This window comes from Ptychodera flava, chromosome 15, assembly GCF_041260155.1.
Source record: "Ptychodera flava strain L36383 chromosome 15, AS_Pfla_20210202, whole genome shotgun sequence".
Taxonomy (NCBI): domain Eukaryota; kingdom Metazoa; phylum Hemichordata; class Enteropneusta; family Ptychoderidae; genus Ptychodera; species Ptychodera flava.
The window spans coordinates 16,102,822-16,234,696 of record NC_091942.1 but is presented as its reverse complement, the minus strand read 5'-3'; the positions used below and the strand labels follow the sequence as shown (position 1 = coordinate 16,234,696).

General features: G+C 38.6%; 4 protein-coding genes across 12 annotated transcripts; 2 read left to right on the top strand and 2 right to left on the bottom strand.

Annotated features, from left to right (window-relative positions):
• Positions 1-24,176: 24,176 nt before the first annotated feature.
• On the bottom strand, positions 24,177-46,876 carry LOC139151328 (centrosomal protein of 112 kDa-like). 5 transcript variants are annotated; one of them, XM_070724031.1, is made up of 27 exons: positions 46,775-46,876; positions 44,436-44,578; positions 43,597-43,663; positions 43,178-43,295; positions 42,073-42,176; positions 41,032-41,140; positions 40,454-40,558; positions 39,701-39,764; positions 38,743-38,882; positions 38,320-38,419; positions 38,097-38,215; positions 37,431-37,574; positions 36,579-36,733; positions 35,647-35,776; positions 34,724-34,816; positions 34,104-34,243; positions 33,584-33,719; positions 32,836-32,943; positions 32,234-32,416; positions 31,668-31,811; positions 30,835-30,921; positions 30,087-30,149; positions 29,498-29,550; positions 29,002-29,098; positions 28,411-28,500; positions 27,164-27,229; positions 24,177-26,470 (listed from the first exon to the last, which is right to left on the bottom strand). In XM_070724031.1, exons 2-27 carry the CDS (start codon positions 44,542-44,544, stop codon positions 26,336-26,338), a joined length of 2,859 nt encoding a protein of 952 aa, XP_070580132.1. In that variant the 5' UTR covers positions 44,545-44,578; positions 46,775-46,876; the 3' UTR covers positions 24,177-26,335. The 5 variants fall into 5 exon arrangements, with proteins under 5 accessions (XP_070580132.1, XP_070580128.1, XP_070580130.1 ...); XM_070724027.1 differs by having other exon boundaries at positions 41,956-42,176; positions 46,775-46,866; XM_070724029.1 differs by lacking the exon at positions 46,775-46,876 and adding an exon at positions 46,164-46,298 and having other exon boundaries at positions 41,956-42,176.
• A 205-nt stretch (positions 46,877-47,081) lies between these two features.
• LOC139151327 (programmed cell death protein 6-like) lies at positions 47,082-56,635 on the top strand. Of its 2 annotated transcripts, none has more exons than XM_070724026.1 (7): positions 47,082-47,275; positions 47,910-48,302; positions 49,187-49,314; positions 50,035-50,109; positions 51,306-51,380; positions 51,777-51,945; positions 53,318-56,635. In XM_070724026.1, exons 1-7 carry the CDS (start codon positions 47,231-47,233, stop codon positions 53,354-53,356), a joined length of 924 nt encoding a protein of 307 aa, XP_070580127.1. In that variant the 5' UTR covers positions 47,082-47,230; the 3' UTR covers positions 53,357-56,635. The 2 variants fall into 2 exon arrangements, with proteins under 2 accessions (XP_070580127.1, XP_070580126.1); XM_070724025.1 differs by having other exon boundaries at positions 47,097-47,275; positions 50,032-50,109.
• A 4,241-nt stretch (positions 56,636-60,876) lies between these two features.
• Positions 60,877-125,964, top strand: LOC139151326 (GTP-binding protein Di-Ras2-like). 4 transcript variants are annotated; one of them, XM_070724024.1, is made up of 2 exons: positions 60,877-60,988; positions 123,169-125,964. In XM_070724024.1, the coding sequence occupies exon 2, from the start codon at positions 124,231-124,233 to the stop codon at positions 124,942-124,944; it is 714 nt and encodes a 237-aa protein (XP_070580125.1). In that variant the 5' UTR covers positions 60,877-60,988; positions 123,169-124,230; the 3' UTR covers positions 124,945-125,964. The 4 variants fall into 4 exon arrangements, with proteins under 4 accessions (XP_070580125.1, XP_070580122.1, XP_070580124.1 ...); XM_070724021.1 differs by lacking the exon at positions 60,877-60,988 and adding an exon at positions 72,303-72,447; XM_070724023.1 differs by lacking the exon at positions 60,877-60,988 and adding an exon at positions 85,252-85,438.
• Positions 87,575-89,549, bottom strand: LOC139151312 (uncharacterized). Its single transcript, XM_070723998.1, has 3 exons — positions 88,651-89,549; positions 87,853-88,089; positions 87,575-87,751 (listed from the first exon to the last, which is right to left on the bottom strand). The coding sequence occupies exons 1-3, from the start codon at positions 88,757-88,759 to the stop codon at positions 87,729-87,731; spliced, it is 369 nt and encodes a 122-aa protein (XP_070580099.1). The 5' UTR covers positions 88,760-89,549; the 3' UTR covers positions 87,575-87,728.
• Positions 125,965-131,875: the final 5,911 nt, after the last annotated feature.

Sequence of the window (131,875 nt, the reverse complement as noted above, 5' to 3'; positions counted from 1 at the left end):
GATAGACACTGCGATGTTCTTCTGACGATCCGACCGAGAGCGACCAAGAAAGTCTTGTTTACCAGGCGACATATTCTGTTTTACGCTTCAGTCGTATAAATTACACCGTGGTCATAAAAGCGAGCGCTCACTGTTTCGCATGTTTTCCGAAAGCTAAATTTTCCGCTTGAGGAGAGCTGTTGAAAAGCGCGATACGACTGCTAACAGTCTCCGTGCAGCTTCCACACAAACTCTGAGAGGAGCAAATCTGGGCCATGAGGAGACCCCAGTTCGTCGATCAACTCTACTTACGACCAGGTCAAGCGGCGGTCCTCTGTGTGTTGGTGACATGTTTATTCATAAGTTTGAATAAATGACCATCGGAAAAAAACGTCTGATGTTGCCGCGCACACAAATTTCTATTTCCCAAAGTATTAGAGGGTCTGTGTGACGGGTTTTATGTAGCTAACTCCCACTGATGTCCTACTATGTTCGATTTTTACGAGCGCTCTGTTCACAAAACCAAAAGGAACTTCCTTCGTGCGGCCTCATAGTGCTTTTCGCCAAAGCGTTGTTTTTCCTGTGTCATTCTATGTTACGGCACAACCACTAAAAGAAAGTGGACATTAACTCTGAAATTTTATCATCTTAACAAAAACATTGTACTGTTTAAAAAAAAACAACGAAATATTGGGCGACATGGAAAATGTATAAATATTCCAAACAAGGCCATTTGAGTCGTATTTACGAGTTGAACTAAAGAAAGGCGAAAACGATAAAAAAGAGAGAGTTGGAAATTTATGGGGCCATCGGCCATCGCTTTTTTGCGCTATCTTTTTACTCGTGCCACCAGTGGAACTTCGGATCAGCGTGCAAATTGTATTTTTGCGGGGTTTCCGTCCAATATAGGTGTTATATGTAGCGGATATGAATTTTCTCGCAGATTAGTCTGTAAGTAATGATTTTATCTCCGAACACTTTGATAGAAAAATAAACTGATAACTTATTAAAAAGTTTTTTATTATTATGATTTTGTGAATACGGACTGGTATATTTGCAGTATTAAACTTGAAGTTGTACGAGTGTATCACACCGCAATCGCGGGCAGAGTACTATTTTTCAACAGACCGTGTATCCATGCATACGTGAGCAAAGGTGACATCGTGTCAACCTTACGTGTTTGAAAAGTCAAAAACATCTGTTCAAGTTACTGCGATGCCGACCTGAAGAGTATTTTCCAAATCTCGGGGAAATCCTTGGGTCGTGGTATTATTCTAACGTCGTGCGGTTGTGATAGGGCGCCGACGTAGCAATGGAATGCACAGTGAATAGGCCAGGCTCGCTCTGCTTATGGCCTCAATGTGATTGGCTGTTGCTCTGTGTAATGTAATATGATAGGTGACATATACAAAGACAGACGGTAGCGCGGTTTCCTTTGAACTATGTCAAGTGGCCCGCCTTCTTTTGATCTCTTGTGATACAGGCTGCCGGGAGAATATGAAATATCACTAATTTGGTGCGATTTGCGCTGGCTGAGCGCTAGGTGTACGGGACCACGCGACCGTACAATAGAGGCGGGTTCACCTTTTGTTCGCGTTGGCCGAAACACAGAAGCGATGAATTATAGACGGGAATATTATATCGAGAGCAGTTCTCAGCTATCGGGGAAACCCTCGTAGTGTCCTTCTGCAATATTATCAAGTGTAAACTGTGATCAAGTGCCATGGTTCCTGTGTTTTTCCCTTTTCACAATATCAATTGTATGTAAATTGGCTGATTGCGGCTCTCGGACACATGACGCAATGTCAGTTTCCATAGTTATTTTATTTCACAAAAGCGTATGCATGCATACATGCATAGTCATTCTTCATCGATGTCATACACGAATACATTTTTTTTCACGGCCAGTCATTTCACGAAAAAATATTCTCATATGGGTGCAAAGATTATTAAAACAATAGCAACGTAGTGTTGGAGTGAGGGAAATCCGCACTATTCATCATACGGGGGTGTTTAAATCCCTTTATGATAATAATATTATTTCTTTTATTTAGAGCTGATGAAAAAATTGAAACTATTTTTTTACTTAGTACATGATTTAGAGCCTTTGGTTTCCTAGCCCAAACAAATTTTGAGGATTTTCGCGTTTTTACAGTCCCAAAGTTAACCATAAATACGAAGCTATTTTTTATTATTTAAGTAGTGAGCACTAAAGATCCATGTTTTATAACCAGTCTGATATTGTTTGCGGCCTTTGATTGTCTAGTTGAGCTATCTTTTATTTCTTGTTAGATTGCGATCAATAATTTCACAGACAAAATGGGCAAGTAAAATTTTCCAGTAGCCGATTGGAACGATGGTAAGGCAAATTATATCAATGAAATTACAGCTCTCTGCGCGAGTTCTGCCGGTTTTTCTTTCCCGTCATAAATCAGTCTGTGATAGAGAACAGACCGTTTTACTTGGTACACATAAGGGCATTCTGAGAGAAGAAGATACAGTCAACATTAATCATGAATTGCGAACTCTCCCACCAATCATTAATAATACAGTCCAATCTGATAGCCGCAGTTGAAAGTCGAACTAAAATAATAAACTATTACGCGCACGCTTGAACGGATTGAAATGCGGCCTTTCTTGTGTCTGTTTGACACCTGTTTAATCGCTTTTGAGACAGTCGCCGCAATTTACATATAAAAGTTCAGTTTGGGGAGCTAATTACCACTATGTGTTTGCTAAAACAAATGGTAGAAACCGAACGCTGGCAAGGTAACAAAGGGCGGCGTGTATCCGAACTTGCTACACTGTCACAATGTCGTACTGGCCCCGCCCCCGCTGACAAACTGTCTGCAGAGGGTTTTTGACATACCATGGTCACCGGCACACGTACACAAAGCGCGAAGTCATAACGCAGAGCTACCCTGGAATTATAATGCTAACACATTCTGCAACCGCCGTGTCGAACTTTGTCGGCGAGGTAATACTAAACGCAGCAGAAAAATGTCTCAACTTAGAAGTTTAATTTCGGACAATTTTATTCGGTTCTTGAGTGACAACGCTGTATCAACGTTGCGCCTATATTAGTTTGGTATCATCCGATGATATTCATACACTGTGACAACATATCCTAGTATCCTTGACTGAACTAATCATACCAGAATTAAAGTAGCCCGGTCTTAATTCGAACTCTGTGCGAGGAAAGCTTGGGATTGTGTTTAATTTTATAATTTTATTAAATTTGTCTAAAATTATTAGCATCCAGTACCGGCTAGCTGGTGTCGTCTCTTTTGTACCTCAATGATCAAGCCATTCACTGTTTTAACCCTACGTCACCCATGATGTCGTTCGGTCTCTAATAACCTAATTACCCTAAAAAATTGCAACACTTCACACTCCAGAGCGCAGCAAGTCAATGTTCACATTAATGTTTTTACGTGGACTCTTTGTACTGAACATTGCAGTATTGGCATTGTACGGTCACATTGTCTTTGATTTTGTCAAGGACCTTAGCACGTGCGCGTGCGCGAGCTGGCTGTGACGATGTGTCAAACTGAACGGCAATTTTGTCAACCTGTACAGTTAGTCGGACTGTGCTTAAATTCAAATCCTAGCTAAAAATGCGTCTGGCTTCAATTTCCATCCGACAAGAATTGGCTGTGACGTTCGATACGACCTTGCCATCGCTATAGCGTGTACTAGCTGCTAATTTATCAATAAGCGGTCGATACAATTTCGATGAACTTCGAGATAAAATTAGTTCCATTAGGACGCATTATATCACTACGTGAACGACATCACAATTTGGTATTCCGCCGAGCTTTCGACCGAAAAAAGTTTTCATTTTTTTTACCAGAGGCAGGTTAGATTGTCGTCAAGTGTACATTACCGTTAAAACAGGCATTGGAATTATAGTAATTATCAATACTTTTGAGTATTACTGTTGTGTGGAAAAATAAGAATTACTTGACCGCGAACTGCGCGGCCGCGGCGCCGGGTTGTTTGAGCGCGCATTATCCTAAATCTCCGAAACAGGAGACAGCGGCCAGTCCGACATTGGAAATAATACCCGTCCGTGTGTAAAGCCTAGGTATATACGAGAAGAGCACACCTCCGGAATACAACAGTGATCGTCGACGGAGATGAATTCGGCTCTTAATATGCGTCAAAAGGGGAAAAAAATGCCTTAATCCGGTCAGGGCGGTGTCTTTTCATACATTGTATAGCCTCCGCGCTCCCGAGTCCGACAAAGTTAGGAGATTACCGTAAGAGCCTCTCAGCCCGGGGCGCAAACAAAACGAAAGAAAAGTATGGGGTACGGAGAAAGTGTTAAATTAACCATGCCGTCATCAAATATTCATGCTGAGCGCGAGGATTAATTTCTCATGCTTAATGCGACTTAATAGTAAAGACGTCGGGGATAGACGGATTAAATGACTGTTTTCCCTTTAAATTCCATATGCAGATCTGCATGTTAATTATACAATTACTTTTTTTTGTAATGAAAATGTTTATCATACTTATAGCTATAAGTTTTAACCCGTTATTTTGTTTCCATCTGTCTATTCGGGAATGAGAGGTACAAGGTCGGTATTGAGGGTTTCTCTGCAAATGATTGATCCGAGATTTGAAACTATTCGCAGGTTCTAGCTCAATGTATACCTGCGATACAATATAAAGGACTTATAAATCATGAGGCGATTGGAGCGAATCAGGAATCTCGATTGTGTGCAACCCTGAGTCCAGTACATAGGTGGCGCCCTTCATCCCGTTCACAAGTATAGGTATACTAGTGTGCTCCTACACCTTAATGTTCTCCGTCGTCACTGCATGCACTGTGCGACGCCAAGCAGTTTTCGTCCAAGCCCCTGGATCGACCCCATGGACTTTCCAAGACATTAGAATGTCGACACGAATTCTCCATAAAATTTTAATAAGGGCACAAAAAAGTCACAGATAAAAGTAATTCGGCTAAAGCCGACTTTTACCCCGCCCTAGGCTTTAAAGCCGGCTCATGTTTCATCTGCATTTTTCTTCTCGGGAAGCAATAATGCATAGATCTGTAGGACATAGAACAGCGCCGGTATGGAAACAAACGGAGAGAGCTTCCATGCTGAGTCGACTCAAAGCGCAATGGCACGTTTCCCTTAATTTACAAAGAAACCGCGTATTATCGTTGCAATTCAGACAAATATCATAAAACGTGCGGTCAGTTTGTCACACCTGCCGAGCTCCAGATCTACAGACGTATAGAATGACGACACGACGTGACACAAACGTTACTCGATATTGATTTTCGATTAAGGCCCCCCCCCCCCGCACACACACGTTCAAAAAGTATTCTCTCGAAATGACTATTGCATCATTCCATCATATTACAACAAATCAACGATAAATATACCGAGAGTGCGACAGCCATATATAGGCCTACATCCCAGGAAGCCGATGGGCACCAAGACGTATTTCTTTAAAGGGTCCAGTAATGCAAACTTCTGATGATTTTTCACCATATCAACCATAATTTCTTGTTCTACTCCCTAAAGCATATTGGTACACACAGTATGCAGCTTGTCAACTCAGTCTGTACATATGTAAACTGCGTCGCTATCGCTAATAAGTGAATTCTGGGCCGGACTAGAATTCAGATGTAAGCAATAAACACACATGGACGCTAATATATGTTGAAATGCTAAATAGTTGGTGTTTTGGCACTCTTTTGGAAGTAGCATAAGAACTTGCAATTTACATACAAAATAAAAATAATGAAAAAACCATCAAAAGTTAATATTACTAGCCCTTTAAAACATTTCGTTTTCCCAAGTATGCGATGTTATGCTATTTCAGCAAAGCAGGCGGATTTGATACGTTATGTGTCTCTGCTGAGATACGAGATATATCCTGGCCATCGCTGACTGATTTGTCATGCGAATTTTCATAAACTTTACGAAAATTCCTTTAAAGGGATACAGTCATCAGAACTGCGCTCAAAGGTCGTATGGGACCCATACGACCAATGTAAACATTGTATCCAAGGTACGATGGTGATTCATGAAAGTTAAAACATGTCTGTCATAATCTACATCGTATAATTTAAATGTTGCAGCTATGATGATGAGTTACATCCAGATATCGTGCAAGAAATACATTGTTTGTAAACAAGAAACTCGCACAGGCCCAGTTCCAACGACTTTCACTTTAAAGAATGGGGTAGGACGTCTGAACTGCGCTCATAAGGTCGTATGGGACCAGTACAACCAATGTGAACACTGTATCAAAGGCACGTTGGCGATTGGTGAAAATTAAAAACACGTTTATCATCATGTAGGCCTACATCGTAAAATTTAAATGTTGCAGTTGTGTTGACGTGATGCATCTAGATACCGTACATGAGGTACACTGTTTGTAAACAAGAAAGTTGCAATTGCGCAGTTCCGACGACCTCCTGCCTTTCATAATAGGCCGAGAGAAGTTTGGAGTCCCCGATCGCAGCCATTTCCCACCGGGGTTTACTGTGCAATGACCGATCGGGAACGGCGAATATATAATTGGGTCAATCGGTTTAATATGTAGTTGACGCCCCGGGCTGTATCGCAAGAAGGCCCACGGCCGTCAATCCAAGTATGATTCGCGAGGGAGTATAAGGGACGGGGGAACGAGTACCATTAGAATACAGTATAAGACACGTCTAATCTTTTCATCTCGTTTATTCAACAATGTTTTTATTAACGCAGCATCTGTCGCATCGCAAATACTGCACTGTTTTTAATTGGCCGCATCTTCGTTTTTTCAAATCCGGCTTAATTATTCATAATCACTTGTGAACTGTTCAAAATAGGACACGGTTGTGCAGTAACATTAAGTTTGGCAATGTAGAAGGTCGGCTATGTCGAAGGGCATGACTGCCATAGTAAATGTCAATGTGTGTGTGTGAGAGAGAGAGAGAGAGAGAGAGAGAGAGAGAGAGAGAGAGACAGACAGAGACAGACATTCAGGGGAAGGGGAAGATAAATTCGAGAATAGAGAGGGCAGGAGGGGCAGGAGGGGGACGAATTCGAATGACATGTAAGAATTTTCCTTCTTGGCCTGAGTTTCAGCCATTTTTTTGCGTCGTGTAAACTATTCTCATGGCCACTTTCCCTTCCTATACCTGCCTCTGCTATTTCCACGATTGCATTTCTCTTTAAAGTAATTTATTCTTGCTGCTGATAAATTGTGGGGAGGGCATTGCTTTGTGTTCTTGAAATGCCGCTTTTTACTTATCTCCTTTCCTTACAAATTTCTTATCGGTTTTTTCGCTTTTCGCAATCGTTGATATGTCATATCTCAGTCACGGCGCTAGCGGGAACTGCCATGGAATCTGTAAAGGTTAATGGGAGCGACCTTATGAATATGGAAGTGCATATTCTCGGTGTCCCGCGAAGGTCACGTACAGCATATCGACGACAAAATTTATCGCATAACCGCAGCATCGACACAAACGGCAGACGAAACCTGAAATAGGCCTTTTTGCAGCATGTTACGAGCTTAGGGACGATTCAGAATTTACTTCCAGGGGGAGGGTGGAGGATTTTCTATTTTCTCGGTGATTTTTTTTCCACGCCCCCCCCCCCCAGTAAATTATAGAAAAAATCTATGGCCCCCCCTCATCTTTCCTGTTTTTTTTCCATGGCGCGCGCCCCCCTAATATATACATGCATGCTTATACATTATAGACATATCCAGTCTAACAAGTTGCAGGAATTGTAGTGGACATTTAATCGATGATATAACAAATCATTTCAGGGTTATGTGACTATAAAAATAATGATTTGCAGGGACTGCAAGTGGCACACTTTTGGAAAGGGTATCAATAAACATATCTGGTTGTAAATTTCTGAAGAAAAGTTAATTACTACATATGAATACTTTTTTCGATATGTCTCACTGATACATATGATGCACACAAAGACAAGCAAAGATGTCAGTTAGAAATGGTGAACAGAAAATCAGAGGAGCAGATAATTGGCAAAGTGATATATATCTTGAAGTTTAATGGTACATAATTTGCAGATATCCAGATATTTCTGGAAAGTGAGATGTACATGTACATGCACAAGTTCAGCATACATTTTCATTTGATGATGCTGAATATTTGCTGACTCACAGTGAAAGTTTTAAACATTAGGAATTAAAATTGGTGAAAGCCAACTTGTTTTTAATTTTCTCTTTTTTTCTAATTTGGTTGTCATAAAACCAAGTAGCTGCCACTGAAAGCAACAATGCTGAGGAATGTTTTAGAACATTTCTTGGACAAAACACCTTATCCAAAACATGAATTCACATGTTATTCTGCTCATTCCATTCACAATCCAATGTTCATATTAAAATGCAGACAACCCTGTGTAAGTCAAAATTCACATTTTGTCAGCAGTATTTTTCAAAATTGACAGAGCATTCAAATATTTCAAATTTTTTTAACAAACTTTAATTTTAAAATAGTCATGATGCGCATGTTTTCAGATGACATGAAACAATTAATACATGTTAATTTGGTTTTTTTTTTTGCCTTTTCTGCCAGCCGCCACTGTGAAATCCTTGATTATACATATCAGAATGAATGGGACACAAAAGTATTAGCATCAATACACAATGTGTAAGCCTATCCACATTTCTCCTAGCCTCATACACACTGAGATCACTTATTCTTGGACTACAGCAAATTTCTTGTGTACACAATATTTCAACAATCCGACACCATAGCATTGGTGCAGTGCCACTGGACTTGATCTGAGATATCTTTCCAACAAAAACAACCCTGTATGTTCACTGTATAGTTTGTATTGACAAGCTAAATACTGGACATTTCATAACGCTTCAGATAGGAGAACAAGATACTGCAGTAGATGCATAAAACAAACCACTGTGAATACTGAATTTGGCAGATAAAGGAGTTTAACTAAACATGTTGAGTTTATATGTCACCCAGGTAGCGTCTATGGTTCTCTTTTGTAGAGATCAGAAATTCTGGGCAAATATTGAATTGATGTTTTTTTTTCCTTGGCCCCCCCTAAAAGATTGTGGTATTTTTGTCTGGCTCCCCCTAAATTTTCGCGGGAAAAATGGGTGCCCCCCCCCCTGAAAATCCTCCACCCCCTGGAAGTAAATTCTAATCGTCCCTTATATCGAATGAAACGGTGAATGATTGTGTGCTGATACATGCACAAACCAATATGAAACACACAAATCCAATATTCACGCACAAACATATACACACATTGCCCGTGTTTCCTCTGCATATTATTGAAAGGGGCACTTTCTGCCCCATTCATCAAAATTAGGGGGCAAATTTGACATTTTAGGGGGCAGTCACTGTTGATGTTGATTTGCCTTCCCAGGAAGCACTTCCCCGATATCATTACGATCGTCACCAAGTTCAATTGCGTCGCTTAAGTCTCATGCAGCAACCGTGCTAACATTCGACATCATAATGTGTGTCAGCTTGTAATATGCTCGGCCGCTCTTCATCTTCTGTCGATTTGTCAACACAGGTTTTCCGATTCAGAACTTGACATATTTGTTCCCTTGGACACGATTTGGTCCTAATTTTGGGATTTAAATCCATGAAAATATGCTCCGGCCGTATGGGTCACTTTTTCACGAAAAATTCCCTAAACATGGGTCGATTTTTATCCTCCAAAAAACCCAAAGCATAGGTCAATAACAAAGCAAATGTCCCATACTTCAGGAAAACCGTCACGTGCAACAGAATACAGGTGAAATTCCCAAACTTTGTAAAGCACATCCCTAGCAGTGGGCCATATTTTTCGGAATATACATGGGTTGATCTTTTCGACTTGCATTTAGCCGGCAGACCCCCGTATGAAAATATCAGGCGTAGGCCTACCCCTCCTGGGCGCCAACAGCGCCAATAAAACGATTGTGTTTTATTGTGATACATACATACATACATACATACATACATACATACATACATACATACATACATACATACATACATACATACATACATACATACACATACATACATACATACATACATACATTCATACATACATACATACATACATACATACATACATACATACATACATACATACATACATACATACATACATACATACATACATACATACATACATACATACATACATTTTACAAATTCAGAAATTGACGATAGTTCATGTTTTTATTGGTTGTTACCGAATTGGCAAACTATGAATAACTATTAATTGTGGCATTTAAATGGCAGCGCGCATGCTCATTTCAAGAGCTGTTTTGATATTTGCGATTTGATGGGTCATATTATCTTATATTCAGATCTATTGTATGAATGAAGCTTACGTCTTCCCTACCAAACTGACCTCAGTGGCCATATTTTACCAGTAATTATACTATGAATCGACATTTCTTGAGTTCGTCTTGAGTCGAGAGTTGATCTCTAATACATAGATCTTTCATTTTTATTTTGAAGTGAACCATTTGCTATAAGTGAAGTGGCTCACTTGAGTGTTCGATTTCACAAACTCAATATGGTGAAAATTTCATTTATTCAAAAGCTCCAAAATGAGTCCACGACAGAACCATACAAAGAATTGTAACGTAAATAGAGTCCTCGAAGTGTATTTTACCTTATTTAAAATAATCTTTATAGGCCATACCTCCTCAAGGTAAAGTATAAAACAACTCCTGAAAGCAGATTGTGTATTAGATTTCACGATAAACAGATTGATCAAATTTGAAAATATTTCTATTTCAAGCAAGTGCCAATATGCAGTGTAAACTTTAAAGTTCAACATTATCACTGATTATAATTGATAACTGATAGGAACGCCATTGCGGACTGCGGCTTCAAAGGATATTTGCGGGTAAAGGGTTCCATAGGCAATAGCTTAACTGAAGCCAGTGTCGACCGGCCGGAGTCGAGACCGTCAAATTTACACCACTGCAGTTTTTTAGGAACTTCCCTTTAATGTGCCGTGGGGATAGATATTCCGACTCTCAAACTTTTCTAATGCTTTTTTGTCTACCACTTGGTGGGGGCTCACTTCAGAGCTCATGAAGTAACCAAAGTTTTGACCGGCTTATTTTTGTGAAAATCAAAAATGACCGTAACAGCACTTTCTCCACAACTCGTTTTAAAATGATGACCATATAACCGTAAAAGTTATTTACAACCGTCATGCCGACTAGTCAATTCATGCACATTAATTCGAAATCCAAATTTTGAAAAATGGTTAAAGTGCTACTTTAACCTTTTATATTCAATGGTTACATATAAATGCTATAGACCCAGCTTTCATCCATGCCCGGCAATGCAGCTTTAGGCCAATAATTTTTTGGATCATACTGTTAATCTGGACTAAACCAGGGACACTATACGATAGTCACGTTTCTCCAACTTCAGCTTCTGTCCGCCTAAATTAATACCACAGACTGCAAAACAAAGATTTACGTTGAAAGTGAACCCAAATTTATTGCGTGCATATGTACGACCATGCACAAAAGTAATAACAGTGTGCATGCGAGTTATTGTCCCGATTAAGCAGGAACCACTTTCTCCCCTCATCTGTATGCAGTAACAAGTTGCCAACAGATGGCTGAACGCCCTAACAATGCGCTGGAAGATTCCACTCAGGGGGTGGGGGTGGAAAAGCGAAAACACTTCGAAGATACTACATTTCGACAAACCCTCTGTACAAAATTAGCGAAAAATATTCACAAAATATTATGGTTTTGATAAAACATCTTGAAGTGTGAAAATTTTCCATCACTATCTACCTTTCAGAGGAAAATATCAAACTTGCTATAACTCCTCGGCTTACGAGTCATGCGAGAGTCATCTTTACAATCTGTCAGACAAAGGGTTACACTTAACGGATAAGCTTTTTTTACCGACGATTAATTATTCTTTCACTCAATCTGTTAAAAAACATGTCAGCGACAAGTTGCCCAAGGTCAGAGCCGTATTTCATTCACAAAGGTTACGATGTTCTCGTTTTAATCGCCGATGTGAAAGGAGAAGTGGTCACGTCCCATCCATAAACTGTCTGGTGGTGACAGAAACGCAAACTGAATGCGCACCTTACGTTTTTTGTTTTGTTTGTTTTTTGCCTTGTGTTTTAGAATGGTGATTTACGTGGTGGGTAACTGGTAGCCTGTAATAGGCTTATCATAATGTAAAGTTTAGACACGGTTTATGAACCGACATATTGATCGTTTTCAACTTAGAAACTGTAACTTATTTTGATGGTGTCATGAAAAAGAGTGTAAAATTATGATAGGGTATACATGTATTTCCATCATGATTCAGAAGCTATCTAGCTGCCTCTATAATGATCTGCAAAAGTCGCCTTCTTGTCTCCATTCTTCACGTCAGTATGTCGTTCGCTTGAGATTCTTCTTTGTAGAGATGTGCGCCCTCTTGCAAAGGTCGCTATTTGAACGGCCTGGATGCTGTGAGTAAAATATTGAATACCATAATCAAGCATGAACCGAGAGACACGTATACCTTCAGGTATAGTGAACTATCCATAAGAAATGCAGCGTCAGTCATTCCGCTGATTTTCAGTCATTCCCTAAACTTGCATGTGGAAATGCTGGCACATGCTGTTTTTTCAAAGGTATAGAATTCGCCTTCGCGACATTTCGGACTTTCAAACTTTTACTGTACTATGTTTTATCTACCTCTCGTTGGGATTCATGTTCACTAAATTTTTCACAGGTTAATTTTAGTGACGATAAAAATTGAATTTTTAACCGTGCACAATTTTGAATTTCAAGATTCGGTAAACAATTTGCATCATTTCTTTCTCGAGTACAACAAATTCTACAGTGACCATTTGGAAAGGGAGTGATTTAAATTTGCCTGACGGAAAGTTTTAGCGAAAGCTTGTCTTTCAGTTTCGGAGCGCGTTATACCTTACATGTAATTGCGCTTTTTCTTCAAGTGAAAGTCTCAAACAACTTGACGTGGTCGTTTAATAGAGAAAGAATGGATTTAAAAACGGGTGTCACAGTGCGACTGCACGATGTCAAGGTGAACTGGCTCGAGTAGGCTTATCACTGTCTTTGAAAACCTCTGCTAGAAATGTTGTTGACTTAGCAGGTTTCTCTTTCTAGTTAATGTTTTCATAAAGATATTTTATATCTTCATTTCTTTGCCAGTGTACTTATTTTGCTCTGAGGTATCTTGAAGTCACGTGCAAGGCCCCATTTCAATCATAAAACAAATATGAATTGCAGATAAGAGAAATGTCATTGAACCATGCGGACTGAAATTTACATTTAAATAATTAGTCATCGTAATGTTACAAAACCATCACGTGAAACTGTCATGTTCGTTCATTAGTATACAGGCTACCAGCAGCTTTCTCAATATTATTTAAACATCAGTTTTTTGTTTTTTCTGTGGATGCCACATCAATATGATATTTGTTAACGTTGATATGATATGCAAATAAACTAGAAATTAAAACGTTAGTGTTTTGACCATGAAGCTCTCTGTATTTTTTTTATATTTTTGACAAACATGTTTCTTTCGCTAATTTTGTCTTCAAAACAACTTTTAATATACCTGTGATGCAAACACGATTGGAACTAATTTTGGATAATTGGATTTTTATATTTGTCAAATTTCTCAAAAGTGTTAGGTGCCCTATACTATGAGCTGAATGTTGTGATATTAAAAAGTACTCATAAAAACAAGTGTATGACTTGAAAAGAAAAGCAGATAATGTGACATGTGCAGATTATATTGACATTACTTCACCATCCAATTGTTCAAAATTAGTTCAAATCGTGTTTGCAGTTTTTAATTGTAAATGTCGTAACAAAAGTTCCGTCCATACGACTGTTAAGAAGCAACAACCTGTATGGACGGAACTTTTTTTATATTGGGAAAGTCTTGGAAGAATTAGTTGCCGTACCTCCCGGTATACAAAGTTTCAGGAAGTTAATTTGTTCCGAAAGTAAATGACAATATTTATATCATATATGAGTCAGGTCCGTGGTTCATTGAAGGCTAAAGTTTGTATTTAAGTAATGCGATTTATAAATCGCATTAAATAAAATTTAAAGGACCAGTAGCCGTAACTTTACATGACATTTTCACTGTTTCTTGTTCTTGTCCACAAATAAAAGCATGTCCAGATATTCTTTGGCTTGCCAACTCGACCTGCACATGTGTAACTGCATTATTATCGAATTTTCTTTATTTTTTGTTTCCTCACTACTATACCTGCTCGTCATGTAATTATTAAAAGTATGACACTTTGTATTTTTCACCTTGTGTAGACCTCTACCTTGAGGTAGAACGCCCCCTAGGGACAGATATTCCCATCCTCAAAATTTTACAATACATTTCTTTGGTCTACAGCTTGTTGGGGCTAATTTTGTAGTGCTTAACCCTTTAAGCGCCAAAGTCTATTTTTGTCCCCTGTATAAAATAAACCCCAGTCAATTTTTCTCAGATTTTTGCCAAAATTTTGAGAAAAAACTGTAGCCAATGGAATGTGATGTCCATTTGGTCCAAAATTATCAAAAAATTACAGAAAAATTCGTAAAAATTGGTAAAATTTTGCACTAAAATTTTGGCGGGAGAAAATTTCAGCGCTAAAAGGGTTAATTAAGTAAAGTTTTCAACGTCTTGGTTTTGTGAAAATTGAAAATTTAGTTTTCCCCCATAGTGGTAACACACAGATGGCGGCCATTTTGAATTGCAAATATCGGTAAATGTTAGGTAATTTGTTTCTCTAGTACCAACTTTGCACGGTAACCCACGATTGTTATTCTCGATTTGGTAAGAGTATGGCGGAACGTACGTTTCTGTAAGTTAGGAAAGTTTTGAGCAAAAGTTTAAGCCTTTCATTTTGGAAGCGAGTTCTACCTTAATTTAAACTCTTGAAGAAAATGAGTAAATCTTTTCCTACGGTAAAAGACAATTCGATGGGCAATTCGTCCTTGAGTTGCCGAAGGGTTGCGGGGGATTTTCTTCGACGAGAGAACAACACACAAGGAAGGAGTTATACGCAGGTATAGGCTTTGCTTGCATGGCGAAAGACACCGACCCCTAAACTGCGTCTTCAAAATAGGCGAATCTCATAAATTCCCGGTCAAAGAAATCACACAGTCACAAGATCTATGTGTAGTAGCAGGTAGAAGATAATCAACCATTAAATGCCGGAGATCAAACCGAGTTATATTTTCAGAGGTATAGCAGAAGATTGAACCGTCGCCGGAAGATGGTAAAACCCGCAGGCCCGCAAAGACCAAAGGAGAATATTCTGGCAAAATTAAAACATGGGTGACTATATTCTTTTACAATGTCTTAACAATATCCCCCAAATTCGTGGAGCACGAAAGAATGTTCTCTACCCGGGGCAAACGTAACTAATCCGTCCGTAGACTGATTACTGGAATATGAACATGGGAAGAAAGTCATGTTGTCGTTTGAGACTCGAAAATGTACCGTGCCGCCTAAGGCGCCGGCTTCCCAGTATATAGCATGCAATCATAGCGTCTGAAGTATGTATGTCATTTAGGATAAATTCACCATACGCCACTGTAAATTTAATTTCCATTAACTGTAACTTTTTGATGTATTTGCTAATTATTATTATTCTGTTTGTAAGTTATCATTTTTTGTTTTAACGCCAAAATCATATCAAAGTGCTTAGCGTTCAAATTGCCACTGTATAATGCAGACTGTGCGTAAAGTCTACAATACGGTTATTGACCTCAAAAGTTCAGTCCGGACTGGGAAGAATGGAACACTCGTTTTCGAGAAATGAAGTGATGGGAGTATTATCAAAGGTCACTGGAAAGAAAATAATCACTCCTGCTGATATACGATTGTTATTTTTTCGTTGAGTCAGAGTCTATAAGTAGCTACTCAGCGACAATATCTGCAGTGAGTTGTCTGTGCGTTTGCTGTACATCATTAGTATCTGCATGTACAGAAAAGTAGTTTGACAAAGTGTTTTATGAAAGTAGTGACGTCACGGTTGCGTCTAATTACGACAAGCATCATTTCTTCCAGGGTAGTTTCTTACTATTATTTATTTATTGCTCGAAATTTTATCTCCAAAATGATGATAATCGTATCATGCATGACCAGAGGGCTGGAACATTAATAGGGCTTACTCTACCTAATTCTAATAATACCATTTTTCTAATACTTCTGACGTCCTGTCAATTTCACCTACTGGAAATGTTCCAAAAGCGTCTCTCACTGTCTCTCTCTTCTCTATTCACTATCTGTCTGTCTGTCCCTGTTTCCTCTATCTTACTATCTCTCTGTCGATCTCTTTGTCCCACGGCCTCTCTCTATCTGTCTCTGTCTCTGTCTGTCTGTCGGCCGGCCGGTCGGTCTGACCGTCTCTCTCTCTCTCTCTCTCTCTCTCTCTCTCTCTCTCTCTCTCTCTCTCTCTCTCTCGTTACGCACTTTCAACATAGATGCACCATTGTTACTGACATCAATAGCAAACATAGTCATTGTCAAACCTGATTTATTTATTTATTTATTTACACTTTTAATGAACAGCCAAATGACTCAATGTGTAATTTTAATGGAGGGGGGGGGGAGCTCAATAAATTCAACAATGTTAATTTTGAGAGAAATACATGTAAAAAACCCAAAGTTGTTCACAAAGGAAAACTCAGTTTGAACACGATTGGAATAATTTCGGATAATTGGATAGTGAAGAATTGTCGAGTTATTCTACAAATGTGATCTCATCTGCTTTTCTTTTTATATTACACACTTGTTTTTATGAGTAATTTGCGATATTGCAACATTCAGTTATATGGCACCTAACACTTTTGAGAAATTTTCAAATTATGAAAATCAAATTATCCAAAATTAGTTCCAATTGTGCTTTTGATAAACTCTTTTAGATTAACCTTATAGGAGCATGCCTTATGTCGTTTAGCAGAGAATTCCAGAGTTTTGTAGCCATGGTAACGTTCCTTTTTGTAGCACGGTAATGAAAACGCCGTTGACCAGTATTTAAAACTGACTGTGATGTTGTTAATGTTACTGCACAAACGCGTATCCTTATTTGAACAGTTCAGAAGTAATTATGAATTAAGCCGGATTTGAAAAATGAGGATGCAGCCAATTATCAAGCAGTAGTATTCGCAATGCAACATATGCTACGCTAATAAAAAACATCATTGAATCAACGAAATGAAAAGATTAGACGTGTTTTATACTGTATTCTAATGGTATCACTCCCTTGTCGCTTTTTGCTCCCTCTCGAATCATACTTGGATTGACGGCCGTGGGCCTTCTTGCGATACAGCCCGGGGCGTAAACTACAAATTAAACCGATTGACCCAATTCATACATGGTTCCCGATCGGTCGTCGGTGACAGTCCCCCGGTGGGAAATGGCTAAGCTTCTCTCAGCCTATTATGAAACAGGGGAGGTCGTCGGAACTACGCCTTTGCGACTTTCTTATTTTTCATGCACGATAACTAGATGCATCATTTCAACATGGCTGCACCATTTAAATTTTTTGTATCTGGCCAGAGTTGGATTAACTCAAGTTGGCTAAGACTGATAAATCCAAAACTTTCACTGATGCCTTTAAAATGAATCAATTTAAGAACTTGTCTTAGGAATATGACTTTACAAAGTGCTAATAACAGTATAGTGTTGAACACCTGTGAGCGGAACGCTGCAATACGCGATTTTTTTCTGCATGCACATCCTTTACAAATATGCGGGCTTGTGATAGTTGGGGGGGGGGACTTGAAAAATTTTGATCATATAGAGGGAGGGGGGCATTTGAAATTTTTTTAGGGTATTGAGGGGGGATCTGAAAAAAAATAAGATTTCAATCGCGATTCCTCCAGACCCCCCCCCCCCATTCGTTATTTGTGAACGCAGCCTTATTTATAGGCTTGTTTGTTTTTTTACAACAAATCACACATGTTTAGATTTTTTCGAGATAAAAGTCATGAAATGTAACAAAATGGAAAAAAAACGTCATGGCGGTCAACGGGTGAGCGTGGTGTTGTCATCGCTCTCCTCTGTTTTGTCCTTATCTCCGCTTTAAACCCCAAAACGGATTTACTCAACGATAGCACTGAAATGGGACGCCAAAGTCAATCAACTATTTCACCTTTCTGGTCGAAATGCAGCAATGAGGCACTCTGGAGACTGTTTTTGATGAAAACCCCAGCAAACAACAGGGACACGACACGCAAATCAACAATGGCGTACGTAGAGGTTTCTACAGTCAAACGTGTGTACGTATTATTTCTGCTTCTCAGTGGTGATATACACGTAATCCAGGGCCAACTAGATATCCTTGCGGATATTGCTCCCGGCCTGTGAGAAATAACCAATACGGGCTCCTCTGTTCAGAGTGCAACTTGTGGCTTCACACAAAATGCGAACGAATACCTGATAGTGAATATATTCGTCTTTGGAACTCTCCGACTGAAACGTGGACATGTTCAAAATGCTCATTACCCAATCTATCTGACTCCTTCTTCCGTCATGAACAACTAGCTACAACTCAGACAGAACCGTTGATGTCCCCTGATAGTCCCCCACCAAATGAACAATTTTCTAATCGTCATTGTGGCCTTAAATTTACCATCAGAATGCGCGTAGCATCTGCTCTAAACTCAATGACCTGAACCTGCACTTTAGTGATAACACATGGAATATAATAACTCTGACCGAAACTTGGCTCAATCCGACGATATTGACTCTGAAATTCTCACAGGTAATTACAGATTATTTCGCAGAGATAGGCAAGACACGACAGGGAAGAGTAAAAGAAAGGGTGGTGGTGTATTGATTGCAACGAGGGACGATTTAAACGCAATACGTAGAACAGACCTTGAAACAAACATGGAGATTGTGTGGGTACAGATTGCTGTGGATAAGTTTAAAATCTTTTTGGCGACTGTGTATATCCCACCAGATTCACCAGAAGCAATCATGCTGGAACTGGACGAATCTTTAGACCGCGTTGTAAATAATGCCAACACCGATGATGTTATTTTGATTCTCGGAGATTTTAATTTATCTGACATTGCATGGAATCGTACAGCTGACAATGCATTGGAACCAAGCACCTGGAACACTGGCAAGTCTGATCGTTTCATCGAAATTATTTCTGAGCATGGGCTTCTTCAATTCAACCCCCATAACACATGTAACTCACACATTCTAGACTTGGTATGTAGCAATGATGCAGGAGTATCAGTTAGCCCAACCGACCCAGCTGTGCTATCCGATCACAGTGCACTGGAATGCTCATTATCACATCGGAGCATTGGAGGTGTGAAAACACATGAGCGCTTTGTATACAACTTCAAAAGGGCTGATTTTCAACATCTAAAAACTCAGCTCAATTTAACACCCTGGAGTATTCTCGACTCTGCTGATACCATTGATGAATGCACTGAACTTTTCTACGACATCTTGTTTGCAGCTATAAATGACAGTGTTCCTAAGGTACGAATCAAGAAAAGAAAATTCCCAACGTGGTATACGCAGGACTTGATTTGTTTACTCAAGGAAAAAGAGCAAGCTCGCAAAAAATACCGGGCTTCATTGAATCCTGCAGACTATTCTCGTTTCTCGCGTAAGCGTGCTGATTTTAAATTACTACGTAATTCTATTTACGAAGACCACTTACTTGAACTGCAAAATTCAATCAGCGCAAATAGTAAACGTTTTTGGTCTTTCGTTAATAGTAAGCATAATACTAGGTCATCACCCTCTACTGTTAATTATAAGGGGACTTTGGCTGAAAATTCAAAAGATATTTCTGAACTTTTTAACCATTATTTTCAATCCATTTTTACTAAAGATAATGTGACAGATTTACCAGAATGTAATCAGTACTCTTGCAATGTTCTTAACACTTTCGACATATCAGCTGATCAATTACTAGCTGCATTGAAAGAGATCGAGCCGACGAAAGCGTGTGGTCCTGATGGCATTTCAGGAATTATTTTAAAGAACTGCGCTGAAGAGCTGTCTGTTCCTCTTACAATCATATTTAATAGGTCTTTGCAACAAGGTGTTTTTCCAGCTATTTTCAAGCGTGCAAACGTTGTCCCTATTTTTAAAGCTGGGGACCGAACTGAGGTTGGAAATTACAGACCAATCTCACTTTTGCCCTTATTCAGTAAGATTTTTGAGAAAGTAGTGTACAATAATCTTGTTAATCATGTTAAATCTGTCATATGTGAAAGCCAACATGGGTTTGTCAGCGGCCGTTCGACCACGACAAATCTGATATCTTATATTAATTATATCAGCACAGTGATGGACAAAGGAGGGCAGGTTGACTCTATTTACTTGGATTTTTCAAAAGCTTTTGACTCGGTCGACCACACTTTATTAATTCATAAACTTCAGTCATATGGTATAGGTGGTAATTTGTTAACCTGGCTTTCCACATATCTTCAATGTCGTTTACAAAGGGTAGCTTTTGACGGGGAACTGTCATCATGGGGACATGTCACATCAGGTGTACCCCAAGGGTCTATTTTGGGTCCGCTCCTCTTTGTACTTTATATCAATGACATGTCTGAATGCATGAACCATGCAAATTTATCTTTGTATGCTGACGATTCCAAGTTATTTATGGCCATTACTGATATGTCCGATTGCATCAAACTACAACAAGATATCAACCAGGTTGTGAAGTGGACGAGCAAATGGAAGTTGTCATTAAATGTTAAAAAATGTTCATGTATTTCATTCACTTTGAAAAAAAACGTCAAAATATTTCCTTACAGATGTGCTAAGCAAACTATCTTGACTCGCACCAACTTTGTAAAAGACCTTGGTGTATTTTTAACAAGTAAACTTAACTGGAGTATGCACATTAACCATGTTGTTTCAAAGGCTTTTAAAATGCTTGGATTTATCAAGCGTTCTTGTAAATATTTTAATAGCATCAAAGTTTAAAAACATTGTATGTCTCCTACGTCAGAAGCCACGTTGAATACTGCTCACCCATCTGGTCCCCTCATCAATTATTTTAATAAGGAAATTAGAAAGAGTCCAAATAAAATTTATCAAGTATCTTTGTTTCCGAAAATCGATGGCTTACTCAAGGGCTCTGTATAGTAACCTATGTTATGAATTTCGCCTCCCCACATTGGAGAACAGGCGAAAATTTTTAGACACTCTTTTTCTTTATAAAATCCTTCACTCAGTTTATAGTGTACCAGATGTCCTTGCACAGATTCATTTTAACGTTCCTGCTTTTACATTGCGTCGTGCTGTTCTTTTTAGACCAGTGTCAGCACGTACGAATATCTTGAAACACTCATTTTTATCACGATCTCAGACATATTTTAATTCTATCTGTAACAAGCAAAATTTAGATATTTTTAATAACTTAAGTAATTTTCGTCATGGATTATGTAAGATCCTTTTTTCTGAATGATTACTTTTATCTGGATGTTTTTTCTGTGTGTCTTTCGCTGTGTTGCTGTTTTTGGTTATTTCTTATGTGAATTCTCCTGTCTGTTTGTTTACGTTGTAACTGTTATATATTTTTCGTTTTTGTATTATATTTTTATTTTCAAACGAACCTGTTATTGGGGCACCTGTTGGTTCGAGATTAATAAAATAAAATAAATAAATAAAATAAAATAGATTTTGTTAAACTTTTACAAACATTACAACAATTGGATGACATGAAAATGGTATTCATTTTTCATTGAATTACCTAAGCTTACACAAATTTGAATTGGAAAATGTAAAACATATTTAAAAAGGAAAACAAAAAATTTTCAAGTCCCCCAAAAAGGTATAGAGCAAAATTTTCCAGTCCCCCCTCTACTTCCCCCAAAATTTTCGAATCCCCCCTGAATTCCCCCAGCCCCCCCCCAACCGTTTTTTTTGTGAACGCAGCCTTACTACAAAGATAAATCATGATACTTCTGCGTCTGCTTATGGCAAGTTCAAAAGTTGCCTGCCCGTCCCATCCCCGCTCTCTGGTGAAAGAGAAAAGTTGCCCACCCGTCAAGAAACTTCTTGCGAAGTATCTTTTCATGCAAGCAGTTTTGTTGATACCCTGATTTATATCAACTACGAGTTTTGAATTCCCTCTTTTACTTTCGCTTTTTGCAAGTCTCCCAAGTTATGTAAGATAAGTTTTGACACTTCGTCATTTGATCAGCCCGTACGGGGCCGTAGCCTGACCAAATTTGACAAGGGGACAGAACCAAAATTTGCTAGGATTTGAGTACTTTATGTAAATTTACACATTGGCTGTATGGAAAATTCTAGGGGAGTTGTACCCCTCCCCAGGCTAAGGCCAAGTACTCTGCCTTATCGTCGTGCTGTTAAGAAAGTAACTCATTCATCTACTAGTAAAATTTCCTTAATATCTTACACAAGGTTCATACATCTAGCGGTTGTTGACACCAACATTATTGATCAAAACACCAGAATCTAAATTATAAGTCGATTTGCATACAAAGCTAATTGTCGACATCCACAAAGACGTTAATTGTGTTTTACGAGTTTGTTTAGCGAACGTTGACGAAAACAACATATGTTTGAATTTTATTAAGAAAAATGAAGGTAGTCTCAACAAAATGAATTAATATGATAATTTCACGTGGTAGTTTTGTAACGTGTCAGTCTTGAATAACTAATCGTTAAATGGAAATTGTGGCTTGTGTGATTATTTCAAGAGCTGTACAGATACTTTGTGATCGGATAAATAATCATTTATTCTATGCTTGAAACCACGTCTTTTAACCGTGCTTCCACAATATCGCTAGCTCTGGTTCTACGAAGGCACATCTAGACATGGGACAAGCTGTACCTTGAGCTATGCCCAGCGTAAACTTCAGCTTGTCTATCTGAAATAATGTATATGTACTGATTGAAACGTATAGTTCATACTTTGAACTGTCCATGTTTGAATGAAGATCCCGAGTACCCCAATTGACCCCGTGAGCGCCAAAGTCATTTTTTGTTGATTTTATAAAATATACCCTGGTCATTTTTTTCAGATTTTTGCCAACATTTTGATAAAAAACTGTTGCCAATGAAATGTGATGTCCGATTGGTCCAAAATTATCAAAAAATTACATAATAAATTATGAAAATTGGTAAAATGTTGCAAACAATTTTGATGGGAAAAATTACAGCACTCAAAGGGTTATAAAGCAAGCTAAGCGAGTAATTCCCAAGGTGAAGGAGACGGAAGACAAGTGAACCTCTCATCTCCTTTACAATCTGAATTTAAATATTCTGAGAGCCCTGATTCTGAATAATGCCAAGGATAATTTGACTAGCAAAAATGAAACGTGGCATGTACAATATGTTATCCTGGTCTGAGAGTCTTATGTCGCTTCGTGGCATACACATCACTATAATTTGATAATACTGCCGATGAGTTAAGGAATGGAGCATGTCAGTTGAATCAAGCGACGAAGTTCGTAAAATTAACCGTTTTGTTGCAACAGGTGATAGTCAAATACAGCTGAGAAGAAAGGAGTTTCAGTCCCAGTTACTAAGACGTTTCCCCGTTTCTGATCGACGTCAGAGACCACTCACGAAAATTTTACATGAAACTCCATGACCTGAGAGTGTTAAGATCAAATTAAAAAAATATGCGCGTGTCGGATAACATGCCTCCGAAAATTAGGGTAGGTAGGTTCGACGGTTTCACACTCATGTTATCATGTCCTCACTTATTTTGGTGTTTATGATGAAAGAATATTTACAATATTGGACAAAATAGAGCTATGCAATACGACTTCACTTATAAAAGGTAATTCTCTTTCCTCCAATTACTGACAAGTTTTCACATGAAGGTAAAGTCACATATGTAGGATAGGATACATGTCAGGGATGGACCATTAGATCTTGGGAGAGGGTGGTCAAAAACAGAAAAAAATAGGGAAAAAAATCTTCAGACTACTTTGCAAAATAAGAAAAATAAAATCAGAACGCGAAAAAATTGATTAATCTGACAGTTCACTGAGGAAAAAATTAGCACATCATAACTCACTTGGAAAAAAAAATTTCAAAAATTAACAATTGTAAAAAAAAATATTCACAATCTGATTGTGACCACCCCCACCTCACAAAATCTAATGGTCCATCCCTTGGATGCTTGCCTACCACAGGCAAGTGTACACACACACACACACACACACACACACACACACACACACACACACACACACAAAACACCATGTTTTCAAAAACTGATGAGCTTTATTGGCCGGATCATACAACGATATACAAAATACTGAAAATACAGTAATGCTATTTTTGTTAAAAAATCATAAATTAGGACTGTCTCTTAAATAAAAAATAGAACCATTCTCTACAATCGCTCTTGTATTTAAAAAAATACATCATAATGAATGAAAGGCACGAACTTCATTTTTTAATGTTAAAAGTCGTATTAAATAGTAGTCGTTATTATAGAAGAGAATCTACATTCGATGAAATACTTTGAAATTAGATTTGTATTAAGAGTTTCAGTTTTGTCTCAAAAATTTCTTCATGTTCTATTCTTCTTTAAAGGAAGGGTTTGAATCCCCTATGAATGGATACAAAGTAAAAATGGAAGTTTTCCCTATTATGTCTTTGGTTATGTGAAGGGTGCTACGCCCCTCAGTATAAAATGGTTTGTGCCACACTGCAAAGGTGATTTGGTGCCATTCTGCACACAACACAACTCCCCTATAAATAATATTGGGGACACACAGATCCCTTCTCTTAAAAATGTCAGGAAGCTTTGCTCATTGGTTGATGACAAGCCTGGGTATCCAATGAGAGGCAATTATGCAGATGTACATTTTCTTGTGTACAGTACTTGTCAAACTTCCAAACAAAATGACATGAGGATGTGTAAGTACCTGTTGGACAACATGAAAACTTTTTCAGAAATTCATTACTGCATCAAGCTTGACTTTATAAACTAGTCATTAATTAAGTACAGCATTAAATTCTTTTCTTGAAAACAACAAATAAAACGTAGAGGGTGAATGTTTAATTCCACAATACAAGAACTTATTTTTTTTAACAGAAATTGAAATACCCACGGAAAACATATGAGACTGGGACACACACTCACACACACACACACACATTTTGCATAAAAGAACATGAATATTAAGTTTCAGAAAATACGAACAAAAACATTAAACAAAAAATATTCACAAATTATTGACATGACAAGTAAGATTTCAAAACAAACTTACGTTGCAAAATAAAAGTTTTGACTCCATCCTTTTGAAATAATTCCATGTTTGTTACAATGAATCTACAGCAGTAACTCTAATCCTTTAAAAAAGCTTTAAGAATTGATTCTATGCACATTTTAAAAAGTGGACACCAATACAGAGCTAATAAATCTATAACTTTATACAGGAAAACGACTCAGTGGTGATTGCTATTTCATAAATAATGGTTACACTTATCAGCATAGTATACATAGTCATATGCTGATAGAGGGCGCTCTTTATGTCTGTGATTAGTTCCAAACCAGTTTACTGAAAAAAACTTAAGAACCTGAACAAACACAAGAAAAATATGCTTCTGTTCCATTCTGTTCAACCCATGTAGTACATTAAACATTTCATTTCTTAATTTCTCCTTCAAAGGCGTGACATACAGAAAGTAACTTATATGTAATACTGAATAATTATATAGTTTTCAGTAGCTTGGCTTTTGCTACTTTCATGGAAATTTTTCAACAAGCCATTGTTTTAATTTCAGAGTATGGTGGAAAAATCCCTTTCATATAAACATAACTCACTCTTTTGAAATGCATGGTAAACAAAGCATTTGAGACTGGCACATTTTAGATTTGGCACAAAAGATATTTTTATCAACCCTTTTAGTTTGACAGGAGAAAAACCAGGACAAAACATTGAGAAACATTTAGCTGCCTTTAAAAGAACTCTAACAAACTACTGGATTTGGACGTGCCTTTTTGAAGAGCATTAAAAATACGCTGTACAAACAAGTTTAAAGACAAAGCTGAGTGCTGTGATATTAATACACAAAATTTACATATTTAAATACACTTCAGGAGAGCGGACGAGTGCAATATTGTGTTGTACCATCAAGTTTAGTGCCAAAGTTACATTCTCTATACAATTTTTCTCATCCATGAAACTTGAAACTGTGATTGAAGTTCAATGGCAAACTGTGAAGTTGACCATTAAAATGCTTTAAAAAATCATTACAAAGACATCTTTGTGAAAACTTTAAAACATTGACAATGACAGCAAAGGATGACATAGACAATCTTTGAATGTCACAACAAAACCCTGAACATGACTTTGGCAAAGCAAATTCCTTTTCCATGTGTTTTTTCTTTTCTCTGGAACAAACGAATCCCTAGTTGAGCCGCGTTGGTGATCCAAAACCGACCGAGTACTTGTTCTTGGCATCCAGCTCTTCTTGAAGTATCATTGCACGTTGTTGAAGTGAGTTGACTTGTGACTTCAGTGAGGATATGGTGTCTTCAAGCTCCTGATGAAACAATGGTGAATAGAAAATTTGTGTGAAGCTGGTCAATACCTGACTGTGTATAATACACACCACAAAAACTGTTGAACTTTTGCTCAAACTATCCTCAGGGACACTTTAGAAAAAGTCAGAATATATGTCCCTGAAGCGCAGTCTACCTTATTACCGTAAAAACCCTATTAATTCGACTACTCTATTAATTCAACCACCCTATTTTTTTCACAAAACGTAATTTTATTTTACCCTTATCAGTTCGACCACTGATGGAAATTGGGACTTTCACAATCTCTAATAATTCAACCAACCAATCATGAAAAGCTGTTTTGAACATTTAATTTTCGATAAAATACACAGAATAATACAATATACAGCACAGAATGTCTAAGTCTAGACTTCGGGAAAGTCTCCTTTACATGTTTCAATCATCCATGATGTTAGCTTATCACTTAAGCACTGTCAAAAAAGTTGAACTGTCAAAAAAGTTGAAATCCCTAATAATTCCACCACTAAAATGATTTTGGCTTTGTTAATTTTCAAATAATTCCACAATTCAAAATTGTAAATATTTTTTTCTGGTCAAATTAATAGGGTTTTTACAATACTCCTCAATAACTGTGGACAATAACTCATTAACCAAATAGTGGTGATACAAAGGATTTAAAGCGGTACAATTCTGAAAGTTGATTTTTTTCTCACCTCTCTGATGTCATTTGGCATGAGTCCCTTCATTTTGTTTTCGTAGTCCTGACGGAGATGATTGATCTGAAAGAGGTACAAACAGGAAAAAGTCACTACGATGGCCTCTACAACGACACATTGCTCTCACAAGGTTACTGCAGCTTATCAGGACAGGTTCATAAAATGATTTCATCCAAAGATATTGGAAATTCATGGTACCTGGCCAATGATGTATGAGTGAAAGTTGACAGATTCTTTGCAGACGACAAGTTTTATCCCCGGTGGTGGCAGTCTCGGAGCAGCCGGGTACGCACGCTCGTTAGAAATTTCGCGGAAAAGGTGGTGATTTTTGTCGGACATCACGGAGACATCTAGGTCCGTGAAATCGAGAAAAAGGGGTACTTTTTCAGATCACCCTCCGAGAATAGGTCTGGTTCTTCTCCCAAGACGCTTTCTCACTCGAGAGAGTAAAACCCAGCAGCGGTCCCCCAAGCCATGATCCAGAACCGTCCTGGGAGAACCGTACATCACAATTGTGAAGGTGATTGTAAGTCAGCACACTTGCTTTGAAATTATGGTATTCAAATGTCTTGGCAAACATTTAGGTAAAATCTCCCAGATATCGGAAAAAAGGGGATGTTTTTCGCAGTGATTTTCTCCCAGATTTTCCCAAAAAAGGGGGTGTTTTTCAGAGAAAAATTCTGGGAAAAGGGGTACATTTCAAACTCTGCTAACGAGCGTGGGTACCCACCCATCCAGAGACTGCCACCACCGGGGTTTTATCATGCCACAACCAATAAAACACTTAGATTTCAGTTTTAGTTTATTGTTCATCACACAGGGCTAGATTTTTCTTTAGTTGAAACTGTAAATCTTGGTTTTTAGCTGGATGGCTGTATTCAGACTCGGCCTATTTACTTTTAGATAAAAAAAGCTGAGTTCAATAGTACTACAAATATCTTACAGTTCACCGATTGAGAAGAATCTCGGACTGTGTGTGATACAAAAAACAGGACTCTAAACAAGGCAATACAGACAGGATCTAATCACAGAGGGTGCCCAGCCATCATCATAAACTACTACCCTCTTTGCAGCAACAACAAATGTTACCACAGGAGGCATTATGGAACAGAAATGAAGTTCTTGCATATGAGGATGTGTCTGGCTAGCAGACACAGAAGGTCAGGCAAAAGGGGGAACTCTCTTTACTATGATTTACCATGATAGAAAGTCTTTTTTTCAGCTAACAGATCTAGATTACCAACCTTTTCCTGTCGGTCAAATTCCTGATGTTGCAATTTTTTCTCCAGCTGTCTGACTTTACTCTTCTGGGTGTCCAAGTCAATTTGAAGACTCTGCAAAATTCAGGATAGAAAAAACATAAATTCCTATGAAGAAATATACACTGTGGTATGGGAATATCTGAGAAGTTACAGAATGAAAGTATACAGTCAATGAAAACTGTTAATCAAAGGAAGGGTGTCCAATCACCTGCAATTATGATGAATTTCATAATTTTTTGTAGTGATAAGGAATTTTACTTGGAAAAATCTCGATTGGACACACTTATAGAAAACTGCAAGAAGAGATCACGTATTTTTATTCCTACTTTGGTTGATCCACTCATGTTACTATAGTTACTTTCAAGGTACAGTGACTGTGTTGTAAAATTAAACATGTGAGTCACTTCCTTTGTCTTTGTCCATTTACAGGTTGACATATACAAACAGTCACAGCTTGGGTTTCATATTGTAAGATCAAACAGCATTAAGCACATCTATTGGATATAATAAAGAAAAACAAAAGCTAAATCTCATTTCTAACAAAACAGGACCCCCTATTTTATGTTTACAAACCTTGACAAAATTGGAATGCTGCCGTTTCAACGACTCTTTTTCATCTTCAATGGCTCTCACAGCTGATGATATTTTACGATCATTTTCCATTCTGGCACTGTGGGTCAGAAAAAAAAATCATCAACTGATTATTGCACCCTGTGAAGTACAGACTATGTGAAGACAAAGTGTGCAACAGAGGTGAAATATCAAAAAGACTGGGCATTTACCCTTCAGTAAGATCAAGAAATAACAGCCTGCCCACCTGTTTAGGGCAGCTAATTTTTTGGCTGGGGAAGTGAGACTTTTAGTTACCTGCCTAATGGACAGCTGGAAATAATTTCAAACATTTGGTTTGTTTAGATCAGAGGTATGGTAACAGATATGTACATTATGACAGACATAATTATTTGGGGCAGGTCAGGTAATATTTTCCTCTGACAAGCAATGTGTCAAACTAACCCGCTCGAATGTCTGCTTGTTGTTTTCCGATCAATTACTGAAATTCTGGACTTACCAATTTCCTTCTTCTCTCAAGCCCTGAAGAATTGACTGAAGCTCAGAAATTGTCTGTCAATGAATAGAAAGACATAAACTTGGTCACTATTTATCATCTCTGTGATTTGGTATGCGGTACAAACCATCATGATTATAGTATGGTTGAATCAAAAGGTGTACAACTTCAGTAGTTCACTATCACCACACAAATTAGATGATGCAATGAACTTGGATGTTGATATTTACACAGCTTCCACACATGATGATACTTATACAAGCACTTTGAGAGGTGATACTGACATAGAAGATTCAGAAGTATGCATGGGGGTAGGCAACAACACAACTGTCTGCCACAGTGTCTCTGGTAACGTTTTGGAACAAAGGCAATCAGATTTTATAACCCTGGTACCACTTCCCTAATAGGATTGCCGTGATATACCATGATACCCTCGTGAAAAATTACAGTTTACGGGGTACCACCTTTAGCCAGAACCACTTATTATACAATCAAGGCTGTGTACGGTGATATCTTCATAGTTACCTCCCAAGGTGAAATCAATACAAATGCCTGGTATGATGGCAGTGATATACAAGTTGACGTGACTCACCTCAGCTGACTTTGTCAACCTCTGTGTATACTCCTTCTCAATCTCTTTCAGTCTGTTGTTAGTCTGGTCAGATGGAGAGAATTGGCAAGAATAAGAACATGGAAATGTTATAAATGGTGCTGTCACGGCAAGATGTATTCCTTGGGGTTAGAATGTTCTTACTGTCTCCGTACAAACAAGAATATTTTGAATCCTGGTACACAATGAAACAGGATGGGTTATCACTCACTGTCACTGGATCTTACACTGTGACCCAAGGTGACCTGCCACTGTTTTAAGCACTGAACAACAACAGTTTAACCACTGCACTATCACTTGAGGGTAAAAAAATGCCATTTGCTAAAAAGAATAAATTTGATGATGATGATGATAGAGTTGATTCAACTAGCAAAATAATGTATAACTGCTGGACTGTTGATTGCTGCATTAGTAATTTGCACATTGCCAACAGATGGGAATGCACACATTTTCAGAGATACATTCTGTGTCATTCCACATCAACACAGTTGAGTATTGGACAAAACTGAAATATTATTTCCCTCTATGATACTATGCTAAACTGATCACTTTTGAGAAAGCATGATTCACCCTTTAATCATAGTGTCAGGATAATTCATCCAGCCCCTCTCACAGTATCTGAATCCAACCTCCCTACCTCACAGTAAATCGATCTCACCTCCCCACAGAAAAGTTGGGTGAAACCGAAGCTGTTGTTGCGATAGGGGACGGAGGTTCATAGTGCTCTCACCTGTTCAAGGGCCTTTTCCATCTGTCCGCTGTGTTCTCTCTGTAATTTCAATTTCTGTTGTTCCATCTCAGATTTCATCTTGCTGATCTGATTAGGAATATAGCACAAAAGAACATCAAACTTAGAATATACGTCTCACAGGGTAATACTGCCATTTATTTCAAACTTCTTAGAATTCATCTCATTTGAGTGCAGGTTCATTTACCTTCAGCTAGTACACACCTCAACCTTCTTCAAGGAAACTTTAAACCATTGTCTTTGGTAATCAAGAATTAAAATCTGGGGTCATCATGCAAAGTTTGGTACCAGATATTTCAAATTCAAAATGGCTACCTTCGATTTTAACAAAACTAAGACTGAAAATTTCACTTACTCTCCAAGGCCTTTAAAATGAGCCTCCATAGGATCAGAAAAGAAACGGACAAATTTGAGAGTCTGAATATCTGTCTTGAAGCATATGCTACTTTAAGGGACAAGATGAATATAAGGGCTGTCATTAATCTAACCAAACTGATGCAAAGGTTAAAATAAAATTTCCTGTCTCAAATGATAAAGATAAATAACACTAAGATACTTTCTTGTCAGAAAAGATGTATGGCTTACCACAGTGATCAGTCATAACCTAGAAAGCAGTGTTTACCAAATTGAGTAAAGTATGTTTCAAAATTTGCCAAAAACCTTCAAAATTGGCAGAGGTAATCATTGTCAAGACTTTTGAATTGTGTGTTGTGAATTGCATCATGACTGAATTACTGTAAAATTGTAACTGAAAATCTCTTCACATTAATTTGGACACTGTTGCTGCTACAGACATCGTCATCGTTGATACTTACAGTTGATTCGTGTTCTCTGGAAGCTTTCTGTTTCTCTTCCTCTCGGAGTAGACCAAGCTCCACAATCTGCTGTTTTCTCAGTGAGTTGGACTGGATCACTTCCTCTCTCAGCTCCCGTATCTGCTGCTCCAGTTCAGAGATAGTCTGACATTCCACACAAAAAAAATATGTTTGAGCAATGTAAATAAAACACTTGTCACACAATTGATGCGCATTTGAAATTGATAACAAGTCAAAAGTTTTAACCTACACCAAAATTTTACAAAAAATACATCATGAGAATTGATAAAATTGAAGGTTGATAAAATTGAAAGGATCATGAAAAAGATTTTTATTCGTAGTCCAAAATTTCACAAAATACAAGTGACAAAAAGCTTGAAAAATAGTAGAAAAACTGCAGTGAGAAAAAGTATTTGTTGGAGATTTTACAAGTTCTTTGACTCCATTCTGTGTTCTATGAAAGTGTCTTTTCAAGTCTAGGAAGCATATGACTTCGAAATTTTTGGACAAAGATAACTCCACATCTCTAGTAATGTGATAAAGTATGTTTGACCACTGCCCCTCACCTGGTCATCTCGGCGTTGTCTCTCCCTAGACCTGATTTCCTGGTCCTCAGAACTTGTTCGCATTTTATCGGAGAGTTTCTCGATTTCAGCATCATGTTCCCTCTGCACGGTTTCCCTCTCTGTGTGGTAGTCCTTGAGAAGGCTGGCTTTCTCCTGCTCAAACTTCAGCTTCATTTCCGCAATCTGAGAAAATCAGAGAGCAAAAAGTAATGTTAGAACTTCAGTTGAAAACATTCCCACCTGTACAGGTGTCACCCAAAGAGACTGAAAGATGGAGCCAAATGTGTTTTTCATCGTTGTGCTGTAATTAGATGATTGATAATCAAAATATAATGTGTAAAGTGTATCCTAGTCCACTTTCAAACAAACAGTTTTAACGCTGAACGTGAAAAAAATACCACTGGGGGCTAGATAGGTTGAAAGTTATACCAGTTTTCTGGAGGTTAATTCTACACTAAAGGGTTCATTTTGTTGTGTTTATCGTTTATAAAGGTACCTAATTATAAACATGTAGGCTATGTCAATGTAAATTATGAACTATTCACTTAAAACTTTCCATGCACATCTCCACCCCTGACCTCTGACCCATGACACAGGCTTACCTCCTGTTCATATTTATGGCTTTGTTCTTCCATTTGTTTCAGAAACTCTTTGGCTTGTTTTTCTCTCAGTGTCTTGGATTTTGTGAGATCTGACTCCACTCTCTCCATCTGCTCATAAAAAAACAGAAATTTTAAGGATTATAATGCACAGAAAATGATTGAATTTACTGTGAATGTAGTTTTTCTTCAATTTCGCTATTTACGAACTACATTTTGTTTAGTGAACACTAGAATCAAGTGATACTGAAACATATTCTATCAGTATAGTACAAAATTTTATGTATTGTAATGTCATCCCAGTTAACACAAAAGACTGTTTTTTCTTACAACAAAAATAGATTTGAAAAAGAAAAAAAACAGGAAGGAAGTATAAAAGCCTTTGATTTTTGGTTCCATGGCAATATGATAATCAGATTACCACAGCACTGACAAATCCAGTCTGTCCATAAGTTGCTATAACACTAATTTTGGAAGATTACAATTTTGTTTAGACTTGTGAAAAGGTAACATAGGAAATTTGATAAACATTGAATGGGTTTTTCTATCCATTTGGAAACCACTGTCAGCTTTTCATATATCACAAACTATTTTAATTGGTTTGTTAAGAATATCACTGGAAAACATACCCCTAAAATGAAAAGGGATTGTTTTTAAATTGGCCAAGATTGTTCACAGAAAGAAACAACCAACCAAGAACATTTACATTGATACTAGAGTAATATGTGGTACAATTGATGGCGCACTTTACCTGTTGTTTCATTTCATCAAACATTTTCCCAGAATTCTTCTCCACTTGCTTTTTGAAATCTTCCAGAGCCATTTCAGACTGCTGGGCTTGCACTTTGTGTTGATCCGTCATTCTCTCAATCAGCTCATCTTTCTCCCTGGAGAATGGCAAAATCCATAGAAGTTCTTAAAAGGCATTCCACATGTCTACATCTATATCTTAGTATGCTTGTAAGTCTGTAATCTTCAATTCACGTAGAATGCTTGAATAATGTTTTGTATTTTAATACTCTATCATCCAATGGACAAGAAGCCCATTTATGGGCTGAGGGACACATCATTCTCTGGACACATCTCTGTCTCAAACTCACAATCGTTTGATCATGGAGTCCCTCACTCTACCCACATTGCCATGATGCCCCCACAGTACTGATAGCATATGATATTCTCTATGCTATTGACAACACAAAGACCAACATCAAAAAGACCTGAGAATACTTTCCCTGTAATGGCAATCAAATCAAATCACTACATCTCCTTACCTCACAGCATCTTCTAATTTCTTGATTTTTCTGCGGGAATCATGCTTTTCTTGTTCCAGCTCTGTCTTCAGACTCTGTACCTTCTTGTCATGTAGGTGTTCCATGTGCATTCTGTCCTGTTTTTGCACTGCTTCAAGTTCCTACCAACACATGAACAATTTGAAAGTGTCATGATTGTTCCTTTATACAGTGAACGCTCTTTCAATGCAAAACAATTCTGTTGCATAAAATGTTAGCTATCTTGTATCTCTGTAGTGGTATGTTTAATCTTCTCATTATCATCATTTGATGTAAAAAATTCTGACTAGAAAACAAACTTGAATTGATAAAGCTGAAAGAGTTACCCCTTACTCTGATGAACTCAAACAAACCAATTATTTCTTGATATCAGTTTCTGGGAACAAAGTTCACAAAAATAGCTGAAGACATTGAATGATCATGGGTTTGTTTTTTTGGTTTGGCTTTGTTTCTGATACAGATCATTTGATGGGGACGCCTATTCACTCTTGCTAGTACCAAATTTCCCTCAATGCAGACCAACCTCTGCCACAGTACACAATAATATTGTACCAAAGTTTGCTGGTCAGAGAGAGTCGAACTAGGAAAGTTGTAACACTCACCCTGACTTGTCTCTGTCGTTGGTGTTCACTCTCTTGTAATGATTGTTTCAGCTGCATAACTTGCTGTTCCAGGTCTCTGATGCTATCTGACGACTGAAAAGATGAAAAGAAAAGCAAAACATGAGAGCTCTCTCACAGTCATTGGCTGGCTACACAACTTAGCTGTGTCTTTACGCCCTCAGCGATTCAAGCATTTTGTAGCCAAGCTTAGTGAGCTTGGGTAGTTTCTCTACACAATGCGTGCACTGGCGTCTCTTGGCAAGACCATTGAAGGTGCATCTAGTTTGGCCCTTTGAGTGCTGTAATTTTTCTCACCAAAATTTTACTGCCACATTTCGTCAATTTTTCTGAATTTTTCTGAAATTTTTTGATGATTTTGGACCAAATGGACATCATATTTCATTGGCTACAGTTTTCTATCAAAACTTTGGCAAAATCAGAGAAAAATTGACTAAGGTATATTTTGTAAAGGGGAGAAAAATTGACGTTGGCGCTCAAAGGGTTAAGCAGGATGAGTCACTGTACACTGTGAAAGAGTCAATGATTTCTAACGCACTGGTGAGTCGCCAGGTCTCATTGTAAGGTTTATGTTTTGCAGATGAAAGACAGTGTTCTAGTATACTCTAGATTTTATTCAAATACCATCAAAATTATGAGTAGTGTTCAATTATGAGTATTTATGAATGAACATTGAAACTCAACTCATGTTTCACAATAGAAATCACGAGCATTTTTTGCAATTGCTTTTCTCCACATTGTTCTTACTACAGCTAGTTTATTTATTTTACACTTTACAATTTGCAAATAACATGAAACACAGAAATGACTGAAAGTCAAATTTCTGAAATAGAGAACTACTTGACATTTAGAGCCAAAAACAATTCTCCTTCAAATGCAACAAGACCAAAGAGCAGACATCTTACCTTGGCTGTTGAGAGTGAATGTTCCTGTCTCATATATTCAAGTGTTGCATCTGTTTTGTTTCTGACCTGTCTGACCTCTCTGTCATGATCTTCCCTGAGACGGTTGTACTCTTTGTCTAAAGCAGAATACCTGCATGGACAAGTCATGAGATGTGGTTAAGATAACAATCCATACATGTTGGTTATCGAATTATGTGGACTTATCGACGCATATTTTGTTTTTACTGATGAATTCAGAATTAATAATATCATGACATTTTCTGGTGAAAGTGAGTTTTTACAGACTCCATTTAGAATAACACTGATCATTTCAAAGACACCATTGTTGCTAAAGAGCTATCAACAGCTGGGTTTGTTGCAACAACACTTTTTAACCCTTTGAGCGCCAAAGTCAATTTTTGTCGCCTTTATAAAATGTACCTCTGACAATTTTTTTCAGATTTTTTCCAAAATTTTGATTGAAAACTGTAGCCGATGAAAAGTAATGTCCATTTGGTCTAAAATTGTCCAAAAAAAATTGCAAAAATTTAATAAAAAATTGATAAAATTTCACACAAACATTTTGGTGGGAAAATTTACAGCACTCAAAGGGTTGAAATTTCATATTACTTATGCCTTTACAGTCAGTAAATCTTAATCTTTTATCTCATTTTTTCAGTCTATTGGCAGTGGTGTTGTAAAAGACCTACTATAAACAATCTAATCTGTCAGTTTTTTTGTCAACCAAAGTATGATAATAGCCAAAAGCAAAGCAGGTCACATTTGACATAACTGAAAAATGTCACCCAAAGTATATAAAAAACTTTACAACCAACATAAATGTACCACTGGTTTTCCTCTGGCTTTATGACAACTGAGAATAAGAACATTGGATAACCTATATATAGAAATTACAGGTAGGAGAATATTTTTGTCTCTCATTTCTCACTTACTTTGCCTTGAGTTCTTCATGGTCACTGACAAGTCTGTTGTGTCTGCTCTCAAGTTCAAGTCTTTCCTGTCCAAGTTTGATTCTTGTGGAGCTGTGTGTCTCAGCCTCCTGTGTCAACTGCTGTACACGGTCTTCCAACTCTTTGATCACATTGCTCTGTGAAACAAAATCAAAGAGAAAACATCAATGATTGATTTTTTTTTGCAATTCTGTCTATCAGATTGGTGTTATGAAAGCCTTTTACCAGATTGCTTCGTATTTAGCATGATGCTCATCTGTTCAAAGTTTCTGTAGTTGAAAATCTATTTCAGAACAGAGCATTGCCTGTAGAGATGAAAGTCACACTCTTTGGTGCAAACACTAAATTCACTAACTTGTTCTTTCATCTTTACGAAGCCTTGCTTTCAGTTGAACAGTGTGCCCTCAGAGAAGCTGATGTTGCTTTATTTCCTTAAAGATATTTATTTAAAGATATTTAGATTCACGTATGTGTTTTTGTTCAAAATAGTTATCTCCTAGATATCTTACAAGAATACCACAAACAGCATTGCTATGTTTCTCCAATGTTAAAATAATCGATAAGTTGTCAATTTGCCAGACAGAAATTCCATGGAATTGAGTTTCTTCATTTACTGTTTTACCATATTTGGCCATTTATGTCCATATTTGGGTTTTTTACTCCAATCTTTGGCAATGCTTTCCACATTTGGCTTCACTGTTCCACATCTGGCTACACTGTTCCATGTTTGGCTATACTGTTCCATATTTGGCTATTTGGCTACACTGTTCCATATTTGGCTACACTGTTCCATATTTGGCTACATTGTTCCATATTTGGCTACACATTGCTTACATTTGCTGCAACCTGAGCATTGTATTCTCCTTCCATCTTCTGAAGCCTGGCGTTTGTATCATCAAGCAGTTCCTGGATGTTCTTGGTGTGTTGTTTCTGCATGTCAAATTTCTCCTGTTCAAAGTCTGCTATTGCATCATGGAGCTGCTCACATAAAAAAAACAAATTTCATTTTTGTACTTTTTTGAAAATGAAAACTACCGTATTGTTCACAAAATACAGAAAGAAGGCATTTGCTTTTGCAATTCACAATACCACATACGATATGCATACACATCTAGGTATTAGCAGAAAAGAAATTTGTTTGACATAGCATTTGCTTGCGATTCATTCTCCCAAGGTTTCCTTGTCCACGCTTTTCATCTCCCGGTATATTTACAAATAAATGTGTGACTTCAGAGAAAAGTTGTGAGATCTGTACATGAACATGCAGGTGCATTATTTTATAGTAAGATGTACAAGTAAGTGAACATTACTGTATCTTTACCACACTACTTAATATGCTATAGCTTCAAATTCTGTATCAACACTTGGCAGACATTCAGAGATTTTGCTTTCATGAGTGAAATGTTAACAGAGGTATTTTGACCTTAGACAATGCAAGCCTTACAGCACAATGTGATACAAAGATAAAATATGAATAACAATCACGCAAAACTTTTTTACCTTTTTCTCATATTCATTCTGAGAACTCTGTGTGGTCTGTTCAGCCATTTTCTTCAACTCAGCTATTTGTTTGTCTTTATTTTCTCTAATAATGGAAGATTCCTTGACAAGTGTTTGAACTGAAAGGAAAGGAACAGAGATTGTCAAACACCGATTGAAAATAGATAATCATAGAACTAAAGATGCAACAAATTCAAGTCAGAGATTAGGATAAAGTTCATACCTTTTTTTTCCAGTTTCTTTATGGTTTCTTCATTTTCTTTTGTTTTTCCGCGGTAATGAGACTTCACATCTTCAATTTCTAAATTCTTACGGTCAAGAATCTGAAAATATGAATCAAACATATGAATTTCAAAAATTCCCACAATAAAGTATTTCAAAAAAATTTGAATATAAATCTGAGTGTCAAACCTGTATGCAACATGTTGGTTCCAGCATGAATTAAATACAAAATTGTAAAATTGTACATAAGACAATCAAATACCACAACACTTTCAATGCAAAGATTACAGAGCTGTTTTTGGTGGTACAGTTTAGATTTGACTTATTTTCTATGATGATCAGAAGGGGAAAAACGATAGTTCGACGACAACTTAAGAGTAAAAAAACTACAGACTTTAAATGAAAGCATTTAAACTGCCTTTACTTTTTGAATAGCTTCGTCATGTTTTTGTTGCAAGTTGAGTTTCTCTTCATGAAATTTGGCCTCCAGCATTTTTGTTTTCATCTCCAATTCCTTCTCATACTTGCTGACCAGACTTGGCTCATCCCGGAATGACGATACGCCTGCAAGAGAGTGTTACACCAAACATTCTGAATATAAAATAAATATATTAGATTGAATGCAAGGTGAGAATATTAGAAGTTTATGACTCACAAACTTTTCATCATACGCCTCTCTAGAAATGATTTCAACCTTCTTCTGACATAGTTTTGCCCTTTGAAAAATAAACTAAAGCATTCTCTTCTGTCACACACTGCAGTCACATTGAACAGCACTGAGACTGTAATGCTACCACTGCCTGTAACTAAAGGATCTCAATTTTACTTTCAATCTTACTTTATTTTACAATCAATTTTGGGAATCAAGAGCAATCATGCATTGTAAAGGATTACAAAGAGCGCCCCCAAGTGACGAATGTTTCACATTCACTGATGACATTCCCTTGAATATTTCTCTTCATTATTCTATACTTGATACAACCTGATAACTTGTGGTTAAAAGTAGATAATTAAATCACTGAACTACCAAATAACTCAATATACATTCTATGATAAACAGTACGATGGATTTCACAGGTGCACTTACAATGTTCTATTGGTGCAGGAGTAAAAAGAATCTAACCCAGCAAGTTTAACCCTTTCACCCCCAGTTCCCTGTGTACAGGTCCAACTTTACCATAGAAAACAACAGATTTGGGACAAACCATGGTGGTGAAAGGGTTAAATGTACAAAGACATATAAAGATTTTGGGTGTGCTTGAATTGTGTCTGTGACCTGTTTAGAGCAAAATCATGTCCAATGCTTGAATAAGATGTTTTAGCATTGTTGTTTCACACTATGACACTCAGTCTATACACACAGTCTAATGTGTCACTCTTACCTCTAGTAGCACCTGGTCTTGTTGACGTTGTCACTGGATTCCAGTCATGGAAGAACCTGGTTTCCTGTCAATGTTAAAACACAAGAATATAAACAGACAGGGCAACAAAATAGTATAAATTTAGAGTACAGAGTCTTGTGGAAGTGACAGTTATAAGACACGATTGTTTGATTTTCCTGCTTGTATTCAAATATGACACAATATTTAGACTATTACGGTATTATAGTAAAAAGACGCAATGAGACAAAACATTTTACCATAGAAACCTATAAAAATGCCATAACCACAATGTTCATGCTCACACTACTACTATGCACAGCCAAGCAAAAGCATAAAAACAAATGCTAAGCTGGTTCCACAGTAGAGAATAATTGCAGATTTTTGGTAATAAGTTGTAAAATTACATCCATAATATTGGAATCAATCTGTTACATTAGTACTCTTTAAGTACAAAGTGAATGTTACACTGTTTATCCAAATAATTCTTAATTAATGTGACATGGACAGATAACCTGGATATGTGGTATGTACGAATTTTAAGAACTTCACTTTTTTTTCCCGGTGAACTCACTCAATCAAGTGGAATACCAGTGAGTGGAGGAAGAACAGGACAAGGTAGGTATGAACTGTTTACAGTATTTACTGGGGTCCATACACACACGATATGCCAGAATCTTACCAAGGAAAACAAAATTTTCTACAGGATGCAGATTCAACACTTGCAAGACTGTCAAGGTTGACAACATTACCTACCTCGGTTTTTGGCGGCGGACTTCTGGATCTCTTGAAAGTGTCTGAATGGTCTTCTTCATCAGAAGAATATGTAAATGAGGGTTTGAAACGACTGCGAATTTCTTCCTGTTTTTTTTTGGAAGAAGGAAAAAAAATACTTGCCTTGTATATTGCTACAAAAATTCACAGTTCACTGGTGGAATATAACTACACTGTTCTGCTGAGGCTAAGAGAATATATCAATTTATGTATAGGAGAAGAATATGAACAAAAGCTACCAAATTAACACAAAAAATAGTAGGAAAAGTAATATATGCCCATTTAAGGAAGAGTAGACACCCCTTATGCTTGAGATACACCTTCAACTTTTCTCGGACTTTAAAAGAAATGAGCGACATAATGTAACACTGACCATACAGTATTATGCCAATACAGATACAGAGCAGTAAGATGGGTTTTTTCGATGCCCTCAAAGTTCTTATACTTCAGTTCTTATATTCTCATCCTGTTTAAAACTCTGGGATGATACATTGTTCTGAACTGGAAGGTTCACACAGTCTATTTAGGAATAGAAGCCGAGATAACATAGGAATACTTACTTTGCCATGCGGAGGTTTGTCATCAGCACTTCTTGAAAACAACGGTTTACGAGCTGGTGGGGTTAAGGATGCATGATCACCTGCCATACCGCCAGTAGTGTGTGTTCTCCTGTAGAAAATATATTCATTCTACATTTTTACAATGACAGAATTTTATTTAAAGACAATAAAGATTTCAAAATTTCTTAACTATGCTTTTTAGTTCAAAATTTCTTAGCTAGTACGTTTTTTGGTTACTATGATATATATTTTGGAATGGAATGTTTTATCAGATTATATATAATAATTACAGCTTGTGAAATATAGGATAGTGAAAAATTTACAGTTAAAAATTAGTGAAAATTATAGATATATGAAGTGTCCCAAAACCAGCAGCATGTTGAATGAATTATTTTTAGCTTATAAATGTTACCCAGCTTACAATATAGTTTAAAATGTGTAATACCATACAGCCATGTCTGGAGTATTCTGTTCAACATGTCTGCTGTTTTACAAAGGATTGATTTCCCATTTATTTTCAGAGTTTTCCCGAAGTGTTGAAATTTTGTAAGGATGAACCAAAACACAATTCTTACATCACAGAGAGCATGTGTATAATAACATGCAACAAAACCTGGTTCATCATGAAAGAAGCAAAATGTTTAGAATTAGAATAATGAATTTTTCTTCATCTTGAAAGAAGTGAAAATTTTTGAAATTAAAACGATGAGTTTTTCTTTGGATTGTAACTAGAATTTTACTGTTGCTCTTGTGCATAAATTCTTAAACATATTCAAAGTTATAGAACACATGCAAACATGCGGTACTCTTTTCTTTGTATGCAAAAATTATCAGCTTCACAGTCCAACGCTCTGCTTGGACATTCTGAACCAAACAGCAACACTTTGTTGCGTCCTACTTTTCGCCATGGCTGCATGGTATTACCTTCTCTGTGGTGATGTAACAATAGCATGAAATCTCTCTCTAATGGTGGAAGTGGCGTTAGGTTCTCCAATGTGCCTGGAGGAACGAGTGTAGGATAAGGGGGAGGAGGCTACAAACGTTTCTCCGAGTTCTCCTTGGACCCAGTCAGGTGGTGAAATACCCTCTTCATCTGAGTTTCTGGCGCCCGAAGATTTTTTCTTTGGCTCGTCAAAATATATGGCCTACAAAACACAAACAGAAAATACAACAACTGTGGAAGTAATCTCACATCTATGTTTTTTCTTGATAATTCTATTTTAACTTTTACAAGCTTTGAAGTTAGCTACATTTGTATACAGGATGGTCTTGCGATATAAGAGTCAAAATTTTATATACAGTTCCAAAGGTATAAGACTTTGATCTTACTATACCTAAGATTTGGCCAAAGTAAATAAATTCTGTTTCTTGGGATGAAGTAACAAAATTCTCAAAATTCTGAAAGGTGGGTGGTTTTACAAGCAGTTGAAAACACACAGAAAGAGGCCAAAACAGACTCTGGATTTGAGAAAGAAGACAGACTGGATCAACAGACATTATCTGACTTGGGCAATAATTGCAGAAGGTACTGTTTAACCCTTTCACCACCATGGTTTAGTCCAAATTCATTGTTATCAATGGTGATTGTGGACCTGTTTACAGGGAATTGTGGGTGAACACCATATGATTCAATAGTTGAATATGACTGACATAAAAAAAGTAAAAGTCATGGTTTGATTTGTGACAGAACATAACCAATGAAGGAAATTTCTTCAAGAAAAGTTTGTGTGCATTGTACCCAAAAACCATACAAAACTATGGGTATGAGGCTGAGTGGATGTAAAAACAGATTTATTTTGTTCTTATTGAAGAAACGTTTCAGTCTAAAGAGGCCCTCTTTATATCCAAAACCTACAACATCATTTCTGTACACAGATTGATATTGATGTCGTTGAAGCAGTAAACTAAATCCCAAATGACTGTAGGCTACACAACACAGTCCTGTCATAAAATAGTTGTTCTAAGAAACCTACAGCACGACACAACACAGTTCTGTCATAAAATAGTTGTTCTAAGAAACCTACAGCACTCCTTGATAACTGGGAAGATAGTAAGGGGAACTGATGGTGAACTTAATTTGCATATTGGTCTCTCATCTCTTTGAGAAACGGCTGTTTTACACAATTTGTACATGATATCATCTTACCATGTATGAAGGCAAAGTAGCCAATGGTCCAGGGTCTGGTCTATGGGCATAGGGACCTTCAAGTAAACCTCTTTTCAACATATGCTGTAACAACTCAGCATACAGATTCCTGTTTTTCCTGAAGAAGAAAAAAGTCGAGAGAAAATAAATTTTGATTCGACATGAAAAGACTTTCTTTTACGGCAAGGTTTCTGTCAGAGTCCTTTTGAGAAAAGGGTAAAAAAGTAAAACAGAACTTCAATTTGAAAGTCTTAAGAATAATATGTGGCATCTGTGGAGACCTTTTTCATGATGTAGAATCTTAGCCAATCATTATAGCGGGTACATTTGACTCAGCAAATCTCTGTTTTCCTATTGGAAGGCTACCCTTCTGTCAAGCCAGCAGCCAATCAGGTGAGGAAATCAAGGCTGAGACTTACCTTCCAGTGACCCCTGACCCTGGTGGCTCACAGAGCTTCTTTATCCAAAGGGCGCATCGTTGTCTTTCTGTTTGGAATATCACAACACACAAAGTATTGAAATATTTTCATGCAATGAGACCAATGCACTGTACACATCGATGTTCTCCCAAGAGTATAGGGGAAGACAAAAGAAACTCATTTATGTAACAGTCACTTTTATTCTCATGAAAATTCCTAAGGAGAACACTGTAAATGAATTTTCAGTACAAAAATTAAACAATTTGTTATAACAAAAGAGCACTTAGACAATAAAGAAATATGATTCCTTAGAATATTAATATCACTTTCATTCATGGAAATAAACAGTTATTTGATGATACCCGGTACCGGTAAATGTGTAAAAAAATGTTCAATTTAATAACTAAGAACCAGTTTCACTACTGCAACACTAACTTTGAGAGCAGACTATTAGGGATGCATGATTAAATGTATTCACAGCATTTGATGGAACACTGGAACATAGAGCAGTCATTGTGAACTGACTCATCCTGTGGTTAAATTTTAAGGTCAACAAGGTCAATAGAATCTTTCCAGATGTTTGAATTCATGGAATGCACATACTGCCATTTTTTTCATGTGGCATTGAAATGCACCTGAAGGATACATAGGGTACATGAAATTGAAGCCACGCCAATGCTTTGGATTTTCACAGATGCGGATTCAGTGCCCAAGGGATTAGCAATGTTACCAGTCCCTAGATCACATTTTCAGAAGACTAAGAGTCTTGATACCCAGTGATGTAAGAATGTTTGATACAGTTACACACTCTAATTAAAGGTAGATTACAGCTTCTATACCTGATTTATGAGGTAGCTTAAGCACATAGGGTTTCATGGCTGCTAAATATTGGTCAAACTCTTCATCCAGACGCTTGGTTACTTCAAGAGTTGACTCCATGCTGGCCATTCTGTTGACGTCACTCCCTGCAATTTTGTGTTGTCTGTGAGGTAGAGATCAGGAGAACAATGACAACAGTGATAACACAAGACTCTGCTGGAATCTGCAAAAAAAATCCACTCCCTTTGAGATCTTATGACAGTCACAACAAGTATATGCCCTCAATAAAGTGGTAATTATTTGTACACTTTACATGCACTTCAGAACTAAAAAGCACCACAAGAAAAAAATCTGTGAGCAAGTTACCCATGATTTATAAAAGCCAAGTGTCTAGAAAGTTCTGATGTACATCTGCAAACACCGGAACACCAGAACTGACGAAATATCCTGCGATGTGACCACCACTCAAGCTACAAACCAGGCTCGTACAAGTCCACTGGCAGGCCTGTTGCTAAAACAAACTTTTTTTTTATTTCTCTGTTGTTGGGTAATATGCTTTAGCCTTGGTAATCTAGTTCAGCACACATGGACATGCCAGCTCACTCATAAATTACACCATTTAAAAAAGCGAAAAGAACAGAGTAACAGCTGAAAAGAGCTCTGCTTTAAATAGCAGGGTTTAATATCGGCGCCCAGTCCTCTATTGTGTCGTCAATCCAACAATGAAATTCCAAAGCATCAGGTCTACTGTGTTGTTTCCACGCAAGTGACAATGCCAGCCGGCCAACAGAACAAAGTGGACAATAGGATAACGATTAACATTTAAAACTATACTGGCCAAGTGAGGAGACCTACACCACAGTTTAAACGATATTAAAATAGCTACATTACTATGGGATATAGTATGCCAGCTGGATTATCCTGACGCCAAGCATGAAACAAAATTCCATACTCAGTGTTTCTTTCTCACAGTTCTAATATTCATGCAGAACTAAAGTCTAAACTGTTCTTTTATGATAAAATATCTGCAATTGAATTTTACCTGCCTCTATAATAAACTTGTCATTTACAATTATAATCTTAACACACACTTTGACAGATGAACTTTTTACTACATTCTGTGAATGATAAACAAGCATTAACTATCATTGGAACTATTTCGAAAAGCTACGTGTATCTTTGAGGGATAATTGTTCATGTAATGAATATGGGTACATTGAAAATAAATACCGTAACTGTCACAAGGCACATTTCTTTTCTTTGAGAATAGTTGTATTACCGAACAGATACTTTTAAAAATGGATGCCTCTTTCAGCTTTCCAATTCGCCAATTCACACAAATATTCATCGTAACACAGGCTGAGGGAGTCATATACATGTCCAAAAATATGATCTTGAAAAGGATAAAACACTTAATTGTTGTTGTAAAACGACTGAAATCTTTCAGGAAATATTTAAGAAAGTGGTGGAATCAGGCGAGTACTATGATAAAACTTGATAAGATGTTTAACATTATACATGACAGTCATTTCGACAAAGGGAAATTATTCATTTCACATGCAACTTATACAAATCACACGTGGCATAGGTGATTACTTGACTTCAACACTTTACAAACAAGTGAAAATAACTGAACCAAACAGACCTGAGTGTATATCGCTAACGCGTCCTCTAAAACGGACGCAAAAACAGTTATTTTTCAGATAAATTATAGATGATAAAGTTACGCAATGATAATACTTACATACCGTACGAGGGATGATGTGATGTCAAACGTAGGATTTTAAAAATTTTGAAAAGTTTGTGACTTTGAGATACAACATCTATCACTTAGCAGAATCTCGAGTAGTCACGGCTGCACAAATATACTAAAATTTGGCACAAAGTCAATGGAATTCGAGAACGTTACTACTTGATATGCTCCTGCCACCCGGAGTTGGACTGTTGCCAGAGAGATTTACTGGTCGCTTACTTCAGCAACCCGGAAGCCCCAAAAATGCAACTGGAATTTTTTGGAAAATTTGATTGAGGACAAAGTGTAAAGATGCTGCTTAACGTTCGTGAACAGGTGCAAAGGCAAACGGAGTTTAAATATAAAAATCTTGACACTGCGCGCGAAACTAGTTCATGACTGGCTAAATCATGTTCACATTTGGGCGCCTAAACATCGATAGCGTAGCGTCCCTTGTTGGCAAAGGAACAGAAGCCCAGCCCACAGCTGACCACCGATACTATCAAAATCTGAGTTGGACTAAATAAATCAGAAGAATAGAAACTGGCGTCAGTACCGCCACCAGAAAACCTTCCAAAGTGCTTACGCTAAACTACAAGGTACGAATGTGTACGTAGCATAGCCTACCTGATCAAAGCAGCGACAGACGACGCTGTTGTATTGTTTTTAAATGTTCAAGCCGTTGACAAAGGTCAGTCCATGTGCGCATGGTCGGTAACCCCTTACAATTCACGCAAATCACGAGATGTCGGAGATGCAATCTTTTATTTTGATGTGATGTTTTCAAAAATGTGTTGTCTCAGCGATGAACGTGTAAAGCGTGCTTGAAAAATGATAATTATACTAAAATGAATGATATATTACGAAAAAGTAGCTGGAAGAGGTCTAGAGGACTGCAATTTAACCTTCCGTGAACCCTGTGACCTTGCCTTGCATCACGTGATTCTCGTTCACCTGAACTCCCCGAACAACCACAGCACAGTCGTATCTTTAATGAGAAGCCATAGAAATCAGACGGTTTCATAGTTTTCTTCGTATCGCTTGAGACTATTTCCTTGCGTTCGACCGCTGTTATGATTTGCAATGTCGTGGGGTGGAGGTAACCAACCTTACGCACCTCAATACCAGGTTTGTAAATATCTTCTCGAAGTGTGCTGGGCCGCACTTGAGTCAAGTCTTCGTATCGGTACAAAAATATTTCCGCTGCGAATTTGCTGTTTTGTTGATATTAGCCGTACCATTGTGTCCGGAACAGCTATAAAAGATTTATTACACTTATAATAAAAATTGGGACAATGAATAAAGGCATCTAACTGCTTCCACTCAAGCAAACTCAAGAGTCGTTTACGAGACACAAGGTGAAAGTGGGAGCAGTTTAAAAACTTGAGGCCGTTGTTGCAATGTTGTGAACAGGCTAAAACGGGCAGTGGGGGAAGTACATCGCGTATTGTGGCCCAGAATAGTATTTCCGATATCGCACGAACGCAAGTACTGAGACGGTACGCTGTCCGCAGAGTAGTTAATTCCATTGTTGAAATCCATTACACATCTCTGTCATTATATGCCTGTTGATTACAAATGCAAATTTTATTATAAAGTTTATTTTGTTTCTGTTTCTGTTTCATAGAATAATGTAAATTCTAACAATTTAAATGTTTTTGTGTAAAAAAGATTTTACTTAGATTCAGGTGAGCAAAAATAAACAGATAGTGGGATTTTTTAAAAATTATATTTTCAATATCACTATCTACATATCCTTCAGACAGGCGCACCAGCTTCAGCAGCATACGGTCAAAGTTATGGAACTGCTGCACCTCCCCCACAACAAGCATATGGTGCCCCTCCACAGCAAGGCTACAGACCACCAGCACCCCAACAGGGCTATGGTGCTGCTCCTCAGCAGGGATATGGAACACCTCCACCCCAACAAGGCTACGGTGCGCCCCCTCCCCAGCATGGATACGGTGCCCCAACCGGTCATCAGTATGGGGCACATCCACAGCAGTATGGTGCCCCCTCCCAGTCCCAAGGGTATGGGGCAACTCCTCCCCAAAGTTATGCTGGTTATGGAGGAGCTGCTGGATATGGAGGCGGATATGGAAGTGGACCTCCTCCCCCGCCTGGTGTTGATCCAAAGCTGTGGGATTGGTTCAGGGTAAGCTTAGCAGTAATGATAAGCAAAGAAAATGATAACCTTGCCATTTTATTACCATGATTGTGTTAAAAAGTTAGAGACAGGCTTAAAATTATAAGTTCTGATGTGGCTAAACTATAGTGGAAAGTATTTGTCATAACATGCCAATATACCTAAAACTGGTGAGCAGAAAGTGGAGAACTTGTTCTAATCGATGTCAAGAATGTAGCAAATTATGTCAGTATCTGATTATCAAAGGAATTTAGAGCATTCAAAGTTGATATATTATCTAGTTTTGACACCCTTGAAATTAAGCAGATCATATTCAGTAAAGTTTTTTCCTAAGGTACACATGTAGTTCAGGCAGCAAAATTGAAAGACTTCAATGCTTTCAAGTGTTTAAACTGTCCTTAAGGAAATTTTAAATCATTCCCTTTTTAAATCAAGAATAAAAATCAGGGGTCACCATGCAAACAAATTAACAAATTAACTAATAAAGAAACAAAACAAATTAAAGAAAAAAATTAACTAATATTTACCAACAAGTGAAATTGACTCTATTGGGAAATATTAAATTTTTGATTTTCACAAAATGAAGGTGATGGAAACTTTATTACTCCATGAGCTTAAACATGAACCCCACAAGAGGTGGCCCAAAAGATATTGTGAAAATCTGAGAGTCCAAATATATGTCCTTGAGGCGCATTCTACCTTAAAGTGTTAAATCGATATATTTGATATTTTTGTTTCAAGTAATTGATTCAGTACACTACCAAAATACGTGCCAAGTGTGAAGTGGATTCTCAGGACACATTTTCATGTTTTAGATATAGGATGCAATGCTCTGTAAAGAACTTACATGCCAGGATTAGACATTTCTCTCCTTCTTTGGTTCTTGCTTACAGATTGTTGATGCAGACGGCAATGGTAAAATAACAGCATTGGAATTACGTCAAGTCCTGTTGAATGGAAACTGGTCGCCGTTCAATGCAGAGACTTGCCGACTGATGATTGGGATGTTTGACAGGAATAAGTAAGTTTAAGAAGAAATGTCATCTGGGTGTTGAGTTCTTCTCAGTTTTGATTCCTTCAAAAGAATTTACTTTTATCTCTGGAGATTTACAAAACATCTCAGTTTCAAGGCCACTTTATCATTGTCATTGAACATGTGGCATCTATCGTGTTATATTCCTCTGTAATTTCACAGTGTTTGTGGTCATTATTAATCTCTTCTCCCCTATTTTCATGTGAAGAGGTCCCCCCTCACTTTTGACGACAATGGCATTGGGACAAACCATGGTGTTTAGAGGGTTGACTTGACTAGTAAAATGTCACTCATATGTCATGTTCAGATTACAAAAATGACCATTACGCAATGTACATACATCAAACTGATTACAAAGGGTTAAGATTAGCAGTAATTAGATAATGTTTTTCTTTGAGAATACTCAAGTTGATTGCAAGGTCTGTCTTTCATATAAATGCAATTGTTGGTAAATGGTGTGGGATAGTTTACCTTCAAACCAGTTAAAGGAAATGCCAAGCAACTTCACACATTATTTTTCACAACACCTATAATTGATTTTCCTACCAAAATAAATTAAAACAGCTGACAGTGGTAGCATTTAAATTCTATTCTACTGTTACCATAGAACGTTCTTAGTTAAAAATTATCAAAATGTGTGTACCATTTGCTTGGCAGTTTGTTTAACGCGGTAGTAGTGTTATTTCTGATTGTTCTCTCTGTTAGCAGGGACGGTACGATAGATGTTCATGAATTTGCCGCCCTCTGGAAATACATTGAAGAGTGGAAGAACTGTTTTGACAAGTATGTATTTATCATCAAGACCTATCTTCCTTCCTCTCTCTGCTTTAATTGGGTTTGACCTTTGACATATCCCACTGGTTTGACCTTTGACATAGCCCACTGGTTTGATGATTCTTTTTGATAAAGAGCAGGGATGAAGGGTTCTTTCAATTAGCGAAAACAGTAATCACTATGTGCCACACTCAGGGCCTTACACCAGCATTGTCTGTGATCTTGACACATCAGAAACAAAATGACAAATCAGCTGAATGACAACTTATTATTTAATGTGTCTCATTGATCAAACGTTGCGCTCTCCATAGGATTTAATGGTAACTCGTCGATGACGTTGCGGGCCACATAGTCATCATTGGACTGAAAGTGAACCAGAACTATTTTCAACTTACCAACTTCGTGATTTAAAAATGATCAAATTTCATGTTTTACATAGAAAATCCAGTGTTTTGAAATTTATGCAGAAAAAATTGATAAACTGTATAACAGTTTTCCATTCGATGATGAAAATAGCTCTATTTGTTTAATGGATTTTCATCGTACATAGAAACAAAGCCTATGACTGTCAATTACAAATAAACCAAAACATATGGAGTGATTGGAGGCATGTATTAAAAACGCTATAGCCCAAACACGGGACTATGTACCCTCAATGCAGGAGACCATCCATTTGCCCTCCTTACATCTGACAAATGGTCATCTGTCCTTTGGCTCATAATCCCATGTTTGCACTACAGTATGTAATATTACATCTGTAGTGTTGAAAACATTTCAATATAAAACCATGTCCAGTTTTATACAAAGAGAGCCACTCACGCACATACAAATGACCAGCACAACTAATCAGTAGCATTATTTGTTTAGTTATTACTGTCTGTGAACATTAATTTGTGCCCAAATCATCTTACCATATGCTTTGACGATTTAAAAATAACCTCATAAAGACATCTTTTGATCTATTACCTAGATCATACTTTTATGATCTCAAATCAGGACAATCTCTACCGTAGGAAAAGATCATGCCAATGGGAAATAACATGCTGATAAAAACAAAAGAGACAAGATTTTTTTGTATGGGAAAGATTAAAACTACAGCACAAAGTTTTGAAGGTATATGTATTTTTAATTTTATATTTTTGTGGGTTTTTCTATCATATCATATTTTCATCAAATGGTTTTAATTTTTTTTTTCCTTTCTCTAGATTTGATTTAGATAGATCTGGTAACATAGATGCCGGTGAACTTCTCAATGCCTTCAGAACCTTTGGATATCAATTGTAAGCATTTACTGAAACATCTGTTTTGCTGTTATTGTTTCTGGGGTGTTTTGGTCAACTTCTAAGTTATTTCAAACCACCTGTACACAGCAAACACATTACCAATAACTGTTACTGTCATTATGAATACGTAAATCACCTGAGTTTTCAAGTTTATTTGTCAGTTAGTTTTAAATTGTTAGTATAACGTTATTGACCAATACATTTGTTGGCTTTTAATTATTGATCAACACTTATAAGAACATTTTAGTGCGTTCAAAATCTATATTTATACAGATATGTAAATTATGTCAACCTGTCCATTGATTGGTCTCTACACTTACCTTTGGCCTGCTTATGCTTATCCCATACTTTCTATGAATATTCATTTTTCGCAATAATTTCCTTGCTTGACAGGTCAATGGACTTTTGTAGATTAGTCGTCTCACGCTTTGACCGACGAGCTGTAAATACAATCAATTTTGACGACTTCATCCAGTGTTGTGTCATGTTGAGGTCGTTGACAGATTCCTTCAAACAAAAGGATGTTCAGAGGACAGGATGGGTGACTGTGACGTACGAAGAGGTGAGTTGTGACATCTCGTTTGTGAACTTGATCTCGTATTGGTAGTCCTTGACAGACATTGTACTGGATGAAAAATGTCACAAAGAAGCTGAAAATTAATGCACTTTAAATATGATTATCCATAGTATCTGTGTTGTAAACCTCTGTATTAGAAATACAATTTATTTTTAAAAATGACACAAAATTATCCAGTACTTGTATTTGACCTGAATTCAAAACTGCATGAACTTTGACTGACATGGTGTGAGTTTAACAGTGACAACCATCCATGCAAGCTCACTATGGCTAAATACTACAAAAAGTCAGCAAGGAAAACCTTGAAACAAAAAGTCAAAAAATTTTGCTCAAACTTTCTGCTTTCTCTCATAACCAAAAATAAAAATCAGGTATTACTGTGCAAAGCTTGGGATTAGAAAGATAGATTACTTAAATTTGTTATATTCAAAATAAAAAAATTCTGCCAAATCCTGTGTTAACTCTATGGGAAAATTTAGCTAGAATGCTCCCGAGGGACAGATATTCGGACTCTTAAATATTGACAATACTTTTCTGATCTACAACTTGTGTAAGCTCATTTTGAAGCTCTTAAAGTAAGAAAAGTTTTCACTGTCTTAGTTTTGTGAAAATCGAAAATTTGATTTTTCCCCATCGAGTTAACATAGGGATGGCAGCCATTTTGAATTTCAAATGTTATTAAATTGAAGGTAATTTGTTACCAGTGTACCAAAATTTGCATGGTGACCCACGTTTTTTTTTGCCTCATTTTGAAAGTAAATCGCTGAAAGTTTCCTTTAGTAAAGTTTGCGCAATAAGTCTTTCAATTTTGAGGTGCATACTCTCTTAAAGGTTTGATTTTCACAAACACAATATTATGAAACGTTCATATACTTCACAAACCTTCAAAATTAGTCCACACCAAAACAGCAGATCAACAAAAATATTGTAAAAATTTGAGAGCCCAAATATCTGTCTTGAATATGCATTCTTCATCTAAAAGGGTCAACTATGGTGCACTCTGTGAAAATAGATGACATGAATTCATAGTTATCATTCACTGTCATGTTAAACTGAATCACAGAAGAGCTGTAATCTGTCGGCTCCGTGAATAGTTTTTCTTTATCGTATCAATTCATTGCTCTTACTATAAATAGGGATAATAAAGGGATTCTTCCAGTATTTTATGGAACGGCAATCAGTATGACTGCAATAAAATGATGCACTAATAACATTGAAGTATTTTTGTGAAAAACAGGCCAAGCACCAAAATATCTTTATGCCATTCCATTTGTTTACTCTCATGTCACGTAATATGAAGGAACACATTTCTCAGCCAGAGACAGTGTTCAGGAAAAATCTCATTTTTATTTTTCAGTTTCTTCAAATGGTTCTGGAAAACTCCAATTATCACTAATCCATATGGAATATGGATATCCCCCAAGAGGCTTTTATCAACCGCAAAACCAGAGCCAGTTTCTCATTTAGGGATTTGTAGTCGCCATGGTATTTTGTAAACGGATAATCCAACCTATAAATGGTTGTATGGTTTAATGCATGTCATACAGAAAATGCCACTTTTATTTTAAATTAATATCCTAGAGCATTTCTATTTTAAGGTATACTCCGGAGTTTTTTATTTTTTATGACCTATATTTTGTGATTTTACATGTACAATTCAAATTGGTTTAAGAAACCTGCAATCATTAGATCTAACTAGAATGTGTGACATCTACAGGGTTTATAATATTCGACTCTATTTATGATATATTTCTTGTATTTTTAGAAGTTCCGGAAGTTGTCAGTGTATATCAAGTAATCAATCATTTCAGATTGAAATTATTTTCTTACATATTGCTCTGAAGAATTATCATCCAATTATAGTATACAGGATGCGTACAATATATTGTTTTGCTCTAAAAGTTATGTGAGAGCCCAGTCCACCTCAATGAAACTACGCAACTGTTTTTGATATCCTAGTCAAGGCCTGGCTCTGTCTATAGAGTGTCTGGCACTGAAGGTATATTGTAATTCATTATGGTACCGGAAATTTTCTGACATTGACGTCAGTCAAGCGGTTCAGGTAGAACGTGCCTCAGGGACAGATTTTCGGATTCTGAAACTTTTCCAATTCTTTTCTGGTCTACCACTTGTGGGGACTCATTTTAAAGTCAGAAAATTATTGTAAAAATTTGAGAGTCCGAATATCTGTCCCGGAGGCGCATTCTACCTTCAGTGCAGACTATGTATGTTGAACTTCATCTTTTTGCATAACAGTTATAAAGAAGCTGATATTGTATTATATTACCATGCCCTCTCCATCGCATTTTACTTGGTCAAGCTGAACCATGTGACTGACCACAAATACATGGTAGTGGTTTGTTTACATGCCCGTGAATATGAATAATGATATTATCAACTCACCGTATCGTAAACATCATAAATTTACAGCTAAAACGTACATTAATTGTGATTTGTACAAGGATCATAATCAATCACAAAATAAAATGGATCTTGTGGGCAGAGTCTAGATACGTTTTTCCCAAAAAATCTCCGGATTTACAAAATTTTTACAGCAGGAATGACTTTGCATCATGTATTGCACTAAACACTGTTCAGTGAATACTACATTTGTGTAATACAAGTTCTGCGGCCAAGTTGTCCTTCACATGGAATATTTTCATAAATTTTGAGTTTTCTTAGGTTCATTGATAATATAATGGAGATAACAGACTCCGCCCTGCCCATTAACATTTATTTATGGGCGGGGACGAGAAGAAAGCCAAAATCAAAGGGCTCGGCAAGCCTTACCCATTAATTATTGCCTTTTCTCTCGCCTTCGCCCATAAATAAATGTTAATGGGCAAAGTCGCTTATTATTTGTATAATATGTATCTTGAAGTTATATCCAGAAGAACTATACATTTTATTGTAAATGAAATGTACATAATGTGTACATGAAACCAGGAAACTTGAACAGATAGTGATACAAAGCAAACAAACCATGTTTGTAAACAAAGTAGAAATATGTATATTTCTGCAGATATGAATGCATGCATGTGTCTTTGCTGTATTTCTTGTATTGTCATATCTCCCCTGCACCCAAGGAATGCCACTGTAGCCAGTGCATATCATTTTATTCTAAATTATTTTAATATATATTTATGATATTGCTCATTATCATAACAAAAAATCCTCCATTATGCTATAAGAGGCCTTAAAGTCATCAACACATTGTCATGAGTGAATGTGATCAATACTTTAACCAAGACGAGAAATTTGCAAGTATTTTATACTGTTCAGTAATTTTTATTATCCTAGAAGCTAACTTGTAATGATTTAACCCTTGCACCTTTCTGAGGTCAAAGTGCATAGGTCAAAGTGCATCCCCAATGACCAAGCGGGTTTTACTGTTCTGCTAAAATTGGGTAGTCTAACTGTTAAAGTGCAAATGTAAAGATTTACAGCTCATTTTAAACGTAGTTCCCCGCTTTAGGGAATGTTTTGGAACTCTCATGATAAGACTATTTGTGGATTACGATGAATTTATTCATGTAGGGTAATTTGCTGGCCAAATATTGAATAAGCTGAATCAGGTGCACCTCAACTTCCTTGCACATAGAATAATAATTAGCATGATTTGGATCAGCAAGAGATGTTGACACATACAATTGATGGGTGTGGATATTACTTCATTTGCATATAGTATAATAATGAGCATTATTTAGATCAACTATGTAAACAAACACATTTGTTTGGTGTGCGGAATATTACATCATTTGCATATAGAATTATTATTAGCATGATTTGGATCAGTAAGAGATGTAGACAGACATTGCTGTTGGATGGATATTACATCATTTGCATATTTCTGTGCCAGTCTTGCAATTTTTCTCCTTTGGTTTGCTTTGTATTTATACTTGAAATAGCGTCTTCAAATGGAAACATTTTGGCTGACTTTATCAATAATGTCATTCTTTCACGACAAAAAAATATCTCCACTTGCCATGCCAAACATCTGCAATGTTCGAAACAGATCGTAATCGTCCAACAAAGAAGTATTTCCTCATATTCTGTGATGGAAGGTGTCTGTTGTATGCCCGTCGTTGCCATTGAAACTGCATTGCACAAAACCGATCCTTGCTGTAGCGCCCTCTAGTGACAAGTGTTGCTGGGAAACACTTCTGTCACGTTTTTGTACCTTTTGATGTCTTTGATGCTCTTAAGGCTGAACTGTGATTTATGACGCTTTTTACGAAATCTTTGTCATGGAAACTCATATTTTAACTGACTGTAATTTTGAAAAATGGCTTAATCCACACTGGGACCTGTCACAGTTTCTTAATTCCATTAAGTATCACTCTTCCACAAAAAATCTAAGGTGCCAAATTTGATGTATTCTCTTTTCACTCGATCCGAGCACTTATGCAGACACATTTCGGTTTCAATTTGTAATAATGCCATAACTTTCCGAGAAAGTCGACTGACGCTGACAAAATCTATATGCGGAGGGGAAATGAAATGGTGGAGACAAATCGTTTTGACATTTTAAGTAAATACTTGGGGACTCGTAGTAGTATCCCAGTCTTTAGAAAATCGGGGGAAATGATTCATTTTTTCCTCTCTCACTTAATGTGGACCTAGGAATTGCAACCTGATCGTTTATGATTTACAAATAAAGTCATTTGATTATGTACATGTGCAGTTTGCGTGTTTTCCTCATCATTTCGAACTTTTAACCAAACTTTTCATCGAAAGAGATCAGAATTTATAGCATGAAGCGATAATTTTCGGAATTTTAGCGACGGGTTTTCCTTGCGAAAGGGCCAGTCAGAAGGGATGTATGCGACGTTCAGCTCGGAAACGTCACGTCAGATTTCGTGTCCAAAAATGTACCAGCGGATCACGGTCCCTCCATCCACCTGAGCGAATATGTGCAAAAACTTAGCAGGCTGCACTACATCTCGTGCGACAAACAGACAAAAAATGTCTTGTTTGAAAGATACCGCGCGCACTGGTCAGATTTGTTTGAAATCAGATTCGGTAGGAAAATTTACGATATAACAGAAGCGTGATGCGTTACAAAATTAAATTTTGAAGGATGCGAAAATGTCGGTCGGTTAGGAAGAATACGGAAACATGATGGGCGAAAGTTATTGCAGGTGCATGTCCACAGATTTTACTGTCGGAATCTGTGCCAATTTCCGACACCGCCATTTATAGGGACTTCAGGACTCGTACAAGAGAGTGCACTCCGAGCTGGAGCCATAAAGACTTCGCGAACGTAGCGCAGTACGGGTAATCTCATATCCTAAACTACCATTAAAGCAGGCTCTCTCGTCTCGGGGAAAATGGGTTTTAATCAAGTTTATGCCGGGAGTAATTCACCCACGCAGATACACGTTTATGCTCCGTGCCTAGTAAGAGTGTTTTGAACAATAAAATCGAGCGTTTCGCAGCGTTAAGATAAATGCACAGTGTCGTGTGTACGTGACGCAATGCAATCCGTTGATTGCGCGTGATTCTCTGAGAATGCCTAATGAGGGAATTTTTAACATGCGAAATAAAAATTATAATTTGAATTTGTTCCACGAGGTTTCCAAAACAAGATACTGAGAACTACATTGAACTCGTGCTTACTGAAAAAGAATAACACAAGAAACTTGAGTGCAAGGAGAGAACTGAAAGACTGAAAGTCTGCTCAAATAGCTGAGAGCGAAGCTTGGTGATAATTTTCTTGTTTGGTAACTTATTTACATTCAATCAACCTTTGCGGTGCAAAACAAAATAAATCGCCGGCGATCCCGCGCAGTGTTGCTGTCAGAAGAATCGACTGTAAAATTCGTAACCCTACCCCTCAGCCCCCTCATATCTCGTAGGAGGGGCTGTGTCCTACTAGACAGGGACGATTCACAGACGTGAAGACAAGTGATTCAATGATGGGAGGGTAATTGAATGTGATGAAAAGAGACAGTGGTCGAGTAGGAGGTGGTGTGTCCGTTCCATTAGGTAGAGTACTTCACACAGGCAAAATGTGGGGCTTACTAGGATGGCATGCACTGTGATTTGAAACATAGAAATTACCAATGGATATTATGATATGAAAATTTGGAAATCTACCAAATAATGATTTATCTCTCCATGGCCATATCTTGTTCCCAAAAGTAATACATGTATAAGCAATGCTTAAGACACAGAGGTGCTAAGGGGGTTTTTGTCTTCAGGGAATACGTATTGCAAGAAAAATTTTAAGTATAAATACCCTTTAAAAATCAACCATCAATTGTAAATGAAATTTCGAAAAAACATGTTGAGTATCATGTAAAACCTCGTTGCACGTAAAGGTGTACTAATTGCTGGCCAATACCGGAAATTACGTCATCGCATTTTGTGTGGGGAGCCTCAGTGGAGGTTTTCTTTTAAATTACAATCTCTCAGTATATTTTCAGATGCTGATTTATGTAGTTTACCTGAAAATTGGCAACGATAGTGTCCAAAATGACCAGATTTTTCGTTATGGCACTCAAGGTCCGCACAGACTGGATACGCAATTATCGTGTCTTTCACCTGGATGGAAGACCAATACGCCATAGCAGAGAGAGAGAGGAGTGCCCGCCTTGAAATTGAAATACCCAAACATTTGTTCAAACTTTCCATAAGGTAACTTTAAATCATTCACTTCCGCAACTTAGAAAAAAAATCATGGGCCACCGTGCAATTACCCAATATCTACCGACACATTAAAATCAAAGTGGCCACCATCCCTGTGTTAACTCTGTGAAGAAAAATAAATTTTAACACGATTGGAACTAATTTGAGAGAATAGGATATTGTAGTAATGTTGGTTTAATCAGCAAATTTAAGCCCATCTACTTTTATTGATTGATTGATTTATTTTTCTATTTTTTGCAATTCACTTGTTTTTATGGGTCATCTGTAATTTTGCAACTTTCAGCAACAGGGCCCCTAACACAGGCTGTTAATAAATTTGATCAATTGAAAGATCCTCTTCTCCCAAATTAGTCCAAATCGTGGGGTTTTTTTCGACTTTCACAACAATAAGCCCGCAAAAACTTAATTTCTCCCCGAGCTCCAAAGTGAACACCCACAAATGGGCGGATAAAACAGTATTTAAAAATTAAAAAGTTTTGAGAGTCCGAATATCTGTACCCAAGGTGCATTCTTCATTAAATACGTAGCCGGTAAGAAACGAGTTTTTTTTACAGGAAGAAAAGTCAGACTGTCAATCAGTTTGAGAGCAAATCTCAGAAAGCAGAAAAATATAGTGACGCTCTTGATCTTTAAGTACCAAATACCGTGCCCACGCTTTCTCTCAGACCTATGATCAGAGATGTAACAGTTATATAAAATTCAAAAGCGTCATGCTTTATCATTTCCTAAAATCATTTTAAGAAGGCAAAACTTAATGATTTAGAATACAAATACTTATTGACTGAAACGAAACATTTCACCATCACACGCATGGTACGGTACTTTCCGAAACGAGCCATCTCATTTCTTGTAGGTCGGTAAGTTGACTAATTTTGCTTCTACTTTCGAGAAATCCAATTATCGCCAGCAGGTGGAATGTTTCGAGGGCATGTTGAACTCCACAAATATCTAAATTGAAATCTTTGTGGGCTTGAGATTTAACTGCTGTCGTTTGTTTTCCAATTTGTTGTAAATAACTCGACCTTATATCCAATTAAACTTGTCACTAAGCTCTAAGTCTTTATGGAGCACTGTTTAGTCCTTCAGTCGCCCTGTATGGTACAGCGACAGTGCATATTGTACGTATCAAATCTATCTCACAGCCACGGTTCTTGATAACAAGATTAAGGTGAAGATTTTTCAACAAATACTCATGGGGAAGGTTTGAAAATTTGTACAAAGATATCACGTTTCAGATCTTTAACAGATTCACAGAATTTCCGATATTTTCCGATTACGTATAATAATTTTAAGTCGCCAATAAACATGTAATATTACTGCTACACTCATTACAAGGATGTTCTGCATGTTAAAATTAGTGTAAGGTGTATTTTGAAGAACTTAAACAAACCCGATCGTTAAAAAATTTATGCCTTTATATCAGGCTAAATAAATAATAACTTTAAGCTATGTTCAACTTTATGAATAATTATGAAACAGCTTTATAGAAATGACAATATTTTGAATATCCTGCTGATGTGTTTAATTCTTCAGCTCCTTACAGAATCCTTTAAATCTTCTTGCTGATACGGATCCTCGGAAGGAATTTCTGAAACATTTGGAAATCGAGCGTTTCCCTGCATGGCAAAGCTTATTCTCTTTACCTCTGAGAATATACTTGACAAGCTTGCGTTAATGCAAAATGTGGCTTTCTCACTTATATTAATTCACGTTAATCTCATTAAAGTTGAAGGTTCACGTCGAAAGACACTCAATGCTTGCATATTCTGATCAACGTACATTGGTGGTGTCAATAACCCCCTCTCACCCTAGAATCGACACTGAAGGTTAGACCCCTTGTGTTATATAAGAACTAATTGAACTATAAATATGTCATTCACTGAGCAATAACACGCTCAGGGCGTTATTGCCTCATCAACATTTTAAAGTGCCAATTTGTCTCCAGGATTTGACATCAAAATTATAACAGGGGCTAAAAATCAGCTCTGTGTTGTCAACTATTTCACCCGTCCTCGCGACTGTCGTTTTGTCGTCCGACAGTTTCAATCTTTAGTATGCTCGGCATTTTCTAGACAATTAGAGAAAGATTATATTCTGTACTGTACAATCTGTGACATCTAAGGATTGAGGCGCTAGGCGTCTTTGAGTGCCGCTATTTCGATATTAGCAATTTCTAGAAGGTTTTATGCCATATCCGCTTCATGTACGATAGATAGCAGGGCCGGCATCTGATTCAGTTTGCCTGTTGCAGCGCCATCTATACTACGACACTTTGCTCTTTTATAGTACAAGGCCTGCCAATGGTAAAGCAAAAGACTGAAGGTCGTTTAGTGGAGTGCTTCGGATGAAAACTGTGGAACTGTTGCATATGTACATGGTATGTACGTTTTTGAACTATTCGTAATCAGATTAAGTCGAAGCGAATTGGTTTAAATTTTTCATTTTAACCACAGACTCTGTGATTCAGGGTTCAAGGGCAGCCAGCCGGTAAATGTTTTATTGGGGTTTCCCGACTGCTTTGCCGAATTTCGCCCCTATGTGTAACGTGGGGGGGGGGGCGGTAGGGCTTTCACCAAGGTTCCCCAACCCTTAAACCCTTTATGTGCCTCTTACGTGTGTTTGTGTGTGTCTGTGTCTGTGTCTGTGAGTGAGTGGGCGTGTTTGGGGGTGTAGTCGAATGGCAAGGTAACAACAACTGAATAAGTTAGGGAAGAATAACTTGTATTCTCTTGTCATGTTGTTCTGGTCTGTTAGAATGGTCAGTTTATAGGTACCTGAACCCTGCTCTGCATGCATGCATACAACATAAACTTACGTTACCATTATATGATTTTCAGTCACCACAGGTTTTGCCCAGTGTGTACAGGTGTATCAAACGACTGTGCAATATCCTCGCTCCCGGCAATGCCAGTTTAATGACCGTACTACATAACATGAAATGTCATCTTAACACTTTCATTGGTAGGAATCTACAAGTATGGGTAAACTCCAAGTTACGACCAACTATGAATTCCCCATGAATTATCTACTCGATTACTACGGTGATTGTATCTTCGGGCAAAATTTGGTATACTGTGGCCAGAGAAATTGTAAAATTGTGAATACTTAATACTAGCTACAAATACTAGGATGTAGTAAGGTCATTTAGGGGCGATGAGAATGGCAAATTGCGTAGAGCTACACCAGTAAGCTCAGCAACTTTGAAAAGGTGCTCATTGTGTATTCGAAAGCTGAATAATTTAAATGAACAAAAATTGATATTAATGGAGATAACATTTATGTAAAGATGGCGCGTTTTTTCGTTGCGATAGTTTTCGCCTTGGGGAATGTCATATCGTACCGGCCTTCAAATGAAAAATATGCTTTTGAAATACCTGGAAAAAACCATCACACAGAATTAGAATGAAAAATTCAAAACGGTCATACAGCGGAGACTGAGATCTTAAGTGCACATGTTTTCTCTCGGGGACTACGGGACGACTTGTTCCCATGTCAACGAAAACCCGTCTCTGTGACCATCGCTGCTCTAGATCCCGCTTACCTCTGCATGGCCAAGACAGAGACACGGAACAAGAAGAGATGTTTTCGAGAAATGAACAGTTTTATGAACCCGTTCGTCTATTACCCCGCTCAAGTAGCCAGGATAACACTTCTTTGATAAGCATAGTCAATCATGCCAGAATTGTTCTACCTTTTTACGATTGAACCGGATTATATGGGGGGGGGGCGTAACGACAGAAAAACAGTCCACTAAACGCTACTAAATGAAAAACAGAACTTTTACGATGATATTTAAAAAAATATAGCAGTCCAATCCAGGCCATCGCTCGCTTCCACTGTTTCGGGAAAATATAAATATTTTTCTTGCCCTCGCTCTCCCAACCTAAACCAATCTGGATTCAACTTTTCAAAGAGCCAGGGTAGATTTCTCACCTGAAAATTTGGACGCCATGGTAACGGTTACCAGGCAACAGAATGGTCATGCAATCCAACACGTTTCGCTCCTTCCAAGTATGCAACGCTGCCCGGCGACATAATGGGCATGTCGAATGCATGTAGACTGCAGGGTAAAGTGGGCGAACTTCTTTGCTGCGTTGAGTGAATACGTGAGTGGAATATTCTTGAAATTATTTATGTTTTTTTTTGTATCGAACCATCACGGTGAAAAAGCTAGAACGAGAGAAGATTACACCAACAAGACCAGACCTTGGCGAATATTCCGACTACAGTGGCGACAGCTGTTTGTTATTCGAGGCGCGATGAGATCGATACGATGTTAAGTTATATTTATGATAAACCCTAGCTTGTATTAACAGGGAAATGTACGAGGCGGCTTCCAAGTACATGCCCTGAATAAAAATATCGCGAGAACAACCATCTACTCCAACTTAGTCGACCAGAAGCAAGACATAATGGAAGTTTTATGGTTTAACATGTCGAGAGAATGGAGGAATTATACGATGGCGAATGCCAATTAATTGATAGAGTTTGTTTCGTTACGCGGATCCGCCTGATTGGTTTGTCCATGACCCTTAAAGAGGGGTGATATTTTACGACGCCCATGTACAAAGTCTCGTGGATGGCCGTCAGCTGTTCGTAATCGACTTTTTGGAGTGGAAATCGAATTTCAAAAGTGCGCCTCCAGGTTGCCCGAGAGAAACAGGGTTTCTCCGGTAACATTTAAGGCCGTTGGGTGGAAATAAAACTTTCGTTAACGGCAGCTGAATAGTTTTATTTCAAGAATCCAATTGGTAAGATGATTGGAATTAGGTTTACCAAGTTTAATAGCTTGCTTAAGCTGGCTGCCTTGTTTTATCCATTGGGATAAATTTAGGGCGGACTGGATAGCTCGCTCTGCCTGGCTTTATTGCTCGTCGATTATTTCGAGGGACAGTGGCTGTGTGTATAACTTTTTTTTCATTTGTTGATTCTTTTGTTTTGTTTGCTTATTTGCATGTTTAATGAGTTGGCCTGTTAATACTGGCCAGTTTCAAGAGTCGGGTTTTTTGTCAAGCCGGCCGACATTTCATTGGCACGACCTCTCATTTTCTTTCATAAGTTTCATCCAGGGACAATGGCTGTTTGATGATATGTTCATTTGGTCTAAGTTTGTTTCATAAATCAAATACATGCTTTTATATCTACTCCCATAAGTATGATGAAATGCAAAGCATTAGCGGCTCGCCAATGCGATTCAATGGGCCAAATGTGCATTGTTAACAGATGAATTCAAGTCCGATTACGAATCTCAAATTAAATTCCCTTGGTGGTTGCATGCATAATCGTTCAGAAACATGATTCCATTCGATTCAACCGTTGATAAACGTTACCATCGTGTGATGCAATCAAAACACAACCCTTGAGAAATTGGAAGTAGAGATGATAAAGTTGCCGTTTAGTAGCCAATAAATGCCAATTTTGATTACATCATGTCACTAAATTTCTTTCTTGCTGTAGTGAGTGTCAGAGTTCTTGATAACGTTACCAGGTTTACGTAAAAGACAGTGATAAAACTACATTCTTTTAATTTTGCACAGATTACAGCGGAAGATTAATCACAAAGATTACGAAAGGCTCAGATTAAATTATGAATGTATATCTCGGCTGTAGCATTGGTAGCCAACAACGAAAACGTAATGTTTAGTGAGGGATGGGCCATCTCATCTTTGCAGGGGGTGGTCAAAATGACAGACAATGGAAAATATCATTTTCAGTTATCTCATAGGCAGCAAAAACTGATAAAAGGAACCTAAAGTGACATTCTGGCGGTGCTCAAATTCTCACCCCGTTCTGATCGCCTAAAGACTTTGTGAATCCCTTTCTGAGAAAAGAAGACAAAAATAATGTCCAAATCATTGGCCGTTTTATATAGTCATATTTCATAGTTTCTTTAGGAAGGATCTTCATTTTAAATGTATGCTATTTATGTCATGAGTATAGGTATGTCACCCATGAGATCTGATGAAATCCTGACGTCACCATTAGAGAGTGCTTGATTCCCCTCCCCCGCATTGTCTGTGCACCTGTATGAGATTTCGCGGCGACATCGTGTAACGCCTGTTGGCAATTGCGCATTTTCGCCCCTGTGTGTACAAAAACGTTAACGCTGCAGATCTGTGTGGGTTTGATTTAAAATAAGTCAGTGGGCAGCAACGCTTAGCTTTAATGGACACAATTATAAATTCTCATGTGCACGGCTTGCTAGTACATCAAATTGCCTGAATATGCTATACTCTACTAGACTGCTTTCGTTGTCGTCATCATCGCCAGTTTCTGTCGCTCTGGGAGCGGTGGGCGGCAGGTTAGGAATTTGACTGGCTCCGCTGAAAAGAACGAAATGCCCCCCCCCCCCCCCAATCCGAGAGGAACTTTACAACTTTACAGCATAGTATTTGTCTTTAAAGAACCCGAAGCGTATCTTCCATTGTCTTGTGCTGTTTCTTCAACACAGTTTCTTGGTTTACTACCTAATTAGTAATGTAGGAAGACCCATAAACACGATTGGAACTAATGTGGGATGATTGGCTAGTGAACTAATGTCGGTTTAATCTGCAAATGTAAGCCCATCTGCTTTTCTCTTTAAGCAAATTGATGCAGTTGTTTTTATGAGTAATTTGCAATATTGGAACATTCAGCTGTTGGACACCCAACACTTTTGAGAAATTTGAAAAATATGAAGATCCAATCTCCCTAATTAATTCCAACCGTGCTCGTGTTAAATTTGTCATCACAGCCCGATGTGCTGAATCGCGGCCCGGACTAGAATTCATTTTTCGACAATAATATTGTGTTGACTTTGATAGGCTATTTCCATTACTTTGTAATTATGATGTTCTCGGTTGGTAAAACAAATGAGTGCTAATGAAAATGCTTTCAGAAGTTATAGTCATTGTCCGTCTAACTGTGCCATTTCCCGCGCTTGTACGTCGAGTGTTTGCCCAGCAATTTGATATTTTGTTATCATATTTCCATAAAACGCTTTCAGAACAATCTGCTTTGTTGAGAAAATATGGGATCTGAATTTTTCATTAAGAGTGCAGTCGTACTGAGAAAGCGGTCATAATTCATGAAGTGTGCGGGAATGGGACTGATATCCATGCCATCGCAGATTCATCTCTGTGGGCGATGTCAAAACCACGCGCAAAAATAAGTCGTCTGCCGCAAGATTCGGAAAAAAAATATTCTGCACAGATGTTCGCCGGCTTTTAGCATGAGTGATATGTCAACGCAAAGCCCGGCATTGTGTAATTTTAATGGCGATTTTATTGAACTGAATTGAGATTTACAATGCTTCGAACAAGCACTCCAGTTAAGACCACGCGCAAAGATGCTACTCGTGGCGTGAGCGAATCAACAACATCTCGTGCAGTGTACATAGGGATTATTGGCCATTTTTCTATGCAAGACCGACTCCACAGTGTGTCTACACAGCGCGTGCAACACTCTTTCTATTGCGCACGAGTGTTTCTCACTTGATACGTCTCAGCAGACATATTTAAGGTTTCGGTGAATTATCAAGAAATGTTAAATCGTCCAATACGAGATGTGAATATAGTTGATAAAATTACATCTTATGGGCAAATAGCGTACAACATCACATTACAGTTGAGTTGAGAGAAAGAGAGAGAGAGAGAGAGAGAGAGAGAGAGAGAGAGAGAGAGAGATTGTTTCCATCATAGGGCGAGGGACAGTGGCCGAACATTACTCGCTGTTTGCCGCATAGTTTCAGCATGGTTCACTATATCATCCAATTACGATGGAGTGGGACTGCATAAAGTATGCTCACACGTATATCCGACACTTTAGCGGCAGAAATGAAACATTTGCAAGAAAATGTTTGACGCGTTTCCTTGGTGACTTCATTCTCATGGCTCAGTTGTGACGTCATAGGTCTGGTGCCTGTTTGTGGCAGAACTCAAACGTTTTCCAGGCGCCTGAAATTTCGAAAAGTGCGATTAAAGCAGATATGCGCCGTGTACGTATCTCATATCTGACATGTCTCTATGGTAACAGAGTGATTTTGTTTTTATCCAGTACTGTGTTCTGATCAATCTTTACATATGCCAGATGTACAGCCTCCTTGTACGTAACTTGGCACATTGGTCTGCCAGGCTGTGAAAAAAGAGTGTTTGCGTTACACGTCACCAACGCGTGGAACACTCCGTGATGCTGCGAACCATTGCTTTAATAATGTGTTCTACGTGGACCTTGCGACTTAAAAACCGCTTTGTGTTCGGTTAGATCTATAAGAGACATAAAAGCTTGGCATGTTGTCGAACTATGCCATTTCATGTACGTACACGGAGAAGAATTCTCAACTTCCCATCAACGAAGGTTTGTATCCTGCCAAACCATTGCAATATATATACGTCATGTTTTACGTCACAATCGTCCAGAATGCGGGGGAAAACATAATTCCCCGGTGCAAACGTTCTCAAATGATCAAGTTTAAATTATCAATCCTATCAACATCGTCACTCATTTTTGCGATTTCGCACAACACAGTATCGGAATGTCGTTCCCCATTTAACAGTTTTAGTCCCGACAAATAAATTTCAAGTCAAGTCAAACTTGGAAATAATTTGTCCCTTTAGAAGTGGTAGAGGCGCTACACGTAAATCACTGAGAAGAAATTTATAGCATTTTTCGACAAGATGCACGAAATGACTTTTTTAGGTTGAGACAAAAAAAAACAATTTCAAAACAAATTACCATACTTACTCGGTCGTGGAAAGTGGAAGCGCAATGCAATTATTTCGTCTGCGAGACGAATCTTGTACCGAGAATTTATAAGATCTATCTCCACTGACGCAGAATGTCAAAGCGGGTTTCCCTTACACGTCTAACAAAATGCTGAAAGCTGTCGTGGAAAACCCGAGCCTTGGACTATTTCCGTCAAACGAAATGCACTTAAGTACAGTTCCATTAGCTGTATCTTTTTGCGATTTTTCCGTTGTTTTGATTGAAATGATCACTGGCTCATGTTGAATATCCTGTCAAATAACAGCGAATCGCATATTATTCGGAAACAATACGTGCCCTACAACTAAATAACATGTGATTTTACAACAAAAATTTCAATTTTTGTCCGGACAGAAATACAAACTCTGTTGACACGCGGATTGCAACGTAGGCATTCTTCTGCACCTGCGCGAGCCATTTACAGCAATTTCAAAATAAATATTCATTACTTATGCCCGGCACTTACGTCGTAGTCCCATTGTCCGAGCACGTGCGTAGCCAGATGTCTGGCAATCCTCGACGCAATGTTGTTTTGACCCCGCAATAAACGTGAACTTGTACATCGGCTGATCGCGGCGTAACCATATCTGCGTTCTCCCCAGCACGCTGAGCATGCCAGACATCAACAAACGAGCTCGGAAGGGCAACACGTTTGAACAAAAATTAGCAGTTTTATGTGGCTATAACATCACTAATCATGTTTGTTTCTTCGTAAACAATATTTTGCAACAAATATGAGCCCCAACATGGAATTTTCCGAGGTAAAAAATGGTCAAAAGTTACAAATAATGGCCCTTTAAGTACAGTCGAATACTCACTAATACTTGTATTGACTCTTTAAATTTGTTTTCTCAATGTATTTCAGTGTTCATGGCTAAAGTTGCCACCGTGGTATTAAGGTAACGCTGACACTCATATGAATAGCTCGTTGAGGTAGTGCACGCCACATAAAGTTTTAAATTGTTATCGTACTTCCGTCGAGTAACTTTTAAACCATCCTCTGTCAAAATTAGGAATATAATTTGGTTTCCATTGTGCATATTCATGAGGAACAAATTACCTAAACGTTGCCGACATTCGAAAAAGGCGCCATTTTATATTATCACAATAACAAGCCGGTAAAATCTTCATTGTAATACTCGAGTCTTCAAAATGAATCCACGGTAGCAGCAGTCTATGCGAAAGTAAGTAAAACCTTGAGAATACGAACAACTTTGCCCCCGAGGCGATCTTCTTATCTATGACTCCAAGTAAAGCTGCTTGTGCATGGAAGCCGAGGAATTGAAACACCAACGGCACATTACTCCGGATCCAAACCTGTGTAATTAAGGTAGAGAGCGCCTCAGGGATAGACATTGGGGCTCTCAAATTTTCACAATAATTCTCTTATCTACCGCTTGTGTGGGTTCATTTTGAAGGTCTTCGAGTAAATAAAGTTTTTTTATTTACCGTCTTATTTTTTGTGAAAATTGAAAATTTAATTTTCCTGCGTAGAGTTAACACAGGGATGGCGGCCATTTTGAATTTCAAATATCTGTAAAATTAAGGTACTTTGTCCCCTCCGGCACCATAATTTGCATGGCGATCCCCCGATGGTTATTTTTGAATTTGAACGAGGGAATTGCTAAAGGTTTATTGGGGGAAGTTTAAACAAAAGTTTAAGACTGCCAATTTCGAGGCGCATACTACCTTAGAACAACTTTTCTCGGTGCACTCACGGTTTCTTCGTCTGCAGTTATGGTACTGTACTCTGAATACAATCCTGGTTATAAGTCTTCTCTCACCAAAATGGTAACACCAAAATATACTAGCTTTGGGCTGTATTGTCCTAACGCTGAGGTACACACCGAGTTACGGTTTATTTATAATATGCTGATACAGTAAGTGGGCATAGCTGTCAAATTTCATCAACAGATATTGTCTTTACTTTAAGATCACTGCTACTACCCTGCGGTGACTCTAACCTCGATATAATCCAGAAATTTGACCCCCTAGTCAAGGGTCCATTAGCTGTTAACGTAACTTCTTACCCCTTCTCCATTACTTTCTTTTCTGTTCGCAAAGTTACACTTTTCTTGATGTACTATAAAAATCACATCGGAATTTCTTATATTAAACCTGTCAACAAAGCCTGCGAGTTGTGTCCAATTTCATCGACGACAATTCAACTTTTGGTCCTAACTAGAAATCATCAGACATTAGAATGATTTAATTAATTAATTTAAGATTGATGTTTCTCTTTTTCAGTATCAGTGACGACTTTGCATATTGTACTGAACACGGCGCGTTCGCATGACCGAAACTGTTAATTTCCACATACTTTGGAGTTGAGAAACAGAAAAGTACTTGCTCTAAGGAACAAAAATTATTCACAAAATCATCAACAGTTATTGTGCCTTTGACAACGCTTCTTACTGGTTCTTCTGTTCTCTGAGCTTGCCGACATTTAAATGGAAATACCGGCAGCCAGGGTGATTCAAAAATTTCTGTCGGTCTTAAGGTACATGTAATAGCTCCTGAAGACTTATGATCAGATACTTCAACATTTGACCATAATTCTTGCAAAATTACGAGCACCGATCAAGTTTTAAGCTGGTCTGTTTACGAAGAGCATAAGCTTATACACACCATACGCGACAGCTACCTTAAGGTATTATGCGCCTTAAAAGTGAAAGACTTAAACTTTTGCTCAAACTTTCCTTAATGAATCTTTCGACCATTTTCTTTCAAAAGCAATAATAAAAATCGGGGGTCACCGCGCAAATTTTGGTACTAGAGAAACAAATAACCCAAGATTTACCGATATTTAAAATTCAAAATGGCCGCCATCCCTTTGTTAACTCTATGAAAAAAAATAAATAAAATTTTCGAATTTCGAAAAACTAAGCCGATAAAAAGTTTTCTTACTCCCAGAGCTTTAAAATGAACCCCCGCAAGTGGTAGATCAGAAAAGAATAGTAAAATTTTGAGAGTCCGAATATCTGTCCCCGAGGCGCGATCTACCTTAATAGTTTCACGGTGTGCTTTTATATGATGTGCTATCCTGGCGTGATTACGAGGAGTGAAACCGTGCAGATCAAATGCCTTTTTTAGCCGAGAAACACGCAAACGTTTTCGCCTCAACGTTCAATCTACAAACAGCGCGAAATCGCCATAAGTCATGTGAGCAGATTGACAACTCGAACGGAAAGCGTGGTGTCTGCGATGAACACCTACACAGGTGCCCTCACCACACGTTCGCCGGCCACTGCATCGCCATACGTGACTGGTGACGTAGAAAACATTAACCAGTGACGTAGAAGTATCGAGTGTGATTGACAGGTCCCTATTTACGGTTCATTGACGGTAAACGTCATCGAATATCAATAAATCATGTTAGCGATAATCTTGTGCGATAAACACTTGTAGGATTTTGTCCGGAAACACTGCGTCTATTTTCAACACTGACTTTTGTCACGCTATGGCGTGCACCACAAATGTATACTATACACATTTGAAGATAACTCAGGTATGCAGAAAAGGTTACTTATACAATTTTAAAGATAATCCCCAATACCCGAATATTATTTGGTAAATGGTCACCTAATTCTTCTGAAAATATATATTATTTATTAGACCGCATCCCTTCAAGTGTAAATCATGTTTTTTTTAGCTGAATCATCCGGGAGTTCCCTGAAATAGATTCTTTTCAGTGTTGAAAGCAACTTTACCGTCCCATCAGTCCGTCCTCACAAATAAACGGATTTCTGTTCTTTCATCACCGGTTTAAAAAAAAATAATTACTTGAAATTTATGGCAGCAGATTGGATAAATCATAGGTATTACGGTATTCGTTGCTATGGTTTCCACAACCTCCGGTACGCCAACTCCAATTCGAATTCTGTCTCCTCATGCGGAGTTCAGGACGGCCGATGCGCGTTGCCATGGCGACCATGATGAATATATCGTCCGATGAGATGGGAGTTTGGTTATCTTTAATGAATTCAGTGGATGGAACGCAAGATCTCATTCAGATGAGGAAAGTTCCGTTTCCTAGCGACCTAACCTTGCTCTTTCGTTGGCATCAGTGCGGGGCGCGCCCGTTGCGACGCGCTCATTTCACATTTTGTATCAGTCATGTGACCGAGGTATCGACGGAAGGTCGTCTCGAATCAATCAGACTGAGTACATAATGCTTACAAAAAAAACGAAGGTGCAACGTTGCCGATCTCTCGATAGCTCCAGTCTGTCTGTGACGTCATTCACAAGCTTGCATAACGATAACCTTTGTACTGGAAACTTCCGAACATGGAGTGCTCCTACGTGCTCCCATGTATTTGAGTGGTTCACACAACTCCCAGCGCTTTACTTAGGTAACGATCAAAATTATCGTCAGGTGCGGTGGAGTGTCCACGTTTAAACCCAAATTGATAGTCATGTGAACTCAGATAATCTGTACAACGATTTACGATAAAAAGACGGTAGAAATGGCAATAAGCCTGTAATTAGGCCTATCCTTACTACTCATATTACCTGTTTTGTCCTTGATAAGTGGCACCAAGACAGTTTGCATGAAACTTTGTGGCAGAAACGCATGATGCAGCAACGATGAAAGAATAAGAGCTAGCATGACATGTAGCCTATTACTGGCATATTTATAACGCTCGCTAACCAGGTCATCAGAACCCACGGATTTTCAGCTCTGAAGACGGCTAATTGCATACGAATAAATACATAATATCTATCTATATATATATATATATATATATATATATATATATATATATATATATATATATATATATATATATATATATATATATATATATCAAATTATTTTCGGGCGGGGCAGAGGAAAACTCGACGAAACGTCTTCTCTTCAGCCCCCTCCCCCCGCCCGCCACCCCCGGTCATTAATTGTGCACGTTCCCTTATATGAAGTGATCGGCTCGATGCTGTGCTCACACGGTAGCGTCAAACCTGAATTGGCGGAGATCGGTATATACTACATCCACTATCTGGTTGGAAAGCCATACCACTGTGAGTGGGGCATGGTGTAGGATATACTGTGCAGTGTAATCGTGAATATAGAAAAATCAGGAGCCGGAATTGAAGGTAAAACAGATTCACTGTTTTTCTTCCTATCACTTGAAATTTTATTTCTCTATCGTAGTGTAACAGTTTCACAGCACAAGTTCCTTTCAGTTTCTGTGAAAGCTTCCCGGTGGATTGGCCTTGCATTAATTTGCCGACACTGGCGGCAGGGCAAGGGCCGGAATTCGTCCACGGGGCGCTCTAGTTGTCCGGGACATCTGCCACTCTGTGGTGCCAAATGGCGGAATTTATATACGGACAAGACTGAGGACTGTCGGACCCTTCTCCATAACCTTTTTACTGAAAAAGCCTTGTCGCCATTCAAACCTGTTCATACCGACCTTTGCAGTCTACACGAAGGGCTTGACATGCATGAAACGCAACGGGCTACATCTGCGGGAAGGGTACCCACGGAATCAAAAACACAACATGTCAGGTCTGCACGAGAGATCGAAAACAAGCAAGAAAAGGATCATTTACTGCTAGTTTTGTAATTTGACGAGCCCTCTCTGTCTGATCACCGTGAAGGTAGACAGTTCTGATAAAAAAGAGCAGACGTGCTTATTCCAGTACGATATAAAACTCAACGGGGAGACAAGTAGTGTGAAATGAACTTTCGACTGAAGGACAGTTAAAATGTGTACTTTTCCACAAGGTAAATATAATTAACCCGAGTTAGTGTAATGAGGATTGTTTGATAAGCCATTTAAGGCGGGATAAAGTGTGCACTGGTGATGGCCCATGGAGAGGATAGTAATATAGGGAATTCTGCAAACCCGACGTGTTTCCAAGGATTTAAAATCGTGTATGTTCGATTTGTTACCGCATTACTCTGACACTCTACACAAACGGCTAGCATATGGCTCTGTCCGGGAACGTAAGCCGGCACAGTACGGTCAAATACCTGCGTGTTGAGTGCCGATAACAGCCTCTGTAAACACGGTATGTTCTGCAACGGAAATACCGTCCCGTGCCAGAAGGGGTTTCCAAACAGTCCGCGAGTGCGCCCTTCCGCGCCGCGCGCAGCAAAGACGGGAATTCAGTTGTGCTTGGCCATTTTTTTCTATAAATTGTTGGATGAAACTCAACACTATGATAACCCCGACAAAGCAAAACCAAAGGTCTCACCGCTGCATCTAGTAGTATTGAATAACGATGCGTGGGAAAGACAATATTCTACCGTGTGGGCGTCGACAACCGTTCAAACAGATTTCTCCACTCATCTCGACAAAAGAACCATTTTGTCTCTACTCCAACAAAATAGGAACATATATAATTGACCCCTCCAAAAAATTCCCATAATTCCTGAGAGACCCAGGTTGTGTATAACGCTTTTTTATGGCAGCAGCGTGCACCATTTGACTTTGTACAACGCACTGTACAATTAAATCAACCCACCATCTCTCATGTATACGCAGAGAATAATTCAGGTATAGACATGATTAAGATCTGCTAACATACGACAAAATTGATTCAGGCGAGAAAGCTGGGTCGTTCACCGACAGCAGTTTCATGTATCACCCGTATCTTTTCATCAATAGAAACCCTGCTCTCGAACATACAGCGCAATCATGCTAACGGCTTGAGCAAAAAAGCGACGGTATCAATAAAGGTCTACTCAGAAAAAGTTAAGCGTCTCATTCCTAGATGACATGCGCAGTGGTGGCTGTTATGAACAGATTGTCGAACCGTACAATATGTTCGACCAGGCTGTGATCGGTTCTCACGTGTACAAACATATGGCATCTGGATTGCACGCATTGCTATCGTTATCTGACCATCTATAACATTTATCCTCCATTGAGTATTGAATTCTCTAGCCCCATCCACTATCTAATCAGTAGAGCTGTAGATGAGGGTTGATATATATATATATATATATATAGAGAGAGAGAGAGAGAGAGAGAGAGAGAGAGAGAGAGAGAGAGAGAGAGAGAGAGAGAGAGATAGATATAGATATATAGTTTAATATCGGGCCGGGGTACTGTTTATTTGGTTGATTCAAAACCAGCTTGTTATCGCAGTGATAAATCGAAAAGGAGATTTTATCGAATTTGAATTTTATTACTGACCATGGCTACAATATGGAGACGGTGACGTTACTTACAATGCTATTACGGTATTGTACATATATAAAACATGGATTGGTTGCAAAATACAGGTCTGAAAAGGGGGGTTGGTTTCTCAAAGACAGAGTCCTAAAAATTAAATCTTCAATGAACGGCTTCCAATCGAATTTGGTCCGATACCGACTTGTAAACATGTGCAAATATGTAAGCACATATGGCATATGTTACATTAAATAGTTCGTAGAATGCACGCCATGTAATTTGAAAACACGATTTCGTCGGACGTTCATCTTTGTACTCAAACAGTAATTTTCTGGTCTTCTGCTTAAGTGCACTCATTTTAGAGTCAACGAAGGTTTCACTGTCTAGTTGTGAGACAATATAAGATTTAATTTAATTTGATTTAATTTTTCCGCAAAGGGTTACCTCAACGGCCATTTTGAAATTTCCATAAATTTTAGATAATTTGTTTCTCTCATTCCAAACTATGACCCCTGATTTGTGCTCTTGATTATGAAAACACATGATTTAAAGTGTCCTCGGGGACAGTTTGAACTAGACAACTTCCTGTTTCGGGGCCAACCTTTTTTCATAGGGTACGGCCATAGTTTCATCGTGTCACGGATGGATGGATACTGTCCGCTAGGGTTATCACACATGTCACGCCGGTGAAGTATACAAAAAGTATACATAGAGGCGAATCGGTAATGATTCTTCCAAACAACTTACATATGGAAGTATCTGGAGCAGAAAAACTGCAAAGAGTATTATACTATTTTGAGCAAAGATGGCCTTTCGTTGAACTTTCAATCATATACTGCTCACCTTTGTATAGCATTCACTCACTTCGAAGGGTTTTTGGAGGGACAGAGGCACCCAGGTGTCAGATACATCCTTCAACGAACAAACTTAAGGGGCAATTACCAACAGACATTTTCAAGAAAGGATGCGACGCTTATGGCACATATTTGTTTACTTGAATCTGCAACAGACACTATGCAAGTGAAAATTTTGAACGGCAGTTCGGCAAAGCACAGTAATCAAGTTAAGACTGACGATTTGTCAAACTTTCATCATCACCAAGTATCTTCATTTGTTACATTTGATGACCCGGGCAGTTTCTGTTACATTTTTGTTTTGTTTTTTTCACAAGCTGTACAACAGTCAGACCCTTTAAGCTCGACTGAATTGGTAGGCCCTCATTTGTTTCAGGAAAGGTCCCGCTAAAGTACATGAAAGTTTAAATCGGATCACTGAAAAGTTCAAAAGTTGAATGTTTTGACGCCAAAAGTACTTTGTCAGTCGTGTCCAACCGCCCTGATGCTGAGTTCTGCGTATAAGGGGATTCCATTATTGTGTATAACGGCAATATTGCTGATTTAAGTACCTATCTCTATTAGCCTTTTCCTGATTAATCACCGCCGCAGAAGTACACTCATTTTGAGTTTCGGAAACTTTCTTACTGTAACATTTTCTTTTTTTTTTCGTTAATCTACAATCAGTTAAAAACAGCGCAGGGATTCGATACTCACATGTAGTAAGCGCCATTCCATTGATGACGTAATCCTGTGTGCGCTTAAAGCCCCCACTCAATTATCAGATTTATCTAATATAAATATTAGTTACTTGATGAAATTTTCAATGGAAAACAAAAGAATGACAAACTGTTAATGGGCTATTGACACATTCGCTAATGCGAGAACCTGGGATTGAGAAGGGCGCCTAACATTCACGGGCACATCAAGCTGTAGACTTGGTTCAAGTAATCTTGAGTGGAGTGAACGCAATGATTTGTATTTTGCTTTCATGTGAAACGCGCGCGTGAGTGGACGCGATGAGTAGGGTGAACGCGATATGTGGACTCACCGTCCCTCCACCCACGGTGGTGGAGTGAACGCTATACAGCGGAGTTTCACCCGGAATCACATCCGGCAGAAACTAACTCACTACTGCGCAGACTCAAACGTGACGCATTCAATCGCTGGGAAAACCTGGCGTGAGCTGCCAAATTCCGGATAGGTTTGTACGAAATAGGAGAGACACAAGAGAAACTATTATAAATGATTTTATTTTTTTAAAATTCACCGACTTGAACCAAGTCAAATCAAGCTGCTATTAAAAAGTGATCCGAAATCAATAGTGGATTTTCACTTCAGGGCTTTACGTCACGGCGTTGCATACACATCCAATGAGCGTGAACGCTTGCAATCTTCCGAGCTTGAAGAGGTAGCAATGCGGGACGTACAGAACAATACCAACCATAAGGAAAGAGAAACCAACTGAGGGAAAATTATACGTACATCTATACATCCATCCATACATCCATCCATACATCCATCCATACATCCATCATACATCCATACATACATACATACATCTATAAATCCATACATCATACATCCATCCATCCATACATACATATATACAGTGTACACACACACACACACACACACACACACATATATATATATATATTTAATAATAATAATAATAATAATAATATATATATATATATATATATATATATATATATATATATATATATATATATATATATATATATATATATATATATATATATATATATATATAATTTGAGTTTGGCCTTCTTTGGAGCAAAGATCCATTTATGAGTACACCTGTATTTCACAGTCTTGTCAACTGGCGTCGTTTGTTTAGATAAATCACCGGACACGGAGGAATGTTTCGTCATTAAGCAGCATTTACACATGACACATAGTTGTCCATTAACGTTTCATTTTGTCCTGACAACTCCCATGTTTAAGTCAGGGTGACTATCCCACGGGGGTTGTAATATTTATTTTTTTTTATCCTGGCTACAATGGGGAATAAACGATCATAGGCTCCCGAGTCTCCGTTTAATTTTCAATGCATTTACTGAGTGTCCAGATCGAGGCCTGTAATCGTACGTGTACGCAAGAAACGTGACGTAAGCAAGCAAACAAACCAATCAATAACTTACATTTGACGTGACAGGCCAATTTAAAATTGCACTGATCACACCATGATTCATCTATTCTCTGTTAATGAATAACGACGCAAGAGTTCATGCCATAGCTATACATTTTGTATAATATTTTTATTATTTGTTCTATAAATATTTTCTCATTCTTCGCCCTATAGTGTATCGAAACTTACAAGGCATTAGCTTTGCAAACAAGTTCAACTGGCGACGACGACGTCCGATATTTCACACCTATTGTGATGGCAAGTTGAACCCCCCCCCCCCCGACATTGACAAGAAACCGTATTTCAAAAACATGACAATAATATTCATTTGAAAGTACTTAAAAAATGACAGCTAGTGGAGCTTGAAATATACAATTCAACGTGTTTTACGATGCCTGTTGATTTCTCGATAGCGAGGCCCGTAGATAGTCTAATTGCTGTTATCTATTTACATTATCGGGATCGTCTATCGATCTCTGATTAAACAAATACCATGAATACACGTTACGCCGGTTATCTGTTGCTTGAAACCTTAGTGCGAATATTTTGACAAAACTATCGAACTATCTACATGTAGAACTGCATGTACAATCTTGTTCGCCCCAACGTCCATATGTGTAAATATTGGAAAGCATATCACATCTAAACCTACGCTTCCCTCCATCGATACATCCGTCCATCAATCAATCTACATTCATCAATCCTTCCATCCATCTATTTATCTGTCTATCCAGCTTTACCCTTCCATGTATCTCTATATTTGTCTACCTGTCTGTACGTCTGTCTTATGATCGGTTTCGGTCGCTCTCAAGTCCTGTATGATCATCTTTTGTTTTGGTTGCGTTTCGCTTTTTATGTTGTTCTGTTTATGGTTTGCTCAACGCACGCAGTTCTAGCAATGATGAATGTTTTATCACGTTTATTTCGCAATCACACCGTAAGTAGGCCGGGAGGGGGGAGTTGTGTTTGATAGTTGTCCGGCCCTGCCTCTTCGGGTCTCTTTCAATGAACTTCACCCAGCAAATAATTTATAAGGCGCAGGGAGGAAGCATCGTCAACAAACTGGATATGCGTTATCAGGAGTCATTCTCAAGACTTTTCATTCATTAATGTCCGGACGTTCGACTTAAATCGCCTCAACCGCAGAGGCATAAATTGCAGAGGCATAATTGTTTTTTCACCTGCGCGTTGACTTGCCGCCACACGATCCGTCTCTGTCTTGCTGAAAATTTGCGATAGACGGTCGGATGAGCTGAACCTGACAACTTGAGCGTGCCGGACGGAAATCATTTTGCACCTGCAAGATTTGCGCTGAACAACAGACAGCAAATTAAATAGGAAACTGTCCGAAAGGCGCGGAATTAAAATAATTCAACTCATTTTCCAGAAAACCAACTCGACAGAATGGAAAACAGTTAAGACAGATTACCCGGGCAAGGACTTCTAATTTAGAGCCTGATCTTTTTTTTCTGTGTGAAGCAGCTGGCTAAGCAACGTGTATTCTCCCACACAGCAACTGATGAGCCATTCTTATCAAAATTTAATATGCTGATCGCCATCTCTGCACCTGCCGTACGTAGATTTGGAAAAACACCATGCTTTGACGGATTAGCACGAAAACCGTGTATTACCCTGGTCACCCGTACTTTATTCGATTTTCAATATTTCACTTCCACAGAGAACGCCTATCCCGGCCGTGTGCAATACTTTGTCGGCGGCATCGAAATTTTCAGAAAATTTGCAGAGCGCAGGTGAGTTCAGTCGCTCACGCGTTAAACTGCGAGACTCGTCAACACCATCTAAACCAGCTGGGGTAGTACATCGGTCAATGTGAACGAACATCGAGTTCGCTACTCGTGTCAAGTACGCTAGTGCATATATTTTTTTCTTTGAACATGATTCCATCCTCTGAAGCCTCTATTTGGCACTATTGAAATCCTTGTACAAAGATTCCAAACAAGAGGCCACATTTGAGATTCGATGATTCCTACCACAGGGACCGACCTTCTCTCTCTGTTTTCAGTATTTCAGAAAGGGTAAACGGGTCAAATATAGCTAATTGAGCCGCAAAATTAATCCAGCCGAAGACTGGCAAGCGAAGTTTTTATGGGAATTTCACGAAATGCGGAACAATCAGTGTATGACAAAAGGTGGATACATATGAAGAAGGTACAGGCGCCACTTTGGTTATTAGATGCTGAAAGTAAAACATGCAAAATAAAGACGACAGATTTTCGAGAATTTTAAAGAGAGGTAAAGTAAAACTCTTAAGGAACACTGTGACATTTCTACCGGCCAAGTATTTCGCTGGTCTGCTAATATGGCTCTCTTGCTGTGTCATTGGTATGGCTTGGAAACACAGGTAAAATTTCCCTGTTTATTGCCCTTCACAGAGGAATCGTGGACAGTAAGACATATAGGGTACAAAAGTGATAATATTATTTTGCTGAAAAAAAAACTAATGCAAAAGTGGATCACGTTTGCATGGATCAGTAATTCATGGACAAAGAGTGGCAATGTTTCTACACACCGAAACATTTCTCGATTAGTGTCTAACAATATTGTCATCAGTTTGTATGATCGATATCTCCCACAAGCTTCAGCAACTTTTGTAATTTTTTACCGTATTTATATTACTTTCTATTAAATTAGTTAACGATGTAAATTGGCCCTTATCATATAAGCCCTGTGTAATGACGCCTCGCCATCAATCACGCTGAGCCGCAGAAATCCGTATGCAAATTTGTTTGACCTTTAACCCTGTGCTTCTTGAGGTATAGAAGCTGGTTCTGCTATGTCCAAGAATTGTGAAAAATCAAGAATTAATTGATATTTCAGTTCGGTTTGCCTCTCAATTACACGGCACCTTCGCATTAAAAATGTCTGCAGCAAGATTTCGAGAAATATTTCAACTGTGATTACATCCGTACCGTCACGTCCATGAACAGCTAGTCACGTATAACCCGTAAACCAATCACAGTCCCTCCACGCCTAAATCATTCTTTATCTAATCTGTCCCGATATTTATCTCATTAATTCTTGAGATGTTCAACTTAAGATGTGAAACATCATTACTACGCAAATTAAGGAATTAGTTGGTATGGATGTTATCGGTGTCTTTCAATATCATATTTTGTGAGATCAATATCTGAAACGAACTATGAAAAAAAAAGATAGGGGCGACTTTTACAGAGCTTAATCATTGTGTCTCAATAAATAATAAATTATGCAAATGACATATAGTTGTGCCATTTTATGCGCATTTAAATAATGTATCCTGCTCAAGCCGAGCAATAGTTGCAAAAGTTTGTTGAATATGCAAATTCAAAATTTGACCTTGGCTCGGTCGTTGCTCTTAACCTTTCCTCTGGTTTGTGGTATCAATATCTGAAGTGATGCGCCTTGAAAGAGCGGGTTGTCAGAACTGCGAATGCGCAACTTTCTTGTTTACAAGCAATATCTAGGTGTATCACGTCAACGTAGTTGCAACATTGAAATGTTGAGATGCACATTATGGCAAGCATGGTTTCAACTTTCATCAATTGGCACCGTATCTTGGATAAAGTGTTTAGGATTAGTCGTATGGTTCCCCATGCGACCTTTAAGCGTACTTCCGACCACCCCCTTCCTTTAATCCTTTGAGCGCCAAAGTCAATTTTTGTTACCTTTACAAAATATACCCCAGTCAATTTTTTTCAGATTTTTGCCAAAATTTTGATTAAAAACTGTAGCCAATTAAATGTGATGTCCATTTTGTTCAAAATTATAAAAAAAATTACTGGAAAATTCATAAAAAATGGTAAAATGTTGCACTAAAATTTTGGAGGGAAAAAATACGGCACTCAAAGGGTTAATACTAGATTTATGTCAGCATGGTTTGAATATGATTAATCATGCAAATTTAGTTATATTATGTAAATAACGCCCAATGCTATACGTCATCGTAAGGCTGGACATTCTATGTACAAATTGTTTGACATAGGGCATGTGAACTTCTTTAGAGAATAATTAGTGATTGGCAAGCCCCTGCTCTTCGAAGATTACCTTAAGGTAATATGCACCTCGAAAGTGAAAGAGTTAAACTTTTGCTCAAACTTTCCTCAGTGAAACTTTCAACCATTCTCTTACCGAAGCAAGAATAAAAATCAGGGGTCACCGTGCAAACTTTGGTACCAGAGAGACAAATAACTTGCGATTTCTCGATATTTGAAATTCAAAATGGCCGCCATCCCTGTGTTAACTCTATGGGAAAAAATAAAATTTTCGATTTTAGAAAAACTAAGACGGTGAAAACTTTTTTTTCGCCAAGAGCTTCAAAATGAGCCCCCACAAGTGGTAGGTCAGAAGAAAATTGATAAAATTTGAAGGCTCGAATATCTGTCCCCGAGGTGCGTTCTACCTTAACGTGATCGACATCCGCAGCAGGCTGATAAACTGTTTCTGCAAATTTGCAAGAGATAAAACATGAACTCTCAAAATTAATTACGCAACTAAAAGCAATTGCGCATGCTTAATCAATCTACAGTTTATCTTATGTCGTTCTCTGCTTAATTCTTTTCGGTATGCCTAATTTATCAATATTCTTAGACAAGCTAATTGCAAATTCTCACGAAAATATGCAAAATATTTTGTAATGATAAACATGTAATGGTCAATTTTGATACTGATATCACTCTACTTACCACATAGCATAATCATTTGTTCGCCTCCCGCGACATCCCGTCACTCCTTTGGAATAAAAGTCATGTCCGTGATGGGGATAAATTAAGTTGAAAGGGTTTAGAGTTCGAAGCAAGGTTACACATAGTAAAAAATATATTGCATTCTTCCCCTGCCAAATAGTTTTAGTTGATACTGAAGTAATTCTTTCCAATGTTGCTATACAACTGTAATTTCAACACGGACGCCACTATCTCGTCTAGAAAAAAATGTTATAAGAAGTTATAAGAAAAGAACGCTTGCGTCATCCTGGAAAATAGTGATAGCAAGAAACACTGCTTTTTGTAAACACTGCTGCACTCAAATTTCTTGCATGGAAGAGCAAATACAGGATTATAATACGTTCACCGGAATTTCAGTTCTTGATAACTAGTTGACTTAGTCATCGAGTAAGCACGGAAGAAAAACATTCCTTTGCACGTATAGCTCTTCTACTCTGGCTGTTTTGTCAGAAAACAGTTCAGGATAACATCACATTCACATTCATGATTTACAAAGGTAGGTATTCTACTGTTCTGCCACTTGTTCTCACAAAATTATTTGCTGCCATTAGCTTCAGCTTCATCATTTCTACATCCGAAAAATGAATCATAGAGTCGATTGGTATTCACGGAAGGAAAAGTTGTAAATTGAATTGGTTTTCTGGCTTCCCGTGAAAGAGTCTTTAGAAGTTATGATTTATTCCTGACAGCGTTCAGGTCATATATTATTCCAAGAAAGGAATTCGACTATGAATAGTCGGATGCTGACCCAAATTTGAGTATGCATGCCCCGTACAAGCGGGAGTTCCGATGTCTTTGAAACAGACGACCAGAACGCCAACGCGCGATGTCACACAGGTAACTACTCTGTGTCTTATCTATCCGGTTTCGGCAAAGCACAAAGCATTCAGCGTATTACGGGGATAAAGTGCAGAAACTGGGACTTGTTAGCCTTGACGTCGCTTAACAGATGCTTCATAAATAAATAATAAAATGGATACAGTGGGGCGTATATAAAATGAGGATGACAGACGATAACGCGCCAGTGCAAAAGTTTGTTGACATTTTCCCCTCACTTTTATAAACGCGCGCCATTTTACAACCGGGAGTGTACAATAGAAACATGCAATGTTTCTATAAAATTTTAGACAATTTCCATTTAAAAAGCAAGTCTTCAAAACAGCCTGTTATTCGAGTGTTTCTTCAATGTATCACATATTTCCCAGCCAAGTGAGTGATATACACACTCAAAAAGTATTCATCTCGTGTTACAGGACAAGTAGTGTTTTTACTTTTCCATTAAAATGTTAATCTCTCTCATCAGTTTGCCGCCAATTTGATGTGTCTATCGTCAGGAGGCTTCTATGCAGATTTGACTCCTTCTCAATCATTATTATTTTCGGAAAAGACTTAGATACTAACTTGATAGAGGAGGGAAGTGATTGTACAAGATAAAGCAGTACTTGAGAAATACCAACAGCCGCCCACCTGATAATTATTGAAACTGTTGGAAGCAAAGAAGAAACCGAAAATACCACAGTATTGTACAAAAAGCGCTATAATGATTCATCAAAACATTTATTTAGGAATGCAAATTTTCAGCGTCTGTATACATGTATCAATGTATGTATCTATGCATTTTGCACATCCACATGGGTATCTACACAGCCGATGGTATACCTAAACACTATTTGCATAATCATGTCAAGGCTTCTCTACCCATAATGCAAATCTGCAGAATTGTACAGCCTAGTTTTCAAATCATGGAAAAGGTTTGCTTTGTGTAAGTTCACTGTGTATGGTGCCGCTCCTTGCTTGAGCTAAGATGGATCAAGTAGGTGAAAATATGTAATTTAAGTTTCACGATATCGATAAGACGTTTATGCCCTGGTTCCTCTTCATTAAGCACTGCGCCCCCATCGACAAGCGAACTAACGGGGAAAATACATCACCACTATATCGCATAGTACCACAGGGATCTCAGAAATTCGATCCTTGTTCGCACTGGTTTTGTCCTTGTTGGACACCGATCGTGAGATGATTAAAAACATGATTAAAGTCTATAAACGGCCCGGTGCTCTTGGGGATACTTCAGACGAGCGAGCGCAAACAAACACAATACCACTGTAATTGAGCTCCTTGTACAACCGTCTGGATCATGTACTTCATTCATGACACGAGCCCATTCGTACATGTTTTATATATATATATATATATATATATATATATATATATATATATATATATATATATATATATAATATATATATATATATATATATATATATAGATGATATAAAGTAATAGGAAACGACAACATTTCAACTTTCAAAGGAGAACACAGGACCGACATCACGTAGACTGTCAGTGTGAACAAGAACTGACGTGAGAACCAGAGATAGGGAGCTGCCCCTTTAAACTACTGGCATTTCCCGATGCGTCCAGCAACTACCAGTGGAATGTGCATATGTAAATAATCTCCTCCGTTTGACGTTTCACAAATGTCACGCAGAACGAATCACCTATATTTAGAACGTAGCTTTCATCACAAGTTTGTAATGGAAATGTAAATTTTCATCGAATACTTCGATGCAAATTATCACTGTGGGAAAAAAACGTGATTTTTGTTTATTCTTTCTGCATCATATCACTATTTGAAACGTCCCTTGCGTATTTCAGGCCCCATTAAGGTATGGACCAATTATTGTCAATGGTTCCTGACTCCACCGCGCGTGCATTGGTGTCTCATTCTTGGCATTCAAACGTGTTTTTTCATATTGGAAAGTTACCGACAGACTATGTCTGCCGATATTATCCGCGAAATTTAAATTCCAGTATAATTCAGATCGAATTTTATTTGCCAAAACTACTTATCGATCCGTCCACAAATCTAATACTAAAATTAGGGTATTCTTGCCACTGTAAAATTCCCATCATGGCCCCGTTCAAAAATGATAAATTCAAACTTTAATTATGCGTGTAATTGTAATAGGGCCACTATTAGCCAAAAATGTACAATTTGGCAATTAAAATTCCGATCGCGAAATAGAGGTCTTGGACATAATGTGTCACTAATTACTATGTAATGTAGCCATGTTTCCGATGTTCGCACTCAAGCTGACTTGTCTCATACGCGCCTCCGTGTACCGTTCCTTTGAGTTTCATATTAGACTTTACCCCCTTTTTGGGACGGCTTTATCGTTTTCGTCGGCAAATTTTGGCGTCTAAGCAGTATACGGGACGAAGGCGTTAAACTGGCTGTTGTACTGTGAGGTGAGTGTTCAAGGGCTGCAAGTAAAAGACTAGTGCGGTATTTTCAATGCAGCTCGTTCAGGAGGCGATGTAGCAGTTTATATACGGTTACAACATTCTAGCTTATTGTACAACGCTTGCAGTTATTTCTTGCGCTTGGACGTTCACTATCCTAAAGCTCCCATTAGCGCGGGCTGACGCATTTTCACGTTTTCTGTCTTTCTGTGTGGTTGTACGGCGTCGCGATGTGATAACATCCACGGTAACAGATATAGGATATAAAAATACGTGTTTCGCATCCTAACCAGTGCATGCACTTACAGAAATACAGCGTATAGGACCATAAGCAGGTTTTGGTGGGGTTGAAGGCGCATCGACGGTGCGACTGGTTTAGTTAGGAAACGCATCGTGGCAGGTTTTTTGTAGAAAAACATATAATATATATAATCAAAATATTAAAATATAGTTCATTTGACGGGGAAAGTAATATATAACAGCTGTTTGATAAGGGTTTCCATGTTAATCACCACGGCTGCAGAAGAATTTTAATGCACCATAAATACGACGATTATTACACAATTTTCATGCTTGGTTATTTCGTTGCCATAATGTACACGAAGTTAATTATTTGCACTTTCTGACAGATGTGTGCAATCAGCCCGCAGAGAGCAAACACCCGCCGATGCCATGCGGCTCAATTTTTACCTACCGCGCAAAAAGTTTGCGCATCTCGTCAAACCTCGTTGTTGAAAAAAGACCTTCTGCGTCATATTGGAGAACAACAGCGCACTGCAAAGGTTGTATTGAACCATAAATACATAAATGCATGAATACGTCTATCAAGAGACCACTCGCGAATTCTCGCGTGAAGTCTTCGGGAACTTGCGTTTTATTTGTTTTATTTATTTATGTTTTATTTGTTGATCGCAAAGCCAACTGGACATACATAGAAAGGGAGGTCTCAACCTCAACAGTTGTGAAAAAAACGTATGGTATCGATACCGTCCGCCGTTCCACACGATCTCCAGAAATTGTATGAATCTGAAATCCGCTCAACATCTTGGAAATAACTCCATTCTAAGAGAGATACCCCTTCCCCACTAAGGGCAACATCAAAAGTTCAATATAATAAATCTAACTTAATTGCTTAAGTTTGGCCCCAGACCCCCCCACCCCCCCTTCTAACTTAACTGACCTAAAATTGAAAAACATTGCGGACTCATACTCTGTACTATTTCTTTCAAACGACATACCAATGTACCATTGAATTAAATAAAAATCGAAAAACCATTATAAAGTAACTAAATACTTTTATTGCAACCCAGAACACAATAATAACAACAACAACAATAAATTTGCACATAAGTCATAGACTCTCCACAGACGCTATGCCTTGATTCAAGGATCAGGCAGAAATCTCTACTGGTCTTTGCAAGAATGTCAAGACGCTGAGATTCCGGTCTCCGCGTGTTCCAGCTGATACACAGGGAAGAATCAAATGGCAGGATCTCTTCCAGACTAATAAAGTCACTAAGTGCTTGGACACAGCTTCACTTCGGAATCAGCGAACCAACATCAGCCCCTGCACAATGCAAAAAATTAATATTATACAATAAATATTCAGAAATATGGTGCTTTCTAAAATGTATGAATAGCCATGGAAATATGAATTAGGTTCCTAAACTTACTGTACAGTGTACTGGTAAGGAATATAATTCACAATTTCATAGCTATTAATTCATATTTTTCCCAGACATGTATCAAAATTTTGAAGGTTACATAGTAAAATTAGATATACTATGACACTGATATATCATCTAATTACGTTTAGTGTTCGCCAGCACAGTTTGAATACTTGAAGGGTACAATGTATGTCCACGCATGGACATGTGGGAAATAGAATACAGGCATTTCCCTCACCAATGTACATGTGAATTTTTTACAAGTCATTGAGCAAGTATCTAAAACTACTATTTATGTTGAAACTAAATTTCCATTAAACTTTTCATGCAAGTTACTTTTACTGGCAATTTAAAATATACTACAATGTACTACCCTATGTTACAAATTTCAGAATCCTGAGGAAATCCAGAACACAGATTAACATTCAAATATGTCGTGTAATACTATGCCAGAGAACTGACAAAGTATAACTTACTTGTGCCTGCTAGAAGCTTGAAATTTGACATGCTCTCTCTCACTTCTGGTTTCACTGGATCATTACAGTACTTCTTTTCTTGTATTTCTTCGCTCATAATTTAGAGTTGTGGGTGGATTGTCTCTCAAAGTGTTGTTTCCTGTTTGTGTTTTCTTAAACCATAGTAGGTTTGACAGCTGAAAGAAAATATATATATATATTTGAATTAGTATCAATCATGTAAATATCTGCAATAAACGTTCTTTTTTAAAAAACAAAGATGACAAGTTTTTCATACCTAAACTGACACTGCACTCCATCCACCAGTCTAAATTTGCACACCCAGTCATGATCACTTCTGGTTTCATTTGCATTTCTCTTTCTCTCTCTTCTCTTGGTTTGAAGCTCATTCTGCCTCTCATTGTAATGAACCAGGAGTTCATGTCTTTCCCATCAGTTTTGGATGATATTACATACATACAGCTCCGTGGACACAGCTTCACTTCAGACAGAGATGGGCAACCAACATCAGGACCTGAACAATTCAAACAAATAACAATTATATAATAAATGTTTCAGAAATATGATGCTTCCTGAAATATATCAATAGCCATGAAATATGAATTGTATGATTTTTAATTGCACTATTAAGAAATACAATTCATATTTTCATGGCTATTCATGCATTTCATAAAGCATCATATTTCTCAGACATGTACAAAAATTTTGAGGGTTGCATAACAAAATTAGATATACTGTGACACTGGTATAACATCTGAGTAGGTTTAGTGTTTTTCAGCACATTTTGAAAATTAGTAGGGTATATGTACAATGTATATCCCATGGTAAATACATGTTGAATACATGCATTTTCCCTTACCAATGAACAAGTAAAATTTTAACAAGAGCAAGTATGAAGTTGAAGCTAATTTAAACTTTCATGCAACCTTTTGTGTTGTTTACTTTACAGGCAATTTTTATAATATACTTTTGTTACAAATTTCAGTAGCGTGGGAAATCAAGCACACAAATGAACATAATTCAAATCTGAAATGGAAACCTACACTACGCCATACAACTGAAAAGTACAACTTACCTTGTGCCTGCTCTTTTAGGTGCTTGATATGATTGGTCACTTCAAAAAATGTAATGTAGTGACCATTATGGACGGCACTGAGAGTTGGGGTTGGTAGCTTGTTCCCCATACTTAATGCAACTCATTAGAGTTGTAGCCTTGATAGGGTTTATTGAACAGTGAGTGCACATTGGAGAAGTACATTTTGTGAATTCCAACATATATGTTCTCCTCACACAATGTCTTTGGAGAAATATATACTCTTTTCGAAGCCTTTCCAGAGCTGGTGTTGCTCTGATTTCACGGATTCCCTTTTTAAATACCTTTTCCACATTTTCATGATCACTGTATGGTGTGTTTGTTTTCCTTCAAGGCACAGGAACTGGTATTATAGGAAAACCATCGTGATCTTTTCTCCAAAACTTATTCAACATTGAAATGGCATTATCAAACACATCTGCATTTTTTTCCAGTTTTTTCTGCCACAGATAAATGACTCTGCTGACATGAAGGTTTACTTTCTCCAGGTAAAGTATTAGGGAGAGTTACAGACACCAACATTTTAGAAAGGGGGGACCATTCTGCATAACTGGTCGTCTATGACAGTTCTCAACTGTTGGAAACATAATACCATCTGTTTCAAAAGTGCAGCCCTTTCTACAGCTGTCTGAAGCATACCGTTAGAAATAGTATTTAATCTAAGCTTAGAAACGTTTGCAAATTGTTTTTTAGATCAGATACTGCTGTGTAGATGGCGGTTTCATTTGTTGATACTGTTGTTGAACCCTTTCTTTTAGGGTAAAGTTGTATGTAGTCCGCCATGGTCTCCATGTATAGAAAATACGTCGCTGCTATTGTCCCACAATGGGGACATGAACGATTGGGCACCGACAACATCGGGGTTAAAATTTCCGATGGACCGAGTTCTAAATCTGATAGGAAACTCTGAATCAATCGCAGTCGGCTCTCACTAGTAATGCATCCTGTCGTGATTGATCAAAACGAACGCCACTGGTATTCGGGGCTTTTAGGGGTGTACCTTCCGCATTTGAAATGGGAGACCTTCCTGACTACGCTCATCTGACTCACGATTACCAGTAGCCCTGCGTACGATGCTGTGTGTTCCGCTACAGCTAATCGCCCCGCTCATGTGGTGAGCGGGGCGATTAGCTGTAGCGGAACACACAGCATCGTACGCAGGGCTAGATTACCAGCAACACGTTCATCGGAAAAATATTTCAAAATACCGGTAGACTGTTTCGGCTCGACCTCCTGGACAAAAAAAACTCAACCAAAGATCGTCGGTCATTTTTGAATTTGGCATGCCACAATTTCGTTGCGCTCTCCTGTACATCAGCACGGGATTTTCCCTGTTGTTTTTTGATATTTAACTCCCAAATCTTGTTCGTTAGTTTCTGAAAGTCGTTCGTAGGGCATTTATACATTGTGTGAGGAGAACATATGCGAGAAAATTCGAACTCACCAAATGTGCCTCACTGTCCAAACCCGCAGCCGCTCAGCGTTTCTCAAGGCTAAGTTATGTGTGCGCACGTGCACGTACACACCGGAAACCACCGCGTCCAAGACCCCCATTTTGTAGCGCACATCTCAAATCTCGTATGCTGAACTTCGACCGGGTGGCTGGATCGATTTTAGTGTACAAAAAGCAGCCTTGAAATCGTAAAATTTGCCAAAAAAACGTTAAATCGTTTTTGACGGCACAGAAATTAATTTGGTCAAAAACCCCCCACCCCCAAACTTAAGCAATTAAGTTTTTTTTCAAACATCGATCTTTTGACGGCGTCCCTAAATGTAAGCAATACAAACAAACTAATTGATAAATTAATAGAAAATGTGTATCTTGCCTGAAAATTCTCTCAACTATCAGGATTACCTGAAACTCGGTTCTTAATCGCACAACCAGTCTGCCTGATTCAAGAAAGACGTAAAGTAGTTCCAAAAGTGCTCGCCAACAACCACACGTGAGTCTGCAGCAGTTGGCATTTTCTCCCGTCAGCTGTCGAGTCTTTGTATCATGCCAAAGCCTCTCTCCGTGAAAAAAAACAGCTCCATACTGATCAGAATGACGACTTTCGGGTTAAAGCAAAAAGTCCATCAATTCAGCCGAGATATACATTCTAGTCAACATGGAAAGCATGTTTTATGTGCATTAATTTTGAATTAATTCATGTCATCAGTTACGACTACCGTTAGGTTCACTACCTTTTCAGCGGCCATAAATCATGCACGACTGTATTAAGATAAAACGATGACATTTGTATCTGTCGACTGAACATAAAAGGGATCTTCCCACCGGGTGCCATCTGTACACTGAAAACAAACGGGGAGATTATGTATTAAAGTGCAGAGAAGTGATCGCCAATGCAGACGTGAAGGCATTTCGACCCTTGTCACGCTCTACATTCAAAGGTTCCCTGCGTGTAAATGCTATACTCGTAAAGTTAAGCCATGCGCTTTGGCGAGAGAGAAACACAAATCCTTTTCAGCGGGCCAAACATTTTGTGGTAATAAATAAGAGCGTTAGTATAATACATTTATTATGTAACATAAAATTCCTCTTCCTCTTTTGGGCTGAGTTGAAAATATGACTTGGGAGAGTAGACGAAATCGATATAATGTAACACGCTGCCTGTAATAAACCAGTGTTCGAAATAACACCTGTCCGGCAAGTCCGAGACTGGTTGCTTTTCTGCAGGACTTGTAAAATAAAAAAGTTACCAGTCCGGCGGACAGGTTGACTTATAGTGTGGGAGTCTTCTTTAAAACTATTGTCTGCTATTTTTTCTCCGGGCTCCCATTCAAATTTTATGGCAAGACAGTTTTCTTTCCCGTAAATTCATCCTACTCAACAGCGCATAACAAAAATACTTAGGCACTTAAAAGTAATCGCAGTATCAGGACTGGTAAGTTTTTGGCAGGACAGGCAACTTTTTTAAGTTACCAGTCCTGGTGACTGGTTGATATTTTCCACAAATTTCGAACACTGAATAAACCCCATCGTGTATCAACACACATTTCATTGGTTCAGAGAGATCTAACGACTTCATCACCGTCCTAGTCGTGACATGAGGAGGAGAAGTTGAACATAAAGGCGTGACTGCAAAGCGCAACTTTCTTCTTGAACCTCGTTCGCAATGCTGTAAAGGGATGGACCAGTATTTGTTTGAGAGGGAATATAAAAAATAGCTGTACGGTTTTTTAAGTGGGGAGGGGGTTTACACGCTCTGTTTAGTCCAAACTATGTAAAAGTTAAACGATATAGTGCTCATCCTCATTATGATATCACCCCTTCCAAGATGAGATGGCTCATCCCTTACTACGCAGATGCGTTGGTTCTGTCCTTAAAATAATATTTTCAAAGAAATCGCAAGTGTTTGATCAAATGCGCTGGACTGGAAATGGTTAGATCTACTTAAAATCATATACCTATGAGAACCACTTTATAAACTTAACCTCGTACTAATATCACAGCCTTATTGGTGATTATGAATTATATTGCGCTACTAAAATTATTGTAAGAAGTCGAAGGTCATCGAGAAATGTGAGTATGAAGGTCAAGTTCACCACGTTACCACGGTGATTCAACGGTCGCTGAAGCTGGCGGAAGCGCTAAAAGTAAACTATCAACAATACATGATTTATTAACACTCTCTTGTGTTCGTGGTAAAATTGATGGCTTTGTTCAAAGGTTGCTTTGATGTGAGGTCACACGTGTGCAGTCGATTTTCTAAGCTGATACCTCGCCTGTTGGCGGCAGGGCAGGTTGAGATGACCGAGAAAATCCGAATACTTCGTTATGTGCAGGTATGGGGTTCAGCTTTCGGCGTAGTAAGTCACGCGTCACTTGCTCAAACCTCTGCTTTGAAAACGCGACCAACTGACGAAAACGCTATGTTCTTTTGCTAACTTTTGCATTGTCGACAAACGTACGATTAAAGGGAGGCGGTCGTCGGAACTGCGCATGCTCGGCTTTCTTATTTACAAACAATGTATTTCATGCACAATATACAGATACATCATGTCAACATAGCCGCGACACTTAAATTTTACGATGTACATTTTGACAGACGTGTTTTAACGTTCATCAATCGCCAACGTACCTTGGATACAGTATTTACATCGGTCGTAGGGGTCCTTCGCGACATTTGAGCGCAGTTCCGATGACTGCCTCCCTTTAAGTATGTCGAGGAATATAAGGGAAAATGGGAAAAATTTCCTTTCTGCTGCAAATTTGCATCAAACATACCTCAAGGAATGAAATGATTGTGGTATGTTTAAGAGAAACAAGAGAATAGGACGTCTTCATCAATATGTAAACTTAAAATGCTGCTCATATATATATATATATATATATATATATATATATATATATATATATATATATATATATATATATATATATACTATATATATCCTATATATAGCCTTATATATATATATATATATATATATATATATATATATATATATATATATATATATATATATATATATATTAATGCATCTGCATCTGTAGTGGTGAATCTTAGATTGACGAATCTTCTCAGAGAGGAAATACCTTTATTCCCATGAAATTGATATAGTTTTTCGCGAGTTGACTCCACGACCAATATGTGGCATAGAGGTCTGTAATTCAAAGCAGCAAAAGGTTTCTCTCAAAAACGCGACGTGTGACCAATGACGTCGTCAGTGCTGTTTCAAATCAAAACAGGCTGACAGGTTCCACGATATCACGAACGACGATGTCAGCAAGCCAACCACACAAGCCAGACATTGACGGCACAGCAGGGGAAAAACCAACAAGTACAAAATGTGCTTAAAGTGTCTCCCGCCAACCATGTACTCAAAAAAAAATTGCCCAGTTGCCAGGCAACAGCCGAGGGGTGTAGGCACACAAATAATATGACATGCAGAGTAAGAAATTCGACACGGTGGGCCACCTATTACATCGCACGGATGTGATGGGCAGGTGTGGTAAGCTACGGTATGTACGAGTTTAGGGGAAAAAAACAGCGATAAATTAGCCTTGTTCAAACTATTGAATATTTGATTGTGTGTGTCTCCCCAAAGTCTCGTCCTCGTTTATCGAATTCGTGGTCGTCGTTAGAGGCCTCAGATAAGATAGTCTGGGGATGATGTGAGAAGATTTTCCAATCGCTATCACAAAATTGTCCCGTTAGGTGACACAAGCGATCTTCCTTGCACTTTTGGAGATATAAAAAATCGTGAGGTGGAGAAGTTGGTTTAACTTTTAACTAGAAACGACAATATGTCAAATGTGAACTCACAGAGGACAACATAAGTAATATGTTTACTTCAAATAACATGGCTCCGAAAATAGCTTAGGTCGATCTGAAATATTTTTTTTAGTTTCAGGTTTTTTCCCTTCTACTCATACGACGAAATAGTTAAAACTCGATAACTTAAAACCGATCATTGAAAACGTGAAAAAATTTACGGTTCACGTGCACAGGCTACCGTAAAGGGTGATTAGCTGTATTTTTGATCATTTGTTCATTATTTTTGTTTTTATGACAACTTCCGGTCCTCGTTCTACACCCCAAAGCATATTGAAAAACCTGTTTAGCTTGTCAACACAGCCTCTGTACATGTTTAATGCACTGATTTTGTTTACGTTTTATGTTTCAACAGAATTCACTTGACAACAATCAAAATACAGTCTATACTTGTACGGGCTAATTTGACAAGCTGAATACCGTGTGCGTCAGGAAGCTCCAAGGAGTAGAGCATAAAACTATGATTAAAATCAGATATAAAAAACAAAACAAAAATAGTGTTAAACATATCATTCAGCTACTGGCCCTTTAAACACGCAATATTTTTGTTTTGCTCAAGTTGATATAACAAGGCCACGTACATTTTTGTTCAAACTACTCTTGTTAACTAGATATTGAGAAATTGGAATATGAACGACGTTCCTCTTGGCGATCTCAGCAACGTGTGCAATTCCTAGAAACAAAACGTACATGTACGTCGAATCGTGTATAGCGTCACTCAAACACGTTCATCACTTCTACATGCAGTTCATCGCAATGACACACGCCCCCAGTGGTCAAAGCTGCAGTGACTCGGAACTGTAACTTTTTTAAGTGGGCGACTTTGCAAAAAGTTGTCTTTTTCTCCATAATTGCACACGACTAAGTAGCAATGAGTAGACCGATGATGATAAAGACATACACATTGTCATTTCCTTTTGACACGGTTTTCTTAAACGTTCCTTTAAAAATGACTTTCAGGTCAGACGAAAGAATCGAATTGAGTCGATGGCCAACAATGAGATACAAAATGATGTTGAAACCGCTAAATCTTTGCAGAGTCAACTATGTAACTCAACGTCACTTATTTTCGCTGGTTCTCTTGTGGAGAAAGACATCATCTTACTTCGTCATCTTGAAACCTAGCAATGTTGACACTGCGATATCACAGTGAAATACATTTGTTTTATTGTGGTTCCTCCCATCGTCCGCCAGCACGGCTTGTTAGCCAGACAGGAGTCTTCCACTATAAACTTATAACTACTGATTTCGGGAAGCATCCGGCTGCCCGAACAGCTGGCCTTGGCAAGCGAAGATGGGTTCCTCCTAAAGAGTGTTATGAGTACGTTTCAAGAATCTGACCATATGACTATGGCGTTTTCTTTCGTTTCTTACACAATACATGCATGCAAGTCAATGGAATCGGCTGACACTGCACTATCAGTGAGAAGTGTCATATCCCTTGGAGACTTATGCAAATGCGTCTTTTTGTTTTCGGAGAGAATTGCGCTGCTAGGAGGCAAGAAATCCATTTACTCTGTTTCTGGGGTGCAGCGAGACGCGTTACCATTACTCTTGGAAATGACCTTTTAGTGTTTGTACCACGGGGCGCTCACAGGTCAACCGCCCACCAGGAAAGTGAGTAAATTCATGCGAAAAATAAGAATCTATAAACCGCTTTACACTGTGCTTCTTTAAATAATGTTGCACAGTCTTTATTGTCTTCGGTTGTAAATGTAAAAGGCTTCCACTTGAGGCGTAAACAGCAATATTGTCACACATACATACATACATACATACATACATACATACATACATACATACATACATACATACATACATACATACATACATACAACAGTACGTGCGTATATTTACGTATACGGATATTCCAAAAAAAGTGACAATACTTTTGCTGACATCATCACTGGATAAGTTGTATCAGCAGGCCAGACTAACATTTCAGTTGCCTTATCGAAGTTGATAAAATTGTAAAATAACTGCAGTAAGCACTATTTAGTCGACGTGAAATGACCAGACAATTGTTTGGAAACATTGACAACGTTAAAAGGCTCTCTAAATATGCGTCGGTGTTGCCTTCTGTGCCAGTGCGTGTTCTCGAAAGCGCACACTCGTGAACACGTCAGTTTTCAATCCCCGTTTACATACAGCCATTACTTTAATGAATGCAACAGTTCAACGTTGTGATTTCAATCGAAGAAAGCTGACGGAAAATTAGTGTTAGAGTTTACCGTTGAGATGCGACCCGTGCTCATTCGTGTGCATGTTTACTGAGCACAGACCCTAAGGCCATACAAAACTCCCCGTTTCCAAGGCGATGGGACTCCTGCCTGTTATTTCATTTTGCGCCGTACAAGTAATTAAGCTTTCACATGTCAAAAATGTTTAGGCGCTGTTTAATATTTTACACTACGCCAGAGCCGGCCGTGAGGCTTATCGGAGACGAGTGGACTAGAAATTTCACGCACACCGTACACCGGAGTGTTTAACCGCATCATCGCCAACAAACGAGCACGCCGAAGTATGGATGCTATCACTTTAATACGGAGGCGCCGCTTGTAGCTTTGGTGAGAAATCTGGTGTGCACACAAGAGCGTAGTTGCCACTTTTGCCAGAACGTCTGATTACCAAATCTGTTCAGCGGAGGGAAGCCTGTAAAAACCTCCGCCAATTCCAGACCGCAAAAGTATCGCTTGGCAAGAGATAAAGCGTTGAGAGTGCTGACTGATTCAAACCGAACAGTGCATAGCCACGAGTAGGTCAAAGTCTTAAAGAAAACATCACTTCGCATTGCCGTAGATCTCTGCTGAAGATTTTTTTCTCATCTCCGTATATACTCTCGAAATGCTACTTACTAGACTCTTCTTTCGCTAGGATGTTAAGCTGAGTTTTTCACCAGCTATTCGTTGTTCTCAACGGCGATAATCACGTGTCCGAGAGGCACACATCCTCCGCCGAGAAAGAGGAAGATTCAATTCGGTCGACGCTGTTGGTTTTACAAGGGAACGTGATCAGTGGTGAGAACGGTTTTTTATTAAGGCAGTGAGTCAGATTAAATCTCACTATTCGATTACAAAGATGAATAGATATGACTCAAGTAATCTCTGGACTGACCGCGGCGACCTCAGCTGACCTGGGTGCCTGCTAAACTTGCAAAGAGAGGTGCAAAAATGCAAATAGAGGGAAAGATAATCTATTTCCTATAAAATCTCTGCAAATTTCAGACTTTAAAATTATCGCCAGTCGAGATAAGGCGTAAAGATTTTCAAATTCAGGCGTGGCGTCAAACATACTAAAAGCGGGTGATGCATATATCATATTGTCATAGAGTAAATGTACCACAGATAGAATAAAATCAGTGTGTGTGATATGTATATATATATATATATATATATATATATATATATATATATATATATATATATATATATATATATATGCCTATGTATTATATATACATACATACATACATACATACATATATATATATATATATATATATATATATATATATTATATATATATATATATATATATATATATATATATATAGACACTCCCGGAGAAGACGCATACAAGTTTGATGGAGAGAGAGAGAGAGAGAGAGAGAGAGAGAGAGAGAGAGAGAGAGAGAGAGAGGAGAGAGAGGAGAGAGAGAGAGAGAGAGAGAGAGAGAGAGAGAGAGAGAGAGGAGAGAGGGAGAGAGAGAGGGGGGAGGGAGGGAGAGAGATGTGAGAAGATATGCTTTTGACTAAACCTTTACAATTTCGGATTTAATATGATTGTCACATGACGTGAAATGATTAGCGCTTACAATTCCTGGGTGCCGTGTCAAATATACATGTACACCAAATGCAAAAGAAGGATGAAGTAGTACTTATACTACTTTATAGCAGTGCCATAAGAAACACGCAAGAGTTCAACCAAGGTCATGCATGCAGTTAAGAAATGTATCATGCAAATGAGAAATATTCATGACGCAAAAAAAAAAACTGAATGTTGGTATGCAGTTCTTCAGATATGAGTTAAGTTCTCTCACAGAATCATGTGGAACAGTCACGCAGGAGGAGGGGAAAGGGCAAGCTGGGAAAATTTGAGCAAATTTGTCTGACTTGCCTTACTGCCAAATAGCTCACGTCCCTTCATTGTGACTAAATAGCGTTATTTACGGTCAATTTGCTTTTTAAGTGCATCGTGAAGGCCGTGTAGCTCTTGTCCTACTAAATTAGCAAAATCTAGCTTCCAAGACGTGCCAATACTAAAGTGGGCATAATTTTTGTCGTTGTGTGGATTGCGAAGCGGAGAAGACGGCAAAACGGAACGATAATAACAATGAACAGCGCAAATATGACAGTTCTTCTGTCGTCGAGAATTTCCCGCTTTCTTGAGTAATCGTTTTTATTTTGTAAGAGGAAAAGAGCTGTAATTTGATGCGTTCAGACACACCTATGGTCGCTCTTCCCTACTTCAAGTACTCTACATAGGGTAAATACATACGCCTCCCCAATGGGTGATGATAATAATGTATGCATGCAGGGCATACTACAGATTTCCGTATCCTTAACCTCGAAAATTTACTACTTTTCGTTTATCCAGGCGACACAATTCGAAATTGATTCGATCAATAAACAAGCATACTGCATATATTGTCATATACCTTCCTGCCTAATCAACCGAGTAAAATTCTAACTTCATTCGCAAGACCAAGTTGCAACCTCCAATGGATCCTGTAGCCCAACAATGGTATGCTCATACAAGACCCTCTAGGTTAGGAATGTTTTTCACATACTAGGCGCAGTGTTGAACCTGTGGATGTACCTTGTAGTAGTAGTTTGCCTGGAATAGTGGCATGTTTTCTGCTAACGTGCCGAGGGATTACGGGGAAAGACGTCGGGCTCAACTTTACCACAAGGAAAGCAAGTGTACTTTACCCTGGCTTGAAGACAAATGATCGTCCATTACTGTTATTTCGCCTCGCGTAAACATAATCTCCGCGGTCCCTTGGTAATAAGAGACTACCACAGCAAAACGGGACGAACAAACCGGGCAGCCGGGCAATCAAGCGACCTGTGCTCGCAGATATATAAACTATACACCGTGCAAATCGTTTGACATCACGTGACAGAGTAACCAGTCCGTAACTAACACGCGGTTTCTCCTCGGAATAAATGTCGCGTTAGATCTGATGACGCAGAAACGCACTGTCAGTTGCGAATTTCAGTCCCTGTCGAAAATGCCACCAGAAATAGCAAAGTGCGACAAAGGGAGTTTTTGTTTAATAAGGATAAGGCAGATGATAAATTCCATGGGCAGCTTGAGCTTATTACACTTCCCTTGTATTTCATCCAGGAAACTTATGTAAACCGTAAGGTTCCTACCTGATTTAATGTAATCTCTAAATTGAATTGAATTGGCCAAAGTGGATTGGGACTCGTGAAAGGGGATTGTGCACACTGAAGTAATTTACACTGTCGGGCCCTCAATTTCGCCAGACATGCCCAGGAACAGGCGATAGGCTTAGCAAGTTTGTCTCTCACCGCGATGATCAATGGCTGTCTTACCATGGCGGATGCACACTCCAAGAGAGTCTTTTGTACAGTGTATGCCAAGGGCGCGGTTTCCGCCTTAAGACAGATCTGTTCTCAAGAAAATGGTTCATCATCGCGTCGTTTTAGGATTTTGGGATATGCCGCGCTGACGGTGTGGTGGGCAGGGTGTTCGGAGGGTGAAGGGAGGAAAAAAACACTGCGGCCACAAATCAGTCTTTGTCGATTGGCAAAGTAATCCCTTGCGCTGAGGTAAATCCTCGGTACTACCTGCACGACTTGGAGGAAATGTTAAAAAATTAATGTGATCTGTCAAAACGTGTTTTTACTGCATGCGGAGGGGGAGGGATGCCAAAGCGGTAAAAATCTTGACGCAATATTAAAATATTTGTATTTTGAATTGTAAAGTCGCCTAGAGCGGCAGTAGCCAACAGAAAGCCTTTCTAAAGTATGTTTTCTTTGCAAGGGTAAATCTACCAGACTAAGTAGTAGGGGTGTCATTGTCTAGTTTCGATCGACTTGTGGAGACTCCGACAAAAAGTTCAGAGAGAGAGAGAGAGAGAGAGAGAGAGAGAGAAGAGAGAGAGAGAGAGAGAGAGAGAGAGAGAGAAGAGAGAGAGAGACAGAGAGAGAGAGAGAGAAGAGAGAGAGAGAGGCGAAAAGTTCAGAGAGGTGACGAGGGGAGAGGGGAGGGAGGGAGGGAAGGAGGGAGGGGAGAGGGAGAAAAGGAGAGGGAGAGATTGAGAGAATTTGAGATAGGAGAGTTCATATTAAACTAGAGCTGTCAGAACATAGGTATTGTCGATCAAATGCTTCTCCTAGCGACCGAATATCTCGAATGCAAAACACATCAAATAGCTTTTAAGACTTATTCTAAACGCGATTTAAGAGGTATGGAGGGCAAAGTAGTTCAACAGTACATTTGACGACAGCAATCTTTTTATATAAACTCAATTTACGTTCTTAGGCGTAACGATCCCGAGCACTGGAAGATGGATGGAAGAATATCGCCAAAGAATTGAGCGCGCGGCCATGAGTGCCTGTGACGTAATGGGGAATCAAGTCGTAAACGACGGCATGATTTCTCTGTCAAATTATCTTTGGGAATATTGTCTATTGTCTCCGTGTGGACAGATTCAGATTCAGATTCAACCCGAGTCTTAGTCCCTGGGATTGTATGTCACGTCACCCTGTGACCGCGAGGTCTTCGGTAATTACCGAACGGTTGGACCTGGGGAATCGGAGCATCGGTCACATTTTACAAAGCGCTCCCCAGGGGCTCCACATCGTGCCAGGTACCATTCGGGCCACATTGCAGAAGATATAGGTTGGTTTGAAATCGTTTAGGGGAAAGTTGACGACAGAATACGTGTCAAACTGAGGAGAAAATAACCGAGTACCCCAGTTCAATTCGGGGGAATCCGACGCATACCGTCAGTTTGGACTTCGGCCACACATTAGCAACTTGACTTCACCAGCTCACGAATCAGACCCGTAGCGAGCAATTCAATACACGTCCACACACAGCCTGTCTTCAAATCTAGGACGCGGACCCGTCGATCAGATATCTTTGCACGATACTAATCTCAAACTTATGTAAAATTTACAGATATATGCGACCTTGTTTTGGATCTTTAAAAGAAACTCTCTGAACTGCACATGAACAGTATAGGATAGCATTTGAAGTGCATTCTGTCAAAATCAACACGGTCTCGCTGCTCATTACAATAAAAGAATATGTATTTTCCCAATCATCGTTTACATTTATTGAATTCGTCTGATTAAACGCCCGATACTAATGATACTAAATTCCCGCGGAGTAATGGCGCCGTATCTCCCTGACGATCAGATCTCCGCGTCTTTTTCCCGGCATGCATTTGCCGCCAATGAGCGGCACCTTTTTCAAAAGCATGAAGCTCAAAGTTTACGAGCCCCCCAAAAGATCCTTAAAACATAATGCACACGCAATGCCGACGCAGAAGGCAGCAGCCGAAGAAAATACGGTACTTTAGTTCAATTTCATGAATACTTGATATTCCCGCTTTCAATAATGCACACGACTTAACAACAGGATAGCCTCTGCAGATGATATGCGGCATATACAGTGCGTAATTTATGATATCATCGTCAGATTCAACCATAATTGAATGATGATAATAAAACAGAATGGGACCTAGTACATTATTTGTAAAGCTTTCACATCTCTCAAATAATCCCACAAAGCAATTGTTGATATTAAAGATATGCCGTCGGGCAAAAAAGAGACAAGTGTTGTTAGGTGGATGTTCATATCAAGCAAGGTTGAGGCATCTCACCTCAATCGCAATATTTACCATCGAGTTGGTACATTGTACTGATAACTTCCATCTACTTTCTCAAGTTAGACGCAGAAAGTGCGTGTACTGGTAAGATCTCTGTGTTTAAGGTAGAATGCGCCTCGGGGACAGATATTCGGACTCTCAAACTTTTTCAATTCTTTTCTGATCTAACAATTGTGGGGTTCATTTTGAAGCTCTTTGAGTAAGAAAAACTTTCACCGTCTTAGTTTTTTGCAAATCCAAAATTTGAATTTTCTCCATAGAGTTAACACAGGGATGGCGGCCATTTTGAATTTCAAGTACCAGTAAATCTTGGATAATTTGTCAAATCTTGGATATCCATTGCAACCTGATAGTGGATGTAGTATATACCAAAAATTGCACAGTGACCCCCGATTTTTATTAATGATTTTGAAAGTGAATGGCTGAGAGATTCCTTGAGGAAAATTTGAGCGAAAATTTAAGTCTTTTACTTTCCTGGCACATACTGCCTTAACACATCTGTAAAGGCCACAAAAAGAGTCATACACCGTCCTCAAAAGACTACATATCTCAGAGAGTACTAGTATATTTTCAGATCACTGGGGACTACAAAATAAGGACTGCATAAAGTTACAAGTCATTGAGAAGGCGTATTCATAACCTTTCCGAGAAAAGTTGGAGAGTTTTTTAAGATAAAACTATCAAATTCCTTGTCGAGACAGATGTCTATTGGGAGTTTCTAGGGTTTCAGCCGGTCAACTTCAGAAATGTTACAGATGGTTTACAGCGATCCTGTAAACTGTACTTTGAAGATCACTCGAGGTTTACACGAGGAGCTTTAGGTTCATATGTACTATCTGTCCACAATACCGAAAGTTTGTCACAGTTCAAAACACATTCACGTAATTTTCTACATTCTAAGTGTAAGAATGAAGGCTCTTCACTGGATTAGGTTCAAGTAGTTATTGTTGATTTTCATATTATACGTAGACTATAACTAAGTTTTGTAGATTTGTTTATATATACCTATGCACTTTGAGGGCTTTGATGTAAATTACAATACTTTATAACTCAGACTAATCTTGAAATAAAAATTAATAATAATAATAATAATGGTAATGATAATAATCACCATCATCATCATCATCATCATCATCATCATCATCATCATCATCATCATCATCACCATCATCATCATCATCTTGTACATGGATTTAGAAAGTTTACATTTAAGAAAGTTGGCATTTAACGAAGTTACGAAATATTTAAAACGGTCTTGTGAATGTTAGCAACTGTTTCACGGGGTCTTGTGGCAGTGCAGTTGAGATTTCAAGAACTGCTGAGGGACTTGTAAAAGGACGCACAAAGTTTTAATGAATCCGCCATTGCTAAATAGGTTACAACGATTTAGAAGATGGTTAATTGTGAGGGTACACAGGACAAAAATGTGTGCGAAGGAATAAGACAGATACATATTTTAAATAAAACGTTTCGAATGAAAAGCAGAAAACTCAAAGCGAACCGATTAGATCGATTTGCATATCTCCCATATACTGACATGTTGGATACTTTGCAAATACGTGACAAGTTGCAAATACGTGACAAGTTGAATAATTAAGGCTGTAGCGGGCGCAAGGGTTTAGATAATTCCTAGTATCTATGACACCTGTTGATGTATTTCGCAGAGGCATAATACAAGTACCTTCTCTCGTCATTCTCTGCAGTCACGTTAATCAGCGACATGACTTATTCAGTGTGTGTTTACTTATTAAATACATGTTTACCTACAACTTCGGAAAGAGTAGTCCGGCCTCCGGTTAAATACCCGGGACATTTGCTCAACGTAAATATTGAATCCTGTTGATCACAGACAGAAGCACTGCCTTTTCATAAGTATCGTAGTCACGGATAAGTAGATTGTGTAACACCAAGAACGTCTCCGTGTGTTTTATCACTTAACCAAAAAGACTGATAAAGACTGATAAAAGCCTTGTCATTAAGAAACAAACATGTTTGATTTAATAATTGTACTCACTAATATATATATATATATATATATATATATATATATATATATATATATATATATATATATATATATATATATATATATATATATATATATATATATATAATGTTGATCTCACCATTGCTAGAGTTCTACTGCATTTCAATGACCCTCAAGGCACCGAAAACGGCTTAGCATATGAGCTCATCGACTGTGGAATTTCTGAATATGATTAGGATATTATCAATCCAGTCAATTTTACAGTAGAGCTACATCGCATGTAAAAACTCTGCTCTTTGAAGGACTTAATGCGGAATGTAAATATCAATTTGACATTCTTTCCCGTCTGTATTTATGGATAATGCTAGCTTCTGTTACTTTTCTTTTATTTCTTGGTTCCCTGGAGATGTATATCTGCATGTTAAGCAGTCCATCTTTCCTGGCTATGCATGTCTCCATCCATTTAGCGTCTTTATATTTTTTACCTTCATATGTGATCCGTTTATCTCATCCGTCCTCCGCTAACCTGATTCAGGTTTTATTTCTTCGTAGATGCAAATGGTTCTTAATACATCTCCTTTCTGCTTGTCAGTTTCTCTCTTTCCCAATCTGAGCTTGTTTGTCCGTTTTCATTGTATCTCGGCGCGCACATACGTCAAACACTTGCCAACGATTGTCACGTCGCATAAAAATGTACATATTCATCACCCCTGAAAAGATATCGCAAAAGGCATTTACAGGAGACGTATATACTTGGCGTGACTTTCAATAGATGCGCCTCCTTGCTGCCCCGGCGTTCTGTGTGAGAGAACGCTTTACGGTCGCTGTATCACGTAGCTGCCCCGCAGTTCACTGGCAACCGCGTAGTTTACATAAATACACGGCAAAATTTACACGGCAACGTAGACACGCAAATAGAACGGACACGTTGTAAAGTGGTTCCGCAATAGGCATATATAATATTTCACCCTTCGTCTATTGACAGTTAGAATAACCCCTATTCATTTGTTGCGTTGCATTGTTATTCGAGAGGAAAAGGTCATATATATATATATATATATATATATATATATATATATATATATAATATATATATATAAAATATATATAATTATCTGATTTGATTTTTCGCTCGAGAGAGTTGATGTTCGCCACTAGCGACCGTTTACAGGGTATAAATCGGTATGTACAGAAAAAATTTCCTTCGCAGACAACACCCAGCCTGTATCAATGTAGGTTTCATTAAGTCCTTCATCGGCCTTTATTAAATGCGGCGAAACTTCATTTGCTCGTGTTGTATTTCAAGTGTGGCTTCCATAGCCGCACTGCCCGAGCGTATATATTGCTCTCACTCACCCCATCCCAAGGATGAACGTAATTTCTAATGAATATTCCCTACGGATAAAGGGGGTTGTATCTTGTTATTGTCAAAATGTCTATTTCAAATTGTATGGCAAATTGTGCAATTTTTTGTGCAAGGCTAAAAATATTGAAAGTTAAGTTTTGAGCAGAAGCGTCATGGGTACCGGGGACGTGTAATAACGTATCGAATATGCGCGCATATTAGTCCGCCCAGCACGTTTATCTCGGGCGATTCCATTTATTTGCGGAGATTATGACCACTGATATAAGATTTACATCCACAAAGAGAAAGCAAGTATTTTCAAGTTATTTCAAATACGTCGACAGTCATCCCACACAGATTGTATTTGCAGAGCTATATACTGGCAAATCTAGTTATCCAAGTAACTCCCGATCAGTCGCTGCGGCCCCTATTGAAAAGTGTTGAGACCCAGACAGCTGAAAGATTTCTCGTCTACGGTATCGCCAGCTTTAATTTACGCCGGTTTTTCAACCCGTGCACACACGGCAGACACCATTCGTAACGAAACGTCGCGGGAACAACAGGCGGTGTTATAGCAGTGTCGAAATTGTACGTAAATGTATATTTTATACTAACACGGAACGTCCCAGCACTAGGAGTTGAAATACATTTTACACATACTACCGAGGTTCCGCGGAGCAAGGTAAGCAAATTGAAGCGAATGTTTTTTCTTTCGCCGTGCAGTTCGTTGTACCATTGATTTGTAAGGGTCAAAAGCGACAATAAATTAGATAAAGGTGGTCGGCTGAGGTAAGCCCTCCGCTTGGAATATTACAAAACGCGTGTGACAAAATTATCAGTGAGATGGACTCTTAAACATTTACATCCACGGTAATTTTTGCAAATTGTATAGGCGAGTGTCAGCCGCCTTCTCTGTTGCGCGGATAAAAACGGGGTCGTTAAAACGAACTTTATTCACAATATTCAACGGACGTTGTCGATGTGTGGGTGCGTTGTTTAACCGTTTTACCGGGATAAAAGAGACTTTCGATTTAAATTGAGTATTTCCGCTAGCGAGTACGAGATTCGACTATGCGTTTTAGGTCGCTCTTCAATGAATTGAAAGTGGTGAAGCGATTTCCATTCTGTTGCTGTTTTCGTTACCTAGCAAGGATCTGGCCAGCCGGCAAACACCACTGTCTCTCTCCGCTATCTGGAAACTGCGAAAACTACGACTGAACTTCATATAAATCATACAGTCTGGCCAATACTTCTTTTTTATTTCATTCCCGTATAAAAAGATAAAAAATATCGTTATGGCAGGAATAACTGTACTCCAAAAAAATTATTTTATTTTTGCATATATATATATATATATATATATATATATATATATATATATATATATATATATATATATATATATATATATGTATATATATATATAAGTTTCAGTCGATCACAGCCACCCGATGAGTGTAGGCGGCTCTGCAGCCTATACGAAACAAATTTGTAGTGGAAATGTAATATTTTATTATCCTGATCAACTCAGTTGTGTATTTAGCTCTACTCTAGTATTGAGCACTCTACTCCAGCTGATCTTGAACTAAACAAGTATTTTTATATATATATATATATATATATATATATATATATATATATATATATATATATATATATATATATATAAGTTACATTGGTTGCAACATTCAAATATATTTAATATTACTGTATGCCTAAGTGTTGTGGAACTAAGTCTTGTGTGCATGTTGTTTTGTACGTTGCATTGGAGACCCAGGGTCTATGGTTGCATGTATACTTGTACGTGAGTACGTATCAAATAATGGATGTACATATATGTATGTAGGTAGATAGGTAGGAACTAAGGTGGGTACGGTATGCGTGCGTGGATGGTATATGTATGCACAATCGATCTCAGGTACTAAAACGAAGGAAATAGTCATTGGCCCGAGGGTAATACATTACGTAACAGAACATCTGAGGCATTCCTCTTGCCGAGTTCTTTTCGTTGTCGCTATATTGATTTTGATGAGTCAGAATATTACGTGGTCTGCTAAGGGATACTGTATAGCTTTTCTAAAACACTTGCTAAGAAAATGCGCAATTAATTACCGGGGTCGTGATGTCGTCGCGAGAGCGTGCCGCTCGCACGTTCTGCATCCCCCACCTATCTGGGTTTGTGCAGTGTTAAAAACATGAGTGATGGCACATAGCATGTGCTAGGCGAGTCAAAGCTCGCCAAACATCAGTGCCACAACTCCTCCGGGTTATATCGACCACAGCAGAAATTCTCAGCCCTAATCCCGTATAAATCATCCCAATTTTCGAGTTTGCCTTTATCCGTCATTCATCATTCCATGGTTTATAGCTACTTGACTGACTTAAAATCCGCACGATGAATAACGCATGAGTATGCAAGTGTAATGTTTTTGTATATAGCTTCACTTCGTAAGCACAAATCTCAGACACTGACTAGAACCCGCGTTATTACAGCGACACCATTCTATACATTGCCACGTGTTAACCCAAGATTCAACAACTCAATTTCAGAAGGATCAACAGAACAGGGACCAGGAGGAAACCGCTATCGTTGACTTTGATCAATATCTTTATATATAGTGTTTTGTCCCTCGATGTCATAAGCACGGTCCCACAGGCTGAAAAGCATTACCAAAGTTACAGCATGATGAAGCCATTCCTTCTCTCGCCTAAGTGGCTATAAAGTCTGTAAGGGCAACAATTCCTTTCGCTCTCACTTTCACTAAAGCTGCGTGTGGGCACAATTTGTACAAAATATGGATAACAAGCTGCCCAGTGTATCAGCCACCCTGGCTAATTATTCTCGTCAGTGTTGCTTATTAGAATAACTTACATTGGAAATGGCATTCGTTCGATAAACACGGCAGACTGCAGAAAAGACGGTTGACTCATTCGTAGTTCTAATGATAAGTCTAGTCTCAAATCGCTGCTTAGTCACATCTGAAGTGTGCAATCGTGTATTTATGGTGTCTTGCCCTGTTGGCGTCATCGATAGTTACGACAAGTGACCCAGAAAATGTATCCGCCATCAACCGGAGAATGTTGAATGTATATGCAAATTGAGTCGGAAGAGAGTGAAATAATTACTGTGCGGTCTGTAACGTAACAGAGTCAGGTGGGCAGGATGCCTGACTTCATTTTACGCGACTGTGCTTTATGTCTAGTTTGTGCCATGAATACGAGGTGCAACCCCTGCAATTATCTTGGAGCAAATGTTAGCATGGAGGCCTGCTCTTACGTCACATGCCAGGCACCCCATTCGGCCTGTCATGACATCATTGAAAATTTGCATATTGCGCTTCTGCCATCGTCGTTGCCCTTACTCGTGATGTAAGACATCCTCCGAGTACAGACGGTCTTTCAAAATGTTTACTCGTCGGTGATAATAAGAATTCACGGTGACCGATTTAACGCCTATACTTTCCGCCTCGATGAAATCAATCAACTCTTAACACAGAGAGCGAAAACTTGGAACAGTCTAATGAGCAGATTGGCTTTCATGCAAACTTTGAGCACTTCTACTTCAGACAGGTATCGGTTCGAGTTCTTTTTTAAGGAGGGGAAATGTTCTTTTCGTAACAAGATTCTGTAAGTCGCCCACATCTACATAAGTAGACTTGTAGACTTTACGGCGAACTACGGCATCGCGCTAGCCCTGAACACACCGGGAACGATTTCGACTTACAAAGAGGCTACAGGAATTTACAATTTTTCCGGAGACACACTGTGAAGAAGAAAACTTGGGATTCTGACAAACTTTACTTGACCTATATTGTAACTGTCCATCATAGTGTATGTATCAGGAACACGGTTGCCTTACACACATTGCGAGGAGTGAAGTGCAAAAAAGTCCACTAATGTTTTCCCTTAAATTAATTTGAATGTATAAAATGCGTATGTTGACAGGCATCATCCGACAATGAGGATGCTATTATAAGATAAAGCAGCCTCCTTTGAACGTGACTTGATTCCCTCTGCGTTGTTATCAAGGACGATGTAGCACAAACATATAGTGCTACCGGTATCATACTTGGCAATTTGCGCGCCAAACAACCACGCGCGGAAATGTGACCTAAGGTAGCAGACGACATCGCACAATTTCACTGTATCGCCAGACAGTTAACAACGCGCGTACCGAACAGGCGGGTCAAAAGCATTATATGCATCACTTGTCGTCTGTTACTAATAAAAATGTGGATATTCTCCCGTTCTTGCAAATGGGAAACCGCTGCCTTTGTCAAAACTTTTCTTTCTCTGGTAAAGTGATTTTCCAGAGCTCACATTACAGAGTCAGAGAGTAAAGCAAATGTTAGGTGTAATATAAAACACAAGGAGCTGACTAGAAGTCTAAATGCACTTTTCTGAATATGTCCGTCGTGGAGATTTGATCTCTATGAATGCTTTCTCTTAGAACACGATAATTTATGACAAAAACTGGATGACCGAATATCTGATTGATTACGATGCAGATATTATCTTCTCGACAAACGAAAAATTGTTGACTCGCCCGAGTTTGGCACGATAGTTGACTCACCATCGTGATTTGACATTTTGAGCATTTGAGTCGCATATCAGTTTGAGTCTCCACCACCGTGATATCGTTGACCTGAATTGACAAGGAAAATTGAGAACTGAGAGGCTTAATAAATCACCGCGTAAACAAACCTGAGACACAATCAGCCACACAGAGAAAGAAAATAAAACTCGTTCTGAGAGATCGCGAAATATATAAATATATAGGTTTACCCAGAATGAATCACGCAAATTTACTGTGGAATGTATACCGGTGCTATAAATTGACTATGAACAGGTAGATCAATGTCCGATCGCCCTGAATTTGGAAATATATTCTCTAGAAAGAAGAAAAGCCATCCGTTGAGGCCGTGAGATAGCCGAAATATTTATTAAAACGTGCATTTTCAATATTACAGTGAAAGTAGCGAGTGAGACCCTGCAGGTTATCAGTGGAACAGGAGCGAGGGACAAATGCGGGCAACAAGAGTGACCGAGATAGCAACAGCGGTGGAATGGACACACAAGCACGCAGACAGAGGCGATAAAACAGAATAAGCACATAAGTTGCACAACGTTTGGTTGTAAAAAACACCTATCAGGACAAACGCGAGTAATTGCGACAAAGGGCGCGATTTGCAAATCAATGTCCTCGTATATGAATACAGGATGATGACATTCATGTGGCATCACAGTCCTGTTTAAGGGAAGCGACGTGCACTACATATCACCGTCAGCTGTAGCAATAACGGCGTGCACAGATTCGTTCAGCACGAGTAACCCAGAGCGCAAAATACGAAGTTGTCGAGATCGATTGACATAGATATGCTGGCGGGAAAGGGCAAAAATGTGCACTATCACGTATATTTGGAAGTCCATCTTATGTAAATCCCTCAGTTACTGCAACTTATTAAAATTTATCACACGGAAACAAAATTACTCAAACATCGCTAAGAGATATTTGAGTCCTATCTTAAGTGCTGGGTTCTCTTTGCATATGTAACACAGATCTCATCCAAGGTAATCATTAAGTAAGCGAAGACGCATGCGCATCAGCCCTGACGTGACAGCAATTTTGATCCCAAGAATGCATCCCAGAATGAAACATCGCTGGTTCTCCGAGAGCCTGCGCTGCGCAGCTATCATAGCTCACCCTTATTGCAGTTCTCATCCGGACTCGGATGTTAATCTGAATTCCAATCCGTCATCTAGGTAAATGAAAAAGGAAGCGGCTCCGAAAGGATACTATAATTGCTGTTTATTAAAATAACTTGTGTGTTTTTACTGTGTTCTACGGCTACATTCTATCAATCTGTCACATGACAGGAACAACAATTGCCATCTTCACATATATCAATATTTTGTTACACTAATAACTTGCAATATTGGTCGTTCTGCTTTCAAGCGCTTCCTCAAAAGACAAAGACTGACAAAATATTGCACAAATAATCTAGAGGTCGCATATTGAAGGAGTGAAGCGTTGGTCGTTTATGTTTATTTATGAGCTAGGATGAGACAAAATCCGAAAAGTTCATGGATGAGGCGTAGCCCCGGGCACGTTAAGTTGGCTTTCGCTTGCCCTTGCTCACAAATGAACGTTAATTGTCGGCGCGGCGCCCTTTATTCGTATTATACTGTAATACCATCAAATGAAAGAAATTCCCCCGGTTTTTAACGAAAATTTTGTGCGCGAGAGACTTTCCCCGGAACATGGACAATCAAATGTGAGCTAGACAGAAGAACGATGAACGCGCCCACTTAAGGTGCAGTGTATGTGTGTGACAATGATTATACCAGGCCAGTCAAATGTGTCCATTTGAGGTGTCTAAGCTACTTGTACAAATAGCCAATGGAACACATATACTTATCGTCAGGTCGACCATACCTCTTCAAATTGTTAAAATTTACCAAAATAATTGATTCCAAGGCCAAGATATCATGTAGTATGTACAAAGGTGAAAGCGCTCTATGACCTTCAATAAGGTGTCGCCATGCACAGTCGAACGCCGATATATGTATGTTTCGTTCGCTGCTTGTTTGATTTGACGGAAATTGAGCAAATCCGCTGCCAAAATATCCACGATTTTAAAGTTACCCAAATTCGTTCAGATGTACAAGACACCGCGCAGGAGTTTCAATGAAACCCAGTTCTTCGTTGGGTCGTATTTTTTTGCAAATATTAGTGAAAATCTGTTTTATTATTACACGCATTTATGGGCTTCAAATGACATACAGGACATACAGGATGTGTTATAGCTTAATGTGTAATATTGATCATTTTGAAAATAACTGTACACATACTGCAGACAAGTCCGAAATTTAGATGTTCAGAACACGTGATATCTTTGGACCAGGGAAAATGTTGCAATAAGTCGCGCGACGACGCATGTCCTATCATAACACTTGTCGAGTGTATGGACAACGAGCCACAGCACAAATGAATATAGAAAACTGTCAAATATTCAAATGCTGCATGTTTCTCTCCATGTACAGGACACGATTCACTATGCTACATCGGATTGCTTTGTAGCGGTTCAGAGTAGTTGTATTTGTTTTGCTCTGTTTTCTTTCCAGCTATACCAGGTATATTAAACGTGTCGCTAGAACCACTGTGTATGATTACAGCAGCGCCGGCAGGTGCAAGTCACAAAAAGTCAGTATTCTGTATGTCAGCTGTATATTACGCGATCCGTGCTACCACGCTGGGATCGCACGCGACATATTGGACAGGTTCTCTCGAACAACACACAACTCAACATGAAACGGGATATTACCCATTAAGGTTAGCCATAGAATGCAATTCAAAATGTCCTTTCTTGTCCCGGAGCATATCACTCACACATTATATACATCGTGGCACAGATAGGCAGAAATGGCTTTACAGCGTCTCGAGAAGATGCAGTAACTGCTGGACAGGGTCTGCCTGTCTGAGTTTTTAAAAAATGCGAGTTTTTGCTTGATGGCCGCTTCCGGGCATCTCGTCGTTTCTCGAGTCTCTGTTTACATGTAATACGATTTTTTCCGCTCCCAAACAGCGAGTTAGCACTCGCTCACAACGGAAACCTCGCTGCGAGGCTTTGAATAAAGAGCAGCTGAACGAGATCGGAAAAGAAGTCGCCCGGCACTTGCGATGTAACCCACGCTTTTATTACGAGTCACCAATGAAAGCTATTCGTTTGCTTGTGTAAAGGTTACACATATCAATACTCTCGGCAGTTGGCATTCTTCAGCTCGTTGTAATTCAGAGCTAAAACTAGGCACTTGACGAAATCATGCAACTGATACCCATCAAAAATCTCCGATTGTGATAAACTTTTGAACTCTAAATTGAAACTTTTCAGTGATTATGTTTATAAATTCTGAGAAAAGAAAGGGTAACGCGCCTCTTATACTCACATGCCTTTAAAGAGTTTACTCTTGAATGTATTTTCTTTCAGAATTTACAAATCTGTGCATGGCATCAAATTAAAACAAGCTCAATGCAGACGATTTACGCTCCCCTCGAGCTTGTCCCAGTTACCGTAAAGCGGTGGAATGTATCGTAAAACGGTAACGCTGCAGTTTCAACGACGCAAGGGAATATTAAATCCGTTCACAGTGATTAGCCAATCTTCCAACTGTATTTTTTTGAGCCCGTGCATTGAATTGTAATATCTCTTCAGTGGTAACTAGTCTTTTCGAAATATTATCCAAAATGAACGAAATTTGTGAAGATCACTCAACGTATTATTACAAAACTTGAATGCTCGGAGAAGGAAAAAAAAAAAAAAAAAAAAAAAAAAAATATATATATATATATATATATATATATATATATATATATATATATATATATATATCGGTTTTGGGAACTCAATTTTCCGCTTCATTTAGACTTTTGACCAAGAAAGTGTTGCTAAAATCTAGAATTTTGACCCCAAACAAGCACTTTTGACAACCATTTCGTAGAATCGGAGAGAGTAGCTTGTTTACCTATTAAACCTTTGAGTGCAGTAATTTTTCCAACCAAAATTTTAGTGCAACGTTTTAACAATTTTCATGAATTTTTCTGTAATTGTTTCTACCATTTTGGACCAAACGGACATCACATTTCATTGGCTACAGGTTTTATCAAAATTTTTACAAAAATCTGAGAAAAAAATCGACTGGGGTACATATACATTTCACAAAGGTGACAAAAGTTGAGTTTGACGCTCAAAGGGTTAATAAGTATGTAGCCAAAAATGTAGACTTTTGACCCGTGTTATTGACTCTTGCACAACCTTTGACCCCTAATAAGGCACTTTACCAATCATTTTGTAGAGAATATAGTGAATTAAGTCAAGTTTTTACCCAAAAATCTAGACTTTTGACCTTACATTTAACGGAAAATTGTAGATTTTTTGCTTTGTAGTGAAGCTTAGAACTGTCCAGGGTACCCTTTGTACCTGAGTAGGTTGATGCCCCTGGGGAAGCTTCAATTAAAAGTAACTGTTGTAGTAGTGCAATCAATCACCAAATTTCTTCGACATATACCCAGGTCGGCACACTCTTATTGCAGACGACATGCAGAAAGCTGCTTGCCCATTGGTCAATTTTGGTATGCTCGCTGTGGCCGACATCTTAACGAAGAAACAGTCTCAGAAAAGCGCTTAATAACCAGATTACGGTAAAAGAAGTACAAGCTATTATGATCTCTTGCGCACGTAAACACTCGCGCACCTAGGACGGGGTATGTGCAGGTTGATGATAGAGGTCGCTACATGCAAAACATGACAAATTTATTTGAGAGATCATATCTCCGAGTCCTGTTTTCGATTCAGAGTCAAAGAAGAGAACATCTGATCACCTTGACCGAATGGGTTTTTTTTCACGTTTACTTGGAAACCTTGGAATTTGTGATGTCTATATTCAAATAAAAAAGAGCATTTTGACAAAGTCACTTTCTTCGTGAGAATTATTCGTTAGTACACCGTGGCACCTGCAGTCATTTATGCTCCAGCGTTCACCCGGCGAAGCACATATTGTGTCGCTGTCTGTATCGATGTGTCCGCCCGTCTGTCTGTGTGAGTGATTTCTCAAAGGGAGGCTGATTGAAATGAATTTTGGCACAGTGTTGCATTTTAGGAATGGCCTGAACTGTTTTGGCAATGTTGTATGTGCACGACGATGAATATACCGATACCAATCGTCAAATTTAGCTGGAGTTGCAAGTCGGTGTACCTTTTGAAGCTATAGCTATACTAAATATGTAACCAGCGCACGACAATTTGTTACGCGCAGACATGAAACGCAGTATGCCAATGGACCCGTATCCGGTTATCCCACAATGCATTGTTGCGGAAATTTAAATCTCTGTCTTCGCACTTCATACAAAAGATGGCGTGATTTTGTTGCGTGCATAGTGTATCACATTGTCAATTTATACTACTCATAATGTCAAAAAAGTTTGGTACATTGTATTTCAATCGGCAATAAATGTATCGGCCAGGGTGGCATCAGCCTCATTATTCTCCGCCGCAGTTCGAATGAGCCGTACGCTCTATATGCCAAAAGTTACTCACCCTGGTGAGAAAAGCATCATGGAGCCGTTAAGAGGACTGGCTATACGCGGTAGCGGGCTATATAACTGCCTGTGACAGGGCTCTATCTCCCAATTCATTATCATTATGTTTTTCATATCATGTGAGTGAGCGTAAGCCTCAGCCAATCACGATCACTTGACAAAACATGAAGTGTAATATTCAAATAATAAATGCATAAAGACAAGATCACAATTTGTTGCCCATCGGGATGGTAATTGATGGCCGAAAGCCGGGCTTTTATCAGTATTACCATCATTCATTAGCACCGGCCCTGGTGCAGGTAAGAAATTGTGATCTTGCCCCTATGTGTGATCAATTTCATAAAAACTTTTGTGTCCGAATCCCGGCGTATAGGTGGTCAAGAATCCAGAGTTGCTGTTGTGAACCGCCTTTTTCTCGATAACTCTGTATTCTACAGTTTGATGGTCAAATAATATATAAAAAACGGAGGCAGTGTTGTTTTAGTTAAAGTTGTGTACTAACATACAAGTGTACTAAAAGGTCGTCTGGTTGACAGTACATGAAATACACAACCAGTGCTCGATTTGTTATGCGCAGAAACGATGGACACTGTAAGTTGAGAACAGGGGGTCCTATATCATTGCGCACGACAAGGCATAATCTCTGGTCATGTTATATCACTTTTTATCATACCGCCGTATTATCCTATTATCATGATTGGCTGAGACTCACCCACATGACATAGAACAGCAAGTTTCATAGTATGGCTTGGGTGGTATTGCGCTAATGTATAGCGCTCTAGTGATATAGCCCTGTTGCGTGTACTTTTATAGTCCGCTACCTCGTCTCAGCATAAAGCGCGTCATTTCTCCGCGTACAAAATTGTCTCGTGCACTTCCTGATGGCTTCAAAAATGTATACGGAGTTACCCAAGCTTAAGTAGACGATATTTTAATACAATTGTACTGAACACAAGACAAGATACAGAGTTCACCTTCTCCGATTTTAGACATAAGGGACGATTCAGAATTTACTTCCAGGGGGGGGGGGTGGAGGATTTTCAGGGGGGCCACCCATTTTCCCAAGAAAATTTAGGGGGGCCAGACAAAAATACCACAATCTTTAAGGGGGGGCCAAGGAAAAAAAAAATCAATTCAATATTTGCCCAGAATTCTGATCTCTACAAAAGAGCACCGTAGACACTACCTGGGTGACAGATAAACTCAACATGTTTAGTTAAACTCCTTTAGCTGCCAAATTCGGTAATATTCACAGTGGTTTGTTTTATGCATCTACTGCAGTATCTTGTTCTCCTCCCTGAAGCGTTATGAAATGTCCAGTATTTTGCATGTCAACACAAACCATACAGTGAACAGTCAGGGTTGTTTTTGTTGAAAAGAGATCTCAGATCAAGTCCAGACTAGAATTCATTTATCAACAATAACAATGGTCATTTATGTTCACACTGGTATGTTGCTAAATACAGCATTGGGTGTTCTATGTAGTGATAGAATAACAAACAAATGCTGATACACAGAGATGAACATTGAACAAATGCTAAAAATTACAGCAAATGTCTTTTTAAGGTTGGGTTTACCTTGTAGCTTGTAAAGCAGTTGAAAGTTGCATGATAAAGAAGTGTTAATTTATGCAAATGTATGCAAATCACCTGATTTCTTGGCTTCTTTTGCCTCCCAATTTCAAAATTTCCAACGAATTTAACTCCACTCCGGCTGGGTCAAATTTTCTGAAATTTCACATTATGTTTTTTAAATGCTATACAACTATCAATTGGTTTTGTTTGGCAATAAAGCTCTTACATTTTTAATAAGAGGCATTTTGAATAAGGGGCATTTTAATTTTGCTGATCATGATTTTAATCAATTATTAGAGTGTCAGTCTTTAAACCCCTACAATTTTAAAATGAAGATGGATAATGCCAAGTAAAATAGTTGTTTTTTTCTACATGAATACTATCCTTTCAAGTGAAATATTACATTTCAGAAAATACTGTCTAGTTTTCGACTTAAATTAATTTTTATCATTAATACAAATATTGATGTTTTTTACCCCAAATATACACCCACTTCATCCTTTGAGTAAACTACTGCTACTGCTACTCTTCTTTTCTGCTCCTTTTTTCTATGTTTCATTCTCATCAATTTTACCCTTTCTAAATTTTTTAAATGTTCTACATAACTTTTTACAGTGCTTACATCTACTATAAACTTTTTTGAAAATAAATTATGGCCGTCTCATCTTCAAGGTGCTTTTCAACGAATAGGTTTTATGTTGAAAATAAAAATATTATGTATTACTGTCAAAAATATATGGTGAAAAATTTACAAAAGGGTTGATTTTCCAATAATCCTGTATGTGCATCCAGAAGATCATGTGGCACTGCACCAATGCTATGGTGTCGGATTGTTGAAATATTGTGTACACAAGAAATTTGCTGTAGTCCAAGAAGTGATCTCAGTGTGTATGAGGCTAGGAAAAATGTGGATAGGCTTACACATTGTGTATTGATGCTAATACTTTTGTGTCCCATTCATTCTGATATGTATAATCAAAGATTTCACAGTGGCGGCTGGCAGAAAAGGCAAAAAAACAAATTAACATGTATTGTTTCGTGTCATCTGAAAACATGCGCATCATGACTATTTTAAAATTAAAGTTTGTTAAAAAAATTTGAAATATGAATGCTCTGTCAATTTTGAAAAATACTGCTGACAAAATGTGAATTTTGACTTACACAGGGTTATCTGCATTTTAATATGAACATTGGATTGTGAATGGAATGAGCAGAATAACATGTGAATTCATGTTTTGGATAAGGTGTTTTGTTCAAGAAATGTTCTAAAATATTCCTCAGCATTGTTGCTTTCAGTGGCAGCAACTTGGTTTTATGACAACCAAATTAGAAAAAAAGAGAAAATTAAAAACAAGTTGGCTTTCACCAATTTTAATTCCTAATGTTTAAAACTTTCACGTGAGTCTGCAAATATTCAGCATCATCAAATGAAAATGTATGCTGAACGTGTGCATGTACATGTACATCTCACTTTCCAGAAATATCTGGATATCTGCAAATGAGATGTACCATTAAACTTCAAGATATATATCACTTTGCCAATTATCTGCTCCTCTGATTTTCTGTTCACCATTTCTAACTGACATCTTTGCTTGTCTTTGTGTGCATCATATGTATCAGTGAGACATAACGAAAAAAGTATTCATATTTAGTAATTAACTTTTCTTCAGAAATTTACAACCAGATATGTTTATTGCTACCCTTTCCAAAAGTGTGCCACTTGCAGTCCCTGCAAATCATTCTTTTTATAGTCATATAACCCTGAAAATGATTTGTTATATCATCGATTAAATGTCCACTACAGTTCCTGCAACTTGTTAGACTGGATATGTCTATAATGTATAAGCATGCATGTATATATTAGGGGGGGCCATGGAAAAAAACAGGAAAGATGAGGGGGGCCATAGATTTTTTTTATAATTTACTGGGGGGGGGGCATGGAAAAAAATCACCGAGAAAATAGAAAATCCTCCACCCTCCCCCTGGAAGTAAATTCTGAATCGTCCCTAACTTGACGTTGTACCACGGTCCCCGTTGCTGATCATCTAGTTAAAGGGATACAGTCGTCGGAACTGCGCTCAAAGGTCGTATGGGACCCATACGACCGATGTAAACACTGTATTCAAGGTACGATGGTGATTGATGAAAGTTAAAACATGTCTGTCATAATCGACATCGTATAATTTAAATGTTACAGCTATGATGATGAGATGTATCTTGATATCGTGCTCGAAATACATTGTTTGTAAACAAGAAACTTGCACAGGCGCAGTTCCGATGACTGTTTCCCTTTAAGGTTTGGGCGGCGATCGAGAAACGGAGAGGTTCACTCCGGCGACTTTTGATTACATTTTTGTACGCAAAGGTTCGGAAACAAAGATATTTGTTCAGTGTAATAAAATTCACATAATAGCGTGGGCAAGATTTGCTGCCTGCCCTCGGGCCGGTGCTCATGACGGCAAAATCGACGATACCTTCGCCTTCGTTTCGAGCATCATCAATATTTCCGTCATGAGCACCATCCCTTAGGCGGGCAATACCTCGGTCTTGCCCCTGCTATCGTGCGTTATTATTTAATTATAACACGCATAGACCCATTTATCGTTATTCGGAACAAAATCGACTTTCTATTGCCATCTATTCGGTCAGTTTGGCAGATGATGTTATGCGGCTCCCGGAGATTACCCGTATTCCAAACAGTTTTTCTCTGTCGGAAATTTTCGCAAAAAAATGAGTTGATAAAGCCTTATTATCGAGGACAGGTGAAATGACAATGATCCCGTATCGTCATCTGATGCAATATTTTTTAGAAAGATAAAAAATGATGTGGAGTCTATCGTTTCCTTGCTCTGAGCATCCGCGCTTTGCTGATACTGCGTTGTACTACTGTACGATCAAACACTGTGCATGGAAGTCATCAGTTTTGCCTGCTGTTCAAAAATCGTGTCAAATCTTGAACTCAGTCGCAACATACATGTATGGTTTAGGGAGACGTCATTATTTACGGCAAGGGGGTTGGAGGAATTTCATCAGAACCTCTGAAATTTCGAGTAACCCCCCTACCCTGCCAACCATGATGAATTTGAGTAACCGCCCTCTCCAACACACAAAAATTTTGATTGACCCCCTCACACTTAGAAAAGTTAAATAACAATAAACGAATTTGGAAAATTTACAAAAATACAGCAAAAGTAATGACTCTCACCCTGCTAGATTATCATAGGGTGTCTCATGACGATTGAAAAGGGTGAAACCAACAAAATGAAATTCAAAGGTACAACAAAATATAGATATAAAACCTCATACTATAACCAGTATCCAACCATATAGTATTGTTTAATTTGGATGGCTATCATGACAGGGTTTTCACTAAGATGTCTGACAGGGTCAATTTTGAAAGTACAGGGGAGAACACGCGAAAGGCTAAGGGGGAAAGTGTAAGAGGGGTGTCCCCTCTCTTGCATGAAAAATTTTGAGAAATTGATGTGCAATGGTGCATCTGAGAGGGGTTCAGTTTATTTTGCACCAAAAATTGAGTAACCCTCTCTCTACATTTTGAGCAACACCCCTTGTAGCTTTCAATTTTTTAGTGACCCCAATCAGATTCCTCCAACCCCCAGGCCGTAAATAATGACGGCTCCCTTAAACAGCAATTAAACGGTACACCACATTGTTCTTGTCGATCATTATGCAACACAAGTGATAATTGAATGTCATAATGGTGTGAACATGGCGTGGAGTAAGGTGCAGTATGAAGACCGCAAGTCGTGTTCTCAGCTGGCGAAAGGCTGTTTGAAATCGAGCTAAAAGCAGTGTATTCCTTCTGATCGTCATAATCAGAAACGAAACAAAAACACTAAACAGTAACATGGATGGCACTTGTAGCATAAGTCGAAAGCGAGTGCCATCGCTTTCTGTCACATTCAATATTCAGTATCTATACATTTCCAGTATATGTTTATGGTTACCTAATTCTTCAGAGCTCACTCCATTTTCCCAAGAACTTCGTCGACAAGTCGACCTTTGCTCTCAAGTAGAAAGAAGTGTTGACCAAACTATCCTCCTGCTAACGCCAGAAGTAGGATAATGTTTAAATCATGTAAACAATACAGCTATTGTGATGTCCTAATGTGGGCAACCATAGACTTAAAACGTTTTTAAAGTCTATGGAACAACTATATATATATATATATATATATATATATATATATATATATATATATATATATATATATATATATATATATATATATATATATAACTTGGATTTTATGTGCTCATTTAACGAGTGTTTTGTACCTAGTACCTGCTTACATAGCAAAATTCAAACCCAAACAATTGACCTTTTGAATAATCAGGATGTCATTCACATCATTGGATGTTTTGTCGGCACTTGAATGCAAATTCCTTGCAACCTATACATTGAATAAACTTTTACAAATATATAGTTATCTCTTGAATGCCACAAATGGAGCACATATTGCTAGACACACGGTTGTGGCTGGCCCTGGTAAGGTTCTTCCTCTGATTGTCATTAGCCACTAATTTGCATATTTAAAACAGTTGCCGTGGCCGACGTCATGTTATGATAACAGGTCAATAGATAGGGTCGTATTCAGAACTGAGAAAACGGGCGCACATTCAATTCACATCTCGTTTCTGCGATTTATCACGGCTATGGGATTAGTATTCAGGGTCTATCAATAATGGGATAAGAAGTGATTACTGCCATCAGAGAATGTCGGAATGAACTATTCATTTATTTGCATCGGATTGTTTTGTAGCTACCCACCTCTATATTGCTCTTCTTAGAGAGCTGAAGATGTGTTGTTTGCGTGAGCAGATGAAGGACTGACACATAATTACGCAGTCAGTAGTGAAAATAGAGCTGTGATTTCAATTGCATGACAATCAAGTGTAGAAACCTGCACGCTTTTTAACCCCCACTTGTTGAATTCCAGAGACATTCTCTCTCTTGGCATCGTGCAGGGCGGTTCGAATAAAAATAGAGAATCAAGCATATTAGCAAATCTGATATATTAATCAGTCCCCGATTCACGGTCGAGGTTAGGTCTGTGATTATACAATCGGGCCAAATTACGTTCTATGGCTCTCGCTCTGTGATTTTTTTTCAGCTTTATTGAAATACAACCGATGCGACGACAATCAAACGTGTTTGTACGCTTTATCAAACGCGTTCACTCCTGCTACACACCGAGTGAATGCAAATAAAGTCAGTTCGTTTGTTTGTAGTAAAGGAAAGGAAAATTGTATGGAGTATAGATTCAAAAATAAATGCTAGGATAAGAGTTCGAATTCTTGACTTGGCCTAAAGACCATATATTTTAACAGACGTTGGAATTTGTAGTGAACGACAGTTTCGGTTTTACCATGCTACCCCTGACATGACACTATAGTCAAACAGTCTCTTATGTACTCTTGTCTCTCCCGCATTCCAGATATGCCATTAGTCATACGCTTGTCCGTCTGCTATGCATTCGCATTCTGCCGTTTAAATACGAAATCAAAGCTGAAAAGGCCAGTAGCTATCACTTTTGATGATTTTTCTGCGTTTTTGTATATAATCTCAATTGCAGTTTCTCGTTCTACTCCCCAAAGCTTGGCAGCTCAGTCTGTACATGTATGGACTGCACTGTCATTGTTACAAGTGAATTCTGGTCCGGACTAGAATTTAAATGTGAACGATAGAAAGATAGCATTTTACATATTCAGATGCTGTGTTGACAAGCTAAATAGTTGGTGTTTGAGCATGCTTTCGGGAGTACAACAAGATTTTGACGCACAAAAGAAAAATTGTGAAAAAATCAAAGTTAGCTGGCAATCGAATTCAAGCGCGCGCATTTTCACGATAGGGACAAATATGATAATAGCCATCAAATCAGCACCACTTCCGGTATCAGTGTTTGTCGTGGAGGATACTGGTCGATGTTTTGTACTTACGAATTACCTGTATTTACTCCGCTCGAATGCAGTTTACCGTGATTTTCGTCTTTGCAACGTAATCGATCGTGTGAAAATACGCCATTGACGGACGCAAAACCATAGATAAATCGACGTATTGTACTACCATTGACGCAAACCCTTCCGCTGTGCTGGTACACATCAGCAGTGCTACAATGGTTATTTTTAACCATTCGATGGATGTGATGAGTTTAAACGATAGTATATAATGTATAACCTGAGAGTTCAAAAACGACAGAGATGGCATCGAGATATTTTTTGGTTTATAATAGTGTGGAATAAAAAGGGACGCTTGTACAGTGTTTTTGTCACACAGACTATACATAGATTGTCTTTTGATTGTGACTGTTTGTGTCTTCTCTTTCCTCAGGCTGCAACGTGGAGCTTACATGAATGAGGACGGAGGTAGCATAACACGCTCTTTTGCTGGATGTCCGCTGGGTTCCCTGTTGATGCTGTGTCGTGCCTCGGCGACCTTTTTGTGGCTTACTTCCGCCGCGAGAAGCGTTCATCCCTCCCGGACGGCTGCGACCAGTCGACGGTTGTTCGCAGTAGAGTAATAGGTTCATACACTAGAAAGGAACCGCTCTCAACTGTTCGTCCATAAAATACGCCACGTTGTACAGTCGCACGCTGTCGCACCTTTGTGAACCTTTTTCTGGGTCACGTACCACGTTTGCGGTGTCAAACTTGCACAGGCACGCACACACATACGCACAACTCTGCTCTAATTATCTCCTATGTCATCATTTTAAATCTGAATCACCCTCCGATATTTGTGAGGATGTAACGTCGATGACTGTAGATAACAAATTAAAAAGAAAAACTAATCTTTATCGGACATCACAGTTCCAGTAAAAAATCAATTCCGCTGTCAGGGTTAATTGAGCTATTATATATAAACCATTAGAACATGCGGATTAATTAGGGAACTGCGTTATTATCACCAGGATTTGAATTTAAATTCTTTTGTACCGGACATGTTCATCACCTCTGTTTTGTACAGACACAGGGCTATACCAAAACGGAAATTACGTCGGAGATTCATATGTTAATGCGGTCCACGCACGGGAGTGGCACCGACCTATCAAATCAGGATCGCGCCTGGCTGTGATGACTGCGCTCGCCGTGTTAGCTTTTCAAAGTGACGCTCTCAATAGAGAGCACGACTAACAATTCGTGGAAACGCATCCTCACCTCGCGGATACCGTCAGCAGAGAATCGTCGCCTACACAGCAGCAGACAGCTGTTATCAAGGTTTCCGACCTTTGAACCCGATTTGACGACTGAAATTCTAAATGTTGTGTGATCTCTGTGTATGTCACGTATAGGCGTCCTTGATTACGGATACACGGACGGTGCTCACTGTTTTTAACGTTCTATCTCTCTTTGCCTTTTACGTCGAACTGTAATTTTCTCCTGGACAGCCACGATGGGGGATTCTGATCTCAGACATCGTTTGGTGGTGCTCGGCGCCGGCAAAGTTGGGAAAAGTTCAATTATCGCAAGATTTCTGCAAGCCCACTTCACCGACAAGTATAGGGAAACAATAGAGGATCTTCATTGCCGTGAGTACGACATTAATGGCAGCGTAATCAAAGTTGATATTTTGGATACGGCCGGTTCCCAGGCGTTTCCCGCGATGAGAAGACTCTCCATCTCCACTGCGCATGCGTTCTTGCTAGTTTACAGCATCGACGACAAGGATTCTTTCGACGAAGTCAAACAGATTTACGAGCAAATTCGTGAACAGAAATCAAATTACCACGAGATTCCATTAGTCGTGGTAGGGAATAAAACTGACCTGAATTTAGACAGGCAGGTTGACAAAAACGACGTGGAGGACCACATTGCTCGGGAAAACTGGCATGGCTCCTTCATTGAGGTGTCCGCCAAGACCAATACGAATATATTGGACATTTTCCAACAGTTACTCCACCAGGCCAACATACCCGCGGCCAGACAACTCAGCCCAATTCTCAGGCGGAGGATGAGCGAGCGTTCGAAAACCGGCAAGCCGTCGAGCATTCAAGAAGCCAGCGAGGAGAAAATGATGCGACGAAGCCGGAGTTTGATCCGCCGCACCAGCAAGCCTAAAATGAAACACGACGGCGACCCCAGCAGAAATGATTGTGTTATTTCATAAAGGAGGGGAGACTTTTTCACTGAGACCCGACACCAATTTGAGTTCAATGCGGAACGAACGATCTCTTCCCTCCCACCAATTGTTGGAATGTATGCGACACGCGACAATGCACCCAGTAGCAAGCAATATGGATAAACTGATACACTCACCGGGAATATAGATCTGAATACAAATATGATGGTTGATACCTGTACACCGATGGACAATGAATTGCTCTGTGGCGTCCACAGTCGAGTTTAGGTTCCCATGACCTATAAGATGCATCCAGAGTCTTGCTACTTGCAAGTAACATATCAACTGATCGCAACACGCAGCACTTGAACACACGTCAAAAACTCTTGGTGCCAGAAACATGGGGAAAATGCCAGTGAACATTTTTAAAACTGTGTCATCGCACTTTTATTGCACCTTCCATCGATATCATCATTTCTTTGTTTCCAACCTAGTTAAAATTCTACCCCACTTTCGATAGTATATACCGGACATGTTTGTGAATATTTTTTTGTTTCTCTGTCAAGTTTTGATATTGTTATGAAGTCGACGGTCTGGATGAAGAGCGCGGCAGATTATAGTCTATGTCGCGAACTTGTATAGTCGTTATTGCTTTTAACACTTTGTGATTTTCCTGGGCGAGACATTTGGACATACAGTCTTAACAAATGCAGCAATTGGCGTAAATCGCCAAAAGGGGAAACCGATTGCCAAGGATATCGAACTGCTTTTATTTTTTTCGAGGACGCTGATTGAGGGAATTGAATTCAGATCGGACGTGGTGCCTTGAACTCGGAGTAATCGAATCACAGATCTCTGCATTTCGTTCACATCGTAGACGGGGACGCGTGTGACGCTAATTTTTATACAAGATTGCTTGGAGCGCATTTCGTTGGCGTGAGTGAGCTTAAGTGGAGCGTGTAATCTGATGCCATGTTTTTGTAATAATACAAATAATTTGTTATAATCATTTGTACTTCACTACTGCCAGTAACAATCCGCAATATAAAAAAAACGTATCTAGCACAACTAGCACAATGTGACAATTGTTATTATTCATCGCATCAGGTATTGGTTCGAAAATAAAAAAATAAAATCCCACCTATATGCATTTTGTACAGCCATGGAAATAATATTTACAGACCATAAGTTCCATCTGTGTCGACTAAGTATCTTAATAATTGGGACCAACATTGCAAATGTAGAGACAGATATTCGCAGTGCAAATAACCATCCGGCTTGTCGACAGCGCAATGTTTTGTCGTGAATTGGACTTCCCTTTGAAAAGATAATTAAACCGGTGTCAAGTACATCCCGTATTTATCTTCAGCAAATACACTAATCCACTTTAAAAGCTGCGATAATGAAGCTGAAACAGTTCCCGGTCAACAGCTCAAAAAAATTAAACTGTACAAATCTGAGCAAGGCTTTTTAAAGGGGAAATAGGCACTGTTTATGTGTCTCTGTGTTGTGAAATATGTTCTCAAAATCAACCCATGGTTGGACACGCTTGATATTAAATAACACCCTGCGCTGGAGGTCGCAGTGCGCAGAGCAGGGGGTTGCTGATTAACATATGTTTCTGCATGACGGATCCCAGAAATTATGTCACCATTTCCTCCATCTGTGAGGTGGACAGTGGATAATTAAAACATGAGCATGATAAGCAGGCAGATGATGTCGCTCAGTTTCAATTATCGTCCGCAAATTTGTTAAATACAGAGGGCTACATCACGGCAACAGTTTATATGCTTATTTGCAATTTCAGGATTTGTTTGAAATTTATTCGTTAATAAAACTGCCAGCAGTCGAAACATCCAACAACCTTTTTCGGTTTTTTTTTCTAATGTTGGGTTTTCGAACTCCAAACTATCGTTTGGTATACAGAGAAGCGGGTCAGGGACGAACTCGATGAGTTACTAGTTATCAAGGATCTGTAAGCGCTCGTTTCAAGTAATCCAATCCTCACTGTGCGTTATTTCAGAATATTTCAAGGTTATGCCAATATAACTTAGTCTCCTCAATATACAAAATATGAAAAAAAAAACAATAATGCCGACAGAGCGACATTATCTCTTCAAAATGTTTCAAGCACGGATTGCAGTGATAACTCTGTTTTGATCAGTGCCGAAGATACCTGTACCCCCTGAGTCTTTCACCTATCGAAAACTGTACGAGGGTGTAGAACTGGCAATTTAAGTAGCAACCACGCGTTCGAGATGGGATGGTTACCAGTGGGAACAGAGCTGCAAAACCACAAACTCCAAGTAAAATAAAATTAAAAGTAACTGATTGATGGAAGTGGTATTTCCGTTGTAGGCACCGGATAGCTCTAGTTCTGAAAAGACTAGCGACAACTCTGGATTTGACATTGAGTTGTTTATTATATGATCCATGCTGCTCCATTTTTCGTTATGTCCCTGTTAAAATATTTTCATGACAATAATTTTCGACAACTATGCTATTGAGCATCCACCTGAGCCCGTGTGCAGGTTTTTAAAATAAAGATTAATGTTAACTACTTTAATTTAAATGTAGTTTAATTGTTCAACTCAAATCGGTCGACTGTAGTTCATTCGCGTTACCATGTGGCTGAAAGTATTTCGTAATTTGCAGTTTTCGGTTCACACCATTCGGCATGATTGCCGACTCGTTATGTTAGCTGTGACCTGTTGCGAATACGAGTTATAACCCAATAACGGAAATATCCAAGGAAAACCTGTTTGGAGAGTGTACATTTCGAATTATCGTCATATTTACAGACAGTCGGCTGGTTTAATCCTCCAGAAGTCTGCTGGGACACGAAATGTGCCACGCACCATCAACTAGAAGTTTGATACCAATGCTCCTTTTGTTTAAGGTCATGCGCTGTTTATGAAACGCCGCAGTCGACATGCTTATAAATTTTCGACTTTCTTTTTTTTAACATTTTGCATTGTAAACTGACGATAAAATTGAAACTGGTGACAGACAACACCAGCCGGCTGTAGTATTAGGCCCCCAATGATATAATATGAATACGGTATTCACACAAATTTCCCGAGCACGTTTCACGCAATGTCATACCCGCCCTACGATAAGTTGAAAAGGATGATTGTTACGTGCTATCACATGAACGTTTATGCAACTAGCTACCGATGCGGCGAAGTAGATTGACCCTCGGACAGTTCCTCAAAATGCTGGCGCAAGGCGACTGCGTCGTATGCTCTGACCAATCACAACCTGTAGTAACCAGTAGACACCAGCTGTTACCGTTTTTTCCAATGCGAGCTGCCCATCCGCACGGTTGTAAAGATTAGTCGCGTTTGCTATTAAGATAGTATGCACCTCGAAAGTGAACGACTTAAACTTTTGCTAAGACTTTCCTCAAGGAATATTCCAATCATTCTCTTTCGAAATTAAGAATAGAAATCAGGGGTCACCGTGCAAATTTTGGTACTAGAGACACAAATTGCCTAAGATTTACCGATATTTGAAATTCAAAATGGCCGCCATCCCTGTGTTAACTCTAAAGAGAAAAGTAAAATTTTCGATTTTCAAAAAACTTAAAGGGTAAAAAGTATTCTTACATCAAGAGCTTTAAAATGAACCCCCACGAGTGGTAGATCAGAAAAGAATTATAAAAGTTTGAGAGTCCAAATATCTGTTCCCGAGGTGAATTCTACCTTAATGTTCAGTGAACAAAACGTGCCCGTTTTCGCGCGTCGCATCTTACGGAGAGATTACCGACTCGAGGGAGTGTTATGACGTAATGATATCGATTATACCGTTATGTGGAACGGCTGCGCGGGAAACACACACCCAGCATGTCAGGTGTACCCTGATAATGAGAAATTTTATCTGCGTCGTAAAAGTCGTAAATGTCGCTCTTTTCTTATCTCAAAGTGCTATAGAATCGTGCCTCCACGTAGACAAGTCGTCTGCACACAGCAGCTGTCAACTGCAACAAATGAAACAAAACTATGCAAGTCAAGAAGAATAATTATAGTACTCTATCAATTATTACATTATAAGCTAAATTATAAATAACATTTGGATGTCATCACACGGCCACCTGCTGATAATCAGGTATATGCTTTAACCACGTCAATATTAATAAAGAAGTTACGTCGAATTCACTCGTCGAAAGGAGGCCGTTTGACTGTTTAAATGTGGAATGTTGCAGTTTCATATTGATTTTACCCAAAAAAGTACACCTGACATCATCTACATTTGTGTACAGTCTTAGTCCCTTCTTCTTTGACCCAAATTTCTCCACGTTCGGTACAATAACTGATAATGCGTGTCATTTTGGCCTTATGGGAGACGGTGAACGGCTGTTTGAGTTTGCGCAGAAGATTTGCAAAACCTCGCGACATTTCGCGAGACACTTACGCAAGCTGGTTGCAATCGTTCCGGAGATTTCCATGTCTGCCTGGAAAAGTATTAAAAACTTCGAAGACAAAAAGCAAGACAAATCAATCTTCCGGGACATGGAAATATTTATATTCCCAGTTTTACAATATATTGTGTTCAGCAAAATGTGGAAACCAATCTCTTGTGTAAGCTTATCGTTTCCCGCCCTGCTATGCAGAAACAGTCTCGAACTCTGTCGTCATTAATTACCCCGTTATGATGCGTCCTCCTTTTTCGTCCAGTCTTATTTTCTCAGGTGATTAAAGAGGAAATGGATAAAACAAACAAGAAAACTGGTAAACTCACGTGGCCACCTCTTCCGACACAAGTTTGCAGATGACGGAACGAAGTAAATTACCATCTTTGATCTGCTTTCGAATTCTGAAGTTTTTCCCCTTGCTAAGTACTGTTGCGACGTAAATTACCCTCGTTTTGCGATGTCGTATTTGATAGAAAGACGTTTACTGAATGGCGTTGACTGCCTCAAATGAAGCTAGTTTTGCGCTTCATGTTCCATTTCATCCTTCGATGAGTCATAAAAGCTGCGATTTATTGTGATGTAAAACCCACAAAGTGCTTGCCTGCCAAATTAGTGTTCCACTGCCGTACGCTGGCATTATTTTCTGCGTGTTAGCCATTAATAACTCGACGAACGGGTACCTTGAGGCGCGCTCTGAAGAGCCGTGCCCGCTCCGTTACTTGGCGTATCGTTTGCTTCAGTGATGGCATGTCGCTGTCTTTTAGCGCGCGCCTGGAGTGCCGATACAATTGCCCCGGTATTTCAATCACAGCGCAGCAACGACCGAATAGATGGATGCGCCACCAGATCAATACGGACACGTTAACGGGGTCGAGAAATTAAACAGAACCATGTTCGTTTTTAAATCGCGCAATTTGCGGGAAAACAAATGCCCCACGCTCCTCAATTATCAGACGCCATCCGAAAAATAAGTTTCTATCAGGCGACTAAACCGCCGTGACGTTGTCTTGTGACGGAGAGATTCTCGTGCAACGAAACATCTCCTGGTTGATTTAAATATCAGCGTCCCCGATCGCTATCATTTGCACTTTTCTATACTGATTGTGACGAATTCCCCCTTATATCTTCTCAATTAATACCTTGGAGGGGATGTTGTTCTTCTTGTAGCAGTGGTTGCGTATCGCAAAAGGAGAGCCCTCGGTGTCCGACTGTAGCTCATCAAAGCCCGATTTATTTGTCCAATTAACTTTGACAAGCCCACACAACGATTGCACTGGGAGACAAACTAATTGACCAGGACCAACCGGGAAAATATTACTTATTGACCGAGGGGAAACACACTCGCCGTGCAGGGTGTGGGCAGGAAGTAACTGTAGCTTGTTATCGCTGTACTTGAAACTGCATTTAGTCCTCGCGACAAAGCACAGAAAAGAGAATACATACTTGACGTATGTGACTAGATCTCGTCTATGACTATATGTGCAAAGGGACATGACTTAAATTTCCCACAAATTGAGGACGAAATTTTCTATATATTGAGGACGGTGGGGGAAAATTGCTGAAAAATCACGTAACTGTTGATTCGCAAAGGTTAACAATCAATACACTGGTATTTCATTATGAGCTCCTATGCGTATCTGGTGGGTTTTTTAGTTTTTTTTCGAATTATGCATTTTGCAGTTACGAAAACCACGATTAAGGTCAATTTTTTGGAGAAAAATGAGACACGTATGTTTCGCTCTCTAGCCATGATCGAATATGACAAGATAAAACAGGACTTTGTAGATTGCTCGAAGATGTTACACATTCGGTACTTCAAACATGTAGATACAACCAGCGTACTAATATCCAATGCACCGTGTAAAGTTTCAAACTCAAATTTACATCAAAATATTATTACTCACTGAGTTATTCATGTAATCATGTAAAATTTGCGATGCATCCTGCAAAAACTTAAGCATCGAAGGGTGGCCAGATATTAAACTCCCCCCATGTGTCAGCTTCCTCTTCGGTGGCAAGCGGGCAGCAGTGAATTTATTGAGCGGTTCCAGGTGGGTAACAGCAAATTTATTGCTCCATTCCGCGCGGTGAACAGTAAAATTTATTGCCTCTTTCTCTATGCAAAATACCAAAGGTTATGGTGATTTCTTTTGCACGATGCTACAAATTTCTAGAAACAGATGAGCATGTATACCGCAGCTGGGTATTGGCTATAACTTATTTTTGCTCATGGCAAGCACGCCAGGAAGTAATGGAATTCTGAGCAACAATCTTGCACACGCACTGACTGTGTTTTAAGAAGCACCTAGCGTTAATTTCTCCGCGTATAGTATTAGATTGTACCGTGAACTCAAATGGTGCTTTCAAATATTTCACAAAATGTCGTCAACATTTGATGAAAAAGATCACCAAGCACGGTTTATCAATGAACAGGCAACCGTTAAAGATATTTTGAAATATTTTTAGACAAGTGTGTTAGTATCGCTCGATATCTCTTTTAGGGATGGTCAATACCTGTTGAGATCCGATCATACTTGAGGGTTTTAATGAACAATGTCGGCTTTC

Coding starts and splice junctions, on each gene's coding strand:
- LOC139151328 (XM_070724027.1), bottom strand. CDS start 44,544: ATGGCCAGCATGGAGTCAACTCTTGAAGTAACCAAGCGTCTGGATGAA. Junction 34,244..34,723: donor AACGACAGAGACAAGTCAGG/GTGAGTGTTACA, acceptor ATGTGTTGGTAG/GAACTTGAAGCAGTGCAAAA. Junction 28,501..29,001: donor AGCATTCCAATTTTGTCAAG/GTTTGTAAACAT, acceptor TGAATTTTGCAG/AGTCTTCAAATTGACTTGGA.
- LOC139151327 (XM_070724025.1), top strand. CDS start 47,231: ATGTCGTGGGGTGGAGGTAACCAACCTTACGCACCTCAATACCAG. Junction 51,381..51,776: donor AGAACCTTTGGATATCAATT/GTAAGCATTTAC, acceptor CTTGCTTGACAG/GTCAATGGACTTTTGTAGAT. Junction 51,946..53,317: donor TGACTGTGACGTACGAAGAG/GTGAGTTGTGAC, acceptor TTTATTTTTCAG/TTTCTTCAAATGGTTCTGGA.
- LOC139151312 (XM_070723998.1), bottom strand. CDS start 88,759: ATGGGGAACAAGCTACCAACCCCAACTCTCAGTGCCGTCCATAATGGT. Junction 88,090..88,650: donor CCTAAAAGAGCAGGCACAAG/GTAAGTTGTACT, acceptor TGAATTGTTCAG/GTCCTGATGTTGGTTGCCCA. Junction 87,752..87,852: donor GGAGTGCAGTGTCAGTTTAG/GTATGAAAAACT, acceptor ATTTTCTTTCAG/CTGTCAAACCTACTATGGTT.
- LOC139151326 (XM_070724024.1), top strand. CDS start 124,231: ATGGGGGATTCTGATCTCAGACATCGTTTGGTGGTGCTCGGCGCCGGC.